Source organism: Schistocerca cancellata, chromosome 2, assembly GCF_023864275.1.
Source record: "Schistocerca cancellata isolate TAMUIC-IGC-003103 chromosome 2, iqSchCanc2.1, whole genome shotgun sequence".
NCBI lineage: Eukaryota > Metazoa > Arthropoda > Insecta > Orthoptera > Acrididae > Schistocerca > Schistocerca cancellata.
In genome coordinates this window covers 836,192,067-836,336,245 of record NC_064627.1, presented here as the reverse complement: position 1 = coordinate 836,336,245, position 144,179 = coordinate 836,192,067, and the positions used below count along the sequence as shown (strand labels likewise).

Below are 144,179 nucleotides of genomic sequence, written 5' to 3'. Positions count from 1 at the left end.
GCCAATGCTAGTGATTGCTGTCAGTCATTTATAAAAGTTGAGATTATTTGGTACTCCTCCCACTGTCTCTCTCTTGTCTTCCTCTCCTTCCCATCCCATTCTTCACACTTTTATGATTCTTAGTTTTCATAAAGGAAAAAAAAACCCTTTACCATCGTTTACAGTTATTTTGTAGTTGATATTTGATTTTGTTAACAACTGTCCATCAAACGTTGACACAAGATCGCAGCACCCCTACAATCATGCTACCTAGTGTCATATTATGACAGCTAATTTTGTAATGGCTAGCACTGTCAATTGAGCACCAGTGTTACAATAGATAATACTTGACATGATATTTTGAAAGTAAGATTTTCTGTGGTATGTAAACTTGTTTGTTGTTGAACCCATGTGGCATGAAACTGGTTACAGATTGTGACATACACATTACCATCATTATACATTTGAAACTGGCAAAAGATTGGGTAGTAATGCAATAAAGGCATCTTGTATAATTAAACAGACAACCTACAGCAGTTTTCAAAATGGTTTCATCATTTAGAAATGTGACAGTGGACAACTGGTTCTCCTCAATAATAATGCTTATAATTATAATAATGACAATTCTTTACTCAACATCGTATGATACAAGGATCATTTTGCTGAATTTGTCAGTTCATAACAAATCCTACACATACGTACATTTTTTACAACAAATTGTGATTCATTAAGGCACAGGTCTACAAGTAATTTACTTATAAGTGGTTGCTTGATTTTAAGGAAGAGAGCATTTCACCTTAGCAGCTAAGATCTTCATCAACAATATAAGAAAAAAAAGATGGATTGCTAATCACTGTAAATAAGACACACTGAGTTACAGACAGGCCAGGCATAACGAAAAGACACTTTAAACCAAAGCCTTCCGTTTTTGGAAAAAAAAGACACCCCCCCCCCCCCCCACCACCACCACACACACATTGTGAATGAACGGGTGAGTGTTTTTCATTTTCTGAAGAAGGCTTTGGAGTAATGTTTAGTATCTTTTCGTTGGGCCTGTCTGGAAATCAACATGTCATCTTTATCATGAGCAGCAATCTATCTTTTCCTTGTATTGTTGACATTCCAACCTGGAGTTTCCATTGTTTGATTTCAACTAAGATCTATTTTAAATTAGCTATTTAAGAAATAAGTTAAAACTAAAACCGGATGATGAAGTGTTTATATTATGTGATGCTAAATATACATAATGAAGCCCATACAAAATTGCCTTTATTCTGTGTAAAACAGAGACACTCATCTAGTGCATAATGTGGACTGGTGATGAATATTCTTTTTAAAAAAAATGGTTCAAATAGCTCTGAGCACTATGGGACTTAACAGCTGTGGTCATCAGTCCCCTAGAACTTAGAACTACTTAAACCTAACTAACCTAAGGACATCACACATCCATGCCCGAGGCAGGATTCGAACCTGTGACCGTAGCAGTCGCGCAGTTCCGGACTGTGCGCCTAGAACCGCAAGACCATTGCGGCCGGCAATATTCTTTTTAGTTTGGCTTTAAATTTTGCAGTGGGAAGTGATGCAACTGAACTCTGTAATGAACTGACAAGCCTCAATCCTGCATATAGTACGTTTCTCTGATAAAATGCAGTTTGATGTCTTATGAGATGAAACTGATCTATGTTTCTGGTATTGTGTTTGTCAAGGTCAGAGTTTATATTTAGATTAAGTGCTAGGGGCAATATAATTGGTTGATGAGCCAGAACATTGTGATCACCGATGCACTATCAATGTAAACCCTTCCAGGCAATAGCGACACCACCTGGTGAGGAATGACTGACAGTCAGACTCACGCATGGTGCATTGCAGTATCAGTGAGCATGCTGTCCTTGGGTAGAATGGGGAAGGTGCATGATCCGTCTGAGTTTGACCAAGAGCAGACTGTGATGGCCTCAAGGCTCAGCAGAGCATTTCAGAAACTGCACGACTTGTTGGGTGTTCAAGGAGTGCTGTGGTGAGTGGCTTCAGCACTTGGCGAAACCAAGTCCAGATGTCATGAGGTTAAGCTTCAGGTACGCATTTTAGAGCCCATATTTACTAGACTTTTTTGCTTTGAATAATCATTCCTGTCATATGCGTGCATGTTGGCCATTCCTTCTGAAACACATCATGTACTTTCCAGGTCTCTACCTCTCCATACTGCAGAACAGCAACTTCAAAATGCTATATGAAGAGTAAGAGACTGGCTCCAGAAGTGCGGGTACAGTTGTTCATCCATGAAATCTTCTGTCGTGTATTTTTACAGACTTCAATCTGTACATCCTCACACAGAGCTTTACTTAGGAGACCAGCTACTAGAAGTATCTGACTATACCTACTTTTTAGGAATATAATTCAATAATAAACTAATATGGACACCACATATTCCGATGACTCAAGGAATGAGAAGACTAAGTGCTCTCTGTTTCCTCAGCCACACTTATTAGGGAACAGATTGTGTGGTTTTATTAAGATTTTATAATATTCTAATTTTATCTCACTTAGAATATGAATGTGCTGCTTATGGTTCAGCAGCATGATCTGTGTTAGGTTATTAGACCATAACAGAGTAAGACTAACAGCTGGAGCATTTCATATCAGTCCAGTCAATAGCCCCCTTATGGAAGTGAGCATCCCACCTTTGAGAGTAAGACACCACCTCTTCCTGATCAACTATGTGATCACTATCAACCAGCAACTGGAAAACCCTTGTTACCCAATTCTGTTTCAAAATGAAAGGATCTGGTTGCATATAAACCACTGATGAACTGGCAAACCAGCTGAGGTATGGCTGAGGACATATATACAGAACTTCAACTGTCCCACCCATTTGTATGCAAAGAACCTCATCTCGAATGACTCCATGGTATGTTCCGTAATATGGATGGCTATGCACTGGGGCACCAATGGAACTATAGATCTCACCATTTACTGGCGGACTTTTAACTCTGTATGTTATGATTATCCACGTCATGAAGTCACATATACTGATGGCTCTAAGGTCCGTGACAGTGTCAATTATGTATATGTAAATTCAGGAGGTTCTGCGAAATGATTTCTGCCGAATATCTGCAGCACATTTACTGCAGAACTGAAAGCTAAATTTAGAGCAGTCCAACATATGCAAAGTCGCCTACACCTTAATTTCCTTGTATACAGTGTCTCAATGAGCACATGTGCAACCAGTAGACCAATGGTATCAACAAAATGTGTTGGTCCACAACATTCACTACCTGATCTATGACCTCAATAGAACAGAAACCTCGTGGATCATTTTGCATGATGAATCATAATGACGCGGAAGCAGCCATTTTACATTCACATCACAAATCAATTTCTAAATATTGGTGTTACATCCCGAACATCAATAAACTCTACGCACTGCCTTTCACACATTACAATAATAGAAATTCTTCTACGGAATGGAAGGAGTTGTCAAGAAGAAACTTTTTCAGTTTGTTTTCAAATTTTACTTTCATATCTTTCAGACATTTTATATCATTAAGTAAGTGGTCAAAATTTTTGTCGAAGCATTGTGTACCCCTTTTTGTGCTAAAGGCAACTTCAGTGTGGAGTAGTGAACATAGTTTTTCTTTCTGGTATTGCAATTATGTACATCATTGTTCCTTTTGAACTGCAGTGAATTGTCTATAACAAAGTTCATATGACATTACTGAATGACAATGTGCAAAATATGTCAACTTACTGATTTGTCTCTCACCGATATTTGCAATTATTCTAAGTGCAAATGTGGCTAAACTAAATTGCTTTAGGAGTTCCAAAATGTGCTTTTTCCAGTTTAACCATTTATTTGGCACCTACAGAAATATTATGATGAACAAATATTAAGTTACTTGAATTAGATGTTCATGATCATGTGAACAATTTTACATGCATTCTTTTGGAACACTATAAAAACTGTCATACTGTACATCATTCACTGTCACAGGAGCTACTGTTTTATTCTTCTTCTGTTCTTGGTGTCCATCCAGTAATCAATGCCAGGCTTCCTCTTCCTGGGAAAGATGAGCATATTTCCAATGTCCTAGGAAAGAATTTGCTAACACATTTGTGTAATAAGACTTGCCGCAGTGGTAAGCACTGTTGGGCTGGGCTAGCACTTGGATCGGTGACCATCTGGTCTGTTGAACACTGTTGGCAAGCAGGGTGCACTCAGTGCTTGTGAGGCAAACTGAGGATCTACTTGATTAAGAAGTAGTGGCTCCGGTCTTGTAAACTGCCGCATGGCCAGGAGAGTAGTGCGCTGACCACATGCCCCTCCATATCCGCATCCAGTGATGCTTGTGGTCTGAGGATGACATGGCAGCCAGTCAGTACTGTAGAGCCTCCATGGTCTGTTTGGGTGGAGTTTAGTTTTTTTATTTGTGTAATAACTCACTTTATAGACTTCCTCTTTTCGTTTAGAAGCAGTTTACATTGCACAAGAAAAAACAGCACCACCAATTAGAAAGAAACTGCTATACTGGCAACTGATGTTCACATTACTTGCATACTGTTCGCTAAAAATGCACACTATTCAGAAAATTTTCATCAGAGACAACAGAATATTGCTGTTTATGAGAGCTTAAATGTGGCGTGGAAGCACCACTGACCATCCCAGGATGAAACCTTAAACATGTTGTGTAAAACAGGATGGAAGTTTGATGTTGCTTGAGAGCAACTTTGCCAATTAAAGGGTTAAATTCTCATCAGTATGGAAGCCTAAGAATTTTGAAGTTTCCACCATATTTATTATATCCTCATCATGTGTTGCACTTGTCATTACTGTATTAGCCTAGATGTACAAAACTGAATATGTTGTATCTTTTTAAAATTGAGGGTGAGACCATTCGCAGAAAACCAGTAAATGATACTTTTAAGAACACTGGTTGCCATTTCTTCTGTTTCTGCATGCATGCTTGGACTGACTACAATACTAGTGTCACCAGGAAAAAAATGAATAAACTAATTTTGCTTGTGTATTAGACAGATGATCATTTACAAATACGAAGACAACAGTGACCTATGATTGAACCTTGGGGAATCCGATAAGTGATTTCTCCCATCAGAATAATGTCCCTGGATACATTGCTTGATTCACCAAGTACAACTTCCTACAGTCTTTTGGTCAGATATGACATCGTCCATTAGTTGCCTATGTCAACAATCCCATAAATCTTCAATTTATCTAGGAGATTACTGTGAGTCACACAGTCAAATGCATTAGGACAGGTCACACAAAATACCAACTGGCACAATTTTATTAATTAATGATTGTCAAATTTGGTGAATGAACATGTAAATGACTTTCTTGGTAAAACAGCTCTTATGAAATCCAGACCGTGATTTTCTGAGGATAATATTGCTCAGGTGAGATACTATTCTATAATACGTCACCTTCTCAAAAAATTTGGGTAATGATACCAGCAGTGAAACAGTTCGGTAGTTATTGATATCTCTCCCATCACTTTTTTTTTTTAAATAGTGGTTTGACAGTAGCATAACTCAGTCTCTCTGGAAAAATGGATTAAGTTAGTGATGCATTACATATTTCAGCCCAGGCTTATTACATGGGAACAAGTCTTTAGTGGTCTATTAGAAACACCATCAAAATCAGATGAGCTTTTATTTTTGAGAGAATACATAATTTTCTTATTGCAGAAGAATGATACATTCTTTTGGCTGACTTTTATAAGAGTCGCTTTTTCAACACATTGCTGTCACTATACTTCCTAAAAGTTCTTGAACAATTTACCTCAGATTCTTAGACAAATTATTACACATTACTCACACCAACATTTGGACAGACATTGGCTACATATTTTGATATTTAAAGGGTAAAGGTTGTTAGCAAAGATCTCAAAAAGTTCTTCACTGATTAATTCAAATTTTCCACGATACTTTAGTAAGTGTTTGGGCATATGTAGGCTACATATTTTTTAATATATATTTAATATACAGAGGGGAAATGTTGTTAGCAAATATCCCAAAGTTCTTGACTGATTTACTTGAAAATTTTACGTGATACTCAAATTCACATTAAAATGGACATGAGCCACATATATAATAAATGTAGTACTAATTTTGAAATGTGCTTGACCGATTTACTCCAAATACTGACAAAGACTATATATTTTTGCAAACAACAATTTCCATGTTTTCTGTTAAAAATAACTGCAAGAAAGAAAATGCTGTGCTGTGAAAATGTGCAGTTTTGCTAACATTTTCATGTCAGTTTCAACTACAATAGCAGGGTATTTAAATCATTAGACGGGTTCTCTCAAATATATTCTTTGTCCTCAAATACAATTTTAAAGAAACATTGTATACACAACAATTCGCTGTTTTCTTCCCTTTCTCACAGTTGATTTTTAAACAAAATAAGGATTATTGGCTTATGATTAGAATACTACTACAGAATCTGAATCATCTGGAACATTTTAATCCTACCCATCTGCAGATTAAAATTATACAATATACCGTCATTGAAGCTATTATCCTTACAGACCCCACAGCTGGAGAGGTCTCTCTTATATCCCACATACCAATTATACCAATCATTTTCCATTTTCTCATTCATTTTAAGAAAAGTCAACTTCGAATCAAGGTTTCATTTGCAATCATAATAAACAAGACTCAAAATCAGGGAGAAAAAGGAAAATGAGATGGATTGGGGGGAGGGGGGGAGGCAATGGATATAGAGATGGGAAGGAGGACACGGACAGAGAGAAAGGGAGGAGGAAATGGAGAGAAATAGGGGGAAGAGGTTATGACCAGAGAAAGTGGGCAGAAGGAGATTAGGAAGTGTATCCAATTCCCAGGCATATTTAGCAATTGCAAAGCGTTGCTGGGTTGACTAGTTAAATGTATTTGCTATCTCCGACTCATCATTTATAGCCAGTTTAGTAGAGATGTTTCCTGTTCTGTGACCCTTTGGACAACCGAGTCACGTGAAAATGCCATGCAATGAACTCATTGACAGACTCACCAAGAATGCAACTGCAACAGCAACATTATAACTGAGAGCCCTAGGCACTGACATTCAATCACATCGAATACACCACATCTCGCAGGCATGGGGCACGGAGTGGCAAAATACTGCGCATATTGACAATCACTAACTGAATAAAGACACAACTAAAGAATGGGAACTTCACTCCAAAAGCAGCAGTTATCTTAACCCAATTTTGTGTCGCTCACACCAATCTTGATCATGAATATCTCTTGCAACAATGGCAACACCTCACCTCCCTCCCACTTTTGCACATGTTAAGAACCACTGATGGTACTTTATATACTCAAAGAATGCGTCATCCTAACTGACCTATGATGTAAATTGAAATTAGATGCACCTCCAGCTTAAATGCTAGCTGATAACGTGACTGTTAAGGATATTTCTCACTTTTTTAAGAGAGAGGGACAGAAGGCACTGCAATAAAATCTAAAGTAGTTACTCATTGCACTGGCTTAGGTAGTGAGTGCGGAGATGGTGCTACTTGGTGGTATCCCAAATCCAAAAAGGCCCTTTTAATATATCATAATGTTTTATGCACATCCCTCTACATATTGTTTGCACTGTTGTCAGTGGTGGTGGTGGTTGGGGGGGGGGGGGGGGGGTGAATGTGGACGGAAATGCCTCTTGTCACAAATAATACACTACACAGAGAGGTGTCCACCTTCACACTGGCACACAAATTCCCTTCTGCCTTCTAGATCTAACAACTTCCACCATTACGACTGAGGGTATTGCTTCTCGTTTTAATCCATCTTGTTAAAGTGAAACATGTCAGATATCAACCAAGATGAGAAGCTGGGTATGATTAGCAATCCAACAACTTATTTGTAATATCTTTCATAGACTAAAAATGAATAAAGGGACTGAAACTCATAGATATGCCCCCTTTCAATCATCATCATAATCATCATCATCATCATCATCAACAACAACTTCTACAGTATGTTTGTGACTATACTTACAATTGCTGACCTACAGGATTCCAACCAATACAAATTGAGGTCAAAAGCCTTCCATCAGCCACCCGTTTCAGCCACACTAGGAAGTGTTTTAATTTCACAGGAGCTCCAAACGAATTTCTTCATACTCTTCCATCAGGAACAATGGGGCACTGCCAAGACAAGCAGCTGGTGAGCCATTACTTGTCCTGGCACAGTATGAACAAGTACGTTGCCAAGATGTTCACACATTGCAAGGTGTGTAGCTCATTCCAGTCACATCCCCATCACAGATGGTGCACAGAGAACTCCAGTCTGGTACCAAGCAGTCATCTGATGGTGACTAATGGGATGTGCCACATCTTGAGCTGTTTAGTGAGGAATGTTTAAGGTAGGTAATGGCTGAAAGGTTTCTCTAACAAACAGTTTTTGAGGTATTGTCACCTGCTGATACTCTGATGGAGCCAGAAGGCCTTGCCTTTCTTGCTCATGAGGTGGTCTCTCCTCTGTTGTGGTCAGGGTACCCACAGAGGGAAAGAAAGGATCATTAGTGGTAATTAATTCCAATGGCAGGCATGTGGTGGGCCCTCTTAGGGAAACAGCATCATGAGAGGGAAGTGAACCAAATGTGCACTTGGTGCGTATCACAGAAGAAATTGCCACCAGGTGGAAGAGGTCATCCTGGGAACATCTGAGAGCACAGATTAAGTCAGCTGCAGATCTTCACTAACGTCAGCACCAATGAAGTTTGTCACTAGGGTTGCAAGACCATTATCGATTCTTTCTGGTGACTGGCAGGAAGTAGTGGAGGCAGCAAGACTCATCATGAGATGCCTTCAAAGCTGTTGATTTGTACTATCATTCCAAAGTCTGAATGGGCCCCCCTGGTCTGTAACCAAGTGTGTGGAATAAATCTTTTCCTGTTAGGTCAGACGACACTCTGAGACCCCAAGTGGAAAACAGAGTCAGATAAACCAATTATTCCAGCAGAACAGATTGAAAATGTGGAGAGTAAGAATCTAAAAACTGCCAGAATATTTGCTATAACATCCCAGAGCTCCCATCTCTCCCAGAAAACAGTTGTCCCCATATCATACTAAAAACTGAAGAGCTGGTTGAAACCCAAAGTAGAGAGTACGGCAGTTTTTTGACAACACATGGAATGAATGTCAGAAGATAGATTAGGCTCTGCAGGACGAAGAGTATTTGTGGTGATAAGCAGGAGCATTAGGCCTAGCAAGGTCCAAAATGAATTCAACGGTGAACTTGTATGGGCAAGAGTTACTGGAGTCCATGGACTTAGACTAATAACTGAAAGTATCTGCCAACTACAAGATTCAGACACATTGGTCGTAAACTCAATGCTTCATGAAGTTCTTGCTGCATCAGGTTTGTCAGCCTCGAGCTTTCAATAACTTCCTCCGTCATCATAGTCATGAGATATTTCAATAGGCTGTTAGGTACTTTAGTCGGCCGAATTACGTCATGAAAATGTCATGGAGTCTATGCTACCATAGATAATGTCAATGTCTGTAACTGAAGAAAATTAAAGAGTTGCTGCTTCCAGTAAAAGACAGTCTTGGTCTCAGTGTTTCTACACTTTATGAAATACTTTGTGGTAGCAGTTACATTAGTCAGTCAATAAGGATGATTTCAGAACACTGCACAGAGTACTGATGTCACATTAAATATTGCAATTTCAACAAATCTGTTGTTGGTGATTATAGCCTCATCAACAAACAAACAATTATGTCTGATGAAACAGAAATGTTATCCAATGCACTTACCTATCTATAGAAATTCTGTCATCAAAGAGGCCGCTGAAATCTGAATGTGTAACAATTATGATCAAGACAATGGCTACACCCTTACTAGTGCATGGAAACGGGCACTTGATGCTGAAAGGCAACAGAGAACTCTGCTGAATCACCCACCATCTAACAAAACCAACACTGCTGCCAATATTCTTCAGCCACAGACATTGACATTCTCTCTGGTAGCATACAGAGTTCCCTGACCCCATGATGTTTTCGTGATGTAATTCAGCCAACAAAAGTACCTAATGAACTACTGAAATACGAGGGTTGTCCACAAAGTAAGTTCCGTTTCTATTTGTATCCACGGCAGTGCTACGATCGCAGTTCCGAGCATGCACAGCAGTTATTCTGACTCAAGGAGAAGACATGTATGCAATTTTCAGATTGCTGCTGCCGACGTGTGCTTTGTAGTGCTTCTTTATAATGTCAGCCGTAATTGAAAATACCGCCGTGTGTGAAATGAGATCTGTGACTTGTTTTCTAAATGCAAAGAAAGTTAAACCAAAGGAAATTCATCGGCAAATCTGTGAGGTTTATGGACAAAATGCTATGAGTGGTTCACACAACTGAAGAGAAGATTAGGCACAACCGTAAGTTTACACTTAGTGCTCTTGCTATGGAAGTTCCACAAATTTCACAATCACTAATTCATGAAATTGTTACTGAAAAACTGAAATTTCGAAAACTTTGCTCACGCTGGGTACGCAAAATTCTTACTAAACAATACAAAACACAATGGATGGGCAGTGCACTTCAGTTTTTGACACGATACAATGAAGAAGGCAATGGTTTTCTTTCTTGGATAGTCACGTAGGATGTAACTTGGGTATTGTATGACACACCTGAAACAAAACGGCAATCAATGGAATGGAGGCACACTTCATCCTCAATGAAGGTTTAAGTCTAAACAAATCTCGACACCTCAAAAAGTCATGTGCACCATTTTTTGGGACAGAAAAAGCATTTTACTGATTGATTTATTACCACGAGGTCAAACAATCAATGCACATGGTTACTCCGAGACCATTAAGAAATTGTGCCGCACAATACAGAACAAGCACCGAGGATTACAGTCAGAAGGTGTTGTTTTTTTCTATGATAATGCCCACCCTCACACGGCAAATGTGACCAAACAACTCTTGCAGGAATTTCACTGGGATGCATGTGATCATCCTCCATACAGCCTGAACCTCGCTCCTAGCGACTTTCATCTCTTCTCGCACCTAAAATCTGCCCTTGGTGGTCAACACTTCAACAATGATGATGAGCTGAAAGAACATGTTACCACATGGTTGAATACACAGGCAGCAACCTTCTACGAACAGGGCATGCAAAAACTTGTGCCATGCTATGACAAGTGCCTACAAAATTTCGGAAGCTATGTAGAAAAGCAGCTTAACAGTTGCAGATTTTTGTACAATAAATATTTTTTCTGTATCTGTACACATTTGTTTTATATAACCAAATGGAGCTTACTTTGTGGACATATCTCATATCTGCTGACAATTAAAATGGACGAATTCATTGAAAGCTTGAGACTGACAAATATGATGCAGAAAGAACTCCATGAAGCATTTATACATTTAAAAATAACTTAAACTTGATGGCAACGAAATAGCCTGAGCATACTATAATAAAATGGTGTGCAAAAGCTAAGGGCAAAAAAACTTTTGCGAGATGTGTTACCGACAAGCAACATAATTAGATGGAAGTTGGACTATACATAAAAATACCTGTTACAGTATAGTACATGAGGTGTCTGAGAGAAATACACAATGTGGCAGACAGAAATGACACTTTTATTCAAAGATGATAATTACACTTAAGTCACTTTGATTTATGATGGTCCCTGGAGATTACAAAAGGCGAAACATGGTTCTTAATAGGGAGTGTGATCACCTCAGATGGCAATGGATGCTCTGCAATATGCTCCCATCCTGGCCACAAGCTTTGTAAAGAGTTCATGAGGCAGGGCATTCCATTGCTGCACCAGCACAGTTGAATGGCTGACAACAGCTGGTTGGTTGTTGGTGCATGTGGATATGCTGCAAGACATCTCCCCAATGCTTCCCACATGTGCTCGATGGGATTTAAGTTGGGGAACGGACAGGCCAGTCTATTTGTTGGAGATCCTCTGATTCTGAGAGTTCCTCTATTCCTTCGTGCATTGTGTATTCCCATCTCTTGCCATATAAAGATAAGTCCACAATAACTACTCAGACTGAATCTGCTCTCATCCAAGAATAACACGTGACCCCACTCCTCACTGTTCCAGTCCCTAAGTTCTAGGCACGATCACAACTGGTGCTGCCAACATGCAGCTGTCAACATAACATAATGTATGGGTTGTTAGGGACAGAGACCACCCCCGTGCAGTTGCTGTGTCACTGTGGGTGTCACACTGCACACCTTGCAGTCCTGTTAAATGTGGTTACAATTGCAACTACTGTTTGAAAAGGATCCATTCTTGCCTGTTACACAATGTAGCGGTCACCTGCTGCTGTAGTTGACCGTAGTCGACCACCTCCTTTCCTCTGGTTAGCAGCAGCCATAGTTCGGAGTGCTCTCCATGCATTCTGTGAGCAATACCCAACTCCTCAGCTGAACTCATCATATTCTGTCCTCCTTTCAGTTTCTCAATGATTCTTCCCCGTGTGAAATCATCAATATGTTGTCTCTGGGCCATTTTGTAATGAAGAACACCACCACATTGCAACATAACTGCTCACTGATTAACACAGGCTGTCTTCTACCTTTCCTTCAACTGCGTCATACTGCAGAGCAAGCCACATTTGGCCCTATAGTCAAGCTATTTATTTATAGTATGATGACATATACATTTCTACGTGGATACACACAATCTCAAGTTTGTATAGTAACTATAGACATGCTGACCTTATGCCATGTGATGTTCAGCTTTCTGCGCATGACTGGGAGACCTCTGGCAACATGGTTCCCCATCTTCATTCATTTCCACATAATTGGTAATATGTTAGGTTATTCTACCTAACTCATCCTTAAGTTTTGCAGCACAGTGTAGTTGGTAGTGACTCTAATCTTTCCAGTATCAAGTAGCAAAAACTAGATTAGTATACTTTATTGGCAGTAAGGACAAAAAAGTCTTCAGAAGTAGTACTGAAAACACTGACTGTCAACTAGTTGAACAACCCACACACGAAAAATATATTTTACACCTTCTTATTACAACAACAGACTCTATCTGTTTGAAAGTGTCACCAAACAGGCATGTATTAGATTGCGATAAGCAGTAATTGTCACAAAAGACAAATGGTCATCAAGAAAGCTGGGAGAAAAATTGTGTTTGGCAGAACTGGTCGAATGTCATTATCAACTTATTTAAGAACGAAATGAGAAAATTTTAGTTCAGATCTGGTAAACAAAGAACAATAATTGTGGTGAATGCTGAAAGATGTTGTAAATTGTGATTTGGATAAATATGTTCCAAATAAAGAAATAAAAGACAGCAAAGAGCCGTCTTGATTTAATGGTATCAGTCATACAGAGAATGTTTTAACAACAGAAACTACTACACTGTTGCTACATAAGAAACTGCAAGAAGCCTGATAGAGAGAAGTTCGTGGCAAGTCATACATTCATAAGAAGAGCAATGCTTGAAACCTACAACAATTTTCACAGTGACAGACAGACGAAAACCCTATCAAAAAATACTGCAACGTTCTGGTCGTAAGTAAAGTCAATGAAAAGGTCCAGTCCAAAACTTCCATTCAGTCCCTTGTGTATCAGTCTGGTGTTGGAACTGAAGACAGCAGACAGACAGTAGATACTTTAAAGTGTATTTACGCACAAGGATACAATCATACCAAAGTTTGACCATCGCAAAACTCCTAAGTGAGAGCACATTGGTACTGAAAAACAATTAAAGTTACTTAAAATGAACAAGGCATTAGGCCCTGAGAGAAACCCAGCTAGATTTCACATTGAATATAATGTGGAATTAGCTCCTTTCCTAGTTCTAATCTATTGCTCAATGAATAATAGTCTCTGTCACTGGTAAAGAGCTTACAAATAAAAGGAAGGGGAGCAGACTGGAGTTTACCATCTCCCAACAACTAGGTCACTAGAGATGGAGCACAAGCTCTGATTAGAGAAGGATGAGAAACAAAATCGGCTTTGCCTTTTAAAGGAACCATACTGGCATTTGCATGAAAGGATTTAGGGAAATCACAGAAGCTCTAACTCTGGATGGTCAGATGAGGATTTGAATCATTGTCCTACTGAATATGAGTTCACTGTTGTGACCACTGTGTTATCACACTCAATGTGTGTACAGAGTAAAACACTGGACACACAGAATTACAGACCACTATCACTTGTGTCCATCTTCTGCAGTATCCTGTTTTAAGTTCAAACATTTTGAGATTTCTGGAGGAAAACAAGCTTCTCTCAAAGAATGATTTCAGATTCAGGAAAAACCACTTGTATGACACATGACTTGCTTTATGCATACATAATACATCATAAACAGCAGTTGCAGATGCACAGGTAAATTACATCTTCATAGGTTTCAGAAAGATACTGTACCACAGTGTAGACTGATGATCGAGCAGGCAAGGAGAACATGTTGACACCCTGTAGAGCACGTAAAGTTACAACAGTGGTATGTGGGCGAGTGTTACCCTGCCAAAAAACACTCAGTGGAATGCTGTTCATGGATGACACCACAACAGGTCAAATCACAAGACTGACACACAATTTTGCAATCAGGGCACATGGGACACCCATGAGAGTGCTCCTGCTGTCATACAAAATTGCATACCAGACCATAACATCAGGTATAGGCCCAGTGTGTCTAGCATGCAGACATGTTGATTGCAGGCCCACAACTGGCCTCCTCCTAACCAACACATGGTCTGCAAAGCCACGGAAGCGGAACCAGCTTCCATGAGAAAACACACCAGACATCTACCCTGCCTCTGATGAGCTCCCACTTGACACTACTGAGGTAACAATGGTGGGGGTCTGGGATCGGTGGAATGCACTCTCTAGGGCATCTGGCTCAGAGCTGTCTTTGAAATAACCAATTCATAACAATCCGCTGTGTTACTGTGGTGCCAACTGCTGCTCAAATTGCTGCTGCAGAAGCAGTATGATGTACCAGAGCCATACAATGAACATGTTGATCTCTCTCGGCAGTGCCATGTGGCCATCAGTAGCCTGATCTTCTTGCGACCATATAGTCTCGTGACCACAACTACCAGCAATCTCGTACTGTGGCTACATTACTGGCAAGTCTTTCTGCAATATCACAGAATGAACATCCTGCTTCTTGTAGCACTATTACAGGATCTTATTCAAACTCTATAAGGTGCTGATAATGGAGTCTCTGTTGCCTTAAAGGTATTCCTGACTAACATCAACTCACCACGTCCAATCTCAAAGGCAAGTAACACTCATGATCATTAAAGCGGGTATTTAATTTGATGAGACATAATCTTTCAGATGTAGAAACACACTTATAAACTCCTTGGTGTTGCTTTTTTTCCCAACTCCTTTCTCTCTGTCAGTGTATGTGGTTGCTCGAGGGATATTTGACTGATCTAACCCAGTACATTATATTGGGCTGCAATGTTCTACAGAAATGAAATAGGGTGTCTCCAGGGAAGCATTGTAGGACCTCCGTTTTCAATATGTACGACAATTTATCAGACAGGATCAGTGGCATTACAAGAATTTTTGCTGACAGTGCTGCTGTATACAGGAAAATATCACTTGACAACTGTAAGGAATTGCAAAAAAATGTAATAAATAGCAGGTACATTTAATTGTGGATGAATGTGAGATAATGTTTATAACAAACAGAAACATCCCAAAAGTAACTGATTACAAGATCAGTGGTGAATATTTTGAGAGCACATTGCATCATTTAAATATTTCGGGGGAATACTAACAAGCGCTATGAAATGGGACAATTAAATAAAAATAGTATCAGGGAAGGTTAATGGAAAGCTTAAATTTGTTGGAACAGTTCTCGGAAAACACTCCCTTTGTTAGAAAAGTTCAGGACAGGGAAATAATGATCCTAGCTCCTACTGAAGTATTTGCCTTGGCTCTCTACACACAGGTGCCAATGTTTCTGGAGGTCTTGGAAGCAGGAGGGGAAATTTGCAACTGTGATGCTTGTAAGCTCGTTTGTCACAGCCTGTTGGATGTCTGTGATATCTTCATTAAGCTTTCCTTTCACTCAAAGAAACAAGAAAAAATTGAAAGATGACAGGTCAGGCAAATATGGCGGATGTGGGGTGACAATAACAGAATGTCTTGCCAGCTTGGTAAAAGATAAAGCGGTACTGGGTCCAGCATTGCCATACCAATCCTCACAATGCCACAAATCAGGATGGTTATATCGAATTGCTTGCCACAAACATTTCAAGACTTCAGTGTAAACAGTTTGACCTGGAGGAACATATTCATGGTTGTCATTTGACTTTTTGGTACCGGTGGTCCAGGACTTCGCCATTCAGCACTTTGAAGCTTCATGTTAGGGTCATACTGGTAGCACCAACTTTCATCCCCAGCAATAATCTTTTACAGAAATGTGGGACCATGTCTCGTTCTATCCAGTAGTTCAGCAGAAATTCTTCATCTTTCCTACTTCTGCTCATCTGTTAGTGTGTGAAGGACGAGTTTTGCATAAAGTTTCTGTTTGCTTAATTCTTCATGTAAAATCTTAAAACAAACATCATGATCCACATTAAGTTGTTCTAATATCACATGCAAGTTACATGACTATTCTTGCAATAACCACCATACATGCTCTACATTTGCATTGGTATGTGCTGTAGATGGGAGACCATCTCTGGGATAATCTTGCACTGAATCTCAGCCTTCATGAAATGTTTTGTGCCAATCAAAAACACTTCTTGAAAGCGCTTCCCCTGCACATGCTTGCTTAATGCATAACTTAATGTTCATTCTTTGCTCCATTGTGTCATCATAAGTAATCTGCCAAGAACCCAAATGGTGTGTTGTTAAGCACACTATCAAGTAGGCACGACATCAGACATCAAAAGAATTCAGAGACATGTTAGGAATGTAACAAGTTGGTGTAACCCTTAAGAAAAGTCACAGTAATGCTCAAGAAATTAAATGAGAATCCTCCAACAAAAAATGACAGTTCTCGTGAAATGCTCTTAGGTAAATTTAGAGAACCTGTGTTAAACATAGACTTGCTAGCATTATTCTGTCACCATTGTATACACCCTACCGAGATCATTGAACTAAGGTATGAGACATTAGGAATGCACAGTGGCATATAAAAAGTCATTTTTCTCTCGTCCACTATGCGAACAACATTGATACGATTAAACTTTTGCCGTGCACTATACAGTGACTTGCAATGTATATATGTAGAAGTTCATACAGATCAGCAGTTTCAGACCTGACCACCACCACAAGGCCTCTGAGAAAACCTACATGTGGACTTTGCAGGCCCATTTGAATGAAGCATGTATGTGGATGGCAATCACAGTTGCAATCTTGAACTTCATATGGTCCAACGATCCTCCAACTCAACAGAAGCTGCCACTCAGGTGTTAGCCTACATATTCACATTAAAAGATCTTCTGGAGGTTATTGTCTTGGACAATGGCCCTAATTCTGCATTCAAGAGCCTCTGTGCCATTAACAGTATCTGATGGTTTGGCAGCATTATGTCTTGAAAGAGAATAATGTTTTCTTTTGAAAAAATTCTATGTTATTTAGTTGCAGATTTATTTGTTCTTTAATTAACTGGAGTTAATAGTTTTAATTTTTCAACAATGGGAGTAAATTAAATGTGTGGTGTAAATAGATGTAATGTAAGTGACAGATATATTTCCAATTGTAATATAATACCGAAAAACAATGAATTACAACAAAAATAAAGAACACACTTAAAAAAATAAGTTAAAGAGAAAATAACACCAAAATTGGCCAAAAATAGCACTGAATCCAGATATGCTCCTGGAAATGTCTTGCAGTTTAAAACCTTGTTTCTAAATAACTGTCTCGTGTTTCTAAACAATTTTCAGTACCTGTATGCCTCTTCGATGACTGCCACTTTCTGTTAGGCCTTTTAAACCAAATGTTTGGTTAAATCGTGCTCTCTGCAAAATTGTACCAGGAGGCTTACCCCTGCATTCATCTCCCCCCTTACCAGTTGAAATATGGCATCCCTGCTGCAGTCCACAGTTGAAATATTGTTTCCCGGCTACGACACAAGTTGAAACTATGCTCACTATTTTTTATTTACTTAAATTTGCCATATTTCGTGACAGTACCTTTTCCGTTAGACGTTTATAAGGCGATATTAGTCTTGGCTTCAGTTGTCCAAGTATGATTCCACAATGCATCTTTGTTGGTTGCAGAATTGACGTGGTTCAACGTGTTTCCCTCATTTTGGTGTTTCAAATACCAATTCTTCAAATGTAGTTTCTTCTTATAGTTAATACAAAAAAACAGTAACATAATTCAAAATTTTTTATGACGGTGACCTTCACATTGTTCTACCGTCAACACACACCAAGGTTAACTGCCGACTGAATATAGTCAAAGACGACTCCAGCGTCAAAGATATTTTACACAACACACAAGCTTCCACTTGTAATCAGTCTCTTTGCTATTCTTCGATACATTTACTAATAGTAATCAATATGTTATTAACATATAATAAGGCAAATTATAATAAATTCTGACAAAAAATATAAGAAAACATTTACAATTTGGTATCGACAAATACAGTAAAAAAGATAACATCTCCCAGATCCATTACAACTGCTCCCCAGGGCTTTTGTTGTTATGGACATATACAACAAAATCCCGACCACACTCAGTAATGGATCTGTATTACACAATTAGTACATTAATGATGCAGTCTGATAACCTCTTCCAAATTTGGACTCTTTGAATCTGTGGACTTGTTACTGGCTGTTGTTGCAATGATACTTCCCCATCAATCTCATACATAAAAAATTCAAGTAAAGAAATTATTTAACATGACAAATATACATGGTATAAAACATACATGAGAAATATTCTAACATACAGCATACAGATTAAAAATAATAGAAAGGTAAAACTCATTTCCTAGAATAAGATTTAAATTTTTTTTATATCAATGTTAATTTTATTATGTATATTTAAAAAGAAAGACGATGAGACTTACCAAACAAAAGCGCTGGCAGGTCGATAGACACACAAACAAACACAAACATACACACAAAATTCTAGCTTTCGCAACCAACGGTTGCCTCGTCAGGAAAGAGGGAAGGTGAAGGAAAGACAAAAGGATATGGGTTTTAAGGGAGAGGGTAAGGAGTCATTCCAATCCCGGGAGCGGAAAGACTTACCTTAGGGGGAAAAAAGGACAGGTATACACTCGCACACACACACACATATCCATCCGCATATACACAGACACAAGCAGACATTTGTAAAGGCAAAGAGTTTGGGCCAAAGTATCTCCGGAGTTCGGATAGGTTGGTGTTAGTAGGAAGTATCCAGATAACCCGGACGGTGTAACACTGCGCCAAGATGTGCTGGTCGTGCACCAGCTGCCCAAACTCTTTGCCCCCACAAACGTCCGCCCGCGCCCGTGCATATGCGGACGGACATGTGTGCGTGTGCGCACACCTGTCCCCCTCCCCCTCCTCCCCCCCCCCTCCAAGGCAAGTCCCTCCGCTCCCGGGACCGGAATGACTCCCCACCCTCTCCCCCAAAACCCAAATCCCCCCGTCCCTCCCTCCCCCTCCCTCCTCCCCGACGAGGCAACCGTTGGTTGCGAAAGCCAGACTTCCGTGTGCATGCCTGCGTTCGCTTGTGTGTCCGTCGACCCGCCAGCACCCCCATTTGGCAAGCCACATCATCTTTGTTTTTTATATATATATATATGTGTGGATGGATATGTGTGTGTGTGCGAGTGTGTACCCGTCCTTTTTTCCCCCTAAGGTAAGTCTTTCCGCTCCCGGGACTGGAATGACTCCTTACCCTCTCCCTTAAAACCCACATCCTTTCGTCTTTCCCTCTCCTTCCCTCTTTCCTGATGAGGCAACAGTTTGTTGCGAAAGCTTGAATTTTGTGTGTATGTTTGTGTTCGTTTGTGTGTCTGTCGACCTGCCAGCACTTTCATTTGGTAAGTCACATCATCTTTGTTTTTAGATATATATATATATATATATAATAGAGGTAAACATTCCACGTGGGAAAAATATATTTAAAAAGAAAGATGATGACACTCACCAAACAAAAGCGCTGGCAGGCCGACAGACACACAAACAAACACACAAAATTCCAGCCCTCGCAACCAACGGCCGCCCCGCCAGGAAAGAGGGAAGGTGAAGGAAAGACAAAAGGATATGGGTTCTAAGGGAGAGGGCAAGGAGCCACCCCAATCCCGGGAGCGGAAAGACCCACCCTAGGGGGAAAAAAGGACAGGCACACACTCGCACACACACACACATCCATCCGCACATACACAGACACAAGCAGACACCTGTAAAGGCAAAGAGTTTGGGCAGAGATGTCAGTCGGGACGGAAGTACAGAGGCAAAGATGATGTTGAAAGACAGGTGAGGTATGAGCGGCGGCAGATTGAAATTAGAAATTAGCGGAGATTGAGGCCTGGCGGATAGCGAGAAGAGAGGATATGCTGAAGGGCAAGTTCCCATCTCCGGAGTTCTGACAGGTTGGTGTTAGTGGGAAGTATCCAGATAACCCGGACGGTGTAACACTGTGCCAAGATGTGCTGGCCATGCACCAAGGCATGTTTAGCCACAGGGTGATCCTCATTACCAACAAACACTGTCTGCCTGTGTCCATTCATGCGAATGGACAGTTTGTTGCTGGTCATTCCCACATAGAACGCTTCACAGTGTAGGCAGGTCAGTTGGTAAATCACGTGGGTGCTTTCACACGTGGCTCTGCCTTTGATCGTGTACACCTTCCGGGTTACAGGACTGGAGTAGGTGGTGGTGGGAGGGTGCATGGGACAGGTTTTACACCGGGGGCGGTTACAGGGGTAGGAGCCAGAGGGTAGGGAAGGTGGTTTGGGGATTTCATAGGGATGAACTAAGAGGTTACGAAGGTTAGGTGGACGGCAGAAAGACACTCTTGGTGGAGTGGGGAGGATTTCATGAAGGATGAATCTCATTTCAGGGCAGGATTTGAGGAAGTCGTATCCCTGCTGGAGAGCCACATTCAGAATCTGATCCAGTCCCGGAAAGTATCCTGTCACAAGTGGGGCACTTTTGGGGTTCTTCTGTGGAAGGTTCCGGGTTTGAGGAGATGAGGAAGTGGCTCTGGTTATTTGCTTCTGTACCAGGTCGGGAGGGTAGTTACGGGATGCAAAAGCTGTTTTCAGGTTGTTGGTGTAATGGTTCAAGGATTCCGGACTGGAGCAGATTCGTTTGCCACGAAGACCTAGGCTGTAGTTAAGGGACCGTTTGATGTGGAATGGGTGGCAGCTGTCATAATGGAGGTACTGTTGCTTGTTGGTGGGTTTGATGTGGACGGACGTGTGAAGCTGGCCATTGGACAGGTGGAGGTCAACGTCAAGGAAAGTGGCATGGGATTTAGAGTAGGACCAGGTGAATCTGATGGAACCAAAGGAGTTGAGGTTGGAGAGGAAATTCTGGAGTTCTTCTTCACTGTGAGTCCAGATCATGAAAATGTCATCAATAAATCTGTACCAAACTTTGGGTTGGCAGGCCTGGGTAACCAAGAAGGCTTCCTCTAAGCGACCCATGAATAGGTTGGCGTACGAGGGGGCCATCCTGGTACCCATGGCTGTTCCCTTTAATTGTTGGTATGTCTGGCCTTCAAAAGTGAAGAAGTTGTGGGTCAGGATGAAGCTGGCTAAGGTAATGAGGAAAGAGGTTTTAGGTAGGGCGGCAGGTGATCGGCATGAAAGGAAGTGCTCCATCGCAGCGAGGCCCTGGACATGTGGAATATTTGTGTATAAGGAAGTGGCATCAATGGTTACAAGGATGGTTTCCGGGGGTAACAGACTGGGTAGGGATTCCAGGCGTTCGAGAAAGTGGTTGGTGTCTTTGATGAAGGATGGGAGACTGCATGTAATGGGTTGAAGGTGTTGATCTACGTAGGCAGAGATGCGTTCTGTGGGGGCTTGGTAACCAGCTACAATGGGACGGCCGGGATGATTGGGTTTGTGAATTTTGGGAAGAAGGTAGAAGGTAGAGGTGCGGGGTGTTGGTGGGGTCAGGAGGTTGATGGAGTCAGGTGAAAGGTTTTGTAGGGGGCCTAAGGATCTGAGGATTCCTTGAAGCTCCGCCTGGACATCAGGAATGGGATTACCATGGCAAACTTTGTAAGTAGTGTTGTCTGAAAGCTGACGCAGTCCCTCAGCCACATACTCCCAACGATCAAGTACCACAGTCGTGGAACCCTTGTCCGCCGGAAGAATGACGATGGATCGGTCAGCCTTCAGATCACGGATAGCCTGGGCTTCAGCAGTGGTGATGTTGGGAGTAGGATTAAGGTTTTTTAAGAAGGATTGAGAGGCAAGGCTGGAAGTCAGAAATTCCTGGAAGGTTAGGAGAGGGTGATTTTGAGGAAGAGGAGGTGGGTCCCGCTGTGACGGAGGACGGAACTGTTCCAGGCATGGTTCAATTTGGATAGTATCTTGGGGAGTTGGATCATTAGGAGTAGGATTAGGATTGCCAAACTCTTTGCCTTTACAAATGTCTGCTTGTGTCTGTGTATATGCGGATGGATATGTGTGTGTGTGTGCGCGAGTGTATACCTGTCCTTTTTTCCCCCTAAGGTAAGTCTTTCCGCTCCCGGGATTGGAATGACTCCTTACCCTCTCCCTTAAAACCCATATCCTTTTGTCTTTCCTTCACCTTCCCTCTTTCCTGACGAGGCAACCGTTGGTTGCGAAAGCTAGAATTTTGTGTGTATGTTTGTGTGTCTATCGACCTGCCAGCGCTTTTGTTTGGTAAGTCTCATCATCTTTCTTTTTAAATATATTTTTCCCACGTGGAATGTTTCCTTCTATTATATTCATATCATTAATTTTATTATGCTTACATATTGTACAATAAAAATGATACTGGACATATATAGTATATTTGCCTTTTATATATATGAATTTTTTTTACTTTGATTTTTTTGAATTTTTTTTACTCATGTTTTTTTTCTTTTGTATTTTTTTTTGCTTATGATTTTCTTTTTTTAGTACAGCTAAAGATACATCAGTATTATCTAAATTTTTTGCAATTATTTATGTGCACTTGCCTCTCTACTACAATATTACTACAAGTCACATTCTTGTGAAGAGTACTTTCGCTCCCCACATCATCAGTATAAAGAACAATAAATTGCTCATATATCATGAGGCTTTATCAAATATTGGTTTTGAAACTTATACCCTTGCATGTATGTTCTCACATGCATGCCTTCACTCACAGGGAAGACTTAGCTTCCAAAAATTAGAAAAATTCATAAATGCTCACTAGGGAGACTTGTTTTGTAAAAAAGTAAAAATAAATCTTTCTCTCATTTTTTGTTACAACAGTGTTTTTTTATCAGTTTCAATTAACATGTGACATCAAATTATTAATTTATACATGCAAATATACATACTTTGTTGTACAGGTAGTTTTTTGTTCTAACAAGCATATTCCAGTGGAGGACTTTTGTTTTAGATGATAATAGGTTATTTAAATTTTGAAATTATGATTTCTGTTTATACAGTTCTACTCCACCATCTTTTTTCGAAACTACTACTAGAGGATTATTATATGCACTATACTCCTTTCTATTATATTACATCCTTCCATCTTTTTCAGCTCTTTCTCAACAGCAGGTCTTTTTGATACTGCAATACTGTATGGTTTTATGAAAAATGGTTCATGAGGTTTTACCTGAAGCTCACACTGATAACCCTTTACCCTACCAGGTATGTCACTGAAAACATCACTGTATTCCCACAGCAGATTTTCTAACTGTTGTTTTTGCTCCCCAGATAAATTTTGTGTTTCTGAAATTTTCAAATTTACTAAATTCCCAAATTCAACTTCATCAATGTCAAATCTATGAGTTTCAATATTCTCCAACCTATTTTCTTTTAGTAAATTGATACTGTCAAAATTTCCATTACTCTGATCACCAAGTGTGTTCACAAAATTTGTCTGAATGTATTCCCTTTCACTAGTTTCTATCAAAAGTTTTCTTCCAACCCAATCAAATGCTGTATTTACTTTTACTATCCAATTCATACCCAAAAGAAAATCCTCATTAAATTCCTGAATTACAAAACATCCATGTGTGAACAACTTGCCTTCAATTAAAAATGTCACTAAAGCCTGGCTTTTTACCAATTTACTGCTCTTCCCAGTAGCACCTTTTATCTTTACCCCAACAACTGGCATTTCAACGTAATCTTTCCCTGCTTTCAATTTCTTGCTTAACCTTTCAGATGTTCCCGAGATCTCACTTCCTGTATCAATTAAACATTTACCAATCCATGACCCAATTTGAACTTTTATACAAGGACTGCAAAATTGATCACTTTTCTCAGAACCTGTATCATCATGTAATAAATCACTTTCAATTTCTCCAAACCTATACTTACCAGAATCATATGGTATATCATTACATGTATTATTTGTCACAGTTATAAAATTTGCACAAGATACAAAATTGTCATTAGTACTCTCTATTATCTCAAATAGCCAAGAATTTTCATACAAATCACATTGTATACTATTGAAGTACTTATCCTTCGGCTTTTCAAAAACAAAATATCTCATCTTTTTCCACCACTCAGGACATACAATTTCACATACATTAATAAGCATCTTTCTAAAGTTCTTGCCAAAAGAAATAGTTTCACTGTTCAGCCATAGATTCATAAGAAATGTGTGTGTGTCATTAGTATCTGTAAAAGTTTCACTTAGGCTAGAAGTTATACATGTGTCATTATTTGTGCAGTCAGATTCTTTACCAACAACATCAAAATTCACACTTTCACATACACCCAGCTTGTGAGCCTTATTCATCCTGGTAACATCCCTGGGAATTTCTATAATATTCTCACTATTTAATCCATTTTCAACCATGTGTATACCCAACTCCCTATTTAAACTAATGAAACACCTTTCCTCAACATTATAATCAATACCATTACTATCACAATTAACTTTATCATCAACATCATTATCATTATACATATTCAGGTCATACACATTCAAATTATTCCCCAAAATATAATTTCCCCTTTCTAAAGTTACCAGATCCCTTTCACCAATATTTTCATTTTCACAGCATGCATTCTCTCTTTCATTCACACACGTCTCTGAACTACTACAAATTACATCATCTGACAAAATGTTGTTCTTTTCTGCCCAAGTGTAAAACTCTGTCAAATTAAATGAATCACAATTACTTTTATCTAGTGTATGTTCTTGTGTACTGAAAATTTTATCTTTATCAATATCATTATTTTCCTCTTGAAATTTCTTCAATAAGTAACAACTAATGACCTCATGTGACAGCTTAGGTTTGGAACTGTCATGTTTGGGTTTATGATAGTCACATCCACTGGTCCTTTCATCATGCTCACCTTCTGCCTCAACCTTGCGGACCTTCAAGGGTGTGTCTACTCGTTTTTTGTTTCCTGAATTACAACTGGTTCCTGTTTGAACTGCTGATTGTGGTTCTGCCAATGTCTCTGATCAACATTTCTGTTCCCATTCCTATGCCAAACATTACCTGATTGTTGGTAGTTTCTATTGTGCTGATCTCTATCAAAATTTGATCCCTAAAGTGTTCTCTATTTTGTTGATTATTTCCGCGAAAATCATGTTCTTGTTTTGGATAAAAATTATGGTCCTTCTTCTGAAAATTGTTATATCCCCCTGAATTTTGACTGACACCATGATAATGGTTTTGTTCCCTTTTTTGAAAGTTATCATTTCCCCAATTTTGACCATTACCTTTCTGAGTAAACCCACTGTGTGTTCTTGTTGTTACCCTATCCAACTTTTCAATATGATTGAGAAACTGCTCTACATTACTATCAGGACAATGAACTAAACTCAACTGTATTGCTGATGGAAATCTTCTCTTTAAGGTATCAATTTTGATCAAGTCATCCAAAGGTTTTGTTAAATGAATAAGTTTTTGAAGTTCACTTTTGCAAAATTGTTTCATGCTCCCATCTGATTCTCTATAGTTTCTCCCATTCAAAAATTCACTTTTGATTCTAGTTTGTTTAAGATCATCCCAAAATTTTTCCAGAAATTTTGATTCAAATTCTGAAAAGGTCATCCCCACAGTTACAATCTGGTTTGCCCAAGTCAAAGCTTCCCCTTCAAAGAATTTTTTCACAAATTTAATTTTTATTTCATCTGGTGAGTGAGGTAAAAAACAATCCTTACAATACTGTATAAAATCAACGGGATGTAAGGGTCCATCTACCGAAAAGTGCTTCACTGGAATATTAGATACAAGATTGCGTATGTTGACATTGTAATTTTTGCTTTGAAATTCAATGTCAAAACTTTCGACAGATTTTTTGTTTTCTCAATCATTGCACTCTACTTTTTTTTTCTAAAGTAACCACACGATTGTCAGTTTCTTGTTGTACATTTTTTACTAAAACTTTTGTATTCTCATCCAAATTTTTAATTTCCCCTTTTATCTCATTAAAATCAATTAAGTTTCTTTCCCTATCTACCAGTAACTCATTTTTTACAGTATTAATTTCACCGCTCAATTTAGCATCAATTTCATTTACTTTTGCTTCCACAGATTCAATTTTTTCCTCAACACTGCCAACTCTGTTCGAAAGATCACCCACTTGGGTATTGACTGCTTGGACTTGCAACAAAATGTTATCAATTTTTTCATCCCAGTAAGTCTTATTGTCGTCAACTGATTGTTTAATTTCTTTCGTGAAATTTACAAGAAAACTTTTTAAATCAAACTGATCGGTTCTTTCTGTTTCATTTGACCTGTCCTGATTTTTGAAGTCTATTAAATTATTACTTTCTACTTTAGGCACAATACTCTCGAAAATCTCATAAGTCATTGTGAAGAACAAAAATTTATACACAACAATACAAAACAAGATAAAAATACTGTTTTAACAAAATACGAGGGTTTCGTGACTTATCTGGAACACTCTTCTACTGTTGCAAATCCACGTTTTCCATCCATGTGATTGTTGACCAAAATTCTCGAAGTATTTTCTTCTGTCGAAAATTATATTTTTCGCCAAAACATTTCTTCTCCAAAATTTTTACTTCCCGATGAACACAAATACTGTAACACACATTCTGAAGAAACTGGTATTAACACACAAAAATTTTCTTCCTCGTAGCACTGTTGAAGATCTCGTGAACACAATATCCCGGCTACAGTCCCCAGTTGAAATATGCAATCCCGGCTGAGCCCCCAGTTGAAATACGGCATCCCGGCTGCAGTCCAAATACAGTAAAAATAATAACATCTCCCAGATCCATTACACAGTCCATGTTTTTCTTCACTTCTTTCTCCCACTATCAGATTCCAGTCCTGTCACAATTAAATTTCCATCTCTCTTCTCTCTTAATGTACTGATTTTTTTTAAAATCTCACAATACATTCTTTTCTTCTCTTCCTTAGTTGTGGAGCTAGCAGTTATGTACACTTGTATTATTATGATGAGGCATAGCTTTGTCCTTATCTTGGCTATGATAATCCTTTTACTAAGCTGTTGATGCCAATGGCACACTTATTTTCTTGTTCATTATTAGATATACTCCAGCTTTAGCCCTTCTTGGTGTTGTATTGTATTCATTTGACTTGGTCTTGCTGCTACTATAATTCATTAAATAATTTCAACCTATCAAATACTCGCTTCAATTCTCTACCTACTCACACTATTAATGGAGTTAATATTCCACCCTCCAACTCACAGAAAGATAAATTTATATTTTCTGTAGACTACTTCCTCTCATCTGGGAATCCACATAGTGAATTGTCTTACCTCCAGAATATTAAACCCATTAATATAACAAGAATGCTATAATCATTAAACCATAAAGTACAGCTACATGTCCTCAGGAAATATAACAGCTGTAATTTTCCCTTGCTTTCAGCCGTCTGGAAGCATCAACATAGCAAGGCCATGTTGGCTAAAGTTACAAAACCAGATCAGTCAATTATCCAGACTGTCGCCCCTGCAACCATTGAAAAGGCTTCTGCATCTCTTCAGAAACCATATATTAGTTTGGCCTCTCCTTTCCAATCTAACCTATGGTTGCACTGTTAAGATATGCAATATGTTTATTTATTGCAATAATAAGTTTGTTTGGTAGTTAATATTATACATTCTAAAGAGTCTCATTGAGGTACAAAGTATGTAGGGTAGAAATATGCAAGATATATTAAGATGTTGATACATTTACAAAGAGTAAATGTTGCTAAACTTAGCTGTTTGAGAAGTTCAAATCATGTAGCTTCTATATCAAATATTTACATCCAAAAGTTGAAAGCAGCTTGTTTTTCAGTGACCTCATGTGATAGACTAATTGTTGTTGTTACTCTATTTACTGCACAGTACTAAATATACTGGATTTTTTCCCATAAATTACGACAGATTCCATTGACAGAGAACCACTAAGTAATTACTTGAAAAACAATCTGTGCGTATTTGTACTGTAGCTCAAGAAAGGATTACTCTGACTGCTAGCATATCGACGACTCAACATTTCTGCTTTTTAGTGAGTGGTCTCCTTTACTCCTACTGTATTTTTGCAAAAAACATTCTGTTACTATCCCTCTAACTGAACTAATTGTAACACTTGTGCCATTTTCAAAAAAGGTGCCAACTCTGTAGGAAGAAACATCAGGTCTGGTACCCACCAAGTTCTTTTCATAACTGCATCAAAATAAATCTGCAGCTAGGATAATTTTTGTGATAATTCAAGGTTCTACGGTAGCTACAGACGAGCATTTTGCAGACATTCCAGAATTGTAGTACAAAATTAGAACCCACACATGTCAATAATCGATCTAAATGGCGCCATGTCAAAAAACAAGCTCATTTCTGACCAGTATGTCGATGAATTCATTCTCACCCATAATAGAAAATCATATTTCTGTCATACAGTAACTCGTCAATTGCCTCAGGACAGTAATGAAAAGTTGGGAAGAAGATTTTATAAAATGAAATGACTAACTGTGTACACTGTTTAGTTTCCAAATTAAAAAGTTTCACAGTGTAGGCACTTGCAATATGGCATATATGCTCAAAACATATCCTTCACTTTTGGAGTAAGCAACTTTTGGGGAGGTGTGAGCTGAGGAAACAAAAACCCATTTTTGCTTATTGAAATAAAAATTATTTACTGCTTGATAATTAATGTTACACATTTTAAAGTTTTCGTCAATGTGTATTTATCTTATTTGGAGCACATTATTCACTTTCTTCTTTGCTCTTCTCACGGTCAGAACGACGTGACTTCTTCTTCCGATGACTGCGATGACCTGGGCTACGACTGCGACTTTTATGTCGCCTGGAACGTTTCTCTGTACTACGGCTCCTTGAACGGTGTCGATGAGATCTGGACACAAAATAAATTTAAAAAAATTAGCAAGTTTGCTGCTTGCTTCATGGTTCATATTCATAAAAAATACCTAATATAATGTGGGATGTGTTGAAAGCTTACATAGGCATATTGTGTGTAACTCCAGTATTAATGTGTTTTCATAACTTTTGTTTGTATGGTGCATAATAAATGAATAGTTTTCCACTCCCCAAGTATCTCTGAGGCAGTTAGCCAATGTTTTTCAACCAGTTTTGCGTAAAAAAAGTATAGGACATATGTCTTATATATTGGGCATTGTGACACACACTGTAACAAACTTTTGCTTCTTAAAGATTATGTTATTAATAGCAATGAGAATACTGTCATTAAAAGGCCCTATTAAGAAAAATAAAGAAAATGAGTCAGACAAACAGGTAACATAGGAATAAGTTTACACTAAATTGCAGCCGAAATTGGCAAGGGTACCTATTTTTTCAATGCTAATATGACACTGCATTATTATTCATGTTTAACAGTTAAAGGGGCCAACATATTGTTGTCTTGAGAGCTATTGTAACAGGCCAGCAGATGTGTCACACACAGTCACCATTCAATCATACATCCAGAGTTATGATATAATAAGGAATAAGAAATAAAGGAAATATGAATACCATTCTATCACCACTATTTAGTATGTTTATAAGGATCCTGGAATCTGAAATTTTCTATTGGAAACCAGTGAATATCAGGTATCAAAAGCATTAGCTTCACTGGAACACAGAATCCACTGAACTGTTAGGACCTAACACACTATTATTCATTTGTTTTTTATTCTTTCCATGGCTGCGGAAATAGTATTTAGAATTAAGTGAACAAACAACATATTACATATTTTTCTATGGCCTTGGAAATGTTTCTTGACTTAATGCACAACACTTTAACAAAAGCTGTAAATCAACCACCAAATCTACAAATGGGTTTATTTTAAATTACTAATAATTGGAACATGTATATTCAAGAAAGCTTAACAAAGTAAGAAAACTGAAAAATATTAAATCTGCACTGAACAGTTGCCTTTCAATTAAATTCAGCTTTTTCATAAACATTCAGCTATCAGCTGCACTCTTCAGTGCAGCCATAAACTGAAATAATCAGATGTACTGTTACTTCTGCCAGGAATGCTGAATCTAATATCCAGTTTAAATCATTCAGTCACTACATTTGCTCCTGCTTGTATTCTGATAAAAAGCACGATTTCATTCCAAATGACAGCGAAACAATAATAAATTTTTCCCAACTATGCCCTGAAACTGTTTGGTGGTAACCTACATCCCAATTCACTGCTACTACATCTTGCAAAAATTTTTGTACTGTGACAGAATATATATGGATCACCATAGTCTACATTACATTACCAAGTTTCACAGTCTGCACTACGCCTTTGACTACAGCAATGAATGCTCAAAGTATCCTAAACAGAACGACTCCAGGATGGAATATCAACAATATTACAAAAAGTATAGATTTCTACTCACCGTAAAGATGACCAGAAGAGTTGCACATAGGCACAACAAAAAGATTGTTACACATTTAATTTTTGACCAAAGCCTTCTTCAGAAAAGAACACATACACACATTCATACAAGTAAGCACATCTCACGCACAAATGATCACCACCAGCACCTCAGATCAACCGTCACATTAAACATAAGTAGCAAGCAACCTGGAGTGGGTCGGAGAAGGGTGATGGACAGACAGCAGTAAATGGGTGGGAGGAGAGAAGAATGCTGTCAAGTGGAGCACGCAGGGACTACATGGAGGAGTGACAAGGTTGCTAGGCACAGAATTGGGAGACTGTGAGGCAAGAAGGTGGGCAGGAATGGGGAGCAGAAACGGAGAGGAGCAGGGAAGGAGAAAGACAGGTGGGACAGTTGGGTGTGATGGCACAGGGTGGAAAACAATAAGGAAGAGTCGACATGAACAGGGAGGACGTTATAGGAAAGGGCGGGGGTGACTGTTGGCTGAAGGGTGTGGGAACAACAGGTTACTGTAGGTTAGGAGCAGGATAATTTTGGGAGTGGAGAATTTGTTGTAAGGATAACTCTCACCTGCACAGTTCAGAAAAGCTGGTGATGAAGGGGAGGATACAGACAGCCTGGGTTGTGAAGCAGCCACTGAAATCAAGCATGTTATATTCAGCTGCATGTTGAGCCATGGTCTACATTGCTCTTGGCCACAGTTTGGCGGTGGCTGTCCATTATGTTGTTGTTGTTGTGGTCTTCAGTCCTGAGACTGGTTTGATGCAGCTCTCCATGCTACTCTATCCTGTGCAAGCTTCTTCATCTCCCAGTACCTACTGCAACCTACATCCCTCTGAATCTGCTTAGTGTATTCATCTCTTGGTCTCCCCCTACGATTTTTACCCTCCACGCTGCCCTCCAATACTAAATTGGTGATCCCTTGATGCCTCAGAACATGTCCTACCAACCGATCCCTTCTTCTGGTCAAGTTGTGCCACAAACTTCTCTTCTCCCCAATCCTATTCAATACTTCCTCACTAGTTATGTGATCTACCCATCTAATCTTCAGCATTCTTCTGTAGCACCACATTTCGAAAGCTTCTATTCTCTTCTTGTCCAAACTATTTACCGTCCATGTTTCACTTCCATACATGGCTACACTCCATACAAATACTTTCAGAAATGACTTACCGACACTTAAATCTATACTCGATGTTAACAAATTTTTTTTCTTCAGAAACGCTTTCCTTGCCATTGCCAGTCTACATTTTATATCCTCTCTACTTCGACCATCATCAGTTATTTTGCTCCCCAAATAGCAAAACTCCTTTACTACTTTAAGTGTCTCATTTCCTAATCTAATACCCTCAGCATCACCCGACTTAATTCGACTACATTCCATTATCCTCGTTTTGCTTTTGTTGATGTTCATCTTATATCCTCCCTTCAAGACACCATCCATTCCGTTCAACTGCTCTTCCAAGTCCTTTGCTGTCTCTGACAGAATTACAATATCATTGGCGAACCTCAAAGTTTTTATTTCTTCTCCATGGATTTTAATACCTACTCCGAATTTTTCTTTTGTTTCCTTTACTGCTTGCTCTATATACAGATTGAATAACATTGGGGAGAGGCTATAACCCTGTCTTACTCCCTTCCCAACCACTGCTTCCCTTTCATGTCCCTCGAGTCTTATAACTGCCATCTGCTTTCTGTACAAATTGTAAATAGCCTTTCGCTCCCTGTATTTTACCCCTGTCACCTTTAGAATTTGAAAGAGAGTATTCCAGTCAACATTGTCAAAAGCTTTCTCTAAGTCTACAAATGCTAGAAATGTAGGTTTGCCTTTCATTAATCTTTCTTCTAAGATAAGTCGTAAGGTCAGTATTGCCTCACGTGTTCCAGTATTTCTACGGAATCCAAACTGATCTCCCCCGAGGTCGGCTTCTACTAGTTTTGCCATTCGTCTGTAAAGAATTTGTGTTAGTATTTTGCAGCTGTGGCTTATTTAACTGATTGTTCGGTAATTTTCACATCTGTCAACACCTGCTTTCTTTGGGATTGGAATTATTATATTCTTCTTGAAGTCTGAGGGTATTTCGCCTGTTTCATACATCTTGCTCACCAGATGGTAGAGTTTTGTCAGGACTGGCTCTCCCAAGGCGGTCAGTAGTTCCAATGGAATGTTGTCTACTCCAGGGGCCTTGTTTCGACTCCCATTTCATCTTCATCTACATCCTCTTCCATTTCCATAATATTGTCCTCAAGTACATCGCCTTTGTATAGACCCTCTATATACTCCTTCCACCTTTCTGCTTTCCCTTCTTTGCTTAGAACTGGGTTTCCATCTGAGCTCTTGATGTTCATACAAGTGGTTCTCTTATCTCCAAAGGTATCTTTAATTTTCCTGTAGGCAGTATCTATCTTACCCCTAGTGAGATAAACCTCTACATCCTTACATTTGTCCCCATCCCTGCTTAGCCATTTTGCACTTCCTGTCGATCTCATTTTCGAGACGTTTGTATTCCTTTTTGCCTGCTTCATTTACTGCATTTTTATATTTTCTCCTTTCATCAATTAAATTCAATATTTCTTCTGTTACCCAAGGATTTCTACTAGCCCTAATCTTTTTACCTACTTGATCCTCTCCTGCCTTCACTACTTCATCCCTCAAAGCTACCCATTCTTCTTCTACTGTATTTCTTTCCCCCATTCCTGTCAATTGTTCCCTTATGCTCTCCCTGAAACTCTGTACAACCTCTGGTTCTTTCAGTTTATCCAGGTCCCATCTCCTTAAATTCCCACCTTTTTGCAGTTTCTTCAGTTTTAATTTACAGGTCATAACCAATAGATTGTGGTCAGAGTCCACATCTGCCCCTGGAAATGTCTTACAATTTAAAACCTGGTTCTTAAATCTCTGTCTTAAATTATATAATCTACACTCCTGGAAATGGAAAAAAGAACACATTGACACCGGTGTGTCAGACCCACCATACTTGCTCCGGACACTGCGAGAGGGCTGTACAAGCAATGATCACACGCACGGCACAGCGGACACACCAGGAACCGCGGTGTTGGCCGTCGAATGGCGCTAGCTGCGCAGCATTTGTGCACCGCCGCCGTCAGTGTCGGCCAGTTTGCCGTGGCATACGGAGCTCCATCGCAGTCTTTAACACTGGTAGCATGCCGCGACAGCGTGGACGTGAACCGTATGTGCAGTTGACGGACTTTGGGCGAGGGCGTATAGTGGGCATGCGGGAGGCCGGGTGGACATACCGCCGAATTGCTCAACACGTGGGGCATGAGGTCTCCACAGTACATCGATGTTGTCGCCAATGGTCGGCGGAAGGTGCACGTGCCCGTCGACCTGGGACCGGACCACAGCGACGCACGGATGCACGCCAAGACCGTAGGATCCTACGCAGTGCCGTAGGGGACCGCACCGCCACTTCCCAGCAAATTAGGGACACTGTTGCTCCTGGGGTATCGGCGAGGACCATTCGCAACCGTCTCCATGAAGCTGGGCTACGGTCCCGCACACCGTTAGGCCATCTTCCGCTCACGCCCCAACATCGTGCTGCCTGCCTCCAGTGGTGTCGGGACAGGCGTGAATGGAGGGACGAATGGAGACGTGTCGTCTTCAGCGATGAGAGTCGCTTCTGCCTTGGTGCCAATGATGGTCGTATGCGTGTTTGGCGCCGTGCAGGTGAGCGCCACAATCAGGACTACATACGACCGAGGCACACAGGGCCAACACCCGGCATCATGGTGTGGGGAGCGATCTCCTACACTGGCCGTACACCACTGGTGATCGTCGAGGGGACACTGAATAGTGCACGGTACATCCAAACCGTCACCGAACCCATCGTTCTACCATTCCTAGACCGGCAAGGGAACTTGCTGTTCCAACAGGACAATGCACGTCCGCATGTATCCCGTGCCACCCAACGTGCTCTAGAAGGTGTAAGTCAACTACCCTGGCCAGCAAGATCTCCGGATCTGTCCCCCATTGAGCATGTTTGGGACTGGATGAAGCGTCGTCTCACGCGGTCTGCACGTCCAGCACGAACGCTGGTCCAACTGAGGCGCCAGGTGGAAATGGCATGGCAAGCCGTTCCACAGGACTACATCCAGCATCTCTACGATCGTCTCCATGGGAGAATAGCAGCCTGCATTGCTGCGAAAGGTGGATATACACTGTACTAGTGCCGACATTGTGCATGCTCTGTTGCCTGTGTCTATGTGCCTGTGGTTCTGTCAGTGTGATCATGTGATGTATCTGACCCCAGGAATGTGTCAATAAAGTTTCCCCTTCCTGGGACAATGATTTCACGGTGTTCTTATTTCAATTTCCAGGAGTGTATCTGATACCTTTTAGTATCTCCAGGGTTCTTCCATGTATACAACCTTCTATCATGATTCTTAAACCAAGTGTTAGCTATGATTAAGTTGTGCTCTGTGCAAAACTCTACCAGGTGGCTTCCTCTTTCATTTCTTAGCCCCAATCCATATTCACCTACTACGTTTCCTTCTCTCCCTTTTCCTACACTCGAATTCCAGTCACCCATGACTATTAAATTTTCATCTCGCTTCACTATTTGAATAATTTCTTTTATTTCATCATACATTTCTTCAATTTCTTCGTCATCTGCAGAGCTAGTTGGCATATAAACTTGTACTACTGTAGTAGGTGTGGGCTTCGTATCTATCTTGGCCACAATAATGCGTTCACTATGCTGTTTGTAGTAGCTTACCCGCATTCCTATTTTCCTATTCATTATTAAACCTACTCCTGCATTACCCCTTTTGGTAGTCATACCACTATAAAAAGCTGTGCAATGACTGCAGCAGAGCTGATATCTGATACAGCTGCTTTCACAGGTAGCCTGGCCTGTGATGGGCTAAGATAAACCTGTTACAGGACTGGAATAGGAAGTACTTTGTGGGTGGACTGGGCAGCTCTAGCACCCGTGTCTTCCATAGGGTTACAATCACTGTGGCAAGGGTTTAGTATTGGGAGCAGCACAGGGATGGACTAAGATGTGGAGGTTGGATTGGTTATGGAACACCACTTTCAGTGGTGTGGGAAGGATATTAGAGAGGAAATCCCTGATTTCAGAGCATGATGATAGGTAATCAACACCCTGATGAAGGATGTAGTAGGGTTGTTCCATTCCAGGACGATATTGGGTGATGAAGGGGGCACTCCTTTGTAGCTGGTTCCTGGAGGTGGTGGGAGGATTGGGTGTGTGTGAGGAAATGACACAGAAGATCTTTATGCAGACTAGGTTTGTGGAATAGTGCTTATCTGTCCAAGCCTTGGTGAGGCTTTCAGCATACTGAACAAGGGAGTTCTCATCACTGCAGATACGCCTTCCCCAGGTGGCCAGGCTGTATGGGAAGGATTTATTGGTGTTGGAGGAATGGCAGCTGTCAAAATGCGGGTACTATTGGTGGTTGGTAGGTTTAATGTGGACAGAGGTGTGGATGGAGCCATCGGAGAGGAGGAAGTCAACATCCTGGAAGGTGTATGGCAGATTGAGGAAGACCAGGTGAAGCAAGTGGGTGAAGAGGTGTTGAGGTTATGAAGGAATGAGGATAGAATGTTTAGGGCCTGAATCCAAATCACGAAGATGTCATCAATGAACAGAAACCAGATCACTGGTTTGGGGTTTTGGGATGCTAGGAAGGTTTCCTCTAGATGGCCCATAAACAAAATGGCATAGGAGGGTGCCATGTGTGTGCCCATGACTGTGCTGTGGATTTGTGTGTATAGGAGAATGAGGTAGAGAGTTTAGAGTCTGAAGGATGTTGGGAAAGGTAGTGTTCAATAGTGGCATGATCATGAGCATGAGGGATGCTGGTGAATAGGGAAGCAGCAACAATGGTGACGAGATAAAGGGGTGGGGATGTTGAAGAAAGTGGTTAGTATCTTTGATGTGGGAGGTTAGATTTCGGGCAACTGGTTGGAGGTGTTGGTCAATGAGGACCGAAATTCCTTTGCATGGGGGCATAATAACCAGCTACAATGGGGCATTCAAGATTGCTGTGTTTGTCAATTTTAGGGGGCACATAGAAGGTGGGTGAGTGGGGTGTTATAAGGGTGAAGAGATAAGGAGATTCAGGGGAGAGGTTAAGGAAGGGACTAAGGCTTTAAACAAAGATTGGATGTTATGTATGAATTCATGGATGGGATCACTCAGGCAAAGTATATAGGTGGAGAAATCACATAACTGGCACAAGTCTTCAGTCAGGTAGCCACTGCAGTTCATAATGATAGTGGTAGAACCTTTGTCTGCAGGTAGGTTGAGTGGACGAAGATTTATTTGAGGCTGTGTATGGCTGCCCTTTCTTCTACTGAAAGATTGTTCTTAGGAAGGGACCTGGAAAAGGATGGTGAGGCCACATTGGAAGTAAGGATTCCTGGGAGATAAGCAATGGGTCATTAGGTGGTGGGAAGGGAGGATCGCAGTTGGTTGGTGGTATGGACTGGGAGAGGCAGGGTTCTTTGTTGGGATTAGGTTGGCATTTGATGGAAGCATTGGTGCAAGTAAGTGTTTCGATTGCAGGGATCAGGAGAAGGAGAGTACGTCTTTGAAAAGTCTGACAGGGTTAAATTTGGGAGTAGGGTTAAAGGTGGCACCCAAGCTGCTGGTGATTATAGTCATGTGTGTGACGTGCTTGCTTGTATGATTGCGTGTTGGTTTTTGTTTTCTTTACTGATGACGGCTTTGGACAAAAACATTACGTAACAGTCTTTTCATTGTGCCTGTCTGCAACTCCATGTGTCATTTTTACTGTGAGCTGCAATCTACCCTTCTAATATAGTTAGCATCCTTATTAAATTTATTCTTAAGTTTTCAGAGTCTTTCATATACATCACACGTGGCCACAGAGCATGAGCTTGCCCCAAAGTGAATTAGATTGATTGATTCATTGAGGGGAAGGAGGCAGGGGTTATGGGACCAGGGGGAGGAGGCGGGAGGGTTATGGGACCAAACAGCAAGGTCATCAGTCCTGCAATTCCAAGTTACTCATGGAAGAGAGAGGATCCGCTAAAAGTTAACGCATCCAGTCAGAGGAGTCAAACTATAAAATGAGGTAAAATGGTAGATCAAATCTAAAAACTGGAAAATTAGAGGGATAAAAGAGAGATATTTCCAGGGGGAGTTGTCATGGGTTCCAGTCTGAGAAAACATGAAGAGTGACCCCTACCACAACCACACTGCCCCTGCTTCAGGAGTAAAGCAAAACCTTATATGTGAAAATAAAAACCTTATATATGAAAATAAAAACAACTTTCACGGAGGAAACAGAGGACCACTTCAACCATCCATGAAACATCTGCTAATATTAAAATTAAGGAATCTGGAAGACTATACCTAGTACAAAGGGTCAAAAAAAGGAGACATTCCAGCAATATATGGGATGCCGTCAGTCTGACTCCGCAACCACATTGTGGGGGTGGTTCGTTACATAAGAGGAAACAATGGGTGAGCCTGGTATGACCAATGCATAGACAGCATAAGACAGAGGACTACTTCTGAGAGGAGCGGAAGCAAGAGTGCCAAACCACAGTGGTCTCCTTGCTTGTGTGGAGTTTATTACTGAGAGCAGTAGCACACCATGTCATTCCACTTTTGGGCTAAGAGTATTTGATGTAGATCCACATATCCACAGCTGGAATCATGAAAGGTAAAGGGGGGCTAAGTACTGCTTCTAGCCCAACAGTCAGTCAGTTCATTCCCTGGGATGCCCACATGACTTGGGACCCAAAGAAAGACAACTGAGCAGGTGGCATGGCCAAGGGGAGAGAGGAGGTATGCACAACAGAGACCAGAGGGTGACAAGAGCAGCATCGGTTGATAGCCTGCAAGCTGCTTGTTGAGTTGGTACATATTATAACACTGTGGAGGGAGGTCTGAGTAAGAAAATGGAGCGCTCTGCTAATGGCTAGCAGCTCTGCTGTGAACACACTACATGTTCCCAGCAATAAATGGTGTTCTAAGCCAGTAGAAAACATGAAAGCGAATCCCACCTTATCTATTGTCTAAGAACCATCAGTGTAGAAGACGGTACACTTTGGAACTCTGCAAGAATGGAACGTACAAGACACCAGGAGACCATAGGGGCAACAGAGACCTTAGGACCCTGGAATAGGTTAGTCCTAATCCGTGGTCTAGGCAGCATCCAAGGGGGAAGGGGAGGAGGGGGGGGGGATAAATGGGGCACATTCCAGTGTGCAAATAGAGATCTTGACAAAGGGAAGTGAAATGCATTCCAACCAGGAATCCCACCTGTGGGTGGTTATCAGAAGGGAGACATACCTCATTTGCAAAGAGGTACATGTCGAACAAAATGAATGTGGTGTCGCTCCAGATTAGCCCAGTTATTCTCATCAGTTTGCAGGATGAGGTCCCTATGAAAAATCACCCCCTTGACCATATTCAGAGACTGCTGAGGGGTAATAGACACTGGGACATTAACAAGATGATCACACGCACGAAGAGCTACAGATTGGATGGCATAAGAAGATTTGGTCAACAGGGGCCCCAACCACATCTTACTAACAAGGGAACCTCCCCATCACACACCCCTCAGATTTAGTTATAAATTGGCACAGTGGATAGGCCTTGAAAAACTGAACACAGATCAATCAAGAAAACAGGAAGAAGTTGTGTGGAACTATGAAAAAAATGAGCAAAATATACAAACTGAGTAGTCCATGTGCAAGATATGCAACATCAAGGATAATGAGAGGTCAGGGGCGCCGTGGTCCCGTGGTTAGCGTGAGCAGCTGCGGAATGAGAGATCCTTGGTTCAAGTCTACCCTCGAGTGAAATATTTTCTTTCTTTATTTTCGCAAAGTTATGATCTGTCCGTTCGTTCATTGATGTCTCTGTTCACTGTAGTAAGTTTAGTGTCTGTTTTGCAACCACACAGCAAAACCGTGCGATTAGTAGACGAAAGGACGTGCCTCTCCAATGGGAACCGAAAACATTTGATCGCAAGGTCATAGGTCAACCGATTCCTCCACAGGAAAACACGTCTGATATATTCTATACGACACTGGTGACAGCATGTGCGTCACATGACAGGAATATTTTGTCGACCCACCTAACTTGTACATTTGGCGAATGGGTAAAAAGAGTCTTATACCTAGCCCGATTTAGGTTTTCTTGTGGATGTGATAATCACTCCCAAAAAAGTGATGAAAACATAAGAGTTTGTCACATAAACTGCAACAAATAAATGCAACAGTTTCACAGTCGCACAATTTTCCCTGTGCTCTATCAAAACATATGTTTTGTTTCGATGTTAGTTTAGGTGTAGCGTCCCCATACTACGGTGCAGTTACCTCGCATTGGACGGACGGACGGACAGATAATAATTGTCTGAAAATAAAAAATTAAATATTTAACTTGTGGGAAGGCTTGAACCAAGGATCTCTCGGTCCGCAGTTGCTCACGCTAACCACGGGACCACATCGCGCCTGAACTCATACTATCCTTGATGTTGCTTATCTTGCACATGGACTACTCAGTTTGTATATTTTGCTCATTTTTTTCATAGTTCCACACAACTTCTTCCTGTTTTCTCGATTGATCTGTGTTCAGTTTTTTGAGGCCTATCCACTGTGCCAACTTATAACTAAATCTGAGGGGGGTGCGTTGGGGAGGTTCCCTTGTAAGAGACTCCACTTCACCAAACTTGTCCTCTATATTCTCCACAAAAGACAATGGCTTTGTGGCAGTGAATGTGTCCCCGCCTGTCCTAGTACAGATGAGGTAGCGAGGAAAGTGTTCCATCCCCAGCTGGCGTGCCTGGCGCTCCTCCCAGGGTGTAATCAAGGAAGGGAAGGCTACTGGGGCTTACGAAGCAGCATTGAAAGATCCTTCACCATTTGAAGAGACCGTTGTTTAAGAATGGCCAGATTTTTGCAGCTTGATACGATTCAAGTGCCAAGCATCTGCCCTAATACCACCCACTCCGATAGGGGCTCTCCCTGTGGGCACCACCCAGCACAGCAAGGGCCATCATTGCTGGGAGTTCCAATGCTCCAGGAAGACAAGCAACCACTCCTTGGCAATATGGGGGGAGGAAACCAGCTCAGGTATCAGTAGTGTAATTCCTGTGTTGTCAGCAGGCTCAGCCAGATGGGTACATAACAGCTCCACTACACGGACTGGCTACACATGCTGGTGATCTAGCGGGATGAAGGGGAAGGAAGGGGGGAGAGGAATGCACGACATAGATGCTAGGGAGGGTGTTCTTCCCCAAATGGCTCACACTACAAACAGAAAATTTAGAAGTGGAGGTCAAACTTCACACAGGGACCTAAACGATAAAAAAGATGAAAGAGAACAGGCAGGAGGAACAAAACTGAAAGCAGTACAGGGAACTAGGTGGATAGCCAGGTTGACATAAATCAGAACACAGAGAGGGGCAGTAGGGGTTAGCAGGGAAGGCACGAGGATAGGGAGGGAGGGGCACAGTGACGGATATGCAATCAGAGAAGGAAGAATGGGCTCCAATAGCTCGGGGACCCATGTGCACTATGCACGAACTCACGAAAGAAGCACGAGCCCCCTTGGCGGTAAGGTGAATTAGAATGTGTACTTACTCACAAACAAATTTCAGGGTTTCACAGCCTTTAGTGGTACAGTCCAGGAGTACATCATCCATCAGTTTCTCAAGCAACTTGCACGTCTATAATGGCATCACCGACACAAATATTTAAGTAGTTTAATGAGTAAATGTAACAATTCAGAAAAAGGAGAGGCCACAGTCATCTAAAGGCACATTAATGGCTGGCATAATACAGCCATTAAGGTATTCAGATTAATGCTTGGTAAGCATACGTAAGTGCAAGTAAAACTGCTATTAATTCTGCTGCCATAATTCATGTTTCAGGATTCAATTGCATATTGTCCTGCATTTCCCAAGATGGAGTCTGTATAATCAGAGATGTTACCTGGGAAGTCTTCTGCTCTGCATGTATATATTATTTGATCAGAAGCTACATCTTCTATGTACTAAACACTGGTCCCATGTGTTGGTATATCCATAGCATATGGTGCTGTTCTGTGATATGTCAAACTTGTACTCATGGCACAGAAACTTTGTTATCACCTTATTTTGAAAATTCAAACCCCTTGGTTACCTAAGAGGAGTGGGGATGTAATTTTGTCTATTCAGTATCTACCTGTATAATATTCTACAGCAATTTCCCTGTTGTTATCCATTAATATTGACCAATGTATGAACAAAAAGCACAAACTTGTCAGAAATTTGTAAAAAGTTTTATGGCAAACATTTTGATAAAATTTACATTTCCCAGTACATTGCCCACGAGGCTGACTATTAGCTCTTGTCAAGCTCTGACTCTCTCCTGTTCATAACAACAGAAAATTGTCTCTCTACACAGGACTGAATACCTTATGATAAACAGGCACTATGGATGTCCATCCTTACAACAGAGTCAAAGGGGTTTTCTGCACTGCGGCTTTGTCAATAATATGAGGGTTGTAGGGTTTCCAATGAGCTACAGCCTCGAGGGAAGGTTCTAGGCTAAATCCGACAACAGTGCCGTGCGCAGTGGTTCCCCCACTCTTGAGCCCTCCTGTCTGCAATTCACTACATTGCTCAGTGTTGGCTTGGCAGCTGTCAGAGATGGAAGTGTTTATCACCGATCCCGCCAAGTGCACGGTTCGAGTAGTAATCCAGTTTCTCCACGCAAGGAAGTTACCACCCGTGGAGATTCATCGGCAATTGACTGAAGTTTATGGTGAAGAGTGCATGTCCGTTCAGCACGTCCATGTTTGCTGAGGGTTCACAATGAAGAACGGAGTGGAAAACCGCCAGTTTCGGATGCAATTGTCCAGAACATCAACAGTGAGCTGCTCAAAGATCGGAGGGTCACTGTCTGTGAACTTGTTGAACCCATTCCTGAAGCTTCCCATGGCACAACTGAAAGAACTTTAACAGAAACGTTTGATTATTGCAAGGTGTGTGCTTGCTGGGTCCCCCAGATGCTGACTAATGGACACAAGGAGTAACGCCTTGACTGTGCTCGCAAGTTTCTTCAATAATGTGATGGGGGAGGCAACAAGGAGAAGTTGTTGGACTCTATCATCAAAGGAGATGAAACGTAGATGTTTCATTACACTCCCGAAACCAAACAACAATCTCGCCATTGGAGTCACTCCAGTTCCCCACCACCAAAAACATTCAAACAAACACAATCGGCAGGAAAGGTTATGGCAACTGCATTTTGGAATTGGAAGGGGGTTCTCATCAATTTCATGCAACCTGGGACGACAAGAAACTCACACAGATATTGTGAAACATTGACCAAACTCTGCCGAGCAATCCAGAATTGCCAGAGAGGACGACTGAAGAAGGGAGTAGTGCTTCTTCACGACAATGCTCAACCCCACGTCGCTCGGCAAACACAGGAGCTTTTGAAGAAATTTGGAAGGACTGTTATGCCCTATCCCCCATATATTCCAGACTTAGCCCGCAGCGATTATCACCTCTTCCCTAAGCTAAAGGAACACTTAGGTGGCAAACGCGTCAATAGTGGTGACGAAGTCCGAGCAGAGGTCACACGCTTCCTCAGCAGGTTGGTGGGAGACTTCTTTGACTTAGGAATACAAATGCCGGAGCACTGTCTTCAAAAGTGTTTAGAAAAAAATGGAGACAATGTTCAAAAATAGACAAAAGTGTAAGCTTTTAAACGATGTATAAATTAATAACAATAAACAATGTTTTCTATTTGTAAAATATATGGGAACCTTACTTTTGGTACAACCCTTGTACAAACATGAGAAAATTAAAGACATAACAGAAACTGCATCAGTTTCATCATCTTGTGAGCCAGTTCTGCACTAGTACAAGTGCTCACTGAGGCAAAGTCCAACAACGTAATTAATTTTAAAAACACATCATATTCAGTTTTCAAGTAAATGTTGCCAATTCAGTTTGATTTTATACTTTGTGAATTTTCAAATGCTAAAACTACTTGAAAGACATTGACTCTAAATTTTGAATGGCCTGATGTGAGGAGTCTGGCAATAACAATGACATCTTCTGTTTAAATTAAAAGAATATGGAGATGTTGGTTAAAATGAATCTCAAAAATGGCAATATGGTACCGATATCTTGATTACGTGACACCTAATTAAAATAGAGAATCACAATCAACTACAGCAACAATATACATACAGTACTTTTCTATCAAGTTTACAATATAGATGTGTGTGAAACCACTCACTAAACATTAAAGGGAGTGTGTGTGTGTGTGTGTGTGTGTGTGTGTGTGTGTGTGTGTGTGTGTGTGTTTGTTTTACTGCCTTAGTGAAACAGTGTCACTTACTCTTACTCTAAACTTTTTACTGAAGTTCACTTTTAACAAAGCAGAACAAATTGCAAAATAATGTTAGTAAAATCCTGGATCATGTACCTATACCTGTCTCGATGCCTTTCAGATTTGTCCCTGTCTTTGTCTCTGGTCCTCTCTCTGGGCTCCTTCTCAGAAGAATCTTTTGTAATAGATTCAGCTCTGCCACCTGCCACAGATGCGTTGTCGTCACCATGGTCTCTCAAAGAACTGCGGGAATCCTGGCTGGCTGTTTCCGGAGGCAGTCCACCAGATGATGCGGAGATGACTGGAGGTAAGTGGCTGACCATCGGCGATGGAGTGAGCACCTTCACATCAGAGGCAACAGGTACAGGTGTTGGCTGCCATGTCTGTCAAGCAAAGTAGCCTTGCTACAGGTAAATCGTTATTTCTGTTTTGAAATTTTTCCATGCTGTTGCTGAATCTCCATGAATGTATTTGGCAGCCAAAGAACATGAATGAAATTATTTTCTAGAAAGATGGAACTGTGAGGTACAACGAAACATCCAGTTTCTAAAGTAAAATCAATAGAAAAGAGAATAATAATAACCAGCAAGATTAAATAAAATATAAAAGGAAAACACACACACACACACACACACACACACACAAAAATGCGCGCGCGCATGATGTTGCGCCTTATCAGACCTTTATGACAGCCTCTCCAATATGAGTTCTGACACTAACATCGCTCCCTGACTCATTTGTGATATTCATTACTGCAGCTGCACACTTCTGACGCATGATCTGCATCTGGGGTCGTTTGTTAGTCCCCCACCCACGCCACCAGTATGGATTTCAACATTAAGAACCTCACAACATTAAGAAATTAGCTGCAGTTGCTTAAAATTATTCATAAGTCATTTGCAACTGGCTTGGGTTCAAACAGTAACTGTTTTGCTTGAATGGTTCTCAAATGTAACAGCAGACAATATTGTGGAAACTACGCAGCATTCTGAAGCAGCTGCTTTTAATCCTTGAGTTTGTCATCTTCAGTTGTAGTTGAAGACCACGAGCACCTGCATTAAATATTGTGCAGTTCGTGTAATTTAAAGTGAAATGACTATATACAACCATGTGCAGTGAAGGTAGCTTCCTGACAGCTTCACTGGGAGAGTTTTAAGCAAATGAAAGTCAACTTCAAAGGAGACAACCTCCAAAATTACTGTTCAACCAATCCTTAAGTATTCCCATTAGCATGGGATCCTCACCAGTATGAATTGAAAAAGGAGATAGAGAGGTGCGTTTTGTCACAGAATTGTTCTGTAAGCGCAGGTACGTCACAGAGGTGCTCATCAAACTCCAGTGACAGACATTACAAGAGAGCTGTTGTGCATCAATAAGAAGTTTATTTTAAATATTGTCAGAGGTTCCATTCCAAGAATTAGGCAACATGTTACTTTGTCAGCATATACGGAAGGGAAATTGACTAAAATCGAACATCGATGGTGGCTTGCTGTTCTTTCTATACACCAGTTGTGAATGGCATATGAAAGAAAAAAAATGATACCAAGAGAAACCATAAGGTGGTTTGGATAATGTAGCTGTGGACTGATAAATAAATAATTTCAGTCTCCTTAAGCTGCCTTCTTAATACCATAAAATTCAACAATTGTGTAGAATATCTTTGTATATGTGAGAATAGCGATGAAAGATCTCTGCCAAACTTGGCCTTCTGTCTCCTTCCCTTTCCACAGTACCTCCTTATATAATGAGAAGTAAATTGTTAAAAGATGACGAAAATCACCACCACCACTACTGGTATCTGAGCAGTTTACAGTTAATTTGGGTGTCATTTCAGGACCAAGCCAGCCTGATTCTGGTGCTTTTATCTTTACAAGCAATACACTTGAAATTAGTTACAATTAATGGTACCTCACAGTTTTCTTTTTTTGATAATAAACAATACAACAGTTTATCATGTAAGTAATTAACAGACTAATAAAAAAATCAGCTTTAATGGGTTGATTGCACTTGGGAAGATTTATATGTAACCACCCACCCATAACTGCAAATAATTTTAGTGAGTTGTCAGCACTGACACAGACAGACTGCACATGGAAAATCAATAATAAATTGCTTAAGAAATTACTGTGTCAAAATAAGGCTAGCCCATATACCCATAGTTTTGTGATTATTTGCAATCAATAATCGGAAAAAATTGTGCCATGATATCTGTTGCATCATACAACCTTTTCTTTCATTTATAAAACAGTTCTCATGCTAATTAAAAATCCAACTGGGAATTTGCAAAATGGGATGAGGAAAGGCAAATACTCATCACAAAAGAAACAGTGTTGGGTACCAGATAGAAACATCTTGTTTATGTTTATAACTTGAACAACAGTGCCCACATCATTTTTATATGCTATCCAATGCTACCTTTAGACAACAAGTGGTTGTCTTTGCTCACACTTAATCATTTTTAGGTTATTATTTAAACCATGTGTTTATTTTCATATTCATAATATGAAATTTTATCTGAAAAATCTACTTTCACCACATTACTACAGGACATGCAATTTACATAAAAAACAGGATCAGTTACAACTGCAAATATGAACGACTCACATCACAGAAGACTACTAAGTTGATTGATCAATTAAACTGAGAGTATACTGCACCATGAAGAGCCACATGCAAATATTTGAAGACTATTTAAAACATTTATATTTTTTCTTAGTGTTTATTCTGTGGATCTAAGCACAGTCTTGCAAGTGTTGTTAACTTAGGGTATGGACAGTCATTTCCTCCCCCCTCCTCCTCCTCAAGATATGAGGGAGTTCAGTTATTGGGGAGGAAAGGCAATAAATCAGTCCATATATACATAATCAGCAGAGAAGGAATATGGATGCTGGCAAAGTGTGTTCAGTTACAATGTTTTTAGGGGGATTAATCACTCATAAAGGCTTAATTGGCTTCTTACTGTGACAGTATTACTCTGTAGAGTCATGAGCATTTGTTTCTGAGGCTGGAACATGTTGAGAAATATTATGTACTCCGTTAACATTCTCAACTAACAAAGCACTAATTTTAACTAATGCTTGATTCAGAAAAAAATTTACCCCTTTATTCATTCTCAGACCAAATTTCAGTTGAGACTACACAAGTATTAACCACAATTTCTTAATTGATTCCTCGACTTGGGCCATAGGGTGGTGGGGTTTCGGGTTCCGCTGGATAGGGGTTTCGGGTTCCGCTGGATAGGTCAGGAGTCCACTAAACACAGCAGGCGGCTACACGGGTAGCAGGGCTTGTGTGGCGTGGACTTGGGCGGTTTTTTAGGTTAGATGGCCTCGGGCAAGTACAGAAAGGGCAACAGCCTCAAAGGGTGCGGGGCAAAGTCAGGACATGCGTGGACCAAGCAGCAATCTGTATTTTAATTGTAAACTGTCGAAGCTGTGTTGGTAAAGTACCGGAACTTCAAGCGCTGATAGAAAGCGCCAATGCTGAAATTGTTATAGGTACGGAAAGCTGGCTGAAGCCAGAAATAAATTCTGATGATATTTTTACAAAGGCACAGACGGTGTTTAGAAAGGATGGATTGCATGCAACCGGTGGTGGCGTGTTTGTCGCTGTTAGTAGTAGTTTATCCTGTAGTGAAGTAGAAGTGGATAGTTCCTGTGAATTATTATGGGCGGAGTTTACACTGAACAACCGAGCTAAGCTAATAATTGGCTCCTTTTGCCAACCTCCCGACTCAGCAGCATTAGTGGCAGAACAACTGAGAGAAAATCTGGAATACATTTCACCTAAATTTCCTCAGCATGTTATAGTCTTAGGCGGAGATTTCAATTTACCAGATATAGACTGGGACACTCAGATGTTTAGGACAGGTGGTAGGGACAGAGCATCGAGTGACATTATACTGAGTGCAATATCCAAAAATTACCTTGAGCAATTAAACAAAGAACCGACTCATGGAGATAACATCTTGGACCTACTGATAACAAACAGACCCGAACTTTTCGACTCTGTAAGTGCAGAACAGGTAATCAGTGATCATAAGGCCGTTGCAGCATCCCTGAAGATGGAAGTAAATAGGAATATAAAAAAAGGGAGGAAGGTTTGTCTGTTTAGCAAGAGTAATAGAAGGCAGATTTCAGATTACTTAATAGATCAAAACGAAAATTTCTGTTCCAGCACTGACAATGTTGAGTGTTTACGGAAAAAGTTCAAGGAAATCACAAAATGCATTTTAGACAGGTACATGCCGAGTAAAACTGTGAGGGACGGGAAAAACCCACCGTGGTTCAACAACAAAGTTAGGAAACTACTGCGAAAGCAAAGAGAGCTTCACGGCAAGTTTAAACGCAGCCAAAACCTCTCAGACAAACAGAAGCTAAACGATGCCAAAGTTAGCGTAAGGAGGGCTACGCGTGAAGCGTTCAATGAATTCGAAAGTAAAATTCTATGTACCGACTTGACAGAAAATCCTAGGAAATTCTGGTCTTATGTTAAATCAATAAGTGGCTCGAAACAGCACATCCAGACACTCTGGGATGATGATGATGGCATTGAAACAGAGGATGACACGTGTAAAGCTGAAATACTAAACACCTTTTTCCAAAGCTGTTTCACAGAGGAAGACCGCACTGCAGTTCCTTCTCTAAATCCTCGCACAAACGAAAAAATGGCTGACATCGACATAAGTGTCCAAGGAATAGAAAAGCAGCTGAAATCACTCAACAGAGGGAAGTCCACTGGACCTGACGGGATACCAATTCAATTATACACAGAGTACACGAAAGAACTTGCCCCCTTTCTAACAGCCGTGTACCGCAAGTCTCTAGAGGAACGGAAGGTTCCAAATGATAGGAAAAGAGCACAGGTAGTCCCAGTCTTCAAGAAGGGTCGTCGAGCAGATGCGCAAAACTATACACCTATATCTCTCACATCGATCTGTTGTAGAATTTTACAACATGTTTTTTGCTCGCGTATCACGTCATTTCTGGAAACCCAGAATCTAGTCTGTAGGAATCAACATGGATTCCAGAAACAGCAATCGTGTGAGACCCAACTCGCTTTATTTGTTCATGAGACCCAGAAAATATTAGATACAGGCTCGCAGGTAGATGCCATTTTCCTTGACTTTCGGAAGGCATTTGACACAGTTCCGCACTGTCGCCTGATAAACAAAGTAAGAGCCTATGGAATATCAGACCAGCTGTGTGGCTGGATTGAAGAGTTTTTAGCAAACAGAACACAGCATGTTATTCTCAATGGAGAGCCGTCTACAGACGTTAAAGTAACCTCCGGTGTGCCACAGCCGAGTGTTATGGGACCATTGCTTTTCACAATATATATAAATGATGTAATAGATAGTGTCGAGAGTTCCATGCGGCTTTTCGCGGATGATGCTGTAGTATACAGAGAAGTTGCAGCATTAGAAAATTACAGCGAAATGCAGGAAGATCTGCAGCGGATAGGCACTTGGTGCAGGGAGTGGCAACTGACTCTAAACATAGACAAAAAGTAATGTATTGCGAATACATAGAAAGAAGGATCGTTTATTGTATCATTATATGATAGCGGAACAAACACTGGTAGCAGTTACTTCTGTAAAATATCTGGGAGTATGCGTGCGGAATGATTTGAAGTGGAATTATCATATAAAATTAATTGTTGGTCAGGTGGGTGCCAGGTTGAGATTCATTGGGAGAGTCCTTAGAAAATGTAGTCCATAAACAAAGGAGGTGGCTTGCAAAACACTCGTTCGACCTATACTTGAGTTTTGCTCATCAGTGTGGGATCCATACCAGGTTGGGTTGACAGAGGAGATAGAGAAGATCCAAAGAAGAGCGGCGCGTTTCGTCACAGGGTTATTTGGTAAGCGTGATAGTGTTACGGAGATGTTTAGCAAACTCAAGTGGCAGACTCTGCAAGAGAGGCACTCTGCATCGCGGTGTAGATTGCTGTCCAGGTTTCGAGAAGATGCGTTTCTGGGTGAGATATTAAATATATTGCTTCCCCCTACTTATACCTCCCAAAGAGATCACGAATGTAAAATTAGAGAGATTAGAGCGCGCACGGAGACTTTCAGACAGTCGTTCTTCCCGCGAACCATACGCGACTGGAACAGGAAAGGAAGGTAATGACAGTGGCGCATAAAGTGCCCTCCGCCACACACCGTTGGGTGGCTTGCGGAGTATAAATATAGATGTAGATGTAAGCCATCCAGACCTAGTGATCATCACAGCTGCACAGACAACCCTGGCATGCCTCCCATGAGGCCCAATTTATCCACTAATTCATATACTACTGACTTAGTGTCCATGCCCATCATTCTCATTACTCACAACGTTTCGCCAATTCCTGTAAGAATTAGTGAGAGGTGTGCACCTGCACTAAAGGGATCATTGGCCACCATCGCCTTGATTGTATACGTGTTGTCTGTTTTTTCAGACATGCCCACAAGAAGCCAAATGTCATTAATTCCTCTGTCTGTTGATTCATAATGGCTGCAGGATCAAAATGGCATCTGTTCTTTCAGACATGTGCAATAGAACAGACACCACATATATAATTAAGGTGAGGCTAGTCAGTGATCACTTCAGTGCAGATGTCCATCACCAAACTTTTGCGGGAATGGGCTAAACGCAATGAGTAGTGAGGATAATGGACAGTTGTATTACACCAGTAGTGTTTGAATTAGTTGGAAATTTTGTCTGTGGGAGGCATGGTAGGGTAGTCAATGCAGATGCAATGATCACTGTGTCTGTATGACTTAGTAGTCAGAGCATCTTCCTAGTGAGCAGGAGAGCTTGATTTGAATCCCGACCTGGTACAAATTTTCGACTTTCCCCATTGATGTATATCAGTGCCCACTAGCAGCTAACTGTCATTAATTCCTTTGTGAGTATCAAAAGATTTATTTGTGTGTTTTACCAATGGTACATCTGCAAGTTATACCACTTACGAGTTACCATTATACAGATGAGCTACACAATTCATAAAATACATGAATAAATGCTTTTCAGCTTTATTTTGCCTTCTCCATGTATATTCAAATAAATAAGTCAAACAATTCTTTGCACAGCCTTGGTCCTTGTAAGATTTTTTTAATAGCAGCCCATGTTTCTTCAGTGCTGTTTGTCTGTGCTCCTGTAGTTGGGATTTTGATATGGAGGCTGTGGTTTGTGGAGAAGTGCTTGGAATCCATCATTTAGGCACTTGTATGAACCAAAACATTTAGACACTATAATTGTCCCAGGTAAGATATTTTCTCATATCATGTCCAAAAGTACCTCCATCGAGTTTTCTTTGACAAAACGTAGTAAACACTTATCCGTGGCACTTTCAATAGCACCAAATACCCACAGTCATGTTGCACTATTTCTTCTCCCAAATTTTCTTGCCCCCAGGGGACTCGGCTCTTCTGTGAGTTTGTGCGTGATGCACTCCTGGCCCCAAGCTTTTCTGGCCCTCGCTTTCTTCCCGGGCTGTGTTCCCTTTCCTTTACCCCTCCCCCCTGTCCTCACTCCTTCCCCTCTGCTCCTGCCTTCCCCTCTCTTGGTGTCGTTGCATACATCAGCCTGGCTGTCTTTCTGGTTTCTGCTGTCTCATGTGGTTTTGTTCCTCTTGTTTTCTCTTCAGCTTTCCTTTGGCTCCCCTTTGGGGTTTGATCTCCCCTTCTAAATTTTGTCCCGGTAGTGTGAGCCAACTGGAGAACACCACCTGACATAGCATCTTCAGTGAGTGGCCCTACCACGTATTCCATCTTTTTCTTGATGCCATTGTCCTTTAACAGTTCATAAACAGCACAGTAGCCAACCTGTGTGTTGGGGTTGTTATGTACCCTTTTGGTTGATTGCCCTAAGAACACAGGGATTACACTTCTGATATCTGATCTGTTAACTTCCCGTATATGTCTAAGAGCGGTTACTTGTCACTCTCTAGCATTGGAACTCACAGCAGCAGCAGCAGCAGCAGCAGCAGCCACCACCATGCCAGACGGCCCTTGCTGTGGTTGTGTGGTGCCCAGGGGGAGACCGCAGATTGGAGTAGGTGGTATCAGGATGTGCGCTTTGTGTATGAAACACATTAAGCTTCAAAAAGCTGGCCATTCTTCTCTGGCCATATCTCTAGTTGACAATGGAATTTCAGTGCTGCTTCCTATGCCCCTGTGACCTTCCCTTCCCTGACTACCCCTTGGGAGGAGGGCCAGGCTTACTGGCTTAGGGAGAAATCCTTTCCCCACTGCCTGATCTACAACAGGACTGAAGGGTCACTTTCGCCACCACAAAGCCATTGTTATTTGTGGAAACTATCAAAGTCAATTTTGGTGAAGTATACTCTCTGAGTATGGGGCAGTCGGGCTTGCTGTTGATCAAAACTACTTCCACCATCGAGTCTGCAGCCCTTTGTGCCTGTGACCATCTTGGCAACATCCCATTGTCCAGTACTCCTCACCAGTCTTTGAATAAGGTTCAGGGAGGCATCCTCCATACTCATAAGGAGCTACAGGCCAATCTGGAATGGGGGAGCATTAATTTTGTTCAGCTTGTTCAGAAATGCTGTAAGGGAAGTTGCATTGATACCAGCACCTTTGTCTAGACCCTCCCAGAGAAGGTCAGGGCTATGGTTTAAAACAAGCGTTCAGTGCTGTGGAATGTGGAAAAAAACCGCAAATTGGCGTTCATAAGAAGAAGAAGAACAACACCAAAAATGCAACAGGAGCGCAATATGTAAGAAATTGTCCATGCAACCTGCCACTGATGATGCTTTGCAGAAAATAAAGGCGAAACGCGTATGGCACTAAAAATTGTGTTTTATTCAGTTACTGTCAGACGGTCCATAAGTAAAATTTATCAATATACCGTAATATTACACACAACTGAGGAAGACAGGACTACAAAAGTTGAAGATGTCAACAATAGTATTGTTTGCAAAAGATACCAGTTTTGCTTTATGACTCAACTGTCCCTTCCACACTGCTCCTTTTGGATCCAGTGGAGATATCTGTTTTGCCCTCTGTCAGTAGTCTTGTGGTTGACTCTGGGCTCCTCCCCCCTCCCCTCCCCCCCTTTGGTTGTTTGATCCCAGCTCCTGCTTTCCTATGCCATAGCTATGGTTAGTAAATCATATTTTCCAAAGAATAATTAAGAGGTTCTCTGGAAACGGACTCTCCCTAAATTTTCAAAAAACACACTACATTCAATTCTGTATAACATATAGAGCCATACCATCAATTGAAGTAGCGCATGATAAGGAATCAGTAAGTAGGGTAGAATGCTCCAAATTTTTTGGTGTACATATTGATAAAACCTAAACTGGAAGAATAATATTACTGATCTCCTCAAATAATTAAGTTCAGCTACTTTTGCTCTCTGTATAATTGCTAATCTTGAAAACAAATATATCAACCTCCTGACATATTTTGCGTATTTCCACGCAATAATATCGCACTGAATAATTTTCAGCATCATAAATAGTCCGTCACAATTTGAGACAAATAGTGACATGTGTACGTACAACACTACAGGAAAAAATGACCTTTATAACCCAGTGTTAAAGGTGTTAGTTGCTCAGAAGGAGTTTGATATACAACAACAATAACAACAATTTTTGATCATTTGTCCAATAACATAAAATGTCTGACAGGTAGTGAAGCAAGTTTCAAATCTAATTTAAAACCATTCCTGAAAAGCTCTTTGTCAAATGGTAGACCCAAGAAATGGAAATGGGGCACCAGTCAGGTGCTTGGCATTGAGATTGAGCTCTGGACTGTAATGGACAGTAGTAAGGCAACAGGAATTCACTACCTGCGATTTAAGGGGGCAGAATCAAAAAAACCATGAGTCCAGGCAGAACTGCAGCTGATGGCATGCTGGAACTGTTATTCCACAGAGGTCACCAAGTGGGAACTAGCCCAGATATAGAACTCATCCACATACAGAACAGGAATGACCAATGGTTCAACAGAGTCCACAAGCCCATTAACACAATGAGGAAAAGAAGGATACATAATACAGAGCCCTGTGGAACACCATACTCTTGGGCCTGAGGGGAGCTGATTGTGGAATGACAGAAACTGGTGAATAAAAATGAAGAGGGAGATCGAAAGACCACACTCGATAAGTGTAAGATGTGATGGCACCAAGTCCCAAGTCGTCTCATAGGCCTTAGGAAGATTGAAGAAATTTGTGACAAGGTGCAGTGCTGACAAAAGGTCTACCAAACTGCAGTTTCCAATTGAGGCAGATGATCAATTGGAGACCGTTCCACCCAAAAGCTACTCTGGTAGGGGCAACAAAAAGTCCTGAGATTCGAAGAGCCAACAAACCATGACCCATTCAAATAACCTGCAGGGGACACTGGTGAGACTGATCGGATGGTAACTACAGAGGATCAACGGATCGTTACTGGGCTTAATGACAGAAACAACAATACAGTCCCTCCACTGAGAGGGAAAACATGTTGGAGCAAAATAAGGTTAAATATCTGGAGAAGATATTGTTGTTGTGGATGATTGAGGTGTTGAAGCAATTGTTTATGGATTGAATCGAGGCCATGGGCTGAATAGTGGGAAGAGGGGAGGGGCAGAAGGAGTTCCCATTCAGTCAAAAGTTCACTGTAGGATTCTGCTTGACAAGGGCTAAAACATACAGGGTGATTATAATTAAAGTTAAACTTTCAAAACGCTGTAGAAATAACACCACTGGTCAGAATGCTGTCAAATTGCAACAGAATATTATCAAACATGAGGAGAAACTTATGGCAGAAGAAAAAAAAGTGTGAAAATTGATCAATAGATGGCGCTGTATGTGTCAGGATACGTAAATGAAAACACCTGTCCTGCACACAACCCACTGAAGTTCGTATAAACACACTGGGTACATGCCTTTTCCTCCTTTCGTGTCTGTGACATTCATCATGATTGTCTCAATGGAGGATCGCGCTCTGCTTGTAAAGCTGCATTACAAGAATGATGACTGTGCACGTCACTCTGCAGAAATTCCGGACACTAAAGAGTTTTAATAATAATAATAATAAAAAAAAGGGGCCTTCATCCGATGACTGCCGTGGGTCTGGAGAAAATGATTCAGAAATTCAAAAAGACTGGTTCTTTTGGTGTGCAACCTGGCAGAGGGAGGAAATGAATTTATTCGACATCAGTGGAAGCAACGGCCACAGCAATGCAGGAGGAGATGAGTGGTGGTGCGCAAATGTGTAGCGCAGGAGAGCTTCTGTAAAGTTTGGAAGGTAGGAGACGAGGTACTGGCAGAAGTAAAGCTGTGAGTACCGGGCGTGAGTCGTGCTTCGGTAGCTCAGTTGGTAGAGCACTTGCCCGCGAAAGGCAAAGGTCCCGAGTTCGAGTCTCGGTCGGGCACACAGTTTTAATCTGCCAGGAAGTTTCATATCAGCGCACACTCCGCTGCAGAGTGAAAATCTCATTCTGGAAACATCCCCCAGGCTGTGGCTAAGCCATGTCTCCGCAATATCCTTTCTTTCAGGAGTGCTAGTTCTGCAGGTTCGCAGGAGAGCTTCTGTAAAGTTTGGAAGGTAGGAGACGAGGTACTGGCAGAAGTAAAGCTGTGAGTACCGGGCGTGAGTCGTGCTTCGGTAGCTCAGTTGGTAGAGCACTTGCCCGCGAAAGGCAAAGGTCCCGAGTTCGAGTCTCGGTCGGGCACACAGTTTTAATCTGCCAGGAAGTTTCATATCAGCGCACACTCCGCTGCAGAGTGAAAATCTCATTCTGGGCACAGAGAATTGCCCGAACATTGGACATACCCGTGAGCACGGTGCGTAAAATCCTACGAAACATCCTTCTTTGCAATCCATTCAAAATAACCCATTTGCACGAGTTGCTTCCTGTTGACCTGCCAGCAAGAGACACCTTTGCTTTAGAATTTCTTGCTCGCATGGAAGTGGACAATGATTGGCCGTGGAAGATTTTGTGGACAGACGAAGCCGACTTCCATCTGACAGGATATGTCAATACACAGATTTGTCGAATATGGGCAACAGAAAATCCACACACAAATCAACCAGTACCACTTCATCCTGAAAAGGTCACTGTGTGGTGCAGGTTTACGACATCGTTTATCATAGGGCCATATTTTTTCGAAGAGAAAGCTGCTTCTGGTCCCATTACCTGTACCGTCACTGGTAAGTGCTGTGAGTGTCTTTAGCCCAACCACGTCATTCCAGTTCTCCAACAGCGTGGATGGGGTCATTTTTATGCCAGATGGAGCACTTCAGCACACTGCAAATCCAGTTAAGCAGCTGCTGAAGCGCCATTTCAGAAATGCTAGTATCATCAACCACCATTTCCCTACAGCCTGGCCATCCCGATCACCTGATCTTAATCTGTGTGACTTCTGGCTGTGGGGCTACCTGAAAGATGTTGTGTCCAGTGTTCTGACTGGAAACTTAGCTGCATTGAAGGTATGCATTGTGCAACACATTCTGAACGTGATCCCGGAAACACTTCGGTCACTTCTGGAACACGCTGTTTCTCAATTTCAACTAGTTGCAGAAAACGGTGGACAGCATACTGAACTTTTTGCACCAGTCACATGGAAATTAGTAATCTGATCTGATTTTGATTGATGCTTTTTATGCAACTTTTGGCCTCAGGGTAATTAAAAACCGATTTATCCCATCTGATGCGATATGGCCTTGCTTACGTAACTAACAGTATCACACCTGTACACCTATGCACAATGAGTAGTACAGCTTGTTCAAATGTACACTTTAGGCATTGTTGTATGATTCATTTGTAATTTCTCGTCAACCACTATAAAATTATGATGCTTACAGAGTTATCTATTGCTACATTTTGTAACTATTTATTTTTCTTCTGCCATCCATTTTCTCCCTTCTCCGATCATATTCCATTGCAATTTGATGTCATTCTGACCAGTGGTGTTATTTCTACAGCGGTTTGAAAGTTTAACTTTAATTATTATCACCCTGTATGTGGGAAGCATCAGCCCACAGTTTATGGAGGAAGAAGGCACATGGATAGGAAACTGCTGCCATTGCAAGGTGTTCTGCAAGAACTGATGGACCCATAAAAAAGGCCACCCAGGAGGGCAGGGCCCATGATGGCAAATGAACATTGGTTAATATAGGAGGATGCAGAGTGTAGCACACACCTGTGATGATAGGAAAGAAGAACCTAAGGAGGAGACAAAGCATTCCCAACATACCCACTTGCTCGGTTTGTTTAAGTAATGAGCTTTGGTGTGAAGGTGTTTAAAGGTAATAAGAATGGCAGAGGATGCATGCCCCTTAAGGTATTGCAAGGCTCAGTGGCGATAATGGATGGTGATGTGAATAGCTGGGTTCTACTTTAGGACTGCCTGGGGACAAAAGGGACCCATCGAGAAGGGGGCAGCAATGCCGGTGGCGCAAACAATTGTGTCGGACGGGTCACGGAAAACTTCATCAGCACAACTTGATATGTTCTGATAGATATATAGAGGAAAACCAATGTGATGGAAAGCCCAGCAGGACAACCTGACCATTGGATGGTGGGATGGGGATGAGAGAATCAATGGCAAGTGGTCACTATTGCAGAGGTCATCATGCACAACTAGTGTAAGCAAGGGTCGAGGTCCACAAGAAAATTGTCCATGAGGAAACCCTGATTAGATAAAAAGCACTGCCCCACAAGGGGTGAAAGGTATTCAATCACCAAGGGGGTGAAAGGTATTCAAATCACCAAGGAGGTGAAAGGGAGGGAGGGAGGGAGGGAGGGGGAAGCTCCTGAAGGAGGGCAGTTAGGGCAGGTGGCCTGTCGGGAGGAAGATGGAGACTGCAAACCGTGACTGCAGAGTACAAGTCCACCTGAACAGCAATTGCTTCCAATATGGTATGAAGGGGGATCCATGAACAAACAATGTTGACAAGCACCAATGTGCAAACACCACTGGAAGCCCTCAAAGGGCCAACCTGGTTCTGACAAAGCGAGGAACCACTAAGGCCCGGTGAGTGAGTACAAGTAAAATGACATTCTTGGATAACAATACAATCTGCGGGGTAAAAGGAAATAACTGCAACTTTGGAAGGCAATAGTAGCATCCATTACAATTCCACTGAATAAGCACGAAATGGGGATCCAAATGGGAAATGAGTAGGTGGAAGCCAGTCATGCTGCTGGGTCACCATCCATCACCAACTAGGACAGCGTGACACCCATAAACAAAGAGGTCAGACTTAGGCTGTGAGGGGGCAGGGGGGCTTGTTGTGGGACTTATGTTTCTTCTTCTTCTCCTCATCCTCTTTAATAGATTGAGGGGACAGGGCCCAGTGAAAGATAGCGAGAGCATAGGCAACCTTGAGGTGCACATACTGTGGGTCATGTGGCCGACTTTTTGTGGCAGAAAGGGCACAAGGTGGGGCTCCATCTGTGGAAGGTGGCAACAAAGAAATGGGACACTTCTCTGGATGGGTACGGAGAGTGGCACCTGGAGAGGAAGGTGTCAGAACTGCAGGGGAGTGGGAGAGGAGAGGGTTGAGAGAAGAGGGAAGGAGGAGGGGGAAGGTACGTAACAGCGACAAAGTTAGAAGTCACAGACACAGGGTAGGACTGTCATACTTCCAATAAGTCTCAGCATAGGATGAGTGATCAATGGACTTATAATCCTGTATCTTCTTTCTGTTCTTATAAACCGGGTAATCCAGTGATGGTGCAGGGTGACGGTCTTGATAATTAACGCAGGTGGGTGGCAGAACAAAAGGCCTCTCCTCATGGAGAAGCTGTCCACTGCAAGCCCGACTGCCCCATATTCAGAGAGTATACTTCACCAAAATTGACTTTGATAGTTTCCACAAAAAATAATGGCTTTGTGGTGGCGAAAGTGACCCTACAGTCCTGTTGCAGATCAGGCAGTGGGGAAAGGATTTCACCCTAAGCCAGTAAGCCTGGCCCTCCTCCCAAGGGGTAGTCAGGGAAGGGAAGGTCACAGGGGCATAGGAAGCAGCACTGAAATTCCATTGTCAACTAGAGATATGGCCAGAGAAGAATGGCCAGCTTTTTGAAGCTTAATGTGTTTCATACACAAAGCGCACATCCTGATACCACCTACTCCAATCTGCGGTCTCCCCCTGGGCACCACACAACCACAGCAAGGGCCGTCTGGCATGGTGGTGGCTGCTGCTGCTGCTGCTGCTGCTGTGAGTTCCAATGCTAGAGAGTGACAAGTAACCGCTCTTAGACATATACGGGAAGTTAACAGATCAGATATCAGAAGTGTAATCCCTGTGTTCTTAGGGCAATCAACCAAAAGGGTACATAACAACCCCAACACACAGGTTGGCTACTGTGCTGTTTATGAACTGTTAAAGGACAATGGCATCAAGAAAAAGATGGAATACGTGGTAGGGCCACTCACTGAAGATGCTATGTCAGGTGGTGTTCTCCAGTTGGCTCACACTACCGGGACAAAATTTAGAAGGGGAGATCAAACCCCAAAGGGGAGCCAAAGGAAAGCTGAAGAGAAAACAAGAGGAACAAAACCACATGAGACAGCAGAAACCAGAAAGACAGCCAGGCTGATGTATGCAACGACACCAAGAGAGGGGAAGGCAGGAGCAGAGGGGAAGGAGTGAGGACAGGGGGGAGGGGTAAAGGAAAGGGAACACAGCCCGGGAAGAAAGCGAGGGCCAGAAAAGCTTGGGGCCAGGAGTGCATCACGCACAAACTCACAGAAGAGCCGAGTCCCCTGGGGGCAAGAAAATTTGGGAGAAGAAATAGTGCAACATGACTGTGGGTATTTGGTGCTATTGAAAGTGCCACGGATAAGTGTTTACTACGTTTTGTCAAAGAAAACTCGATGGAGGTACTTTTGGACATGATATGAGAAAATATCTTACCTGGGACAATTATAGTGTCTAAATGTTTTGGTTCATACAAGTGCCTAAATGATGGATTCCAAGCACTTCTCCACAAACCACAGCCTCCATATCAAAATCCCAACTACAGGAGCACAGACAAACAGCACTGAAGAAACATGGGCTGCTATTAAAAAAATCTTACAAGGACCAAGGCTGTGCAAAGAATTGTTTGACTTATTTATTTGAATATACATGGAGAAGGCAAAATAAAGCTGAAAAGCATTTATTCATGTATTTTATGAATTGTGTAGCTCATCTGTATAATGGTAACTCGTAAGTGGTATAACTTGCAGATGTACCATTGGTAAAACACACAAATAAATCTTTTGATACTCACAAAGGAATTAATGACAGTTAGCTGCTAGTGGGCACTGATATACATCAATGGGGAAAGTCGAAAATTTGTACCAGGTCGGGATTCAAATCAAGCTCTCCTGCTCACTAGGAAGATGCTCTGACTACTAAGTCATACAGACACAGTGATCATTGCATCTGCATTGACTACCCTACCATGCCTCCCACAGACAAAATTTCCAACTAATTCAAACACTACTGGTGTAATACAACTGTCCATTATCCTCACTACTCATTGCGTTTAGCCCATTCCCGCAAAAGTTTGGTGATGGACATCTGCACTGAAGTGATCACTGACTAGCCTCACCTTAATTATATATGTGGTGTCTGTTCTATTGCACAAGTCTGAAAGAACAGATGCCATTTTGATCCTGCAGCCATTATGAATCAACAGACAGAGGAATTAATGACATTTGGCTTCTTGTGGGCATGTCTGAAAAAACAGACAACACGTATACAATCAAGGCGATGGTGGCCAATGATCCCTTTAGTGCAGGTGCACACCTCTCACTAATTCTTACAGGAATTGGCGAAACGTTGTGAGTAATGAGAATAATGGGCATGGGCACTAAGTCAGTAGTATATGAATTAGTGGATAAATTGGGCCTCATGGGAGGCATGCCAGGGTTGTATGTGCAGCTGTGATGATCACTAGGTTTGGATGGCTTAGTGGAGAAACATCTGCCTAGTTAGCAGGGGACCTGGGGTTTGAATTTCGGAATGGCACAATCTTTAACTTTCCCCATTGATGGAAATCATGAGCCACTAGCAGGTAAATGTCATTCATTCTCTTGTCTTGATTCATAATAGCCACAGGATCAAAATGGTGTCTGTTCTTTTGGACACCATTTTGGTAACATATACACTCCTGGAAATGGAAAAAAGAACACATTGACACCGGTGTGTCAGACCCACCATACTTGCTCCGGACACTGCGAGAGGGCTGTACAAGCAATGATCACACGCACGGCACAGCGGACACACCAGGAACCGCGGTGTTGGCCGTCGAATGGCACTAGCTGCGCAGCATTTGTGCACCGCCGCCGTCAGTGTCAGCCAGTTTGCCGTGGCATACGGAGCTCCATCGCAGTCTTTAACACTGGTAGCATGCCGCGACAGCGTGGACGTGAACCGTATGTGCAGTTGACGGACTTTGAGCGAGGGCGTATAGTGGGCATGTGGGAGGCCGGGTGGACGTACCGCCGAATTGCTCAACACGTGGGGCATGAGGTCTCCACAGTACATCGATGTTGTTGCCAGTGGTCGGCGGAAGGTGCACGTGCCCGTCGACCTGGGACCGGACCGCAGCGACGCACGGATGCACGCCAAGACCGTAGGATCCTACGCAGTGCCGTAGGGGACCGCACCGCCACTTCCCAGCAAATTAGGGACACTGTTGCTCCTGGGGTATCGGCGAGGACCATTCGCAACCGTCTCCATGAAGCTGGGCTACGGTCCCGCACACCGTTAGGCCGTCTTCCGCTCACGCCCCAACATCGTGCAGCCCGCCTCCAGTGGTGTCGCGACAGGCGTGAATGGAGGGACGAATGGAGACGTGTCGTCTTCAGCGATGAGAGTCGCTTCTGCCTTGGTGCCAATGATGGTCGTATGCGTGTTTGGCGCCGTGCAGGTGAGCGCCACAATCAGGACTGCATACGACCGAGGCACACAGGGCCAACACCCAGCATCATGGTGTGGGGAGCGATCTCCTACACTGGCCGTACACCACTGGCGATCGTCGAGGGGACACTGCATAGTGCGCGGTACATCGAAACCGTCATCGAACCCATCGTTCTACCATTCCTAGACCGGCAAGGGAACTTGCTGTTCCAACAGGACAATGCACGTCCGCATGTATCCCGTGCCACCCAACGTGCTCTAGAAGGTGTAAGTCAACTACCCTGGCCAGCAAGATCTCCGGATCTGTCCCCCATTGAGCATGTTTGGGACTGGATGAAGCGTCGTCTCACGTGGTCTGCACGTCCAGCACGAACGCTGGTCCAACTGAGGCGCCAGGTGGAAATGGCATGGCAAGCCGTTCCACAGGACTACATCCAGCATCTCTACGATCGTCTCCATGGGAGAATAGCAGCCTGCATTGCTGCGAAAGGTGGATATACACTGTACTAGTTCCGACATTGTGCATGCTCTGTTGCCTGTGTCTATGTGCCTGTGGTTCTGTCAGTGTGATCATGTGATGTATCTGACCCCAGGAATGTGTCAATAAAGTTTCCCCTTCCTGGGACAATGAATTCACGGTGTTCTTATTTCAATTTCCAGGAGTGTACATCTTTTAAAAGCCTACAGTTTGCTAAATACATACTCAAAAAAATTACTGTCATCCACTTTTCACTTTCATTTGTGTTACAGAAGTACCTTTTAACAGCAAACCTCATTTCCTGTACCACATTTCTATTTGCTCTAGTATTTTTTTCGTTGAAAGTTAGTCATGATTTATGGTGAAGTACTTGGATTTTTGTACCTACACAAACTGAAACAATCATGTAGTGGAATTATCCCTTCTAGCTCATTCTTTTTGTTTATTGTATTAGTGTTCCATTGCCCCTATGTGTACAACATGAAATGTCCAATAGTATCTTTCTAACTTAGCAGAATAGCCAACTCCCACTAACCATTTTCTCTTCGACAATTTACATTCCTATTTCTGCTATTTTGTACTCCCTGCCATGCATTTCACGTTCTCTAAAACACGTTTTAGTACACACTTTTCTAGGTTCCTTCCAATACACAGGATATTTAATTCCAAAACTAGTCACATAATGTAATCTCATTGCTGGACTTATACAGCTTTCAAAAATCATGATTTATTGTTAGTTTGTCGTATGGAATCCAAATACCTTTGTGATTTGAACATTCTTACTTAAGATGATTTTTCCAACACTTCCTTTCCTCCCATAATTATAGTCTTTGTGGACGGCAGAATCACTGTATAATGCTACTTTTCACAATTTCTCTCTTTCTTGGTAAACACAATGGTCTACTGTTGATGTGACAATATGGGTGCTAATTCATCAGGTAAGTTGTGAAATTTGAGTTGAATGATTTTTCCCCCTTCCCGTTGCCTCTGATGCCGTTATAAGAACAAGTTTCCTGGTGGCTGAACCATTTTCAATTTCTGAAATTATCTGCCACTGCCAACACTCCCTGCATATTTAAGATACTTTTCCTTATAAACTAATAAAAGTGAAAGATCATTTGAGAAATGTTGTTTAACGCCATAGAGAAAACTCTTCCAATCATTTTTGTGCATGTTAAATATATATAAGCCGTACTTCACTTGTAAAAAATGGAAGGGGGCTCAACACACAAAATTTACCAGGAAATTTTGGAAATTTATGGTAAGTTCCTATGGGACCAAACTGCTGAGGTCATCGGTCCCTAGGCTTACATACTGCTTAATCTAACTTAAACTCACTTACGCTAAGAACAACACAAACACTTCTGCCCGAGGGAGGATTCAAACCTCCAATGCAGGGAGCCGCGCGCACTGCGACAAGACGCCTCAGACCGTGAGGCTACCTTGCGTGGCATTTACCAGGCTCTCACATAATGCAGTGGTTAGGTGGCACAGGCACTTCTAGTGTGGTCAAATTAGTCTGAATGACAAAGAACAAAGTGGGAGACCATCCCTAGGTGAAGAGCCGGCAATAGAAAGACTTTCTGGTGCTCTGGTGTGTATACAAATTGAGGTGATACTGGGAAATGTGAAAAGTCCTGCAAGTCTTGCACGGGACTCTGGAAATGACGAAGTTTGCTGTCCACTTAGTTTCACAACTGCTCACCCACACTCAAAGAGTCTGCTGAACTGAGGCAGCAGCACAAATGTTGCAGCTGAGTCAGATCAAGCCAGATGACTTATTTAGCTGCCTACCACCACTGATGAGAGCTATGCCCCCAAGTGCTATGACCCCCAAGGTGAAAGAGCAAAGAAAGCAGTGAAAAAGTAGATTAATTGCCATTTATATAGGCAAATACTCAACTATCATGAAGCAAGGTGACTTGACCATTTTTTGGGAATGCCATGGTGTCATGCTGAAAGATTTTGGCTGTAAGGAGCAAACTGTCACATAAGCATACTACAAATACTGCCTAACGAGGTTACAGGAGTCTGTCACAGAGGGTGTTTCTGCCCCTTTACAATGAACAGCAAAAACGCAGACTCCTTCAATCAAGGTCTCTGCCAAGTCATCTACCAACACGGAAAAAGTGTCACAATGGAGGTTCAATACGTAGAGAAGGATTAACATCACACCAAATTTCATAATTGAAGTTTTATTTTTTCAAGGCTACAATTAAAACTTTATGTCCACCCCTCACATATGGTAAGTCATTATCTTTACTTTACACCTTACCTAGAAAAAATAAAACAGGAAATAATTAAATGATACTTACAGGATCATTCCACTGAGAGTCCTGAGTTGGTTCATAAGACTGATAGTAAGGATCTGCCTCTGGCGTGTAGAATTCACTTCCATATGGCTCAATGTGAGGTGGGGGAGGTGGAGGAAATGATGTTGGTACTGGAGGTATTACGCCATGTGGAGGAGGAGGCAGTTCAAAAGCTGGCGGAATTGTAGTTGGTGGTGGTACAGTCATGTCTGGAAATGGTGGTTTTCTACTATATTCCCGTCGATCTGCTGTCATAACCTGCAATGAAAATCAACGTAAAGGAAATTATTCAGTGATAGTATTTCTCACATATCTATCCCAAGAAAAAAAGATAAAAACAACAGCTTTGTGTGATGCAAAAAGTGAATGAAAATTCTATACAGAATAAGGTGTGCTGTTTGCAAGAGTAAACTATGAATTTATTTTGATTTCTTCCTTATGGGGGATGATCAACTACTGGATGACACTAATGGCTGTACCGGTCGTATGGAGTTTTAATGTGTTATGAAATATTACCCACTCTTCAGAAGTCAATTATTTTATCTTTGCTATAGAGGTAGAGAAAGAGTTGTTAAATGGATCTGTTTTCACTTTTTTATGGCAATGTTCACTATCATGCATGATTTTCAATAAAAATTTCACTTCCCCAAGTCCCATTGGCACAATAAAATTATAAGCTCCCCAATATCAATTACTAATAATAAAGTGCTCAAGATACACATTCTGACATGAATCTTTTCTCCCATTAAATCCAATAACTTAAGATATTTTCTTGATAAGAACATGAATTCAAGAAAAATGTCCTAAGCGACTATGTTTTCATTTGTTTCTTTGTTGATAATACACAGACATTACCAAAATCTCAAAATATTAAACAACAATATTCCAGAAAATTATTGTATGATGTTATCACATTTGGATTACTGATGATCAGGTAGTTCAGGTAAAAATCTTCTGTGAACTATATATACCATAGCATATATAAATCAGTTTCAGAAATTTATGTTCATTTAACGAAACTTCATATTTTGAATGCACATGTACCAATTACCAACAATCATGAAAGCATAATTTCTATACTGGAGGTTTACAACAATCCCTTATAGGATATCTGCTCTCCTGCACAGTAGAAATATATACATAGCAGTTACACACATAAATGGAACCCATCTTCTCTTCTTGAGTTTATTTGTACTAGCTTCCTGTTTCTTCATTATTTTGGCCCTTGTGCCATCCCATCTTTACATATTTGATTTTTATTTTTGGCCTATTTCTTAATGAAGGATCCTCTTTTTCACCATAATATTCAAATACCATCTTCCACTTCTTTTTGATCTAATGGTTATCACTGATGATTTCTTGTTCATCCACTACATGTGCAATCATAACATTCTTTATTTTGTTATTCCGATCTCTTCAGAAAGTTCATCAAGCATTTATTCCATAGTTCCCATTAGTTATTCAAATCAGATTCTTGGTATCCCTCAGAGCAGCTTCTTTGTTCTTTGTCTGTATGCCAATAAACCATTCACTCTCTTTTACATCCCAACTTCTTCATAGTGAAGAATGCAACTCTGGTGACGTGGCAAAACTCAGGTTATTCACGTGCTCTTTACTATGATACTTCCAACTACTATTTTCTCATTATTACTGTTTGGTTACAATGTGATAACTATTAGTAGTAAAGATTCAAGCATCTACGCACAACAATCGTGAGGAAAACTTAGGTATGAAAACTGCTGATAGAAAACAATCCTTCCAACTATTGATAATTTTTTATCTTTTCTGAAGATACACCATGAATTGCATAGTGGTGCTCTCATTTGGCAAACATCTAGGACCCCTCCAGTTGTTGTTTGAATATAAAGAGTGCATTGGACACTCTCTTAACATTCACTGAAATAATATATGTGTTTGGCCAGTGTTGTCTTTTTAGCCAAACAGCTATCCAGGACTTTAGTTTAAATACATTTTAAAGTGGAAATTACTGAATCAACAAATAAAATGCAAGCTAACTTGCTGGGGCAAAAATCTCTCTACTTCACCTATCTAGTTCTCCATATCTAATATACACAACTACATGTAAATGGTAAGCTGATGTATTCCATATCAACAAAATAGTGCAATAAGTTAGCAAAGTTCCACATTCTGGTCTTAGACATGTGAATTGGACCCAATGACCATCTTGTAATCCTCTGCCAATGGCATCACTGGATGTGGCATGGAGTGGCATGTGGCCAGCACACCGCTATCCATGTTTTTGTCTGGTTTCTTGACCTTGGAACTACTAGTAATTGGTAGAGTAGCTTCTCAGTTGGCCTCATGAGGCTGAGTGCATCCCATACGATCTCCCACCAATGAAAAAATTCCTGGCAGTACCGGAATCGAATCCCAATCCTCCAAATGGTAGTCAGCCAAGCTTACCACTAAGCTATAAAGAAGCGAGGTAGCACAGTGGTTAGCACACTGGACTCACTTTCGGGAGGACGATGGTTCAATTCCGCACCTGGCCATCCTGATTCAGGTTTTCTGTGATGTCCCTAAATCGCTTCAGGCAAATGCCGAGACAGTTCCTTTGAAATGACTTGGCCGACTTCCTTCCCCATCCTTCCATAATCTGATGAGACCAATGACCTCACTGTTTGGTCTCTTCCACCAAATCAACCCAACCCCAAACTAAGCTAAGGAAATAGGTTACAAAACAGTACAATTAAGTTAGTCATTTATGCAATGGGTCCCTACATGCATGCTGTACACTGCTAGTCTTGTGTTGTGGCACATCGAATCCTAGTGGATCTTTAAAATGGTTAGTGATATAGCAAACTCGGTAGTCAAATTTGTTCTCACAGTCTATTTTTCACAAAGTTTGGACCAGATGTTATTTGGCAGTTTTAATTGTTGGCATTCTGGATTTTGTTTCTGCATACAGCACTTCTGTGTTGGACACTCATTATTGTCAAGATTTTCCTGTTTTCATATTTTACAGTCTTCTGTTCTTCTACATCATGCAATAGGATGTAATATGGAATACTTGACATTTCTTAACTTTTGACTACTATCATTGTTATTATCCCAAGAAGAAATGAAACTGACACAATATATGTGTATACTTAGATATGAAGGTGACACTGCAAACATCCTTTACCTTGAAACTTCCTGGCAGATTAAAACTGTGTGCCCGACCGAGACTTGAACTCGGGACCTTTGCCTTTCGCGGGCAAGCGCTCTATCATCTGAGCTACCGAAGCACGACTTGATCCTTTACCTTGTTTACTCATTACATTTTGAATCTGATCCACGAATGTGCATTCACCAATGTCATTTTTATTCAGGAACCCTTAGAAAAATGGCACATATGCTCAGTTTTGTTTGTTCTATTTGGTAAATAAAGGTATTTTCAACTTTGTGTGTGTGTGTGTGTGTGTGTGTGTGTGTGTGTGTGTGTGCGCGCACAGAGGGGTGTACATATAATTCTTTTATTTTGTAGATTTATTCAACAGTAAAACACAAGTAAATTCCCATGGACAGTTCCCTATTATCAACAAAATATCTTCGACTAGCATTGAAAAAAAAAATGTAATAACACAACACAAAATGGAAAGTTACTTACTAAAATTACACAGGATGAAATGTTACTTAACAGAATTTTAAAGCATCATACGTGACAGTTGTATCAGGATGTACCTGAATGACATTCTCCTTTGGTGGTGTGCCTTTCTCCAAATTTCTTCGTGAGGCCAACCCACCACCACCTATTACGTCAATAGTACCACCCATTTTTCTTCCTGGAGGTGGGCCTGCTTTCTTTGGTCCCATAAAACCTGAATATTTAGAATTGTCATTGGTGATTGCAACAGGTATGGCACCACGACCAGCAGTGGTGCTTCCAATCTGTGCTAAGCCCACACCAGACTCGTGTATTCGAATACGTTTCTGACGTTCACAATAAGCACGCCATGTCTCTTCATTGAAGCCATAATTGAAATAATCTGCAACAAAGATTTTTTCTTCCATTACGCTGCAACTAAGTTAAGCAAAAATTGTGATAGTTTCTGAAGAAGTGCAGAAGTGATCTTTTAGTTTGTGAAAACATTGTCCCACAAAGTAATTATAAGGCCATTGGATTTTCCCTGTGATTTTGTACTAATTCACAAGCACCTTTCATTCACACAGGGTGTAAACGATAATTGTTTACAATGTACAACAGTGGTGTGGAGGAAGTAGAGATGAACAATTTGGAATAGGAGACTTGTGGTCCATCAAGTCAGAAAACAATCTGAAACTGGCCAAGAAAAACCACCTAAGCTACAGCTCATGCATGTTATGCATAATTTTCAAAATTGTATTGTTCTATTCATGCAAACTATAGTCCAAGAGAATAAATTAATATTGCCTTTTGTGTTGAAAATTTGATGTACTTTAATTTTGTACTGGGGTACAGTTCTGCTAGAGACCGTGATTTTCACATTATTCAAGGAAAACATTCTAAAGTGACCTTCAAATGCATCCCAATTTCACAATTAGTCCCCACTGATCAGCATTTTTAGTGTATTGTTCATGGCCCTCCCTCTTCACACTGTACAAAAATCTGTAGCCAACTGACTTGTTTCCCATATTCAACCTTTTTTGGTCTATTATGCCAACTGCTTATTCAACTAAAGAAGTAGTATTAATTCTGGACTCTTTGTAGAGATTCATTAAATATTGCATTCAGGAATTTATTTTAGCTGAATTATACCATATAATTCTCTACAAATTTTCAGAAAACATGCCTTAACATATACTATTTGAAAATAAAAGTTCAAATATAAAAATTTAATTAAAAAATCAAACAAAATGCCCACAACTCAACAATTTCAGAAAGTTACAAATTACTTGGCACAAAAATTATGGTAATGTTTCTTAGTATTTTATGGGAGATATTTTTGATTTGAACACTGCTTAGACTCTTCGCAGCTTCAAGTCCAGCAAACATCAAAGATTTTCTGGTTCAATCATTCTGAACCACGAACTGATGATGGCCTCTGTTACTGGGATTTCATCATGAAACCATGATTTTAAGCCTTGACCACAAGTTCTCAATTGGATTTAGGTTGGTACTGTTGCTAGACCAGGGCAGTACATTAATTTCATGGTTACTGGACCTATTGTTATTGATTTTCATGGCATGACATGGCACACCATCTTGCTGAAAGATGTACTGATGGCAGTTAGCTTCAAAAAAATAGTGGATACAAGCAGCAATTCCAACACTAAGACTTCATCTTGGTACTTTTTGTGGTAAAGTTGCCCTTTAACACTGCCAGATGTCCAATACCATGACCTGCTATGCAGCCACACATCATGACACAGATGGGATGTTTCATAGTGGCAGCCATGCACCAAAGCAATAAGTCTTCACCTGGTCAATGACAAATGAACTTGACCCTATCATAATGATGTAAGCTGAAGAAATGAATTAAAATTTTTGCCATGGCCGAAACTTGAACTTGGGTCTCCTTGCTTACGAGGGAGGTATGCTAACCATCACACCACCACAGCATTATAATCAATGTAGCTGTATGGACTACTCTAGTCCAGCGCTCTCCCTAAAATAAACTTCAATTCACATCTTCAGCTGATTTCCCCTTCTTAGATCAGCACTTAACTCCATCACTTCCAAAGCTGCTAATCTTAGACTCGTCACTGCAAATGACTATCTCAGTCTGCTTAAGTTCATTCCCTGTGTGCTAACGCCCTCTACTCATGTTACTGCCTCTGCATTTTGTTCATATAAGGCTTCTTCCTTGGAGTCCTTGCTCACAAATGATTTTCCCAAAGTTTCTGTCTGGTGGTTTGATCACAACTTCAACCCCTGATATCTTCAACATGGCATTTATGTCTTTTACTGCACTCTAATGATCTTGCAGAGAACGACTGCAGATTGTACGATGATCTTGATTTGTCAATATTGGTTTTCTGCCATTCTTGGAGCAGTTTTTATTGACCCAGCTTCTTCATTTTGGTTGCAAACTTTGCTCTCACCCGAATTTGTAGAGCCTCCACCCAACCTTTTTGCTATTTCTACATATTTATAATCTTTCTCATGAAGTGTTACTGCCTTAATCTATTTCCTTGGTGACCAATAAGCACGTTTCAGTACAGGAGCCACTGTTTTCAATCTGTCATCTGTCTCAACTCAGCTCACACTAAAGAATCCTTACATTTCAACAACAAGAACAATGTATTACTACAACTGGATTATAATAATGATAAGAACACTTTTTCTCACTGGACAACGCCATAATAACACACTTCCATCAATTGACTTGTCAGAACAGAAGAAATAAAAAACACCTCCACAGGCAGATAAAATAGTGAAGGTTTGTTTAAATCATTGTCAGTTAAATCTATTTATTCATTTTCAATAAAAAAATAAAACACCACATTCTCTAAAAATGATAAATTTTCATTAGGACCTATCATAGCAAAAAATGAAAGTGTAATTTATTAATTTAGTATACCAAAACTAACCAAATCCCATTATGTTAAAATAAACAAACATTTCAACAAAGTGTCCAGAATTAATGCCACAACTGTATTTCGTTAATATTTTTAAGCAGCTGTTCCTGGCCACACATTTCTGTGGCTCAGCCTGGTTAAATGGAAAACAAAGAAAAGAGAAAGCACATGTTTCTAATATGTACAGGAACTAGATATACAGGGTGGTCCATCTGAAGTTTCGGATGAGATTATCTCGAAAACTATACATCGGGTAAAAATAGTGGGTAAGACAAATTCGTAAGCTCAAAGGGGGACATCAAATGATACTACACGTAACCTCCAGCCCCTGCCCCCTTGGGTGGGGTGGGGGGAAACTTTTAAAACTTAAATGGAAACCCCTATTTTTTATTGCAGATTCGGATTCTCCATAAAAAAGGAATCAAGTTTTGTCTGAAACATTTTTTTAAACCATTGACAGATGGCACTGAAATCGAGAAAAATTTAAAATTGTGGAAGAACTCTGATTTATTTTGAATTATCCATGAAAGACTATTCAAATCGATAAATGTGCACCAATTATTTCGTTACGCCAAATTAAGCTATTTTTGTACAAAATGTACTGTATCTTACTTTTAGTGTTACCCAGGAACAACGACATGGACGTAGTAGAATGATGTTCCCCTGGGGTGCTTCATTAGTGAGAGTCCCCTTGCCTCTCACATGTTGGGGTGCTTCATTAGTGAGAGTCCCTTTGCCTGTCCCAATTTGGGGTGCTTAATTAATGAAATTAGACACGAAGAAATTTTTCAAAATTATCCCCATTTGCTTCAATGCATAAAGTCAACCGTCTGCGAAAGTTGCCCACAGTTTTGAGAGCACATACCATGGTATGGCTGCACACACTCTTCAAATGCCTTGCTACATATTGTTTCTGGTTGTGGACTGTCTTTCATAAACAATATTTTTTAAATAACCCCACAAGAAAAAAATCAGGAGATGTTAGGCCTGGTGAACGTGGAGGCCACTGAATTGGTCCACCACATCCTATCCACTGACCAGGATACTGTAAATTTAAAACGTTCCGCACATTTTTAGCGTAATGGGGAGCTGCTCTGTCCTGTTGGAACCACATTCGTTGCCTAGTTTCTAATCAACATCTTCCATTAGCTCCAACAAATCATTGCGGAGAAGTTGTAAATGAGATTCCCCAGTAACATTTTGGTCAAAAAATTACGGTCCTATCAAGTAACAGTTTAAAATTCCACATCAGACCATTAACGACCATTAGTGTTGATTGTCAACGGGTCTTTGCCAGTGTGGATTGACAGGGGACCAATAATGACAATCATGATGATTTAATTTACCACTGTTTTTGAATGTGGCTTCATCAGTGAACATAATGTATCTAAAAAAAATCTTATCATTTCCAAGGCCCATTGGCAGAAATGCACGCCTATTTGCATATCTTTTGGTGTTAATGCCTGTATCAGTGTGCCTTCAAAATCCTCAAAACAATTGATTTCAGTATTCCAGTTTGTCTCTGAATCGCACGACTACTAATTTCGGAATCCGGGTGAACACAGGCGAGGACAGTAAGGGTACGAGCATCATTTTCATTGTATTCGCGATGTCAAGGTGGATGGTGCATGTATTCATTTACAGAATGTTGACTGCAGTTTTGAATAATGTTTTCGCTTGGATGTCGTCTGTTTGGGAAACGATCCGCATACAATTGCGCAGCTGCAGAGCTGCAGCGTAATTGTTATGGCATTCACCTAAAATTAACATCATACCAACAATCTCTGTAGGAGGATAGTGAGCCATGTTTTGCTAAAGAATAATTTACTTTTGTCAATTGATGTTTACGGTTCACAACCTGAAAGTGAAGTGACACCTGATTGCCATCGCAGCAACCTTTATACTGAGCCATAGTGACGTGTAGTTCACAGTTTGGCCACAGTAGCGCAACAGTCGGGTGAGTAATGCAATTGTGATGAGTTCCCTAATGAGGTTTTAATACCATTCCGCCTCCTGCCACCAAAAACTGTGGCGGGTAGGATACATTGTGTGTGTGTGTGTGTGTGTGTAAAAAAAAAGAAAAAAAAAGCAAGCTTAATTTGGCGTAATGAAAGAATTGGTGCACATTTTGTATCGATTTAATGCGTCCTCCTCAGATCATTCTAAATAAATCTGAGTTCATTCCCAATTTTAATTTTTCTCAATTTCAGCGCCATCTGTCAATGGCTTAAAAAATGTTTAAGACAAAACTTGATTACTTTTTTATGGAGAATCCGAATCTGCAATAAAAAAATAGGGTTTTCCATTTAAGATTTAAAAGTTGTCCCCCACCCCACCCAAGTGGGCAGGGGCTGGAGGTTACATGTAGTATCATTTGCTGTCCCCCTTTGAGCTTACGAACTTGTCTTACCCACTATTTTTACCTGATGTATAGATTTCGAGATAATCTCATCCGAAACTTCAGATGGACCACCCTGTACATCCTAATCTCCTTTTCCCCCATCTCATTCCACCTCCTCCTCCCCCTATTTTTTCATGTCCTCCTCCTTCCCCCCTCTCTATCCATCACTTCCTCCCTCCTCTTGTCCATCTTCTCTCCATCCCTCTCTCCCCATCTCCTACTGCACTGTCACTCTGTCTATCTGCTCTCTATGTCCCTTTACTCACACCCTCCCCCTCAACCTTGAGCCTTATATACTGTTATTGCAAATTCAGATTCTGTAACAGTATTCTTACGATAACCCAGAAATACAATTTTATTGTTTTCTGTGCAAACCATCAGGGGAGGAAGAAAGCAAGCACAGCATGTCATCTGTATGTGTGAAACTATGAAGTAAATAGATCAAGTACTTTTTGAGACTTTTGGTAACACCCTCATATCATACTGTCTGTCTGAAGGTTCATTAGAGTATTGTGCAAAAATCTGAAGTCAATCAGTCAAGAACTTAGCAAGATTCCCCATTACATGTTACACATTTATTTACGTATGTATATATGAATGAAATTGGTATATAAAAACACTCATGTAATCACATGTAATGTTGCATCAAATTTCAAAGCCGTCAATCGGCAACTTTTTGATTTTTGTGAACAAAAATGTACAGGGGCTGAATTTTGGACTTAAATTTTCCTGTAAAGGTAATGACAGGGCAATGTGTTATGCAAAAGATAATATGTTTAGCTTTGAAAGCATAGCACTTTCATTTTAAGAAAGCCAGGCAAACAAAAAGATTTAGCTGTTAATTTTATACTGTTAAAATTCACCAAACTGTATGGTAAAATTTACACACACATCAATTTTACTATTTGTAAATGTATGACTAGCTGGTGGCATAACAGCCCAGTCAATGAAGACCAAGAAACTTCCTATGTGGGCTACAATTCATGGAGTCTCAAATTTTTGTAGAGCGGTAGGCCGGAGTGCCATGAACAACATACCAAAAATCCTGATCGGTGGGCGTTGAGTGTGGGGGTGCATTTGAAGGTCACTTTAGTATGTTTCTCTTGAATAACTCAAAAACCGCATCCTCTAGGGAAACTGTTTAGCCTAGTACAAAATTAAACTACATTAAATTTCCCACAAAAATGGTCTCTACAACTAATAATTTGCACAAAGAGAGGAAGACAATATTAAAAATCTTACGTGATGTACATTCACTTCAGTGCGAGTGGTTTTTGTAGGCCAATTTGAGGTAGATTCCTGTCCAGGCAGAGCCAAAATGTCATGTATAAAACCATTTGTCTAGACTTCTACATCACTGTATTCACTGTAAAGAGTTATCATTTGCATCCTGGATATGGTGACAGTCTTACAAAAACCATTTATAACTTAATCAATATATTTTTTTAAAATTTTTATGTCTTTATACTCTGCTCAAAATGTGAATTTTTTAATTGTGGTAAAAATCTTCTCATGGAGTTTGAACTGGAACAGGCACACTTACATGACACAACAATAGGTTTCATTTCTAAAGTGACGAGGAACATTTTTATCAAACAGTAGGAAGTTTAAATAAAAGACTATTTTTGTTTTCATATAAATGAAACTGAATAAGGGAGACACATACATGATGACATAAAATTATATCATGAGATAACATAACACAGACTATTCAGGAAAGCTTCTACTGTTACCTGTAATATCAGCACCAGGCTTTCTCCATGGTTTGTCTTCCAATGAATCAAGATTAAATTCATGTGCAGGCACTCCATTAATGGTGCCTATAGCTTCAAATTCCTCAATGGAAAATTTTCCTGGTTGCTATGGAATTGAAAGAATTAAATTACTGTATTTCAATTCAGTTTAACATGTATGTATGCATCTGGTGATATCAATTGTGTGTCCACATATTAACTTGAAACTGCGAGGGTAAGTCAATTATTATCCGCAACTTAGTTAGATTTTTGTTTATTTTGGAAGTACTGTCGTTTTACGTTGATGACGCATGCTTTGTTTATTTGTTGTTATATCTTTGCAATTTTCAAGCTACTATGTTAGTTCTGTTATTGCTGCAGTGCTGTTAATCATGACTGCTCCGCTGTCTATTTGCACCAAAGAAGAGCAATGTTCATTGATCCGTTTTTTGTGGTCGAAAGGCGTATTAGGGGCTGAAATTCATCGAAGACTTTCAGTATAGTACAGCAACAGTGTTTTGCCACAATGAAGTGTCTACGAATGGATTGAAAAATTCTGAAATGGTCACACAAGTGTTATGCACGATGAAGGAGCTGGACGACTGTTTACTGCCACAAATGAAGAAACAATTGATCGTTCATGTGAAATGATTCTCTTAGACAGACGATTAACTATTGATGAGGTGGCACATCCTCTGCAAATTAGTCACAGTTCTGCCTACGAAATCATCCACAACAGACTTGTGTTTCATAAAATTTGTACAAGATGGGTCCCAAAACAACTCACACAGTTGCATAAACAAATGCGCTTGGACATCTGCAAAAAACATTTGGATCACTACAGTAACAAAGGGGGACAGCTTCTTAGACAGGATCATTACTGGCGACGAAACATGGATCCGTCATTACGAGCTGGAGAGTAAACGTCAGAGTATGGAATGGAAACGTTAAAATTTGAAGTGCAAGAAAAAGTTAAGAACCCAACCGTCTGCAGGAAAACTGATGCTGATGGCTTATTGGGATGCACAAGGTCCAGTACTGGAACATTATGGGGAAAGGGGGCGCAACAATAAACAGTGTACATTACAGTGAGATGCTTACTGCCAGGCTAAAGCCTGCAATTCGAAGCAAATGCCGAGGATTGCTGTCAAAAGGTGTTGTGTCGTTGCACGACAGTGCCTGTTCGCATACTGCTGCCCACACTGTCAAAACGCTCCAGAAACCCAAATTTGAAGTACTGGATCTTCCTCCATACAGTCCCGATCTTGCCCCTTCTGACTGTCACTTGTTTGGTCCACTCAAACAGGCATTACGGGGCCGTCGATTTGCCTTGGACGAAGCAGTGAAAGAAGCGTTGCATTCCTGGCTTTCAGCTCAACTGAGAACCTTCTTTTATGAGGGCATCACGAAGCTTGTACAATGATGGACCAAGTGTGTTGAAATGCAAGGAGACTATGTCTAAAAATGATGTTCTTGCAAGTTTCCTATTTGATTACAATAAAATTTTATAACTACTTTGCCAGATAATAACTGACTTCCCCTCGTATGTAGCTTGATCATTTATAAATAGTTAAGCTGACTAGGTGTAGGCAACAACAAGTAAAGGTTTCTTTAAAACTTGGAAAAATTCACATTTGTAAAGAAGAATGTGGAGGCTTTTTCTGACTTGCCAACATATCTCTTGCAATTCAGTGAAACATTTTTCACAGCTTCACAATAAAATAAAATGTCATTTGTAATTATGCCATCTGATGCTATTATGGAAACAATGTAACTGGTGTAACATTACTGTTGGCAGCTGTGTTGTCACCATTACTCAGAGTACACTAATCATTAGGAGGACCCCCTGACAAGACCATGCCTCGAATCCAGCATATAAGCAAGCACAGGACTGGTCTACATCAGTTAAAATGTGATCTGTGGAGTGCAGTGCTACTGGTTTGTCTCAGGAGCTCATCACATGGACTCTGTTTGCCACAGGCGGAACTTTGATATGGCATGGGCTGACTTTGCTTTGGGGTATGGTTTTAGCTTGAGCTGTTTCCAAGAGCATTTAATTTAAATCTCTTGTAAATAAACTGGGGTAGGTCCCCACTAGCTCAGGTGTCATTCGCCTTTACAAACGTGGCAACAACTCGGGGCTCACAACACTTGCAAATCGAAATTTGAAAACTTTTGTAACTACGTGAGAGGTGCAGGTTTTTCAAAAATGGAACACTTACAACTATTAACACAAAACAATGAAGGTTTATCAGGAGCTAGCAAGAGCTACATTACAGGCATTACAATGGTTTGCAAATGTAGTAGGAGTATCTCCTGCGCCACTTGTGTTTACAGCTTTACCACCATTCGATGAACAATGTAAAGAGTGGGATGCTTACTGTTGACAATTGCTGTTATATTTCTCAGCTTGTCAAATGGCCGATTTGGAAAGACAAAAGGCCATGTTCCTTACAGGAAATCTGAAATTTTATCATAAATCAATATAAATGTAGTTGTATTTCCCAAAATACCAGTTACCCATCACATTGTTTTATATTTCATTCACTTGCTTCACCTGGCAAATTCCTTCTGAAGCTCCACAGTGTTTACAGGTATGTGCATAGTGACGCTACATATCAGCATACTTTTACAATAATTAACGGTGAAGTACACTTTTGCTACAATGGGATACTCCACAAGGGGAGGGCGGGGGGAATTAGTAGCTTGCTTGATGCCTTTATTTCTATACATAAGGTGTGTCACGGTGAGTCCCGTAAAGGATTTTAGGGACCCAGCTACACCATCATGGCTTGGGATGGTGAGATGAGAGACACTTTAAACATACCTTCCAACCAAATAATAAGAATAAATACGTGTCTTGTTAAAATACATTGTTTTCACTTTTTACGATGCCTGGTTGAGATGGCTACTCACCTGGGTGCTCTGCTGTGAACTGACATGAGTACTGCCCATAGGACAATTCGAACCATTGTTCTACTGGGAATTAATGGCTTCTTTTCGGTTCCTCTGCTATGGAAATAAAGATTGATTCTTGCTGCAGTAAGAATCCCATGTCATGTGGACAAGCCCAAGTGGGGTACGGATGTGTCCCAGATGTTACTTGTTCATGACTTTCACCTCACATCCAAATTATCGGCACCCTGAAACTGACTTTTTTTCTGCTTTTGAAATAAATTTTAGCAGTTAATCCAGTCTGTGACAAACAGCACACTACTGTTGTGCCATATTGTAGTCACTAAAAGGTGCCCAGAGGTTGCAGCTATGGAGCACTAAGGGGAAGTGGATGAGTGGCAGCATATCCTCAGTCATGAACTACAGGCCACGAGGAGGCCCACTGGTTCCAGTGTACTAAGTCGTCAGCAATGGACTCTGCGTGAGCACAGTGCCACAGTTAGCAGAATCTAAGTCCACAGGAGAAGATAAGCAGTCCTATGGTAATCGCAGATCGGCAGACGCGAAGACTGAAGACTGTCATGGATCCCTCCTCATACCTAGAAGCCGGCTGACTGAGCTACCTCTAATGGAAAATAAAGAAGATTTATATGGTCCCGGCCCATGCTTGTTATGCTACAGCACTAAATCTTAATACAACCATGACCTTGGCATGAGGTAATTGGGCCACATGCACTGTGATCATTCTGTCTTTCTTCTGTGTTGGTACTTTGGGGCCTCTGGTCGTCTGGTCGCCCGGCCTGGTGACAATGGGAAGTAACTGCCTACATGCCTAGGCAGTAGCTTTCACTGCATCGGCATGCAGACTGAGTAACTTCATTGGTTGGCTTGGCCCATTTCTTTGGCTTCTTGCAGTACCCAAGGGCAATGTCTTGATTTTACTCAGCTGTGCCAAGTACGTAATTTTGTGGTGTAGAGATGTGTGATGAAATATCACGTATGTGGTAAATCTTAACTTCTGTAACAACACTTCATTTAGTACAATGAACTGATTCTGAGGGGATATTGGTTATTGTTTATCTGAATGAACAAGAAATTGTGAAGAAACGAGAACAAACAAAACAGAATAGTGCTTCTTTGAGATACGCTAAATAAAGACACAAATTTTTTATGTTATTTTACAGAACCCGTTAAGCTTCCAAAAATTTTAATCGTTTGCAACATATTGCATTAGTTTGAAGGTTTCAAACCTGGGCCAAAGGTAACAATATAAGCAAAAATGTTCTCGAAGGTGGTGTAAAGAGAGGTAAAAATGAAATATAAAGAACAAAAAATATAAAAAGTTAAAAATCCAGAAAAACAATGAAAAAAGCAACCACACATTCAGGAAATCTTTTAAGATTATATCAAACAATATGAAAATTCAGAAAAATGTTAAAATGTAATAAGTGGCAATCAGGAGAATGTAACAATGAGTGACCAGCCTGGAAGCAGACTACAGAGATAAATACATGCTATCTCATATATACAGGTTGTCCCAGGAGGAATGATCAATATTCAGGAATATGACGAGATTGACCATTCAAAGCAAAAAAGTCTGGTAAACATGGACTCTAAAATGAATACCTTAAGAGCTATGAGCAGTCCTTAATCTTCTACTGAAAAAGTGCCAATTGCTCTTAAAATATGCATTTTACAGCCCATGTTTACTAGACAATTTTTTCTTCTTTTGATCTATACATTATCTTGTCCCAAAATCTGGAAAGCAATGAGCTTGCAGCAGAAGAGATTTGTTACACAGAACCAGAGATGAAGAAGGGCTCATAGCTGTTAAGGTATGTGTTTTAAGAGTCCATGTTTACTAGACTTTTTTGCTTTGAATGATGGTTCCTGTCACATCCCTAAATATTGACCATTACTCTTAGGACTACCTGTATGTGCAACTACTGTGTATCCATGACATTGTTATACATATAACACCAATACAATAAGTCTTCGAGGCATGTTAGCAGTAATGATTATACACTTATCATGGTCCCCGGAGTGGTCGGAGATATTGGTCATGTCATTTGCAAGGTGTGTCCACTTGTGTGAATGTGTTAAGTGTTTTCCTTTTTTTTTTATGAAGAAGGCTTTGCCAAAAAGTGTAGTTGTAACAGTCTTTCTGTTGTGCCTGTCTGCAACTCAACATGTCATCTTTACGGTGAGTAGCAATCTATCATTTCATAATTGTACACACTGATATTCAAATGAAAAAGGATCCACAATGGAGTAAATGTTGCTATTTCTCTGCAGTATTATAAAACTTTTTCTTGAGGCATTGTTCTACAACCAACATAAATTTTTAAATAAGTCATTATACACTTTTGGATGCAAAATTTTTTGTTCAGTGCGCTATCAGCCAATTGTGACTTAACATGTCATTTTCAAGCAAGCATCCTGTAACGCATTGTTCCATGACCATCTCAAACAGATGTCAGACAGTGGTGTCCAGAACATTGTTTGTGTGGTGGGTTTGGCTCGAAATGTGCACGCAAGGACTTGCAATTGCTCATGACTGAAGGCTAATATTGACAACACCAGTGTGAGAGTGCATTGTCCCTCCAGCCGCTGCTTTAACTGCTCTAGTATACTACTCAAAATAAACTTTATACAGTGAAGTATACAACAATATTTTATTCCCTGAATCACAGTACACATACGAAATTAGAACTGACAGATTATAAAGTGTGAAGGATTCAGTGTAAGCACTGGTTACTGCAAATCTTTTCTGTGTCTATGACGACAGCTGTACTCCGTTAACCACTGTGAAAATTCTCACTGCACCACAAATTAGGGTATCTTTCCATTCCATTCACATATGTAATGTGGAAGGAATGTCTACATCAATGCACCTGTATGTGCTGTGACCTCGTTTTTGTTGTTCCTACGAGAGCATTACTTATAGGATTGTAGTATATTGTGACAATGAAGATATGGTGGTGGTGACGACGGCGATTAAAAACAGTGACCAGAAAGGTAGAAGAGGAAACATATCAAAAATTAATGTAAACCATTTCCTTTTGGTTTATTTTATTTCTCCTAGTATTATCAAAATTTAGACAATCAATAAATGCTATAAGTTTGGAATAGGTATAATGTTAACTTTTTGGTAGGTACTTTATATCAATAAAACAGTTTTCAATTTTGATAAATTAAAAATAATTTTTTTCTCAAGGAGTCGCTTAAATAATGGGGGGCGTCTTATACTCAAGGTCGACTTTTACTCAAGTAAATATGGGAAGAGTGATTTGTCCATGTATGCTTCTGTAGTTCTGCAGTCCACCTACACAGCCCCATGTGGGTTATATGGTATGGTAGCCCTCCATCCCCCATTCATGTTGGTTTTGTTTCGGAACTGCAGAGGTTGAGTTCAGAGATATGGGGTAAAAGAAGCTATGCGCCAATGGACTTCTTACGGACAGTTGGGAATGGAGTGTCAAAGTGACAGAGGCTGGCCATAACGTTCCTTCTAGAACACTGTATAATGTCCCAGAGATTTCCAGAAGGTTCAAGAATGCCCCATTATGTTACAGAATCTCCAAGTGTGTTCTACAATTTTCCAGAATGTTCCATTATCCTGTTCTGGTGGGATATGTTCCAGCTCAGAAAGGTACATATGAACAAGTGAGATGCCTACATCAGTATAATTTTGGAAATGTTTAGACTGGAGCAGGGAAAAACGAAAGTGACACCATGTAAAATAGCTTTAAGTGAAAGTGAATTGCTTCAGGTAGTGAACAGTGTACTAAAAAGAATTTCAGTGTGTTAAGTATAAGGGGAGATCAAAAACTTACCCTCCAAAGGCTGTACGGTCCAGAACTGGTACACCAATCAGATAAAATTGCTGTAAGCATTGAGGCAATCATCCCACAAACATACCAGGTTGAAGATATGTTTGGTAAAGCATTCCTGCAGTGTGAAGAAATTTGTAACTGCCTACTGCACATACTCACCCAACAGGGATGTCTTTAAGGGACCAAAAGCATGATAATCATATTGGGAGAGATCAGGACTATAGAGCAGGTAACACCTCTGTCACCCATTTGAGCTGGCATAACTTCTGCTTATAAAATTTGCAATACAGGAATCAGCATTATCATGAAGCAGTAGTATCCCTTGGCGCACTATTGCACAGTGATGGTTTTCGACAGATATGCTGCCCCATACTCACTCTTCATTCTACGAATGATGTCTAACGGTGTTTGTCCTTTGGCAGCCAAGAAATGAATAACAGCACATTGGTCCTGTTTGGACACAACTGGTAATAACATCAACATAGTTCATGTTTTCGCACTTACTGCATGCACATCAGAAACACACAAATGCCACACTAATCCCTTGCTTACAGGTCAGTGTTTATTTACTCACAGCCGAGTTGCACTAAGTTGAATATATGTAGCAGAAATGCACTCACACAGAAATGCCCCTTATAATATCAAAATTTAACAGGATGCCAAAACGTGAAAGAGGAGGAGATCTTGGCAGCAGTGAATTGAAAAGAAGGAATCGAAGAACGAGGAAGAAATGCAACAGATGAGGACCAATAAGCACACTTAGCTTCACAATGGATGAGAATAAATAGATTAAGAAAAAACTTAACAGATGAAAGTAGAGATGAGAAATGAGTGACACTCAGCCAGCAGACAGAAAGAAACTGTGAAGAAACAATATCATGAAATGAGCTACAAAGAGTTACCGTGAGTGAAGTTCATGGAAGACAACTATCTCAAGTGCATGAAAAAAATAATAGTGTACAAGAATGCAAGGCAGAAGTAGAGATTAAAGTATTATCTCACTGAAAAGCACTGTCATTGGCAAAATAATGCAAGTGTATTAGTTCTGTGATACCAAGAAAGTTAACAAACACCAGGAATATGTTGCATAAGTACAAAAATTTGACTAACACCATTGAAAGTGCCTCTACCAGAATTATATCATTACATGACTTGAGAAACTCCAGAATCAAAAATGTGAAGTGCTTGTTTTCAAATTACATCATTTTGTGCTATTTTGATGAGCAGTGAAGAACATAAATTCAATCCTATGGTTTTGATTAAAGGGACAAGGCTATCATAGACAGAATCTTTGTTACCATTGTCAAACAAATATTATAGATTTTTGGAAGTGTATTTTATTGGTGACAAACAACTGGAAGTCAATCAACATTGTGCAAATGTAAGTGGTGTGAGTCAAGAAATCATTGAAGAACTGCAGAAGATTTCACATAATTACAGGGTGTATCAAAAAGAAGAATCCTGTTTTTAAAAAATCAGTACTATTATGTTATTTGAGATATTTGCATGAACAATGTACTGTTGGAAAGAGCAAACACTCGTATTTTACATGGTTCCCACTTCAGTTCTAGTAAAAATGGTGTCAGGACAATAGAAAGCATTTTGTGCAGTGCGGGTCAGTAATAACTATTCAGCATGACTTTTGTACTAGGTATGGTGTGGATCCTACTACAGCACAGACCTGTGTGCAAAAGTAGAGGCAGAACAAATAATATGTACATGACAAACCAAAAGAAATTGCGCAGAGAAGAGTAATTTTATTTATGGACAAGCTTCCATGGACAGTTATGACATAATAACTTGAGTTTTCCTAGAGAAATTCATGTTTTTCACTATAATGTAATAATTCTGTGTCCACTTCTGGATTCAGTAATTTATCTTAGGTTACACGTTCAATTTAATTTTTACATGTAACCTAAGATAAATTATTGAATCCAAACGAGGACACAGAATTATTGCATAACAGTGAAAAAACATAATTCATGCTCCATGTGAAGAATTAAAATTGAGTCACCATGTGTAATGGAGGCAAGTTACAAAGAGATCGCTTAGACCATATTTAAACGAGACACAAACAGGAGAAGATGAATATCCTAAATAGAGAAGACGATCTCCAGAAAATGATTGTTTCAATGAGAAAATATAAATGTGAGATAACAAAGGGACAGATATAGAAATTGTAATGAAATAGCTTGGCAATTTTTGGGCTTTCCAACACACGATCAAAAACCAGCAGTTGTTCATTTGGCAGTGTATTTCAAAAATGGTCAACGAGTATATTTTATAAAATAAACCGCAGAGAGGATGCAACAAGACAAAACTTTCAATGAAGGAAGTAAAAAAACTCCAGTCAAAGGTTATGAAGGAATTTTCAAAAGTGGCACACTGGGACAAGTAAACACATTAAATACAATTTTCCAACTTTCTTTATGTGATCCACTTGCAAGAAAATTGCTGTTGCCCATGTACAAGCATACTATACACAGAATGTAACAAGACAAATATTTCAACAAAGGAAGTAAGAAAATCCAGTCAAGGACCAGGAAGGAATCTTTAAAAAGTGATGCATTGAGATGAGTGGACACAGCACGTCCAAAAAATGCTGACTGCTTGTACCTCCAAATACTATTACATCTACTACATGGAATGTAGAAAAACAATTTTCATACATTTTAAAACATTGATGGATATGTATGTGAAACATATGGAGAAACATTCCCGTGTTTAGGATTACTGGAAAATAATAACTATTGGGAGTTGGCACTTCAAGAAGCTGCACCGACACAAACTGCAGGCCTAGTACGACATCTATTACCAGCAGTACTGACAATGTGAAGCCCATTGAATCTAAATAGATTATGGGAGAAATTCAAAGAAAATAAGAGCAATGATGTACTGCATCAGGTGGGACACATTTATCCAGAATTAAATATTGAGTTCAATCAAGAGATTTTTTTACTAAACACTTATTTATTTGGAAGACTAATACTAAACAAAAAGCAAACAACATTTAGTTGAACTTGGAATGCACATCTCATAAAGAGATGGAATAGACACATTGAATTCCAAAACACTGAAATAGAGAAGTTACAGTGTTGATGAATTATTGCAATACATCACTAAAAAAACCACTGTTATTAGAAAATCGAAAGCAAGGTTATGATTTCATTACGAATCACATACACAGAGCTACTGGCGAAGTAATCTATTTGGAGGCATTAGGAGGTACTGGAAAGACATTTTTGACTAGATTAGTATTGGCTGAAATATGCACCAAAATTGAGAGTGTACTTGCATAGACATCTTATGGAATTGTGGTACCATTAATACAAGGAGGAAGAAATGCTCATTCTGCTTTGAAACTGCCATTAAATCTTGCTGAACAATAACTTCTAGCCTGTGACATATTAAGAGCATCCGGACAAGGTCAACTTCTAAAACAGCATGAAGTAATCATCTCTGACAATGTACAATGGTGCACAAAAAGTCATTCAAAGCATAAAACAGAATGCAGCAAGATCTCCAAGGTAATTCAAAATTAATTGGCGATGCATTAGTTATACTTTCTGACGATTTTCGGCATACACTTCCAGTTATTCCACAATCATCTCCAGCAGATATAATCAATGCATGTTTGAAGAAATCATTTCTTTGGCTTGAACAAAGTACAATTAACCCTTTACAAGGTGTAGAAAAATGTAGACCCCAGCATATTGCAGTAAAATCAATGACACCATTTGTAAAAATAAATATTACATAACTTACACTACAATTTTCAAACGATGTATGCCTTAACTCTCCGTTTAAACAGATGGGTCCCAGAGACCCCACCTTGTAGTACACAATACAGAAAGTCACTTCATGAGTTAAGGGTTAAGAACAAATATGACAGTTCATATTTCCAACAATGAAGGGGCAAGGCAGTTTGCTGAAAAACTTGTGAAGGCACTCAACTGAGTGTGCAACTGGTCAAACTGAACTTACAAATGATTTACATAACACAGACAACAGTCCAAATGAATTCATAGATAAAGTTCATCAACATATTGTTCAAAATTACACAAATTCAAAATGGAGATAGCCTTAGCCCCACAGAAATATCAGTCCTTTTCAAAGGCCTTGCCTTTTGCCCCACACTCAAATTCAATCATGCTGGACTTGTTAAAGACCTTCCCTCCTTCTCCCGGTCCCTACAGTGGAAACACTTTTTCGCCACCAATCCTACCAATCAGACTCACCCAATGACCAATGCTGAGCCATGCCTGACTCAATTCAGTCCTCCATCCAACCGTGATCCACCCCCACTGCCCCCAAATCACCTCCTGTTAATGTTCCAGAATTTCTTAACATCGAACCTTTCCTCAAAGTGCAAACCAACCTTACACCGCAGAAAGAACTGCAGTCCACCATCTAAAAGCTGATCCCGGCCTTATAATCCTGCCTGCAGACAAATGCTCCACCACTGCTGGTTTGAATCACAAGGATTATCTGGGAGAACGACTCTGCCAGCTGTCATACATCTACCTACAAACCTTGCCACAGTGACCCCATTTCAGAAATCCAGAAGGATCTCCAGTCTCTCCACAAATCCTTAAGCCCATCCCAGAACCTCTCCCATGAGTCCATCTCTCTTCTCATCCCTACCTCTTCTCACACTCCTACCTTCTACATGCTTCCTAAAATCCATAAACCCAACCACCCAGGATGCCCCATTGTGGCCGGTTACTGCATCTCCACCAACAGAATATCTGCTCTCATAGACCAACACCTTCAGCCTATTACCCGGAACATTCTCTCCTGCATAAAAGATACCAACCATTTCCTCCACCAACACTGACATCCCTTATGCCCATGGCCTTACCGCTATTGAAGACTACCTTTTCCAACACCCAGCGGATTCCAGACAGACAACAGACAACTTACAACTACATCTACATCTACATGGTTACTCTGCAATTCACACTTAAATGCCAGCAGAGGGTTCACTGAACCATTTTCATACTACTTCTCTACCATTCCACTCTCGAATGAAGTGTGGGAAAAAGGAGCACCTAAATATTTCCGTTCAAGCTCTGATTTCTCATATTTTATGATGATCATTTCTCCCTACCTAGGTGGGTGTCAACAAAATATTTTTACATTCGGAAGAGAAAGTTGGTGACTGAAATTTCGTAAATAGATCTCGCCGCAAAGAAAACCGCCTTTGTTTCAGTGATTGCCACCCCAAGTAGCGTGTCATATCAGTGACACTCTCACCCCTATTGCACGATAACACGAAATGAGATGCCCTTCTTTGCACTTTTTCGACGTCCTGCATCAATCCTACCTGGTAAGGATCCCACACCGCGCAGCAATATTCCAGCAGAGGACGGACAAGTGTAATGTAGGCTGTCTCTTTAGTGAACCCATCTTTTAAGTGTTCTGCCAACAAAGCGCAGTCTTTGTTTTCCCTTCCCCACAATATTGTCTATGTGGTCTTTCTAATTTAAGTTGCTTGTAATTGTAATTCCTAGGTATTTAGTCGAATTGACAACCCTTAGATTTGTGCGATTTACCGTATACCCAAAATTTATCAGATTTCTTTTAGTGCCCATGTGGATGACCTCACACTTTTCTTTGTTTAGCGCCAATTGCCACTTTGCGCACCATACAGAAATTTTCTCTAAATCATTTTGTAATTGGAATTGATTGTCTGATAATTTTACTAGATGGTAAATTACAGCATCATCGGCAAACAATCTAAGGGGGCTGCTCAGATTATCACCTAGATCATTTATGTAAATAAGGAACAGCAGAGGGCCTACGACACTACCTTGCGGAACACCAGATATCATTTTGTTCTACTCGATCATTTACCGTCTATCATTAGGAACTGTGACCTCTCCGAGAGGAAATCACGAATCCAGTCACACAACTGAGACGATACACCATATGCACGGAATTTGATTAAAAGTCGCTTGTGAGGAACGGTATCAAAAGCCTTCTGGAAATCTAGGAATACGGAATCGGTCTGAGATCCCTTGTTGACAGCACTCATTACTTCATGAGAATAAAGAGCTAGCTGTGTTGCCCAAGAACTATATTTTCTGAATCTGTGTTGCTTATGTATCAATAAGTCATTTTCTTCAAGGTGATTCATAATGTTAGAGTACAGTATATGCTCCAAAATCTTACAGGAAATTGAGGTCAGTGATATGGGTCTATAATTCAATAGGTTACTCCTATTTCCTTTCTTGAATATTGGTGTGACCTGTGCTACTTTCCAGTCTTTAAGAACAGACCTTTTGTCAAGTGAGCGGTTGTATGAGATTGCTAAGAAACGCGCTATTGTGTCTGCATACTCTGAAAGGAACCTGATTGGTATACCATCTGGACCGGAAGATTTGTCTTTCTTAAGCGATTTGTTTCGCAACACCTAAGATATCTACTTTATGTCACTCATGCTAAAAGCAACCTACTTCCCAGTCGACATGACCAACTATATCCTCACTCACAATTACTTCTCCTTTGAAGGCATTACTTACAAACAAATCCATGGGTGGCTATGGGCACCCACATGGCACCATCCTACGCCAACCTATTCATGGGCCATCTAGAGTAGTCGTTCCTAAAAACCCAGAATCCTTAACCCCTCACCTGGTTCAGATTCATTGATGACATCTTTATGATCTGGATTGAGGGTGAGGACACCCTCTCCACATTCCTCCAGAAACTCAACAGCTTCTGCCTCATTCACTTCACCTGGTCCTATTCAACTCGACAAGCCACCTTCCTAGATGTTGACCTCCACCTCAGAGATGGCTACATCATTACCTCTGTCCATATCAAACCTACTAACCACTAGCAATACCTCCACTTTGACAGTTGTCACCCATTTCATACCAAGAAGATCCTTCCGCACTGCATGGACACCCGTGCTCATACCATCTGCAGTGACAAGCGGTCCCTCTTGAAATATACCAACGATCTCACTGAGGCTTTTACAGACCATAATTATCCTTCCAGTACAAAAACAAATCACTCATACCTTATCTTTCCAGTCACCCATCACCTCCCAAAGTCTCACTGTTCTCACTGTCCAGCCACAGAGGAGCATCACTCTCATAACTCAGTACCACCGAGGACTGGAGCAACTGAATTACATTCTCCGCCACAGTTTCTACTACCTTTCGTCATGCCCTGAGATGAGAAATGTCCTGCCCACCCCTCCCACAAAGGTATTCTGCTGTCCACCCAACCTACACAGTATACTCGTCCCTCCCTACACGTCCGCTGCTCCCAACCCCTTACCTCATGGCTCATATCACTGTAATAAGACCTATATGCACGACCTGTCCCATACATCCTTCCACTACCACCTACTCCAGTCCAGTCACACACATCAACCTATATCATCAAAGACAGGGCTACCTATGAAACCAGTCATGTGATCTATAAGCTAAGCTGCAAGCACTGTGCTGCATTCTATGTGGGCATGACAACCAGCAAGCTGCCTGTCCGCAGGAATGGCCACTGACAAACTGTGGCCAAAAAACAAGTAGACCAACCTGTTGCTGAGCACACTGCTAAACATGACATCCTTCATTTCGATGACTGCTTCACAGCTGTGCCATATGGATCCTTCCCAGCAACACCAGCTTTTCCGAAATGCACAGGTGAGAACTCATCCTGCAATATATCCTACATTCCCGTACCCCTCCTGGCCTCAAACTTCGTTGGTCAATGTCCTCATTCATCTAGCCTGTTCCCTGTTCCCATTCCAGCACTACACAGCCTTCTATTCCACCTACACACACAGTCTTTTTATTTGACTTCTTTTCCGCTAACCCCTGCCCCACACCAATTTTCCCTCACCCTCCGTCTAACCTCCTGTCTGCACCTAGCTGCCCACCATACCTCCACCTCATCCCTGCAAGCTCTCCGGCAGTACTTAACTGTCACCCACCCCTACCCTGCTACCCCTCCCCTTCCCCACCCCAGCCTCCTCCTTACCCCCACCCAGTTGTCTCTTCCATCATGCACTGCTACTGCTGCTCATAGCGTGGCTTTAGCTGCCACAAACTGCGGCCGTGTGTGTGTGTGTGTGTGTGTGTGTGTGTGTGTGTGTGTGTGTGTGAGAGAGAGAGAGAGAGAGAGAGAGAGAGAGAGAGAGAGAGAGAGAGAGAGAGAGAGAGAGAGAGTCATCTATTTTTGACAAAGGCCTTGTTGGCCAAAAAGCTTATTTTGTGACAGTCTTTTTGTTGGTGCCTATCTGCAGCTCAGCATCTCCATTATATGGTGAGTAGCAACTATCCCTTTCATAATATTGTTACATTCCATCCTGGATTTTCCACTGTTTGATTTTGCAAATTCAAAATGGTTATTTGAAATAGCCATTTTCGCAGTAAGAAATGAAATAGTTGAAAATATTAATTTAAAAAATTGGAAACAACATTCCCAGCAAGGAAAGAACATATAAATCAACTGATTTAATGGTTATTTCAAATGAAAGTGTTTTATTTTTCCACTGATATTTTGAATTAGGTGCAAACACTAAGAAAGCCTTTCACATATTAAGATTAAAACAGGATCACCACTTATACTGTTGAGACATTTAGATTTACAGACTATATAATGGAACCAGAATGACTGCGAGACAGTTATCAAACAATACAATTAAAGCAAAAATTATATAACTAAAAGATAAAGGAGAAACAGTATTTATTCAAAGGATTCTGGCCATATCTGCTGAACTACCATTTGAATTCAAAAGACTGGAACATCTAGTAAGAGTAGCAGTTAGCATTATCATAAATAAGAGGCAAGGACAAATGTTACAGTATTGTAGTTTAATTTAAAAGAATCATACTTTTCTTATGATCAGGTTATAATAGAAGGAAACATTCCACGTAGGAAAAATATACCTAAAAACAAAGATGATGTGACTTACCAAATGAAGGTGCTGGCAGGTCGACAGACACACAAACGAACACAAACAAATAATAAAAAGAGAAATGACCATACTTTACCAAATAGAAGAAAAGATTTTTTCTGAAACACATCATTTGAAAAATACATGGTTGTCTTACATTCACAAACTGAACTAATCCCACTGAGGTCAATGTCTTTACGTTGTGTGATAAATTAATATAGAGGTCATCTCACATTTACAGATGAAGTTTTGGTAACTGAGGCCACAAGCAGATTTAAATTGAAGAATCTGGACGGGCTGGAGGGGGCACAGTGACACCAGCTTGGCTGAGCACTAGGACAAATGTGGTCAGAGGAGGGGAGTAGTGAGTCGGCAACAAATTTTGTAATCTTGCTACCCATGGGATGGTGTACTGCCTGCCATTGCTCTTTATGAACATTACCCTGTTTAAGCTGCACTTTGCCTGAATCTATCATCAGTTGGAACTGAAATGACTTTAAAACTGGACAATCACTCAGCAACAATATATGCTTCTACAGGAGACAAATGAATCCTAAAAAAATATGTTCACACAAAGCACCTGAAACGCGGCACAACAAATGAAAAATGAGCTTCAACAATGTCACTAAAGCTGCTATTGCTGTACAGCACAGTTGAATTTCGAAGTTGGCTATAGTGTTAATCCAAAGTACAGATTCAGCTGTCAGGAGCCAAGAGAACAAGGTATTGTTGTCATTCAGTTTTGTTTATATTGTCAGTGCTGTAAGGTCTGTAAATTGTAGCAAACAATAATGGATGCAAATTACAGCCGTGATTCTATTGAAAAACAGATTTATGAGTTCATTGTTCACAACTGGTTCATGCAGACAACATGACTGACGCAGAGGCCACAAAGAAGTGCAGCAGGAAGAAAATTTGGTGAACAGAAGTGAATGCTTGTAGGCGGTGTCACATAAACAACAAATTAAAGAAGCCAAGTTCTACATGTCAAACTTTCAGGTGACAGAAGCAGAGCAAGCTTCATGAATCACAGCAGCAGGATGTTCAGTACATGCTTAAGAAACACAATGAAGGCTCCCCAATTACTTGAGAAAGTATTGGAATTAAGGCACTGGAGATAAAGAGGGATTTTATGACTGCATGCATCGTACAATCCAAAGCAAGTAGTGGCTGGTGTGTGAGGATGATAGAGAGAGTGGGGCTTACATATCAAAGAAGAACAACACTAGCTAAGTGATTTCTCACAGTATTTGAAGAAAAATTACTTGTATAACATCTTTGTAATCTAATGAAACAGTACAACTATTTGCTAGGCCACATGGGCAACACCAATCAAACACCTGTTTACTTTGATATGCTGTGATTGATGATGATGATTAAAAGTAGTGATACTACAGACGACTGATTTAGATAGTTAAGGAAAGCTAAGGAAGGGAAGACAATTTTCTTTATTTTATTGTCCTTGTAATACCAAAACATAGCCAATTAATAAATAGCATAAGTCTAGAACAGATATAAAGTCAATTTTTATGCATATACCTTATATCAATAAAAGTTTGTAATTTTGATTAGTCAGAATATGATAAAGACAAAAATTTCTCAAGAAGCCAATTAAAAAGAAAAAGGAGTTCATCTTATAGTCTGGTAAATACATTAGTCCATAAGCAAGTATTGTAATAGAATAAGTTAATTAAGCGTAAGTGCAAAATAAAGTGAAAACAAAGCAAGGTTTTCTTCCTCCAACCGTAATGCAACTGTACTGAAAATATGATGATTTAGTCTCACTTTGTAATATCTGTATACAAAGATTCACTTCCCATTTACATTCAACAAGAGATGGCTGGCTCTGTGCGAAGGCACGTCCGTTAGAACATGGTGTCCCATACGGAATGGTCAGTATTCTGGGACATGACACACTCATTTGGTGGTGGTGGTGGTGGTGGTGGTGGTGGTGGGAAGCTTTATGTGAACACATGCCCCCTTCTGAATGGTTTCCGAGATAGAACACAATATACATTCGGCCTTAGGCTAGTGGCATGAACATATGTGTCTTGTCCACACAACCTCTCTGTTGTTTTATTCTAGCCCTACTTGCCTTGTTGCTTTAAAGCCCTTTGCTTGGTATGTCTTTCTTCCATTAAAATAGCCCACTGTCCATGGTGTTTTGTGAGTGAAAGAGTGCGAGTGATTGAGAGTGCATCTGTGAGAAGCATTCGTTGGTTAACTGTGTTTGTACAGACTGGCTAAAATGCCACACATCTACACTAAGGAGGAATATGCAGATACAGTGTAGGTTTACATCTGCTGCAATGGTAGTGCTCCTGCCGATGTCAAAGAGTACTGTTGCCTCTATCCGACATGTTGAATTCCAGATTGTAGAGTGTTTACCAGAGTTGTCAGCACATTGCATGAAACAGGTATTCTTCATGGTTCCAATTTTCCTTCTTAATGTGTAGTTCATCAATCTGTGCAGTGACAGCAACATATTGTTGAAATGGTACAGAGTAGTCCCACTACCAGCACACAGCTACTTTCTGCCTGCATCAACATCCTACAACTACTTGAATTTTGTCACTGGTTAAACGATTATTGTCATTTGCTTCTGTTAATAGTATTCTCTGACGACGCCCATTTACACATAATGGAATCAACAACACACAATAATCATCAATAGTCGCAGGAAAATACACATGCTACGGTGGAAACCAACATCTGAGTTGTTGCTGTTTATGTATCAATTTTGGTTGGTATGATCAGTAACATGTTGATAGGTCCAGTCATTTTAGAAATGATGGGACAGAATTACTTGCATTTTTTGGAAAATCGTTTGTTGAACACCTTGAGAACACTCCTTTGGCCACCTGGACTGCAATGTAGTTCAAGCGTGGTAGAGCCCCTCCACATTTACCCGATGTGTGAGGGAATACCTCAATCACATTTAATCTAATCATTGGATTGGTTATGGAGATGCAATTAACTGGCCACCAAGATTGCCAGACCTTATACCACACACACACACACACACACACACACACACACACACAGATATATATCTAAAAACAAAGATACATCTAAAAAGAAAGATGATGAGACTTACCAAACAAAAGTGCTGGCAGGTCGATAGACACACAAACAAACACACAAAATTCTAGCTTTCGCAACCAACGGTTGCCTCGTCAGGAAAGAGGGAAGGAGAGGGAAAGACGAAAGGATTTGGGTTTTAAGGGAGAGGGTAAGGAGTCATTCCAATCCCGGGAGCGGAAAGACTTACCTTAGGGGGAAAAAAGGACAGGTATACACTCGCACACACACACATATATATGTCTGCCTGTGTGTGTATATGTGCGGATGGATGTGTGTGTGTGTGTGTGTGTGTGTGTGTGTGTGTGTGTGTGTGTGTGTGTGTGTGTGTGTATACCTGTCCTTTTTTACCTCTAAGGTAAGTCTTTACGCTCCCGGGATTGGAATGACTCCTTACCCTCTCCCTTAAAACCCACATCCTTTCGTCTTTCCCTCTCCTTCCCTCTTTCCTGATGAAGTAACCGTGGGTTGCAAAAGCTTGAAATTTGTGTGTGTTTGTGTGTTTTTTATTGTCTCCTATCAACATACCAGCGCTTTCGTTTGGTAAGTTACAGCATCTTTATTTTTGACAATATATTGAATAATACAGAAAATAAATAAAAATATACATTAAATGTGTTATATGTCTGAAATCATTTGGAATAGAACTTGGGTTTTTATGAAGCTTTTTTGCTTCAAATGATTGTTCCTGTCATATCCATGACTACTGACCACACTTCCTGGGACATCTTGTATATATCCATGTATGAAATTGAAGAGTTTGTGGGAGATGTTTACGATACCTTCAAACCCACTCACCACCAATCACTTGATTTTGTGTTTGCTGCTACCCTTGGTTCCCCTGTTGTGCATTATAGTAGCTTTGCAATGGTATCTGTTGTGGCTGTAGAGATGAGAGTTTGAAGAGGTTGTGTGGTCAGTACGTCACCTTCGCTATCCTTTGCAACACTGTGTTTTTCAAAATTCAAGATTTATACATAATGTTCTTGAGCTTTTGGGAATATTCTTGGATGTTAACAGCATTTTCAAATGTTCTAGATTATCCTGGAGTTCTTTAACATTTTTGAATGTTCTTGATTGTTTCGCAATGTCCTCGGCATTGTGTTAAGAAATGAATAAGTGAGTGACAAAGTGCTTTATTTAAAATTAGGCTATTGCGGAATACTTCAGTGAATTTAAGAATACTTAAAGAGTATTTCTGAACAGGAAATACTATTATTGTTGCCAGTGAATGCCTCTTGATGAAGTACATGCTAGAGATCTTGGAATGGAGGACAGCACAGAAAGGGTGCAAAATCCAGACTGAGGCCAGCTGAAACTTTGGAGCAACAAAAAAGTCTACCAGAATGTGGAGACAATCTCAGAGACTATGAGGAAAAGGTGGGTGATATTTCTTGGGTACCTGTACTATCCAAACAAATATTTGATTACTTCTGGAGGAAGAAGACCACCACAACATGAACTAAGGAAGCTTGGAAGGATCTTGGGAGGTCCAACATCATGGGAAGCCTTCATGTTAGAACAGTATATGTTTTAAGACAGAATAAAAAGTCTGAAACGGTTTAAAAAGACCAAACACAACACAGAGTGACCATATGAAGGAGTATCACAAACAGTAGAAACTCCAGACAAATAGGACAAAATGAAGTTGTAGCTTGATCCTAAGTGTCAATTCACCAATTTTTTAAAGAAGACCAAGCAAAGTGGTTCTTTTTTAGCTAGTAACCACAATAGAAAATATAGAGTATTAAGTGTAAATGTAACTGAAAGAGTAGATGAAAGGTATGAATAAAGACAGCTTTTCTTTCCAAGGAGTATAAAATATAAAGGTAAAAGAATATGGCTGAATACAGTATTTACTCTATTATAAGACAAGGTTTTTACCAAATTCATCATTCAAACACTACAAGATGGTCTTATATACACATGCTAAACTATTGCAGCTCAGATCAATGTTTTTACATTGTTTAATAGATTGATATACGGGTCATATTTACTGATGAATAATGGGCTACTGAGGTCATGTGCAGATTTACTTTGAAGAATTCAGAAAGGTAGGTAGGGCAAATGATACTCACAATTGGACAGGTTCGAAATTTCCTGGTATACTGAAATGCTCTATACAGTATCAACCTTTTTTTGAACAATCACATGACATTTGTCTTGGGTGGTGTTGGTCCAAGGGATACATGAGAAACTATGAGTTAGCCACTTCAACAGACTATTGCTCTGCTTAAAATTTGACATTTTTTAAATCATAGGATGACATATAACTTATCTTAGAAACTCTTGCTGCATCTGAACAGTTTTGCAACAAAAGTTTTCAGACGTATGGATATCACACACAAACATTTGTGGTGCTTGGAAAGGCGAAAGTGATGCCCCTGATTAAAAATTACTTGATTCTGAATGGAAGTCAGTATTTTATTTGATTACAAAATGCTGTAATTATTTACCAAGTGGGTTGCAAATGAGCAATTCAGTTGCTGTTCACATACTAGAATATCGGGTAAAAACACTATCACCTTTTAATTGGCTTTAGAACAAGATGCTGACATTCATATGAACAAGAAGGTTTATCCAGAATTAACTGTCTAAAAAACAAAATAAATCACATTAAACTGACTACAATTGTTATCACAAGAATAAATTACAGTGGCAAGACCCGTCATGGAGATAGTACCGACATCAGTAGATCACAGGATGAGTGAAAGCTTTATAATTTTATTGAATCATCATTGCAATCTTTTATTATGTATTTGTTGGAGTTGTTACATATGACCTGCAGCCTAGAAGATATTGCAGTCCAGGTTTCATAATTGCTCATCACAGAATTATGGAAGGGTTGGGGGAACAGTGATACTGGCTTGGCTGAGAACTAGCATGGGTGTAGGGTGGGGAGTAGAGAACGGGCAGCAAAGTATTATGTGCTGCCAACCATGGGATCCTACACTGCTGCAGTCTGCCTGAATCCACCTGAATTGACTTAAAATTGGACAAATATACAAGAATAGTATCATTTCTACAGGAGACAATAGAAGTCTAGATAGGGAATGCTCACTGTGAGGTACACAGGAATGAAAGAGGGTGTGTCATCTGCTGGTTCTGTGCAGCCAATGAAAGGTTGGCAGACAATACCTTTGGAAGTAAGAAACATTGTAACGTTCCCATGTCAGTATAGAAGCAAAATTCAATATGTATTTTGCAAAAAAAAGCTACATTCTCAGGTTCCACCATAATCACAATCTCAGATATTGCAACCTATTCTGGAGAAACAGCAAAATATTTGTGACAACAAAGACATAAATTTCACAACTGTGTTATTTGGATTATGGTGATGATTACAAATAGTGATACCCTGATGACAGGCTTAGTAAGCAGAAAAAGTAATGAAGATAAAAATTAATGTAAACTGTTTCTTTTTATTTTATTTCTTTTTGTGTTTGCAAAATGTAGACAATCAATATATGGCTTAGGTTCAAAACTGGTCTAATGCTAACGATTTAGGCACATGGCGGCAGAACACACACATAAAAGACAGTTGTAATTGGCAAGTATTCAGAGCCAGTGGCTACTTCTTCAGGTAGAAGGGTTGAAGAGGAAGGAGGAGGAGTGAAGGAAAAGGACTGGAGAGGTCTAAGAAAATGGGTAGATTTTGGGAAAGTCATCCAGAACCACAGGTCAGGGGAGACTTACCACATTGGATGAGAAGGAAAGACTGATTGTTGGTGACTGCATCAGATGAGATTTGAGAACCTGAGAACTTAAAGGTAAATGACAGGGTAATATGCAGACAAAGATTACTGCTTAAACATTGTGCATGAGTTAATAAGAGTGCAAAGCTAAGTGCATTGTACGTAACAGAGGTGGGAGGGGGTCAATGAAAAATAGACGGGTAAGACAATGAAAGATGTAGAAAACAAAAACGAAATGAAGCAAAGAGTAGTTACTGTGAAGAAATGCTGAGATGAAAGAAATTAATGTAAATTAAGGCTAGGTGGGCGGCAAGAACCAAGAACATGTTGTAGTGCTAGTTCCCATCTGCAGAGTTCTGAGATACTGGTGTCTGGGGGAAGAATCCAGATGGCAAATGTGGTGAAACAAGTGCCAAGGTCATGATTGTAGAGCATGCTCTGGAACAGGATATTGCGAGTTGCCAGTATGCACCCTCTGCCTACACCCATACATCCTAATGGAGAATTTGGTGGTAGTCATGCTGATGTAGAAGGCCAAACAGTGTTTACAGAACAGGTGCTATATGACATGTGTTGTTCCATAGGTGGCTCTCCCTTTGATAGTGTATGTTTTGCCAGTTACAGTGCTGCAATAGGTGGTGGTAGGAGGGTACGTAGGGCATGTCTTACATTGGGGACGGTCGTACGGATAGGAGCCATGGGGTAAGAAGATGGGTGCAGAAGGAGTATAGGATCTGATAACAATATTGTGAAGATTGGAGGGTAACGAAAACTATTCAAGGTGTGGTGGGCAAAATTTCAGACAGAATAGGTCTTATTTCAGGGCATGGTTTAGGAAGTCATGGCCCTGTCGAAGTAGCTGATGAACACATTCCAGACCAGGATAATATTGAGTCACCAGTGGGGTGCTCCGAACTTGGTTTTGTGGAGGGATCAGCAGTACCAGGATGGGTGTGATGGCCCTAGAAAGCTGTTTTTTTTTTTTTTAACTAGGCTGGTGGGGTAATTATTTTCAGTGAAGGCTGAGGTGAGAATGGTGGTGTATTGCTGTAAAGAGTATGCATCCGAACAAATATGTTTGCCTTGGATGTCAAAGTTGTGTGGGAGGGAACATTTGACATGGAATGGATGACAACTGTCAAAATGTAAGTACTGTTGTTTGTTGGTAGGTTTAATGTGGATGGAAGTGTGTAGCTGGCCTTCGGTGATGACAAGATCAACATCATGGAAAAGTGGCATGGGATTCGGAATAGGACCATGTGAAATTTAATTGGGAGAAGGTCTTCAGAGATTACAGAAATTTTATTAGGTCAGCCTCACAATGAGTCCATATAGTAAAGATGTCATCAATGTATCTAAACCAAACCAGGGGCTGAAGACCTATGGATCCCAGGAAAGTGCCCTCCAAGTGACCCATGAAATGGCTGGCATAGGAAGGAGCCATCCTGGTTCCCATGGCCGTACCCATGGTCTGTTGGTATATCTGCCCCTCAAAAGTGAAGTAGTAATTGTAAGTATACAACCAATCAAATTATCTTGTCAATAACTGATTGTTTTCAGTGTTACAACATTTTAGGCACATACTTAATGTCAAGAAAACGGTCTGTAATTCTGATTAGTCAAAATATGTTACAAATATTTTTTTTTCAAGGAGACTCTTTAAAAAAATACGATTTACAGTACACACACACACACACACACACACACACACACACACACACACACACACACAGATCAATAACAAAGTGACTGACAGCAACGTGGTAACAAGACTTTAGTCATAGCAACAAGCAATCAGAGAATGAGCTTGATCATTTTTTTCTGTTCTGTTCACAACTGCCATATTGTTCTGCCACCTCAGGTGCTAGTTACCTCAGTTGCAGATGACAATTGCAGTTGAAAGCTCAACTCTTGTGATTCATTTTCACAGAGAAATTTGTTTTTCTTTAAGGCACCTTTATTTGATGCAACAGAATGCTGGATGCAAGTAGAAAAGTGCTAAGGCTACACAAGGTTAACTCAGAACCATAACAGGTACCTGTGTATGTATTCTGTATGGAATGGTATGGTTGTTGCTGAAACTATTGTAGTCAGCTGTGATTCACTTTGTATGATTGATCCAAACATTTTGTTTAAAAAGTGGATTATACTACCTTCAGTTTCTCTCCACCAACTGCTGATGTAAGAAGACCACCTCGTTTTATATTAAGACTTGTATATGTTGGACTAGTTTTAATGTCTCCAATGACAACCTGCACATCATCATCACTATCTTCATCTTCATCATCATCATCTACACCACCAATAATGCCATTTTCAGTTTCTTTACCATCTACAGCTATTGAAAATGAATAAGGTATTATAAAAAGCAGAAAACAAAAAAGAAAGAACTCAAACTGATTTAAACAGAAATAAATTGGGTTTTTTACAAATGCCCAATATTAATAGAAATACAATAGTTTTGCTTTTGTTGTAATGATACAAACTTAAAATACATAAAATAAAAAGATAAGAACGTGGTTGGTATTCATGCAACGTAAAAAAATTCACATATTTTTCTGTTGATTATTTCACAAAAGCTTTAAAAGAATTAACAAAGAAACAAGCAGAAGATGCCCAAAGATGTGGAGTGAATGAATTAAAGAAGCTGTAAACATGTTTTTCTTACATATAGCATATAAAGAGAAAAAGGATCTACATCCAGAAAATAACAACAGGGGAAATAATAATAATAATAATAATAATAGCACCAAGAATAATAAATAATATAATGAAATAAAAGGCAACCAGCTGCATAAAAGAAATTTAATTTCTTTACTGGTTCTGAGCACTTGGTGCCCTTCTTCAGAGGTTTATATCTATCGCATTATTTGCGAGTGTCAACAATAAGATGCACCTCTTATACAATTGGGTGCTTATTATTTCATTATATAAGGGTGTATACGTGGACAAGGAAAAAAATTCCTGGGTTTTTCTGGGATTTCCCGATTAAAAACCCATTATTTTCCCCAGGTGAAAATACATTTTTTCCATGTGACACCGGAACTGTAAATCCTGTGAACAGTTAAGGTTTTATAAATCAGCATAGAACATCCCTGCACTAAAAAAAAAAAAAGTCTTTGATGTGCAGCAACATGTACGCTCCATATTCTCACACTACAATACACTGCATATTTTCATATTACATAAGCATAAATTCAAATTTCACCAAACACAGCACGTTATTTTTTGAAGCGTTGAAATTGAGATTGTGATGTGCTTTTGTAAGTCAATCATAGCTCGTGTCACATGAACTGACCTGCTGATGACAGCAGATATTCAGAACATAGGACACATGATGTAGTCAGCCAATAGCAACATCACTGTTAAGTAGCCCGAACATATGAATAGAAAGAGTTAATGATTTAAATTAGTGCACATAGTGCAGTTGCAAGAAAAGCTAAGCTTCTGGTCTTTTCTTGTGGGTATTACTGTTTAAGATACACCACACAAATGTGCCAGCAAAATTTTTAATTTCTGGGCTCAAAATTCTTCCAAAAGGCCGATCCTCAAAGTGTTAACGTTTTAACTGAGAGTCAAATGCTTTGTGATTTAAGAAATTCATCGCACTTTCTCACACACAACAAAATTCATCTTTGATAAAAGGAAATTTACTTTGAAAGTAACACTTTTAAAACATGTTAAAATAGGCTCTTTTTAGCACTTGACAGTGTGTGCCAGAAAACAGGCATTATTGCGCATGCACAGTTATGGTGTTGGTTGGCTGGTTTAAAAGAGGGGGGAAGGGACCAAAGTACAAGGTCATTGGTCCCTTGTTCCTAATAAAACAATGCCTCAAGTGTGAGAATAAAACAGATGAGACATATAACACAAAACGGAAAGAAAGGAAAAACCACAAGAATGAAGGAAAGGCAACAAACACTAAAAGGAACAAAAGAGGACAAGAAAACAACAGAGAGGTGCTCGAAACAGAAGAGAATAAAACAAGAAAGCAGATTACAGTGGCTGGCTGACCACTAGAATAAAAAGGAAAAGCCAGCAACTCTCCAACACATTAAAACCTCCACCATAAAAGAACTAGAGTGGAGGACACACAGGGACAAAGGACATGTGCTAAAACTTAGATCAAATGATAAAAGCCACCCTCACGAATAAAACATAAAACTAAATCAGCCAATGAGGCATTGTCAGATAAAATGAGCAGCAATGAGTCCAGTAACCCAAGACTTCATCGCTGGGTAGTCAAAGTGGGACAGTGCACCAGAATATGGGCCACTGTCAACCAGGTGCCGCACCAACACTGAGGCGCATCTTCACGGCACAATAGGTAACCGTGGGTCGCCCAAGCGTGGCCAATGCAAAGCCAGCAGAGGACAACTGATTCCCTGTGAGAGGCCCGTATGGAAGACTTCCACACACTTGTAGTGTCCTTAATGACATGCAGTTTGTTATGCATACTGTTACGCCATTCCGTCTAAGTCAGAACACAGGTCAGGTTCAGAGATGCCCATCTCCAGAAGCGGTTTCCACATATCCTGTCGGCAAGTTCGGTGCTTGGAATGCCAACGTGTCCTGGGGTCCACATAAACACCACTGAATGACGGGACCGGTTCAGGGCGTAGATGGATTCCTGGATGGACGCCACCAAAGGAGGGCGAGGTTAGCACTGGTCAATAGCTTGTAGGCTGCTCAAGGAGTCAGTACAGAGAAGAAACGGTTCCTCCGGGCATGAACAGATATACTGAAGTGCACAAGATATGGCCACCAGCTCTGCAGTGAATACACTGCAGCCATCGGGCAAGGAATGCTGTTCAATATGGTCTCTGTGGACAAAGGCGAAGCCAACATTACCATCAGCCATTGAGCCGTCTGTGTAAACCACTTCAGAGCCCTGGAACACTTCAAGAATCGAGAGGAAGTGACTGTGGAGAGCCGCAAGGTTAACAGAGTCCTTAGTGCCACGCAAAAGGTCCAGGCGAAGCTTCGGCCTACAGCTACACCACGGAGGAGCGCGTGAATGGACCTCTGGGAGAGGTGGTGAAGGGAAGGAGTCCTGTTCAGACAGAAGCGGTTGCACGCAAACCGCAAACGTTAGCCCGTACTGGGCCACCTATGTGGGAGGTGAACCGTCATGGTTGGAAAAAGAAGATGGTAATCAGGATGTTCAGGAGAGCTAAGAATGTGTGCAGCATAACTGGCAAGCAGTTGTGCACGTCTGATCTTCAATGGAGGGGCTCCAGCCTCCACCAATACACTTGTCACTGGACTCATCCTAAAAGCTCCTGTCGCTAGTCAAATTCCGCAATGGTGCAATGAGTCAAGCAAACGTAATGCTGAGGGCGCCGCCGAACCATAAATCACACTCCCATAGTCAAGGCGGGATTGAACAAGGGCTCTGTAGAGCTGCAGCAGTGTGGAGCCATCTGCACCCCAGTTGGTGTAGCTCAGGCAGTGGAGGGCATTGAGGTGCTGCCAACACTTCCATTTAAGCTGCAAAGATGAGGAAGCCTAGTCAAATGAGCATCAAAAACCACACCTAAGAATCGATATGTCTCCACTACAGTGAGTGGACCATCATTAAGGTAAAGTGCTGGTTCCAGGTGAACGGTATATCAATGACAGAAATGCATGACACATCTTCATGGCTGAAAACCGGAAACCACGGGCTAAAGCCCATGACTGCACCTTGTGGATGGCTTGCTGTAGGTAATGCTCAGCAACACTAGTACTGCAGCAGCAGTATGAAACACAGAAGTCATCTGCATACAGAGAAGGTGAGACGGAGGGGCTGACAGCTGCTGATAGACTTAACGGCCACTAATAATAGACACACTCAATACAGAGTCCTGCGGGACTCCTTTCTCCAGGATATGGATGGAACTATGGGAGGCACCAACTTGGACACGGAAAGTACGGAGTGACAGGAAGTTTTGGATAAGAATTGGAAGCAGGCCCCAGAGACCCCACTCACACAATGTGGCAAGGATATGATGTCGCCAAGTCGTGTCGTATGCTTTACATAAGTAAAAAAACACGGCAATCAGGTGTGCCGTCTGGAAAAGGCTGTTCGGATGGCAGACTTGATGGTCACAAGATTATCAGTGGTAGAGCGACCCTGGTGGAAGCTGCCCTGACATGAAGCCAGTAGGCCACATGACTCCAGGACCCAACCCAACCACCGACACACCTTACGTTCCAGCAGCTTAAAAAGAACGTTGGTGAGGCTGATTGGCCAATAACACACAATGTGAGTTTTTACTGGGTTTGAGCATCGGAATGATTGGTGCTCTGCTGCCACTGTGATGGAAAGATGCCATCGCACCAGATCCGGTTGAAGATGACAAGGATATGTCGCTTGTAGTCAGATGAGAGATGTTTAATCACCTGGCTGTGGATCCGATCAGGCCCAGGAGCTGTGTCGAGGCAATGTGCAAGGGCACTGAGGAGCTTCCAATCTGTAAATGGGTTGTTATGCAAGATTCAATGTGGCGCGTAGTGAATGAGAGGACTTTCCCTTCCAGCCACTGTTTGAGAGTGCGAAAGGCTGTGGGTAATTCTCCGACGTAGAGGGTCGAGCAAAGTGCTCGGCAATCACATTTGCATCGGTAGATAACACGTCATTTATGGTAACGCTGGAAACACCTGTTGCGATCTGGTACCTGAAAAGTTGTTTGATCTTTGCCCAGACTTGGGAAGGTGCCGTATGGCACCCAATGGTCGAGACGTATCTCTCCCAACACTCCTGCATCCGTCCTTTGATAAGTTGGCGAACACGGGTGTGGAGCCGTTTAAAGGCTATGAGGTGCTACAGGGAAGGGTGCTGCTTATACTGCTGTAGAGCTTGCTGACTCTCCTTAATTGCTTCACCAACTTCCGGTGACCACCAAGGGACTGCCTTAAGCCGGGGGGGGGGGGGGGGGGGGGGGGGGGCACCCTAAAGAGCGAGGGATCGCATTTTCTGCCGCAGAAACAATTGTTGTAGTCACCTGATCAACCATCACATCGATATTACCGTGTGGGGGAGATTCAACGGTGACAGCAGAGGTGAAAGTTTCCCAGTCCGCTTTGTTCAAAGCCCATCTGGGGGGCGTCCGTGGGCCTGACGCCGGGGCAGTGACAGGAAGATAGGGAAGTGGTCACTACCACACAGGTCATCATGTGCTCTCCAGTGGATACATGGGAGAAGTCCTGGGCTGCAGATTGATAAATCAATGGCCAAGTAACTAACATGAGCCACACTGAAATATGTGGCGGCCCCAGTATTTAAGAGGCAGAGGTCGAAATGAGACAGTAAAGTTTCGACATCTCTGCCCCAGCCAGTAAGCACGGTGCCACTCCACAAGGGGATATGGGTGTTAAAATCTCCCAAAAGTAGGAAAGGTTTAGGGAGTTGATCAATCAGTGCAGCTAATACATTCAGGGGTACTGCACCATCTGGAGGATGATATACATTGCAGACAGTTATTTCCTGTGTCGTCCTTATTCTGACAGCCACAGCTTCAAGAGGGTTCTGAAGGGGCACAGTGTCACTACAGACTGAGTTTAGGACATAAACGCAAACTCCGCCTGACACTCGATTATAGTCACTACGGTTCCTGTAATATCCCTTATAGCTGCAGAGGGCAGGGGTCTGCATTGCCGGGAACCAAGTTTTTCTGGAGGGCAATGCAAAAAGCAGGTGTTAAGCTTAACAGTTGCCATAGCTCAGTCAGGTGGTGAAAAAACCGCTGCAATTCCACTGGAGGATGATGTCATCGTGAGACTGGGAAGGCATGGAACATTCAATGAGGCAGTTTACACCTCAGAGTCACCTGCTGCCACTGACTTATTGCCTGAGCAGTCTATATCCAATGTCTGAGGGCCTGGCGAGATCAAGGACCTTAGCAGATGCCAGAATCTGCACCCCATCCTCAGACGCAGAGCTTGTAGGTAGCAGTGGTGTGGGTGCCACCACAATTTCCCTGGTCTTAGGTGTCTTCGTTTTGGATTTCTCATGCTACTCCTTGGGTTTCCCTGGCTGGGAGGACTTCATTGGCTCAATCTCCGGGACTGAGGATGAACGTGAAGCCCTACGGCCAGCTGCTTTGGAGCTCTTCAGCCACTGGTGGGTGTCATCTTTCCCACTAGCAGAAACCTGGGAAGGGAGTGAGTTAAGGGATACCTTCCTAGTGAGAGAAGCTGAAGAAGACTTCCGCTTCTCCAACTTAGAAGTGGGGACGGACGTCCCCAGTGATTTGGGGGGTGGGCGGTGTTGCTCCCGAAGTAGGTGGTGCAGGAGGAACAGATAGGGAAATGCCCCCCCCCCCCCCCACCATCAAGGAAGCAGGTGTAGTGTTCTGGCTCTGAGAGGTGACGGGTTAACAGAGCTCATGGTGCCAGAACTGTTGTAGCGGCGGCGTAAGACGATGTCATACGTACATGATGCAGGTGTTCAAATTTTCTCTTAGCCTCAGTTTAAGTCAGTCAGTCCAGGTTCTTGTACTCCATGATTTTCCTTTCTTTCTGGAGAATCCTGAAGTCTGGCGATAAAGGCATTGGTGCTCTCCACAGTTGACACAGATGGGAAGGGGGGAGGGGGCGCGAGACATGGAGTATTGGGATGTGATGGGCATCCGCAATCTCGACATATGATGCTGGAAGTGCAGCAGGAAGATATTTGGCCGAACTTCCAGAACTTAAAGTACCGCATCGGGGGAGGGATATAGGGCTTTACATCACAGTGGTAGACCAACACCTTGACCTTCTCGGGCAATATATCACCCTTGAAGGCCAAGATGAAGGTACTGGTGGCAACCTGATTATCCCTGGACACCGGTGCACATGCTGAACAAAATGTACACCTCGCTGCTCTAAACTGGCGTGCAGCTCATCATCAGACTGCAAAAGAAGGTCCCTGTGAAATATGATACCCTGGACCATATTTAAGCTCTTATGGGGCATGATGGTTACAGAAACACCCCCCAACTTGTCATAAGCGAGTAATTGACTTGGCAGAGGATGCTGTTTTGATCAAGACTGACCCAGATCTCATTTTGGACAATCCCTCCACCTCCCCAAATTTGTCCTCTAAATGCTCAACAAAAAACTGAGGCTTCATCGTCATGAAAGATTCCCCATCAGCTCTTGAACATACAAGTTTATAGTAATATGCCTTTTACTTTGTATACCCGCTCATGTAGAAAAGTTTCTAATGATGAGAAAATACATGTATGGATGAAAGGACTTGGTGTACTTGCTGAGAATGTAACTGTAACTGGTCATATTACTTTGTGTTACAATTATTAAGAATAACAGATTGTGCAGTCCCATTTCCTCCCAGTTTATTTTCAAGACTAATTATGTGTTTATAAACTGGCATGCAGTGGCGACGATGACGATACACCCGTCGACGAGGCATAGTGCTTCAATGCTGTTGCAGACAGAGCTCACAGCTCTTGAACACACAAGGTACAGGGGCGAATAAGATCCACTGCCATCCTTAGCCTGACATTCCTCCCATGGTGTGGCCAGGGAGGGGTACAATTTGGGGTCATATTTCTGTGCATTGAATTGAGCTCGTGGACATTTAGAGACTGCTGGTGTTTCACCACCAGCACGAGATGGTGGACTACGCTTCACTGCATGTCATACGCCCTGATGCCATCCACTCCAACCAGGGGCCCTCCCCATGGGCACCACCTAGCCGCAGCAAAGGCCACTTGACAGGATGGTTATTGCCGGGAGTCCCGATGCCCCAGGGGGACGTGCATCTACCCCTTGGCATACGTCGAGAGTTAACGGCGCAGGCATCAGCAGAACGATCCCTGTGTGGTCAGGGGGCTACATCCAACAGGGTACATGGTGACCCCACCACAACGTACTGGCTGCCGTGCTATATATCAGGTGCAAAGAAGTCCATGGTCATCGTCAACGCAGAAAGCGACACTGCATAGTGCATTGTGGAAAATGCACCGAGGAAGGTGTCATCGCCCAAGAGATGGAGAACGAGCGGGACTGAGATGCGAAGACGAGAAAGTGGGCTAAAGATCTCAATGTGCAATGGACACGATGCACCACGTAAGGTGCCCTTCCCCAATTGGCTCACTCTTTGTGAAAATTTTGAAGAATGGAGGTCAAACCATACAGGAGACCATCACATAAAGGCCAAAATGTGTGAAACTCCTTTTAGTCGCCTATTATGACAGGCAGGAATACCTTGGGCCCATTCTTACCCCTGGACCCACAGGGGGAGTTACGGTGTTGTACATGTACAGCCTTAATAAATCTTACATAAAGTCATAAAAGAAACAGGACATCGGAGGACACTCCATGAGCACTGGGATTTTGTAAACCATACAAAAATGCATAATTTGACTTAAAGTGCACATTTGTATGTCCAGATTCACAATGGAACAGGCCCCAACCTAATATTAAGCTTTTTGTTGCGGTTTTCAGGATGCAAATTTTCTTGGAGTACCAGTACTGTATTATCTCATGTTTGATTCTTTATTATACAGAAGATGAAAACGTGCACTTGAAATTCAGCAAACAGTTGAAACAAGACAACAGTGTGAAGTGAAACACTCTGTTTCAGATGAATTTATTGCCTTTGCGAAAAATTTCTTTTACAGACCGACAAAAGTAGCTTCATTGTTCTGCAACGTGATTAATGCTAGACTGCCGAAAATGTGGAAATAAAGTAAAATCAGTACACTGAAACTAATAACATATTTTAGCCTTCCATAACTACGTGAATGTATTTTAATTCACTTGATATCTCCTCATCACAGAAATCCGTTTTACTTCCATTTGACGTGAGAACTGTTAACAAAGAGAAAACAGCAAAACCACTGGATGTAAACACAGGTCACGTCGAGACTACCCCCTCCCCACCACAATTTGGACTGCTCTGCATATGCACTGTCATTCTGACAGTGTATTGATTCTGTAAATATTAGAAGTTCCAGTTTACTGTAATGTATTCACCTATTATGACAATCTCCTGACACATGATCAGGGTAGTAAGTGTTCCATTCAAAAGTTTTATGTTTTTTATGTTATACTTTCTGACATATTCCACACACACGAGAATCATCTCATTTTTGGGTCTATGGAACAAAAACTGAATTTAATCTAATCTAAACTAAACTGACAGCTTGGGCATGCCAGAAAAAATTCCCCAGGTAGCATCTGGCTGCTTGTTGCTACTGCTGAAACACCTAAAAGCCAGAAGCGGGAGAAGGTGCTGCTCATACGTGACTCAACTGCACATGTGTATGAGAGAACTGGCAACTGCTCAAATGAACCCAATGTAAACAATTGTGACATCACACTCACTTGAAGCAGTATGTTGCTATTAAGTATTGCATAGTCTCCATCCTAAAGCCATTGACAAATTTTGCTGTTGGCAGACACTTATACATGCACTGTTTTTTTGTTGTTGTAAACTGCACATTTTCTTTGCAACTTAAATTCTATTTAATTTTTTCTCTTGTTTACATTTTATTCCGGCAGTATACAGTACAATTCTTTGTTAGAGTATCAGTTCTTACCGGTCAAAATCACAAAAATTTAACTGACAATTGAAACAATGAAAAATTCTCAAAATTCTAAAAAATTCTGAGTTTATCCCCAGTTTTCTCCCAGATTAAGAAATTCCCGAATTTTTCCATAATTTACCAGTTGTCCCGGGGATTATACACCCTGTATACACATTTGCTGATGATGTATAAAATACTACTACTACTACTACTACTACTACTACTACTAATAATAATAATAATAATAATAATAATAATAATAAATAATAAATAATAATCTGAATCTCATCAGAAAATGGTAGTCATGGTAAACAGAACTCCACTATAAAATTCTGAAACATATCAAAAAGAGTGAGAAGGATACAGTAAAAATGAACACACAGTGTGCAGGGTACTACATATCTACTGTTCCTGCAGAGAATAGAAAATCACTAGAGAAGAAAAATTAATTGAGGTGTAATTCTTTTTAACTTGGTGTGTTTGTTAACTGCAAGAAAAATAAATATAAGACTTATAATAATTTCTGAAATTTTCATTGATGAAGAGCAGAATGGATTTAGAAAAGGAAGACCAACTATAGACAATGGACTTTTTTGTTGCAAGTGATAGTGAAAAGATTAGAATTCTACTTGTAAACATACATAGCATTTGTAGACATTGAAAAAGCTCCAAGTGTTAACAATGGCTACTCCAGCACATTTATACAAACCACAGGAAGCTTGTACAGGAAATAAAAGATTACAATAAATAAAAGTAATACAAAGACTGAAGAAACTTTAAAAATAAGGAAATATGACAAGCATGTCCTACACTACTTACCCTTCCTAGTATCTATGTTAAAGCCATTCTACCAAATTGGGAGACACACACAAAAAATGAAATAAAGTATTAAAAGGTAGTAGTTTCAATATTTTACTTTATGCAGAGGATGCCTTAATATTATAGCTATGACTTTTTTGGGTGGAAACTGAGTCTGAAACAAATTTACTGAGAGAACATAATTTGGGAACAATATCATCCTTCAGCTATTGTGAATGTCAAATTGGATGACGCAGTAACAAAGATCTAAGTGTAGCACAAGTCTGATTTGGTAGTATTGTGGCACCTTTCGTGAGGTGTACGGGTTGCTAGCCCACAGACCTACAACCCCTCCACAACTGTGGTACACAGGCGGCGTAGCCTGAAAGTGGTTACATCAGCAGACAACGAAACTTCCAATCATGCACACTGACTAGGCCAGCAGGTGGCAGCAGAAGTGCCACTAGATGTCAATGCCCCTGTGGACCTGTTTGCTTCTGCAGGCCACATGATAGCAAATGACTCCTATAGTATCTCTAAACAGCCGGGTATTTAGTGCCACACAATGCCACTTCATGGCAGTCTTCCCATCAAGCTCTCGGCCAGCCACCAACTGTATTTGCAGTTGTTCAGTTACAATATTGCTCAGAATCTTTGCTACATATGAAGCCATGGTGAAACAGCCACCGTCAACCAAGGGAGCAGCCATTGTCTGCCTTCGCATCACCAGGACTTGGTCTCTGCATCAGAGATGACACTTCATTTGGCAATGAGGATTTTTCAGGCCCTGTGCCTCAATCACTTCTGCTGCTGAGTTTTGTCCCATATCAAGTGGTGAACTTAATCTTTCACACATATTCTCTGCCCATGGTAGACGAGGCCTGTGCACATCTGACTTTTATATTGCATAGACTTTGATAATAACTTCCTGCACTGATGTCTCTCATTCTGAGTTGTTCATCTTCAATGTGGAATAGATGCCTGAAGTCATATCTTTGCTCTCCAACATACAGCAGATGCAGCAGAGACACCTTATAAAAAAGCTCACCAACACCTCCAAGACACCAGGTGGACCCAGCCACCATCACAGACGCTTATTCAGCTTCTACCAACTTCACACACATCCACCACAGCTTCCTGCTTCTGGTGCAGCACCCAAACCCTCATCCAGTGTCATCCCAGCTCTGGATGACCTCACCCCCATCCCGACAAAATATGGTTCAAATGGCTCTGAGCACTATGGACTCAACTTCTGAGGTCACCGGTCCCCTAGAACTTAGAACTACATAAACCTAACTAACCTAAGGACTTCACACACATCCATGCCCAAAGCAGGATTCGAACCTGCGACTGTAGCACCTGGCCGGCCCATCCCGACACTCCTCCATGGTCATCCGCTGTCAGACAGCACTGCAGCAGTTTCCTTCTTTCCTGGCACCTAAGCCTGTGTCCACATCCACCATCACACGTAGTCCTTCCAATGTCTCTTACCAGCACACCTCTGTAGCTGAGACTCTTCCCTCATGTCTGGAACATTCCATGCCTCATCCATGCCAGAAATGTCTGATCCAGTCTTCTGTTTCTAATCTGAGCATGTTTCTTGACTTTGTTCCAGGCACCATAACTGCACTTGATTTCCTATTTTTACAGTGTTTCTGCAGTCAACTATGCCCTACAGGCACAATAATTTCTCCCCTCCCCCCCCCCCCCTCATGTAGGTTCCCACACCTATCTATGCCCTCAGGGGACAATACTGCATACTGTAGGATTGCATGTGCTTCCACACACACCTCTGCCTGCCAGCACAATCTTCTGCCATCCAGATAAAATTTTTTTACAGGTTTTACATCCCATGTGCTACTGCACCCAACTCTACCCTCCCAGTACCATCATTTCCATTTCTAGTGCTTCCACACTCATTTATGCCTTCTGGGCCCACCAGGTTAACATTTCATGTACTCTTCTACTCATTTCTGCCTTCTCAGCTCAACAATCTTCACTTCGAAGTGCTCCCGCCCTCACTTCCTGCCTATAGGTGCAATTCATTCATATGCTTTTCAGAGCGCTTTTGCACCACTTTCAGCCATCCTGTTCCATGTGTCAATTCCTATGTTTGCTCTCTTTACAGACTTGATCCAGACAGTTCGCTCCTCAGCTGCTACCAGTCTTGTCAACCGTTTCTCGTCTGACCAAGCTAGCCTCACGGTGGGGCCTGGATCCCAGTCTATGGACACGGCCACTGGATGTTTCAGATGCCTCAGTTCCTCTACACTGCCAACATTAGATGCCAGCGCAATCACCCTGCTCTTCAGCCTGGCCATGAGAGATGTGAAACTGCATGCCAAATCCATACACCTCATACCAGATCAACCTGGTCTACTGCCTTACTGTAGTGCATCCTTGGCATCTTCCATAAAATACGAAGTGCAGAAATGAAACGTTTGATACCATGTGGTTGGTACGTTTCACAGCACCAGCCATGCCCACAACATAATATGAGATATGTCACAACAGTAAAATGTGTAGAACTTACTATGCTCAGCATAGAACAGCAGCACTGACCAATGTATTGAAGGAGATACAGAAACCATTTGTTTTAATACTTTGTGAAAATTGTAGCACACCTACAAAGGCAACCGCTTATAAGACATTATTCTGGTAAAGGAAAAAGCTACAAACCAATGCAACAATAATCTCCTACAGAAATATATGTTAAACAAATTAAACCTACTTTACACATAAATTTATGTAAATTAAATTTATATCTAGCATTATCTATAAATTGCTTCAAATCTAACCTCCTTCAGCATCCACCTCCCCTTGTTCTCTTGAAATCTGTGCACCCTCACCCTCAGCTATATTCAGTTCCGAATCTTCTTCACCATCTTTAATCTCTGGTGGTGCTATGGTGGGAGGTTCCGGTGCCGGCAAAGGCTGAACAAATGAATACAGATTTATTGAAAATGTAAGACCTGAGATACGACAAAAGCAATCTGAACACTGATTGGTAGGACAGTAACAACTCACAATATGAACACGGAATAAAGAGAAAACCTGTCAACATGTACAACACAAATTGTTTCTTCATTCATGGAACATACTAATCACGAGAAAAAGACAGATACAGTACTTACAAATATGTAACAAAGCAGGCAAAAAATTACAACTACCACCTTTTCTTCTTCTTGTTGTTATGGTCTTCAGTCCAGAGACTAGTTTGATGCAGCTCTCCATGCTACCCTACCCTGTGCAAGCTGCTTCATCTCTGAGTAACTACTGCAACCAACATCCTTCTGAATCTGCTTAGTGTATTCATCCCTTGGTCTCCCCCTACGATTTTTACCCTCCACGCTTGCCTCTAATACTAAATTGGTGATTTCCTGATGCCTCAGAACATGTCCTACCAACAGATCCCTTCTTCTAGTCAAGTTGTGCCACAAATTCCTCTTCTCCCCAATTCTCTTCAATACCTCCTCATTAGTTACGTGATCTACCCATCTAATCTTCAGCACTCTTCTGTAGTACCGCATTTTGAAAGCTTCTATTCTCTTCTTGTCTAAGCGATTTAAGGCCCAAGTTTCACTTCCATAAATGGCTACACTCCATACAAATACTTTCAGAAATGACTTCCTGACACTTAAATCTACCTATACTCGATGTTAACAAATTTCTTTTCTTCAGAAATGTTTTCCTTGTCATCGCCAGTCTACATTTTATATCCTCTCTATGTCGACCATCATCAGTTATTTTGCTCCCCAAATAGCGAAACTCATCTACTACTTTGTGTGTCTCATTTCCTAATCTAATTCCATCACCATTGCCTGATTTAATGTGACTACATTCCATTATCATAATTTTGTGTTTGTTGATGTTCATCTTATATCCTCCTTTCAAGACACTGTCCATTCCATTCAACTGCTCTTCCAAGTCCTTCGCTGTCTCAGACAGAATTACATTGTCATCGGCAAACCTCAAAGTTTTTATTTCTTCTCCATGGACTTTAATACCTATTCCGAATTTTTCTTTTGTTCCCTTCACTGCTTGCTCAATATACAGATTGAATAACATCAGGGATAGACTACAACCCTGTCTTACTCCCTTCCCAACCACTGCTTCCCTTTTATGCCCCTTGACTCATAACTACCACCTAATTTCTGTACAAATTGTAAATAGCCTTTCGCTCCCTGTATTTGACCCCTGCCACCTTCAGAAATTTGTCAAAAGCTTTCTCTAAGTCTACAAATGCAAGAGAAGTAGGTTTGCCTTTCCTTAATCTATCTTCTGAGATAAGTAGTAGGGTCAGTATTGTCTTGCATGTTCAAACATTTCTACGGAATCCAAACTGATCTTCCCCAAGGTCGGCTTCTACCAGTTTTTCCATTTGTTTCTACAGAATTTGTGACAGTATTTTGCAGCTGTGACTTATTAAACTGAAGGTTTGGTAATTTTCACACCTGTCAACACCTGAATTCTTTGGGGTTGGAATTATTAGAGTATTCTTGAAGTCTGAGGGTATTTCACCTGTCTCATACATCTTGCTCACCAGGTGATGAGAGTTTTGTCATGCTTAGCTCTCCCAAGGCTATCAGTAGTTCTAATGGAATGTTGTCTACTCCCAGGGCCTTGTTTCGACTTAGGTCTTTCAGTTCTCTGTCAAATTCTTCACACAGTATCATATCTCCCATTTGATCTTCATCTACATCCTCTTCCATGTCCATAATTTACCCTCAAGTAAATCACCCTGGCACAGACCCTCCATACACTCTGTCCATCTTCCTGCTTTCCCTTCTTTGCTTAGAACCGGTTTTCCACATGAGCTCTTGATATTCATACAGATAGTTCTCTTTTCTCCAAAGGTCTCTTTAATTTTCCTGTAGGCTTTATCTATCTTACCCCTAGTGATATATGCCTCTACATCCTTACGTTTGACCTGTAGCCATCCCTGCTTAACCATTTTCCACTTCCTGTCGATCTCATTTTTGAGACGTTTGTATTCCTTTGTGCCTGATTCATTTACTACATTTTTATATTTTTTCCTTTCATCAGTTAAATTCAATATCTCTTCTGTTACGCAAGGATTTCTACCAGCCCTTGTCTTTTTACCCCCCCTCCCCCCAATGAACCATGGACCTTGCCGTTGGTTGGGAGGTTTGCTTGTCTCAGCGATACAGATAGCCATACCGTAGGTGTAACCACAATGGTGGGGTATCTGTTATGAGGCCAGACAAATGTGTGGTTCCTGAAGAGGGGCAGCAGCCTTTTCAGTAGTTGCAGGGGTAACAGTCTGGATTATTGACTGATCTGGTCTTGTAACATTAACCAAAACTGCCTTGCTGTGTTGGTACTGCAAACAGCTGAAACCAAGGGGAAACTACAGCCGTAATTTTTCCCGAGGACATGCAATTTTACTGTATGGTTAAATGATGATGCCATCCTCTTGGGTAAAATATTCCGGAGGTAACATAGTCCCCCATTCAGATCTCCAGTGGGGACTTCTCAGGAGGACGTCATTATCAGGAGAAAGAAAACTGGTGTTCTATGGATTGGAGCGTGGAATGTCAGATCCTTAATTGGGTAGGTAGGTCAAATAATTTAAAAAGGGAAATGGATAGGTTTAAGTCAGATATAGTGAGAACTAGTGAAGTTCAGTGGCAGGAGGAACAAGACTTCCGGTCAGGTGAATACAGGGTTGTAAATATAAAATCAAATAGGGGTAATGCAGGAGTAGGTATAATAATGAATAAAAAAAATTGGAGCACGGGTAAGCTACTATGAACAGCATAGTGAAACCGTTATTGTAGCCAAGATAGATACTACGCCCACGCCTACCAGAGTAGTACAAGTTTATGAGCCAATTAGCTCTGCAGATGATGAAGAGATTGAAGAAATCTATGATACGATAAAAGAAATTATTCAGATAGTGAAGGGAGATGAAAATTTAGTAGTCATGGGGGACTGGAATTCGATAGTAGGAAAAGGAAGAGAAGAAAAAGTAGTAGGTGAATATGGAATGGGAGTAAGGAATAAAAGAGGAAGCAGCCTGGTAGAATTTTGCACAGAGCATAACTTAATCATAGCTAACACTTGGTTTAAGAATCATGACAGAAGGTTGTATACGTGGAAGAGGCCTGGAGACACTGGAAGATTTCAGATACATTATATAATGGTTACACACAGATTTAGGAACCAGGTTTTAAATTCTAAGACATATCCAGGGGCAGACGTGGACTCTGACCACAATTTATTGGTTATGAACTGTAGATTAAAACTCAAGAAACTGCAAAAAGGTGGCATTTTAAGTGGATGGGATGTGGATATGCCTTCTCTTACAGAATTCTAAACAGAACATAAATGAACATTCCCATTACTTCGGTATGTACACCCTCCCTTCTTCATTAATGCGTTATTCAAATGAAGGTGACTGTGATTTTTAACATAATTACTAATATTTTAGGTCACTAAACAGTAAGGTCTTCACTGTCCATACATAAAATATAAAGAGAAGACTGTTATTAAAATCAATTAAAACAACAATAACTTCTAAACCCATTACAAGAGCAACAAATGTGGTCTTGTAATATACAAAAATTTCCTTCCCAATATTTTGGAAAGGAAATTAGATAACAAACAAAAACTTAGATCCATATCACATTTCAAACAATGGGCAGGTCCTACAGACGACACTGACTACCTCTCAGGCCAGCAAATAAAATGCACTCAATTAAAATATTGTGTCTCAACACCCGTGTTCTGCATGTTTCAAACATTGGTGGGTCCTCCTGTTGTAGGAGAAAACCATGCATTTGGAAACAATGTCCCATCCTTAGCTCATTAAGTACTATGTCTGTTCATGATGACTGGAAGAAGGTAAGCAACCAATACACTGCAGATTTCACTAACTGTAGCTTTTAGCCCGTTCATTTCCTACCACCAACACACTGCCCTCCTCGTCACATATGTGGTAGCTGTTCAGAGGGAGAGAGAAACGGTGCTGGTTGGAGAGAACAACTCTCCATGTTAGGCCTATAAGCATGATCATTTCCCCAGGCCCCTGCATGCTCTGACACACAGGAGAAAATTATCTCCTCCTTCTCCTCCTGCAAGAGTAGTAGTGTGAGCTGATGTCCTGAACCATTCTGTCTGCTCAGTGATCTGTTCAATGGCATGAAGGGCATTTTTAGAACTAGAATATAACTGTCATAATGTCATATGGTCCAGTGCCCACAGGATAGCAAAAAATACCATATAACGGAGAGAAATTTGCTGCGGGAGCCCTATCAGAGGACATATTTGGGGGTGGTGGGTAGGGTGGGGAGGGGGGGGGGGGGAGGAGACACATGACTGAGCAGTCAATTAAGACCCCCACTTCGGGCCATCAATGTAGATATCAATAAAATGTGGTGGTCAATTTAGGATTACATAAAACTTATTTTAAAAAATGTCCCCTGGCATACATGCCTCCCTGCATCCACCAGTTCTAAAATTAACCTGCACCTCTTTCTTAACTATTATTACGCCCATGAACTGTGACAGCTGCCAGTTGCGTTGTAGTTAAGACCACAGATGAGGAGTGGCATGTCCCCACGATAAACAATACCACCTCATCCTTTGCCCTGTGACCACAGTAAGGTCACCCTTTTCTGTGGAGGATATAGCCACCAATTTTCCATGTGTAGCTTCTCCTTTAGAACTCACCGCTGTATGCTCAAAATGTTGACACTTTAAACAGCTCATAAGGTTAGCAAGGTAAAGACTGACTAACCTTACAGGTGAGCAAGCTTGCAATGATATATTCAGGTCGCAACAGAGTACTAAAAGTTGCAATGAAAGTGGAAGTCTTCACTAGTTCTCCATTATTTTGTGTCTTATTATTTGCTTTATGTTGGCTATTCCAGCTCACTTCTATTCTTGCTTAATTTCCAGGATATCCATTTCCATTAGATCACGCCATCTAATGTGGCTACAGCTACACTCTTTCTACAGTTGAGAGAGTAACAGATGCCAACTGCTATATTGAATTCATGGATTCTTAATGACTTTCTTAATAATTCCACCTTCCCTTCTCTATTAGTTTCCAAGCAAGTTACTATTTTAAAGTTAGTTCACAGATTTTAGGACACTAATAACCCACCTAAAACTAAGTTTTTTACATGTTCCCTCCACCATCTTCCTTTTCTTTTGGGGAGGGGGATTTCATACACCCTGTCATGTGTGTTTATGCTTGTCGTAAGATCCACTGACATCTCATGAGCAACTATGGGTCCACTCAGACAGATTTTCAATTGCTTGGGCAGGAGTTAGACAACTGTTTCATCTCAATAGCTACCCACACGTTTGGCACGTAATGCACCTAGATGTTGAAATTTTTAATAGTGTTTGTACCATCCCCATGATCTGGGTGGTAAAGCTAAGATTCCCATTCCCTGTGATACACAGTCACTCACAATCTTGGTGTATGGTGCCCACTGAAACATGCATAGAGCTTATGGTTACAGAAGACTGGCAGCACTAACCAGACGCTTGTTCAGGAACCAGAGATCCCAAACCCACACTCAGTCAATGAAGACTGTGCTCCCTGAAGCGATCACTCAAGAAACATGCTATGACAGGCAGTGGAAAACTTTTCTATGTTGTTTTCCCCCTGTGGAATGTATACAGGGTGGATATTAATAAAACCAGCAAACTGCAGGGATGGATTCCTGACTGGAAATTGGGGAGAAAATGTCCTCTGAACATGTATCCAGATAAGCATTGTTGTCACAGTAGATGGCGCTGACAAATGAAAGTTCCTCTGACCACGTGCCTTGTGTGTTTAACACAGTGTACTGTTATGCAGCAGAATGGTCTGGTATTGTCAGAAACAAGCTGAGATGGTGTTTGTGTACAGTCAAGCAGATGGAGACGGTCAAGAGGCAGCACAGCTATGCCAAAAAAAAAAGTACTTTCAACTCACCAACCACATCACACAATGTGTCAAGAACTTTTTGGGCATTTGTGTGATCATAGTTTCTGTCAAACAGACTAACATGCAGGGAGGTGGCGGATTGTGCCTATTCCAGCTTTGGAGGACCGGGTTCTACAGGATATTGAGATGACCTCTAGTGCATGCTCCAGCAAGTGGCCTGTCAATACGGTGTAAGCCAAAGTATGATCATGTGCATCCTGCATGCCAACTGCCACTCTCCCTAGTACCTGCAATCCCATGGTGGCCACTCTGAACATCTATTGTGACATGGATGCAATGCAGCCCAGTACTGCGTTCCGTGACCATTTGTTGTAGCTGCATGCACACCATCCATTTTCAGACACGCGTTCATAGGATCTTTTTCCCTCCACTTCTAGTCAGGAATATGTCCCTTCAGTTTGTCGATTTTATTAATGTGCACCCTGTGTAATGCACACATATTTATCTTATCTTCCACTGAGACATGAAACTGTGAAAATACTGTACTGTATACCACATACTATTTACATTTGTAGAAGACCACTACAGAAGAAACCATAAGGGGAAAAACAGATCGGCGAGGAAATGCAAAAAGTAATTCTAACATATACAGAGGGGAAGGGATATCATGGATTAAGCAGCATGAGTGTAGCTTTTACGATAAGTTGATCCAACTGGACTGGGGAGGAGGGGTTGAGGTTAGCACAGAGATTGACGAGAGACAGATTGTGTTAGAAAGATTCCAATCTATTCAATCCAGAGATTTAGAAAGAAGATCTACACAGTATGACTTGTGAAGCAGTCACTGAAGTCATGGCGTGTCATGGATTAAGCAGCACGATTGTAGATTTTACGATAAGTTGATCCCATTGGATTGGGGGGAGGGGTTGAGATTAGCACAGAGACTGATGATAGAAAGATTGTTTTAGAATGATTCCAATCTATGCAATCCAGAGATTTAGAAAGAAGATTTAGACGGTATGACTTGTGAAGCAGTCACTGAAGTCATGCCATGTTATACTGAGCAGCACATATTGCCACTGGGTGGTCAACTTTTCTATAGGCAACAGCTTGGCAATGACCACTCGTTCAGGTAGACAGCTGGCTGGTAGTCTAGCACATGTAAAAAGCTGTGCTGACATCACAGCAGAGTTAGGCGAAATGTACTTATGGTGTACAAAGTTGTTCCAGTGTGTCCTTGTTACTGTTGTCATAGACGATCAGGTGACAGTGTACAGTAGCCAATGAGAATTGATTTGTTTTCAATATTGAGGCCTGGAGGAAAATTAAATATGCTGACAGAATAATTTGTATTGAAGTCCGAAGTCTATGTTGGGTTGGAATGTGACAATTTTGTTGCGAGTTGGTGAAGCCAACTAATGTGAATGGAAGAAAATTTGACATTTTGAAAGACTGATCTGTAGTGAAGCCTGAGACCTAGGTTAGGCTGGAGGGTAACAATTGGTTGTGAGATGGCAAAGCTGACAAATGTCAATATGAATGTCATTATAGATTAATGTGTAGCACAGTCTGTGATATACATTTGTCACTGCAACAACCTACTTGTAGATCCTATTTCCAAGTCACTGAAAATTTCGACAATGTGGTTAAATTCTAATCTAATAGAAGAAAATACCAGTTAATTTCATTTATGAATGACAGGAAATTATGAAGGAGCATGATGATTGGCTACCAAGAACCAATTCACAATCTGTAATGTTCACTTAACTTTTCATTATTCATCACACAAATAGTTACCAACAGCAGCACACAATGAAAATGCTATAGTACACTGAAAGCACATTTTTGCTCTGAATTGATATATGGCATGAAAGCTTTTCCAGGTTCCCTGCCTCTGACAGGGCATGACTGTGATACACTGGAGTAGGATGTGCTATATGAATGCATTGGATAGATTTGCACCTGGGTCATTCACACAGATGCGATCCATGTGGTAAAGACTTGAGAATAAGGGTGTCATTAGGATGATATTTTGTAGATCAGGTGAGCAGTGGAATATCATTCTAGAAAAGATGCGAAGGATGTTCAGAAGTTGAGCGCTCAATGGAAAGTGGTCAATGCTCTATTGGAAGACGTTAAATTTTTCCAGGTTGGGTGATATTCAGTAATAAGGGATGTACTTTGAGAATCATGTGCACACAAGGATATGACAGGAGAGATCTTTCAGTGGACTGGCCTGGAGGGTACCAGTAGTGTGTGTGTCTGTGAAACCTCTGTAAAATGTTTAGAAATTTTTAAGAGGCAATCAGAGAGGTTGAGATCAATATCCAGAATGGTGGCATGTCAGGCTGCACTGAAAATCATATTGGGGCGTCTCCAAGCACTGTGAGTGATATAGCCATTCATGCCACTTTCACGATGATGCAATTTTAATGGACAGAAGGGTATATCTGATATTGTTTAAACCAATTTATCTTTGTGCAGTCAATGTAGCATAATTTCAACAAAACATGTATTGATATTGTCTTCCAGTTGATAAAGGAAGGTAAGTTATTAACATTTTGTCAATAACAAGATTACTCACATTCTACCAACAATGTGGTCATTAGAGAGTGAGCAAAATAAGTGTACTAATATCTGTAATACAGCCATTCTGCTTGAGCCACAGACATCAATGTCAGCATTGTTCTTTGAAATGAAGGTCGTCACGACAGACTGATATCTAATATAGCCTAGGTTCCACGTTGGGTTGGAAGATGACGAGTTTGATTGTGATTTTTTCAAACCTATGAACACAAAAACACAATATTTTTAAAAAATGAAGTTTGTTCTGACAAATGATTGGCAATTGTCATAGTTCCATTGCGAGTTGGCAATGCTAACAAATATGATCTAAGGGTTGAGAATTGCTTAGCTACCCATGGCTGTGCATGTCAGGGGAGAGTGATAGCAGAAGTCGAAAACCGGAAAGGAAAAAAAAAGACTGATTTATTTGAGACATTTATTGGACATAATGAGTGCACATGGGGTATGATATTAATGCAGCTCTAAAGTTACAACTGATGCTTGAAGTTCACACCATCAGATGCCAGGCACATCTGACACCTGAACGTTGACTGCCGGACTCATTCTAAGACATTAGGAGTTTCTTTGATTGTAACAGCTGTGCAGATGAGTCCTGCAACGAGATTTATTTTAGGCCCCACAGGAACGGGAAACGCGAGAGATTTCAAGCCTCCTCAAAGAAATAATCAAGGCTCGATAAATTCGGTGAGCGTGGAGGCCAGATAATCAGTCCAACACACCCAATCCATTGATGCAGGAATAACTTGTTCAAATGCCTAAAAACACCTAGTAAAAAATAAGCACGTGCCCTACTGTGCCGGAACTCCACACTGCACCTCAAATTTGCTGGATCATCTTCAAGCAAGCTGGGAAGAATCTGTTCCAGAAGGTACGATAATCTGCGGCAGTCAAGTGGGACGGTAAAAGAAGTGGCCTGACTAAAAGCTGTTGCTGACAAAACCCGCCCACACATTAACTGTGATGCAAAGTTGTGCCGCATGGTGCCACACATTGTGGAGCAGTTTCTGGTGCCGATAAATGCTCATTGCTGTCATTGAATATGCCATGCCTGGTGAAAATGTCCTTACCAGGGAAACGAAAGCTGGGCTACTTTGTTACAGAAACCACATTGTGAAACACACAGGTGCAGAATGCTCATTACGGTGTAATAACTGCACCCTGTGGAAATGAAAGGTCTGCAATAATGACCTGGTCTTGAAAACATGCTGAACACTGGTATAACACATGCTTAACTCCAAGGCAACAGCACTTATGCTGGTTCTAGATTAGTCTCCATGGCATCAAACACACTTTTTTCCCTAATGAATGAACATGCCAATTGAGACCTACCCTCACTAGCCCTGCTACTTCTTAATGACCCATACTCGCACAAACTTTGATGCAGTCATTTGGTCAATGTCTCTCTGGGATTATTCATCCAACAGCTTGTCCACTGCAATTACTTATACCATACATCAAGCGCATGCCTGCGAGCTCACTGTCTGTACAACTTCCTGTGCTCCTTGGATGCTGGCTAGCACTCAGATGAGGAAATCCTCACGTTCCCCTCCAGTACTCCCATGTACAGCGCCAACACCTAGTGGCATACGACGACATTGGCAGCCTTGGGTTTCTATGCAATTCTTAATCCTTATGATGTGCCCCACCTCCCATAGAAGTTTGCTGCACTGTTTCTGAGACACCCTGAATAGATACAGCACACAATCTGATGTTATACTTGCATTCTCACTAAAAACTCCTATTTCTCAATATGTCAATACCTAAGTTGTTAAAATGAGACACATTTTATCACATCTCTATCACCACTCTGATTACGTATTGTAATGAGGAGTAGTTGTGTCTGATAGCATCACTGGTCCAAGCTAAAGGACTGTATCAATTCTTCACTATTTCTGGGCAAAAACTTGAGCTGGAGAAGTACGGAAAGCGGAATGTCCTTTTCAAAGTAATCCTCCCAGGTTGTGCTTTAAATGATTTAGTAAAACAACAAAAAGATTACCTGGATTGTCAAACGAGGATTTTACCCCAAATCCACACAAATACAAGTCCAGTATCTAACAACTGTGCCAATTCCAGCTGATAGCCAACCCATGCAGGTGGAGAACCAACATGCCATTTTGCCAAATGACTGAAAACTTAGGTACTACTTCAGCACACGTCCATTGCTTATGCCCGATCATGTAGTAGTCTGCTACAAATGAAGTTAGTATCACTCTGATGACATGCCACTTTCTGCTTAGAGGTACTCTATGAGACTCATGTCACAAAACAAACTGATGTGAATAATTTTGGACTTGTGTGAACTGAGTCTTACCTCCAAATCAAGGGACTGTCTCAAAATATAAATTGTTTGGTAGGAAGAGGTGCACAGCCAATGTCCATTAAGTAACATTTTCACCAAATCACACCATCTTTCATGCCAGAATACCTTCTCCCAATATGTGGAACTTTAATCACAGTATGCAAGTCAGTAAGTTCTTAATATAAAACTACTGGTCCTAATTCTTGCCTCAATGGAAGCACTGACCCTACTGAATAAAATGTGGTAGTCTCTTCTTAATATGATTCTCCAGTTAATCTTCGAATTTAGTGATACTTCCTTTCCCTACTTAGGAGCTTTTTACACTCTTGACTAGATACTTTTCATGGCCTTTTCTAGTTCTAATGTGTAATATATTCATAGAGGGAAAAGAAGAGATGAATGCAGGAAGCAAATTCAGTAGGATGAGGCTGCAGTAGTTATTCAGAGATGATGAGGCTTGCACAGGATAGAGCAGCTTGGAGAGCTGCATCAAACCAGTTTTCAGACTGAAGGCAACAACAACATTTCTATGTATTTCTTTTAAAACTGGAAATATCAAATTAGATTAACCAGTACGATGCTCTGGACTGAAGAGAAACAAACTTGATTAATGTAACTTGCATTCTTGAATGTGAGTATCTAATCTCAACTCTAGTTCTGGTTCGTCCTTATACAGAGTCGATAGTCCAATATTACACGACTGCCACTTTCTGATGTCAAAACTAATGTATGATATGACTTTTGGAGTATTTTTCAAGTTTGATAAACCGGGACAGGGCAATACAAAATATTACATATTCAAGAACAGACCTACTTGTCGTATTGTAATAAAAAAGTAACCCGTGGTTTCGAAAGTAACTTCTTGATTAGAGTTAACGTATTACTGTTGTTACTTAAAAACCAAAAAGGGGAAGTATGCATAAACAGATATTTGGTAAAACATGCCGGCTGTCAATAGATGCGTTTCTCAAAATACGTGCCTGATCGCCGAGATCTTCCAAAGTGTCGATCTGAGAATCAGTGTTATGAACTGCGTCCGGTACGTCTTTAGGATCAGTTTTATTATCCCTTTCTGGGGCATCTTGATTCGAATCCCCGTACAACCACTGATCTTCATTCCCTGAATCATCTGCCATTTCTAGAAATACTGACTGAAGCTACACGAAAGTTATACGGTTTCTGACACACAAAAAAGTCACGGAATATTATTACACCGAAAAAACATTACTGTATTTTCACTGCACTTTCGACCAACAAACCGCTTAATACTCATGAAGCGACATCATTTGTAAACACGCAAAGAATATCCACACAGACATGATCAGTAATCTTGACAGCAGACAAGAAAGGTCTATCGATATACTGGTGAAAGCGGAGAGCAGAAGCACATCTATTATTCCACGGACATAATAGTGTTTCAGAGATACTGGTGCTACAAAACTATTTAGAAGTGATAAAAACTGTCCACGACATGTGGTGACACAGGGAAAAGTACACACCACAGCCAGCGCTGTCGTGGTGTCCTTGAGCATCACTCATTAGTTTGGATTGGATTCGAGTGTCCTTCCCGATTTCGTCTTTGCAGCCAAGAGAGTGGCTATTACAAGTACATACAAAGTCAGTGAGACGTAACCCTTAGCAGCTATCATTAAAATACGAGCTAAACTGGGCGCCAAATCTATTATTCGGCGTTACGGGTACTGCGTAACATAGCGAGGTTGCTACTGCTATTGCAAAAGACCATGGGAGCAGATGAACTCGGAACCGACCAAACCTTGTTGCGTCAGATGCTCAAACACCACCAGCCGATTATCATACTGCAGGCTAGGCAAGGGGCCGCCATCTGAACAACGACGACACAGAAGAAAGGCAGAACTACTGCGGTTTCGGTAGGCTGGTTACTACACATCCAAGCCACGGGCTCCTTATAGCCTTCGTGGTCGATAACAGTACCTTGGTAAAAGTATGGAATAAATACTCGTCATTTTAGCCAAAGGGATCGGAAATTGGCAGCCACCATCTACGAGTAGAGGTCTGTGCTGAACTACAAGGTGACATGGTTCTAAAAGCAGCCATCGCAAGACTTGGCCTCCACTGACTGCAGACCTACTGCTGGCTCTAAGTCGAATGCTGTGGACTGCGTGCTTTCCAACTGGTGGGTCACCATCAGGCTCACTTTAGCTGCAGCCAGCCTTCTGCCCTGGTGGGCAGCCTTTCGTGACCAGAGCATGATACAGTTCAACCACCTCACTATCGCAATACGGCCCTTCTCGCTTTGGCGGGTGCTACTGCTAAGGGCTGTCTTCCTTTATATGGACAATAGTGGGATACCGCGACTTCTGGTGGGTCCTGCCCTGGACTGCAAGCTGTGTCCAGATGGCACAAGTGCTGCACCATACACCACACATCAGTGTTCCTGCTGAGCCACTGATATAACAACAGGCCATGGCTGCCTGTTGCGTCGGCGCTTACCCAGTCACTGCCTTCACCAAACACACTGGGGGTGTTACCACCACACAGCATCACTAAGTACTGTAGTCTGTTCTTCAATGAAATGTCTGACCAGTAATAATGTGTCTCTGAGCAACCATTAGTCATCGTCCTGAAAACAATCCCCTATCTCAGTTCAACCCTGCCTCTGTAGCAGTCATCCGCCTGGGTCTCTACATTTGGTGACAGAAGAGTGCACAGCAGCATCAACCACTACCAAGATGAAGAACTGTTTTATTTCTGTCCTTCAACTTTCGTGTGAATGGAGATGGGTACAAGGCGGGATTATCACTGAAACTTGAAAGTAACATTCGTGAAGTCAGAGGAACTGGCTGATTGATACAGCTTTGTAACAATACTGGTGAGCACTATTTGCAGCCAATAAGCTGTATGCAGTGCAACCTGTTAGGTGACAGTCGGCAAAGTGTTTCACATATCATTATTAGAACCTCACTGATAAGGAATTTACTGTGTGGCATATGATTAGGTGTATTGTTTAAATTAGTTTTCTATGACATAAAGTATTTGAGCCATTATTTTATCCCAGTATTTTAGTTCTGAGTTAAACTTGATTGTGTACTGTAGATTAGTGGATAGGGTACCAGAATGGCAGAGTCCAAGACGCAAGGTGTTACTGGAAAGAAGGTGGTTCAGTCATTAACAAATCAAATAGTGCAACAGTCGGCAGATAACACAAAGATGCATAGGAAAATGATTTCTATGAGGGAGGATACTGCATTATCCAGTTTGGCTGCTCTGTTGTTGAACGAAACTTCTGTTGCTAGTTTGATCACTTCCTTTTTTGGCAAATCAGCTGAGGATGAGTTGTCTTTCCTGAATCATCTGGTAGCAATGGCAAGGGTTGAGTTTTGAATGGATGACTAGATAATGGAAACTGCTAAGCTATGATTGACACGGAAAGTGAAAGCGTTTGTTAGATATCATAAAGATTTGAGGAATGCACTGACATTTGAGCAACTATAAGAAGCTTAATAGTGCGAGATTTTTCCATGAGCAGTTGAGTGAGATATCACAAAAACAGAATGAGTCAATGGCGAGTTGGCGAGTTTCATCGATAGGATAAGAAAAACCATTGTACATACTTAAGAACTGATGGAGAGCAAAGAGGTGAACAAGTTTATCCTCCAGGAAGTTGAACATAGAGCACTAGATGCCTTCCTGAGGCGCCTACCACCTGACACGTCTATGAGGGTTTGGGCAGGTACCATGAAAATCCTATCCTGTCGATCAGGACAGCAACAGATCTGAAGGAAACAGGTATTGCGACACAGGAATTCACAATCGTGAAGCATTCTCTCTGCTGACAGAAAGTGTTGAAGGTATGGACGTTTGGGTCACATCCACAGAATGTTGTCAACCTCAACATGAGAAGTGCAGTGTGGTTGACTGGCATAGGGGTTGTAGAAGTGAAGGATGGAATGGACAAGGGCGACATAATCGGTCGTTAAACACAAACGGGAGCTCAAAGACTGCTGGGTGATGTCCCCAGTAATTTCAATGTTACAAAGACGTACTAAGAGGCATGTTATGCGTGAGAGAGCCACTGGAGGCAGATGACGTGTTGGGTGCATCATGATGTTTTATATGGAGGAGTATTGTGCCCATACAAGAAAGAGGCAATGGGAGAGTGATACTCATCAATTTAGATAAATTTGGAGCTGATGAGGTGAAGCTAACCGAAAGATTATCAGTTGCGAATGTAGAAGTTTTGTATGAAGGTATTATGCACATGTCACATACGGCCAAGTCATACTCAGATCGCCATTAAAGATGTATCTCTTATGAAGGCAGAGCATTTGAAGGGAATGGAGAGGGTAAAAATGGATGAATTGTTACTGGAAATCTAGGATCACTTTGCCCCTCATTGCCCTTAATAGAGCATAGAATTCCGAAAGGAAATGCAGCACATATATACAAAAATCTGTACTACATACCTCGGAATTTACAGTCAATTATGGAGAATTCATTGGCGGAGAACTAAAGAACGACATAATAGAGGCGAGCACTAGCGCTTGGGGAGCAGCTATCATAATGAAGAAATTGACTCATGGAACAGAAAAGCATAGATTTTGCTGTGGCTATCGATATCTAAATACAGTAAAACAATAATAGGTGTATACCCAAAAATCAACATTATGGAATCCCTTGATAATGTGGAACAGTGCCGATACTTCTCTAAAATAGTTTTGAGGAGTGGGTACAATCAACTGGAGGTAGTTCTGTAGAATCGGACAAAAACTGCATTTTTAGTCCCCTGGCATCATTAACAATATTGAGGAATGCAGCTTGGTTAGAAGAATGCACCGACCATGTTTCAACGGTTGTTGTATGGTGTATTAAGGGGACTGTAGCTGTGACAATGTGTAGTGTATCTCGATGTTATGTTTCCAATGTAAGTGAAAGAACATGTATAGCAGTTAAGGGAAGTTTTTAATTGGTCATGTTCTATGCATCTTATGTCAAGTATGGAGAAAGGAAGTTGATTATTTAGGACATGTAATTAGTCAAGAGGGGGTAAAGACAGATCCCAGATCGATACAGGCAGTGCAAGGTTTTCTGACTCTGCAGATGAGTAAGTCATTGCAATCATTCTTGGGGTTGGCGAATTATTTGTGAAGGGGTTTGCGGATATTGCATGATCACTTACACAGTTACTGAAGAAGAGTATAAATTCCCAGTGGCAGCAGATTGCCAACCCACATTTGAGAAGCTGAAAGAGGCTTTGACGTCGAGTTCAGTGTAGATCTTTCTGAATTATGAAATTTAGTTTGTACTGTCATGCGCACTTCCAACCAGACACTGGGGTTGTTGGAGCAGGGTGTAAGTCATAGTCACTTCTGTCGCCTTTTCCTACTCGAAGTCAAAAAATATGATGAACTTTAATATAGTATTCCCAAAATGCAGCAACATTCTACCAAAGAAACAAACGACTGTTATCTCACTATTTATTCCCTCACCAAAGGGAGAGAGCAGACACACATAAAACTTCGTTGTTTTGAGCCTTGTGAAAGCTGGCACTGGGGCCAAGGGATCCCAACTAGGCTATAAGCACAAACAAACCTTAACAATTTGTCACAGAAATAAATGAAGTGCTGCCTCCCTCCCAGAATGCGACATAATCTGCCACAGAAGCAAACAATAGAGGCTAAAAACACAACCTTTCAGTTTTCAACAGGCGATAACAATATGTTACTCAAACAAGTTATATGAAACTTTTCCTCTCAGCTAGTGTATCTCATTGCTGATGGTGTCTGTGTGGTTCACTTATTTTTGTCAAATGCACATGCATATATTTGTGCATTTTAAGAACTGATGGATAAATTAGTTTTAAGGAAAAAAGGGAGTGAAGTTCTAGTCCCAGTGAAACTAAAACTGGGCATACAAAATGAGAAACTAGGGGATTTAGATAATTTAGTCGTATTTAATATATTGTATACTAAAAACTAAAGAAAGGATGATGAGTATACATGCACTAATTAATTCTGCCACATCTATAAATTTAAACGATCTGTAAGTGGAATGGGTATTGTTTAAGAAGGTGATGAACAATAAATTTCTGATGTACAATAAAATGAATTTCAAAGAGCTGATAGAGTTCACTTATACTTGGAAGGAGAGACAGCATTGGTCGTATTTTTTTGTTTTATTAATAAATAATAAATAATTAATAAAATAAATAAATAAAATAAAAAATAAAATAAATAATTAATAAAACAAAAAAATACGACCAATGCTGTCTCTCCTTCCAAGTATATCCATTATCTGGTCGTGGTGCACAGGACACTCCATGGAGTCGCCAGAGTTCACTTATGTTAATAAGATGAGTGAATAATTCCCTCTTATGGAGTTAATTATACAATGCGCCACTAGTATTCCCCTCCACAAGTTTTACTGCAAATGAGGGTTTAATTGCATGAACAATAGAAAAACAGAAATCAGAAACAGTCTTTCTATGGAAAGAGTTAGTAAAGTGATGATTAATAATGAAGAAGCATCTTGCAGTGAGTTTGATTTTGAATAGGCATTTAGTGTGTGCAATATGTATAAAAATCAACATATTCTGATGTGATGTGATACAATGTAATGCAAAATACGCAAATCAGTACTGACAGTTTACTGTAATGCAGATATTATATGGAATGTGAGGATCTATACCTGTAAAAGTTAATTTAAAAAAATAATAAAATTTGATTTAGCTGATTACTGTTAGTTTCAAATCAATGAACAGATATTTCATTTTTAAAACCCTCATTAATCACATAATTTATAACATTTTCTACTGGCAGAATTTTGCACAAACCGTTCATATTTTACACAAATGTAAATTTTAATTTGTGTATTTCTGTGACGTTATTTTATTTTCTGAGTTGAACACTGATTTTGGGTCAAGTAATACATGGTGAGAAATATTCAATGGCTTACACCTTGCAACAATTAAACAAAGTTGAGAAGAATTACAAATGAGAGGGAGATATTGAACTTTATGTGTGGGGTAACAAAGTTTAGCTACTATCTATATGGCAAAAAGTTCAGGGTAATAACTGATCACATAGCATTAAATTGATTGTTGGGGTTGAAGGATCCTACAAGCCGACCTATGAGGTGGGCTTTGAGACTAAATGAGTTTGAATTTGCAGTGATTCATAAACCAGGCAAGAAGTGTGCGAACACAGATGATCTTAGCAACAAGGTTACAGTAGTACAAGCACTAGGTCGCAGCCTTTCAGAGCATCAGATAATGCAAGCTGCTGACACAGACTCTAAGCTGCCATGGTTCATTGTGCACGACTGTTTGTTAAGTAGGTCAACTAACCTGGGCCTGTGCATAGTAGTATTTGCTGAGGTGAAAGAAGAGGTATTGAAGGAAACACTCAATCATGTGTTATCTGGGCATGGAAGTTGTAGGCCAACAGGTCAACAGGAAGCACAGCATTAAGGGTGGAGGACATGGAAAAGGGATGTAGACTAGTATGTAAGGAATTGTTAACCATGTTGATGATACGCAGATCGATGCCATCAGCAAGTACTGCTACAGATGTTACTGGAGCCATCAAACACTTCGAGATCATGGCAATGTATGTTTTAGGGCCTTTTAGTCTGACGTCAGTGGGAAACCATTATGTTCTGACTATTATTGATCATTTCTCACCATACATTGCAATAATCGCCATTCTGAATCAGTAAGCAACTACAGTGAGCTGGGCAGTAGTTTGACAGAGATCCTGGGTACAATATAGAGTGTGACCTGGCAAAGATTGCATCAGCAACAAGACGTACCAGAGTTGAGTTTACGTCGGTTCTGAGACGCCATGACCGAATTGATTTAAACTCTCCTGTCGTGAGAGTTAATTTGGAGTTGGAACGCCTACTTGGGTGATGTCACATATTGGTTTGGTTCCTGTGGATTCTCTCAGTAGGTGGGATTATACTAGACATGGCCTACACCTCAATAGGAAAGGGAAGGGTAAACTGACTGGGCTAATAGAAGGAAATGTAAGGGGGGAGGCACTGCCATGAGTGGTAATATACCAGTGGTCATAGGTGTTGGAGCAGCACTTTTTATTAGGATAGGTAGGACAGTAGGAAGTCAAGTTCTGGGAGAAGTATAGATTGAAACAAACCTTCAGTTTTAGAAAGAAATCAAACAGCATAATCCTAGCACATTGGATCAATGAACACAGCTGTTGGTTAAAAATTTACAGCAATCAGCAGAAATTTTATTTCCACCTGATTTCATCTTGGTAAATGTAGAATCCCAACTATCTTTAGTGCATCAAAATATTCGAGGGCTTAGAAGTAAAATTAATAAACTACTTAACTGCAATGAAGAATTAGAGTCATTGAACCCAGTTGATATAATCTGCCTCTCTGAACATCATGTGACTGCTGGTATAGATATGTTAAACCTTACAGAATTTAAGTTAGCCTCTTACTTCTATAGACAAAATATGGAGAATGGAGGAGCAGAGCACCTTCAGGAAATTTCAACCTGTTTATAAACGGTCTTGAAGATTTATTATCTAATCTAAAATTAAAAAACAAAGAACTAGTGGTTGCTGGTGATTTTAATATAGATGTCCTGAAAAACACTGTCAGCGAACAGTTACTAAAATCAGTTACATTGTCACTCACTTTAATTTCTAATGTTAATTTCCCAAATAGGGTATACAAATGTTCTAAGACTGCCATTGATAATATGTTTATAGACAATTCTAGGCAACTAAGCCACATTACAAAACCAGTAGTAAATGGGCTATCTGACCATGACATGCAACATCTAACATTAAATTTTGAAAATTGTCAGGGTACAACATCTATCAGAATTGAGTACATAAGGCCAATAAAACAGTCATAAACTCATAAACTTAGGAGATTACTCAAAGAAATTAATTGGATGGATGTTTACAGCATCCAAGGCACAAATGGAAAATACAAAACATTAATTTATTAAGTTAGTACCTTATTTGAAAATTGTTTTCCCCTAACTCAATTTAAGCAGAAGTCTAATAAGAAACCATGAATCACACAAGAGATAAAGATATCACGTGAGGCAAAAAGAAAACACTATATGATATGTAGGGACACCTTTGATACTAGCCTTATAGCTCATTACAAAAATTACTGCACAATATTGAAGAAGGGTATCCAGAAATCTAAACACCTGCATTATGAGAAGAAGATAAATACATCCAGCAATAAAATAAAAACAATATAGGATATAGTTAACTCAGAGACAAGTAGTACCAGAAATGGTGAGGAAAAAATAGCTCTAAAAATAAATGAAACCCTGGTAACAAACGCATGTTGTGTTGCAAACCAATTAAACAAGTATTTTGTCTCTGTTACTGATAGCATGAGGTCGTCAGGTTCAGTGGATAATGCAATGGAATATCTGAGACCAGTGCGCACAAGCAATCTCAGTAAAATGCAATTGACACTTACTTCACCCAAAGAAATAGAATCCATCATGAAGTCCTTGAAATCAAAGCATTCTAGTGGTTATGATAACATATCAACAAAGTTAATAAATGAGTGTTCATGTGAGCTTAGTCATATTGCAAGTTATTTGTGTAATCGATCACTTATCACAGGAACATTCCTAGACTGGCTTAAATTTGCTGAAGTTATAACTCTCCACAAGAAAGGGGACAAAGAAATGCCATCAAATTAACGGCCAATCTCACTTTTTCCAGCTTTTTCAAAAATCTTTGAAAAAGTTATGTTCAAGCGTCTACTTAAGCACCTTAGTGAAAATAACATACTGTAAAAGTCACAGTTTGGGTTTCGTAAGGATTCTGATAATGCGGAGGTTACTTACACTTACAGTGAATATGTCCTTAATTCATTAGACAACAAATTAGAGGCAACTGGCATATTCTGTGACCTGTCAAAGGCTTTCGACTGTGTGATTCACAGCATTCTTGTAAGTAACTTAAAACATTATGGCGTCACTTGTAGTGGTGCAAAGTGGTTTCAGTCATATCTTACTAATAGAAAACAAAGGGTGTCATTACATAACACTTCAGCAGTAGGCAATCAGACATCATCTGTCTAGTAAGAAATTACATGTGGTGTTCCCTAAGGTTCCATACTAGGCCCACTTTTTTTTCTTGGGTATATTAATGACCTGTCATCTGTTACATTACCAGATGCCAAGTTTGTCTTATTTCCAGATGATACAAACATTGGAATAAATAGTAAATCAAATATAAATTTAGAAAAGGCAGCTAATCAAATTTTTACTGACATTAATACGTGATTCATAGCCAGTTCACTGTCATTAAACTTTGAAAAGACCCACTATATGCAGTTCAGAACTTTCAAGAGATTTCCTTCTAGTGTGTGTATAAAATATGATGACATGGAAATAGGAGAAGTTGAGAGTGAAAAATTATTGAGATTACAACTTGATAATAAATTCAGTTGGGAGCAACACACTAACGAACTGCTAAAGCGCCTAAACAAGTCTGTGTTTGCAATAAGAATGATGCAAGACATAGGAGATACAAAAAACTGGCATATTTTGCTTATTTTCACTCCATTATGTCATATGATATCATATTTTGGGGTAACTCCACAAACCAAGAAAAATTTTTAGAGTACAGAAGCGTATAATATGAGTAATGTGTAGTGTAAATCCAAGAACATTATGTTGAAACCTATTCAAAGAACTGGGCATACTAACCACAGCTTCACAGTATATTTATTCCTTAATGAAGTTTGTTGTAAATAATACATCTCTTTTTCCAACTAACTGCTTAGTACACAGTATCAATACTAGGAATAAGAACAATATACATAAAGATTTAAAATCACTTACTCTTGCCCAGAAAGGAGTCCAGTATTCAGCAATGCATATTTTCAATAAGTTACCAGCAAGCATTAAGAGTTTAGTTTCAGACAAGGCACAATTTAAACACAATTTAAAAGAATTTTTGGTGGTCAACTCCTTCTATTCCATCCATGAACTTCTCAACAAGCGCAGTAGACAATTTTAATGAAAATTTATTATACTTTAATTTTTGACAATACTTGGTTGTAACAGTGAAGTAACTACCTACTGTGTGAATGATGGATGTATCGAAAGCAGATGTAAGTCTTAAGTCTATAAATAGTGGAAGTTTAATTTTAAATCTTGTACATAATTTTACTGTTCTTAACTGAGGATCATTGAAATGAATAATTTACTTTAATTTTTGACAATACTTGGTTGTAATAGCCACGTAACTAGTTACTGTGTGAATGATGGATTTAATGAAAGCAGATGTAAGTATTAAACCTGTAAATATTAGAAGTTTAATTTTAATTCATGTACATAATTTTATTGTTTATTGACTGAGGATCATTAAAATTAATGAAACTCAAGTTTTTCTAATTACATTTTTGTAAGGTGTTTATCTGACATGTTCCACACACAGGAGGACACCCAATTTTGTGGTTCTATGCAACGAATAATTAACCTAATCTAATCTAAATCTTAAAACATGCTGAATAATTGACTGATGAAATTTGGTGGCCCTCAGATGATAATCAGAGGTCAAGGTACTGCATTTAAGATTTTATGAGGGAGTTATATCACTTATTATGGGTTCAAAATCTAAGGTCTAGCCTATTTCATCTACAGTCTAATGGAAGAAGAACAGAATGAATTCATTGTACTGTCTGTAGGATGTTGAGTTACTATGTCAACAGTAACCATAATGATTAGGATATTTATTTGCCACATGTAGTGACAGAATACAATTTCAAAATGCATACCAGTACTGGGCTTTCTCCACATAAGGTAGTTATGGAAGGAACATGCTTTTGCCATTTGACATAGCCAAACTGAAAATTGGTTGGAATGGAGAGCCCATGTGGAACTTCTTAAGGACATTGGAAGAAGTATGGAAACTTGTATAAAGAATAAGCACAAAAGTTTTTGAGAGTCAGGAAAGGTAGGGAAGCTTATCAGGAAGTTGTCAGAGTATATAGTAAGTCAAGGGGTGATTCTATTGAGTATGTTCACTCTGAAGGTAAGACAAAAAAGTTTATTACACAGTATCAGGGGCCATACAAAGTGATTGAAATGATATCACCAGTAGATCTCAAGCTAGAATAGCCAATACAAGCAACTACAGTTCACATTGAATGTCTACAACCATTTCGAGGTACTCTGGATTCATTGTCCCAAGTATCGGTGCTGTCAGCTAAAAAAAAGGGAGAAAAAAAGGAAGAGTGGGGAGAACAAGGATCTTGGGCCATCTGCATGTGAGATACAGTATGGGTTGCGAAAGTAATAAAGGAGACCACTGAGTATTATTTTGTTGTGTTTTAATATAGATGTATCTGAGTATTTTGGGTTGTAACATTAGTTAAAGTGTTATTGTTGTATGGGTAGGGAGGAAAACTGGTAAGTGTATCACAATGTAATTTTATTGGTATAAGAATTATGGGGAATAAGAATTGTTGCTGTAATTATTTTCACTTTCAGAGGGTTTAGTATTTTCACCCAAGAAAGTGCTTTTGGGGATCTTGGATTTTTCGAAATGTGGAGAGAGAGTAATTACATCTTTCCTTTCTCAGGTTGCTGCTCATCATAAATGGGGGCCAGCGTTTTCATATTCCAGGCAGTGCTAAACAGCTTCACTGAAAATGGAGTAGGAACAATGTGGGACCAGCAACTAAAATTTGGAGTGTTATTCACCAGGCAAGAGGATGTTATTCTCACCACTCACTGATGGATGCTAAGGCTGCCATATAATATGTGAGAAATGAGGTATGAGGTGTGGGAGTTAGAAGAGATGTTTTCAGAGTTACACTGAGATGCAAGGCAGAAAATAATATTCAGATAACTAAGGTACGAATAAGGGAGACTATGAATGATAACAAACTGCTGACAGAATTACATGCATTTCTCAAACTTGGAGCAGGGTGTGTTAAACAACATATGCATTGTGGAAGTTGATGACAGAACTAAACGAATTCGTGAAGTCAATGGCTGACATCATGGGCCAGAACCTGGGGGCAATACAGGACCGATTGGTTTCGTTGGACCCAGTGGATACAATGATTTAAAGTCACTAGCTGACAGCATATAGGATGTTTGCAATTGGGCCCAGTCCTGCGTGGTGTGCCAGGACACCAAGGTTGCATGTCATATTCACTCACCTGAGGTTGCCCTTCCCCGCACACACTACCCTCCAGTAGCTGCTGACAATTATTTGCAGATTTACTCGCTGGCCAAAGGCTACACAACATGGAATTGACACTTACTTCACCCAAAGAAATAGAATCCATCATGAAGTCCTTGAAATCAAAGCATTCTAGTGGTTATGATAACATATCAACAAAGTTAATAAATGAGTGTTCATGTGAGCTTAGTCATATTGCAATGGCATGATGGAGGTGCTAACCACAAACTTCAAGCTGCCCTTACATGTTATTCTTCTGAATGGTCTGCAGCCCGACCCCTGGTACTTCTAGGCCAGCAGATTGCACACAAAACTGAACTGGGAACTTCTACTGCCAAGCTGGTATATGGACAGCCACTCACCATTCTTGGCAATTTTTTGGGAGCAACCCTGCTCCCTCCTCACAGCACTGTCCCATGTTTCGTTCAACAGCTTCCAACTGTGACCAACAACTCCGCAACATCATCCACCATGACCTCACGGCAAGCTTCAGGTGGATGTCTACTAACCATCACTCTGCCCTCAGTATTCAGGTGTGCACCTGGTGTTGCGACATGGGGACAAGATGTTCTCCATTTGTCTGAACAGGATTGCGACAACCATCTCCATGCACAGGCTCAATCTGGCCTACACCGTAGAGCTTCCTCCAGCCAAAGAGCAAGTACCATAGAGGTAGAGTTGCCCCCATCTACCACCAGATCCAGCCACAGCGCCATCAGCACTGCAGCCAATACGACACAGGCCAACAGTGTCCTCTCTGCCATCACCGACATGCCACTGGCCAACGCCATGTCTGACTCATTACCAGCTGATGCTGCCTCAGTTCCACTACCGAGTTCACAGCTGCCAGCCAAGGCAGACAGTGCCCTGCCCCATAGGCACCTGCCACTCCCAAAACTGTCACCACCGCCGCTAGCACTTGCACCACTAGAGCAGCAATGCTACTTCACATGCTCACAGCACCATGTGCAGGAGCTGCTCCATGCCCCTCCTCTCATTGGAAGCCACAGAACAAGCTCAAGCACAGCAGTGACAACCCAAGCATACACTCCAGCAAGCATTGTCAGTCAGCTTCAAACATCCCTCTGTGCAGTTGACACTGGTGTGTCCTCTCGAGAGGGGGAATGCATGGTGACTCCTTCCATCAACCTCACCTGTAGCTGGAGACAACGGGCTGTGCGGGCTGGAAACCAACCCACAACATTCTTACTGGTGACAGAGTTACACGAATGCATACAAAATGCAACACATAAGCTGTTGAGCCCAATGCTACTGTCACAGATCAATACCTGATGGCTTATGAAAGCATAGCAATACCAAATAAACTAAGTCTACCATTGCACTACTTTGCAGTAAGAGTGGAAGTGACAACAAATGGTGAAACGTCCCCTCAGAATAACTTATGAATTACTGTGCTGATAAACCTCTTACGTTATTTGATTTACAAACAGCTGAGCAGAACTCAGCGTACTCAGTTTTATCTTTACGTATTGTGATCATCACTAAACTGACACACAATATTTCAGCGCAACGCAATCTGACTTTCAATAATCCCTACAAAAGAATGGCCCTGACTAACAACAACCTTTACCTTTCATGAATCACTTGCCTCACAAAATTCTTCGTTACTCGAACTACTGCAATACAGTGAGCGCCAATACTGCCACCTAAATAAAAGATTCTAACTACTGAAGGCACTAACTACTGCTAGGCATAGTTAGCAAATGAAAGAGTTTGATAGAGAACAAACAATGTATTTACACAATAGAATTCAAAAGTCATCATATATATATACAATTTTGTGATATCCAATGAAACAAATTTCCTTTTTCTGATGGACACACATCCAGATGGTCCACTCAAAACTCTGGCATCTCTCTCTTCACATCCACCACTGCTGGCGGCTCACCTCCAACTGCACAATGCTATGTGCTGTTCACATCCAACAGCCCAACAGTATACAAGCGAATATTCCAACAATGAGTCCAACCAGCCACAGACTGCATACAACACAGTCACTGATTTTCATACAGAGCTCTACATGGCGTTACCAACATAAAAACCTAAACAGCCTACTTACATAGCCCCCATGCTCCCCACAAAAAAGTTTTACAAATTGTTTTGGGCAGTGGCCAAGACAAATTTGCTATTTTTTATATTAACGCTAGTAAATATATCAAATGCACACAATTATTGATACAATGTTGGTCAAAAGCAAAAATTGTTCTCATACAGACAGTCCTGATCATTCATCACAGTAGTAATTACATTGCACAAAGTCTGATCAATAAAAGAAAATGCACATGGGACTAGTGTATTTCCATGCAGTCTTGAAGAAGTAGTGTTGTCCTTCCAATGGAAAGACAGTGCTAACTCTTGATGTGCAGACAGGTAAAGGGCCACAACAGAGCAATCCCACAGCAGAATCAGTCGCAGTTCTGAAGAATATTGGTTGGTAGGTCATCACAGAGCAGACCCCCTGTAGTCCTGGTAGAGATTATGGTATTGATGGGCCACCAAAGGTGCAGACCTACTGTAGTCCTTGTAGAGATAATAGTGTTGGTAGGCCATCAAAAGTGCAGACCCAATGTAGTCCTTGTAGAGATGATGGTATTGGTGGGCCATCTTAGGTGCAGACCCAATGCAGTCCTTGTAGAGATAATGGTATTGGTGGGCCACCAATGGTGCAGGCCCATGGTAGTCCTTGTAGAGATGGCCAGCAGCCATCTGTTAGGGCAATGCGGCTGCACAATCACCATTAAAGAGTCTTGCAGATAATATAACAAGTCCATGATACAACACTTGTGCAATCACAAAACTTTTTGGAATGTCCTTAGCATCAGCAATGCTGTTAACCAGTCCCTTGCAGAATTATCACATGTGCGAGCACTAAGAGTCCTTTCTTTTTCTCACATATTGTGCATATACTATGACCAACAGAAATGTGTGCAGTGAAATGAAAATACTTAATTTGAAGAACTGGTGTCTATACAACTACAAATTTATGACATGAGAATACAATTACAAAGGTATGAAATACATCATTAAAGAACATAATAATGCAGATAACATTTTTAGTAATACAGGCTTTACAAAAGAATAGAAATAAACATATACATCAGTTTAAAGAAGTTATGACATCAGTAAATAAATAAAATAATGAGAATAGTTTTCGAAACATTAACTTCACACATGAGCATTAAAACAGAACAGAATAAATAATGTTTAAACATCTTCACAAAGTAAATAACATATTATTAATGCTAATAATATTTGTTATATTTGAGGATAACAGTATTTCTCATCATAATGAATGTAGCTTAGTATCAGAAAAATTCTACAACATAACTCTTATCAGCTAAACACATAAAGACAGGAAGAACACAAATACACAAGGGTACACAAACACATAGCGGAATAACACAAAAGGAAAGGACAGGGTTTGTTTTCAGTGTAATATTTGGTACTGAAGAATTTATAGTATTTGATTTGCAAACAAAATTTTCTTTACTTCTCAGAGATCTCCCTTAGTTCATCTTTTGTTTCCAAGAAATTCCTACCTAAACCTGTTGTCCCTAAACCCTACTTTTTTGTTCATATCCTCTTTCAAAATAATTATTCTTCATTGTTCACTACTTGTTTGGCCAAACCTTTCTCTTGTAGCTTCTCAATGCATTTCTTCCAATTCATCACAAATCATTCTCTTATATAGCCTACCCCTTCTTAAGCTAACTTAAATCTACTGAGCTCAGATATATATACTGGAGAATGAGGCAATGCAGCAGCACAAAATAACTAACACAAACAGCAATGACAAAAAAATGCAAATTGGCAAAGTGAGGAGCAGTATATCTAAATTAGCAAAGCAAATACAACATTACAAATAATATGTACCAATGTGCAGCAATAGATCAGTAGTAAAACTGGCTTAATACAATGTAAAATTCAGTAGGACAATGCCTGACAAATGCAATAACTCATACCTAAATACGATAAAGCTCAAACAGAAAAAATATTCCAGTAAAGATAGGAAATTTCTAATACCTATTTCACATCTTAATACTAGAGTGATGCATCACGATAACTTACTCTACCAAACAAGTTACCAAATCGTTGAAAAATTTATGTATGCAATTCCTGTGAAGGGAAATGTCTACTTGTGCTCCCTTTTTTAAAGGAAAGTAGATCATAAAATTATTATTTAATCCATCTGTAAATGGAAAATAGTGATATTAGTGCATCTATTAAATATTATTTTAACCAATTCTGCAGTGCAACTAGAAACTAAATATTGTACAAAATGAGCATATATATATATATATATATATATATATATATATATATATATATATATATAATTGGTGTTTTGCCCTTAAAGAGCGCATTTGGACTAAACTACATGGCCAGTTCCTTTTGCTGCCTTCCTTGCTGCCCAAACTTCCCTCATTCGCTCGCTGTGTTTCTGTTTCCGGTCCTCTGTCCATGCTTCTTGTCGGCTTCGTGTCTTCGGCTTCATCTTGATTGCCTTTTTGGTTGCCCATATTTCTTTCATCTTCTGGCTGTGATCTTGCTTTCGTTCTTCGGTCCATTTTATGCCTGTTCGTTTGTCGCTTTGTATCTCATGTAGTTTACTTTTCTTAATGATGTTTCTGAACTTTATTCTGTCGTTTATTGTGTCTGCTGTTATGTTGAGGTGGTTCAGGTCGTTTTCTACCTCTGCCACCCATTTGTTGTTTCTAGTGGTTACCCAGTCAAAGATCTGTTTGGTCAGCCTGTGTGATGGCATTCTGTATAGGTGTCCATAGAATTGTAGTCTGCGTTTTCTAATCTTTTCTGTGATTGTCTCCGTATGTTTGTACAGTTCCTCTGTAGGTTTCTTGATCCATATTCCATTGTTGTTAGTTGCGCCAAATATTTTCCTAAGTATTTTCCGTTCTACTTTTTCTAATTGTCTGATACGTGTATGCCCTCGGATTAGTGTGGTCTCTGCTGCATATAGTGCCTCGGGGAGCACCACCGCGTCGTAATGGCGTAATTTGGCTTTTTGTGAGATAGACTTCTTGTTGTAATGATTCCACACTACTTTGTATGCCTTGTCCAGTTTAGTCTTTCTTTCTTCATTTGAGTCTCTGTTATGTCCACTCATCTGTAGTGTTTCACCGAGGTATTTGAAGTTTGCTGTTTTGTAAATCGTGCCATACCTTGTGTTCAGAGATGAGAGTTTCTTTGCGCTCATAAACTGTGTCTTTTCGTAAGAGATCTGTAGTCCAGTTTTGGAAGCGATTTCGTGCAGTTTTTCAATAGCGTCTTTTGTTTCCTTTATACCTTTCGTGACAATCGCCAAATCATCTGCAAAAGCCAGGCATTTAATCTGTAGGTTTCCTAAGGTTATCCCCTGTTGTGATGTTTCCCATTGTTTTATGACCTTATCTAACACCAGATTGAAAAGGAGAGGTGAGAGGCCATCGCCTTGTCGGACACCTGTGCGAATTTCGAAGGGCTCTGATAGTTCCCCACAGAACTTTACTTTGGAGGTCGTGTTGGTTAAAGTTTGCTCTATGATAGCTCGTGTTTTGTTGTCTACTTTGTATTCTGCTAGAATTTTGAAGAGAGTTTTCCGGTCGATAGAGTCGTACGCCTTTTTGAAGTCAACAAAGATAATGATCAGGTTCTGTTTGTGTTGTAAAATCATTTTCAGGTTCCAAATTTGTTCCGCACAAGACCGCCCTTTACGGAAGCCTGCTTGGTATTCCCCAATCAAGTGGTCGGTTTGGCATTCTAGTCTGTTCAGTAAAGCTTTAGAGAGGATCTTGTATGTGACCGGTAGTAGGGATATTCCTCTGTAGTTGTTCGGGTTAGTCTTGTCACCTTTTTTGTGTAGTGGGTGTATCAGGGCAGTTTTCCAGTCGTCAGGAATTTTCATGGTTTTCCAGATGTCTTCCAAGATCCTGTGGATGTCTTTGGTGAGTTCTGGGTCTTGTAACTTCCAGATTTCCGCGATGATGCCATCTTCTCCTGGTGCTCTACGATTCTTGAGTGACTTTATTATTTCTTTAACTTCTTCTAGAGTTGGAGGTTCACTATCTGGATTGTATGTGCTCGTTTCTGTCATCATTTCTTCCATGGGGGGGTCCGTGTTGAGCAGTTTTTCAAAGTACTTTGCCAGAATGTCACAATTGTTTTTGGTATTGGTTTCTAGGGTTCCATCCGGTCTTCTGAAGCACAAGTTGGGTGGTTGATATCCAGTCATATTTTCTCTGAACGTTCTGTAGAAGTTTCTTGTATTGTTCTTCATGAAGTCCGATTCGATCTCTGTCAGTCGCCGTTTGTCATACTGTCGATTTTCACTGCGAATGATTTTGCTTGATTGCTTCTGTGTTTTCAAGAAGTTCATCCAATTCTCTTGGGATTTATGGCAACTAAATTTTTTCCATGCACTGATTCGTTGGTCAATAGCTTGGTCACATGTGTGGTTCCACCAACGGTGTTTCCGTGTTCGTGGTGCTTGTGCTAGTTTCATGGCCTCTCGGATTCTTCGTGAAAGTTGTGTCCAGTCTGTCGTTTTCTCCATTTTAATTTTGTGTAATATTTGTGTCTGGTTTAAAGTAACGTATTCTGGATCTGGTCTAACAATTTTGTTCTTCTGGAGCTTTTTCTTGGGCAAAAGACGAATCCTGATCTGTAGTAGGTGGTGGTCTGAGTCGAAGTAGCCTTTATGGGTGTCTATGTTCAAAATTTCTTTTTGTGAGTCTTTCTGCACTATTACGTGGTCGATTTGTAGTTCTTGCTTTCCGCTGGGGAATTTCCATGTGGTAAGTTTTCGTGTTGGTTCCTTGAATTTTGTTGACATAATGGCGAGGTCGTGGCTTTTGCAAAAGTTTATCAGATGTTTTCCGTTTTTGTTGGTGTCCTTGTGTGGAGTACGTTTTCCTGTGATATGTCTGTATATCTTTTCTTTT

At 40.6% G+C, this 144,179-nt stretch overlaps 1 protein-coding gene across 4 annotated transcripts; it reads right to left on the bottom strand.

Moving 5' to 3' along the window:
- Window positions 1-29,132: 29,132 nt before the first annotated feature.
- LOC126162742 (pre-mRNA 3'-end-processing factor FIP1) lies at window positions 29,133-125,448 on the bottom strand. 4 transcript variants are annotated; one of them, XM_049919418.1, is made up of 8 exons: window positions 125,017-125,448; window positions 113,042-113,177; window positions 100,080-100,219; window positions 75,509-75,635; window positions 68,558-68,862; window positions 64,877-65,131; window positions 44,327-44,613; window positions 29,133-29,377 (listed from the first exon to the last, which is right to left on the bottom strand). In XM_049919418.1, exons 1-8 carry the CDS (start codon window positions 125,170-125,172, stop codon window positions 29,230-29,232), a joined length of 1,554 nt encoding a protein of 517 aa, XP_049775375.1. In that variant the 5' UTR covers window positions 125,173-125,448; the 3' UTR covers window positions 29,133-29,229. The 4 variants fall into 4 exon arrangements, with proteins under 4 accessions (XP_049775375.1, XP_049775374.1, XP_049775371.1 ...); XM_049919417.1 differs by having other exon boundaries at window positions 29,135-29,377; window positions 44,327-44,571; window positions 100,080-100,264; window positions 125,017-125,441; XM_049919414.1 differs by having other exon boundaries at window positions 29,135-29,377; window positions 100,080-100,264; window positions 125,017-125,440.
- Window positions 125,449-144,179: the final 18,731 nt, after the last annotated feature.

Bases quoted from the DNA above. Each gene is read 5' to 3' on its own strand.
- LOC126162742 (XM_049919414.1), bottom strand. From the start codon at position 125,172: ATGGCAGATGATTCAGGGAATGAAGATCAGTGGTTGTACGGGGATTCG. The intron at 113,178-125,016 runs GCACGTATTTTG...TCATTTGTTCAG, and splicing joins TGGAAGATCTCGGCGATCAG to CCTTTGCCGGCACCGGAACC. The intron at 44,614-64,876 runs GTAAGTATCATT...TTTGCTTGACAG, and splicing joins ACTCTCAGTGGAATGATCCT to ACATGGCAGCCAACACCTGT.